The 144,179-nt window shown below is 47.8% G+C and overlaps 2 protein-coding genes across 2 annotated transcripts; both read left to right on the top strand.

Moving 5' to 3' along the window:
- Positions 1–19,360: 19,360 nt before the first annotated feature.
- LOC144168300 (phosphate-regulating neutral endopeptidase PHEX-like) lies at positions 19,361–33,112 on the top strand. The gene is made up of 6 exons (XM_077697311.1): positions 19,361–19,376; positions 21,737–21,775; positions 22,629–22,694; positions 27,500–27,679; positions 32,432–32,631; positions 33,107–33,112. Exons 1-6 carry the CDS (start codon positions 19,361–19,363, stop codon positions 33,110–33,112), a joined length of 507 nt encoding a protein of 168 aa, XP_077553437.1.
- On the top strand, positions 32,441–101,807 carry LOC144167397 (neprilysin-1-like). The gene is made up of 16 exons (XM_077696668.1): positions 32,441–32,631; positions 35,494–35,661; positions 38,317–38,400; positions 41,345–41,472; positions 48,678–48,915; positions 49,640–49,738; positions 51,271–51,351; positions 53,400–53,503; positions 54,072–54,130; positions 57,046–57,097; positions 70,769–70,836; positions 78,483–78,613; positions 83,187–83,252; positions 86,486–86,593; positions 97,574–97,650; positions 101,566–101,807. Exons 2-16 carry the CDS (start codon positions 35,515–35,517, stop codon positions 101,663–101,665), a joined length of 1,542 nt encoding a protein of 513 aa, XP_077552794.1. The 5' UTR covers positions 32,441–32,631; positions 35,494–35,514; the 3' UTR covers positions 101,666–101,807.
- The last annotated feature ends 42,372 nt before the right edge of the window (positions 101,808–144,179 follow it).

A 144,179-nucleotide genomic window follows, 5' to 3' on the forward strand; every position in this document is an offset into this window, starting at 1 on the left:
GTCCCTTTTTTCGGAATTCAGGCGTTTTCTGCCTTATTCGACATCTTCAAGTTGCCGTAATGGTGTAATTTAATTCTCGGCACTGTAATTCATCGAAACAGGCTAACTTGTTCCGACCCTTTAGTGCCCCTTTAGGCAGCACTGGGCGCGTGTGGCGGGGAAAGATGCTCCTGGTTCCAAAAACTGAAGAGTGATGAAAACGCTGCTAAACTACGTGATAAAACGGTAATTGAAAGTATTTCTACTGGGAATTAATAAAAACCAAACTGAATAAAGTAGCTGCGGAGATTAACGTGGAAATCAGGGCGTGTTAGTATATGATCAAGGAAAAATGTTGCAGGTGAAATCTACGTTTGGGTAATAAGATGTAAGACGCGATACCATTACTTCGACACTGAGAGAGCGTTATCGAAGACCGTTGCGCCGAACATCCTTATGATCTGTGCTTCACAGGCACTGAAGGTCAGCGGAGCGAGAAAGATTAATAGCGAGAGTTTTTGATTCCCGTGGGCCATAAGAGACAAAGGCCCTCTGCGCTTCTGCGGCTTTATATGTGAGCGTGAAAGGTTGTGGCTTCGGGGTACTGGTCAGTTTGAGCGAAGCGTCAGTGTCAGTGTCAGTGTTCCAAAGTGTTTATTCTCCGATGTCTAAGCAGGACTGAACATTGTTGGTTTTTTGAAAAGGCAGATAGAGAGAGAAGATTTATGCTATGGAAGAAGTAGTTGGGGTGTAGGAAAAGGGGGTAGAGAGATGGTAAAGAGCTCAAAGGTGGAAGCTGCAGTCTAGAAAGCCGGATGCAACAGCTCCTTCCCTTGCCCTTTCATCAGCTCGCGCAGACCTTGAGGTAGCGAGCTTGTCAAAGCTGCCTCCCATGTCTCGATAGAAGTGGAATATACAATCCTTGAGTTGTTCTCCCCTGAGCATACCCTTGGGCATGGCTAGGTTGCGTACAAGAGGGTGGGCGTTTAGCCAATTTTCGCAGATTTTTAATTTAATGTGGAATGCTCCCACCGAGCATTTTTATCCAATCCAACTGGCCACATAGATTTCTTGATACTTTTGTTGGTTGTGTTGGCCGCTTTCGTGATGGAACCATAAAACTGAAACGCCCGTGTGTCGACATTTTGGCGCACTTTGGAGGTTCCCAGGTGGTCAGAAAAATACGGAAGCCTTCCACACTACAGCGTGCCTCGTAGTCCAGGTGCAGCTTCGACACATCGAAAGTTTGTTTTTTTATCTTCCGGCAGAAAGACGCTTTGTTGTGATGGCGTCAGCTGCGGGCATGGCTGGCGACAGTGTCTTTCGTGTATGCTAGCCTACCACCGACTGGGCGCTGAACGAACTTCACTGCGCAGGCGGGGCACCTGCTGAAAAGACGTTTTCTTTCTTTCGACCCCGTTCATTCAACTACTATGTCCTTCAATGTACAGGGCCGTCCACGCTAGGTGCGAACACGGCGCAGCGTGGCCTCGCTCCGCGGAGCGCCAGCGTACAATCCGCGGCCTTGCATCGAAGCTAAGCGGAGCAGGCGCACAGGGGCTTGGAGGCGGGGCTTCGTGTTGTCTTCTAGCGCGGGAGAGTGCCGTGCCTGCTTTGCTGTGAAGCACGCCTAACTGTAGACATGCTTGTAGCGTCTAAGCACGCCGCGACGGCGTTGCGGGAAAGCGCACTTTCCTTACTGCGGCGTGTTGTGTAGTTTCTGCGTACGAGAAGTCACAGCTTCCGCTTTTCAGTTCCGCAGTGCCGGTTAAATGCAAGTATTGTTGAAGGTTGAAGGCATTTCAGAACTGGTTTGGCTCGCGTTATAGGGGTTAGCGCCACAAAACGACTCTTGCTACGAAAACGCTGTAGAGAAGTGCTCCGCATAACCACCCAAGGAACTTTACCGTGCACTGGTACCACGCAGCAAACGCGCGTTCTTGCATTTCGCCTCTTTTGAAAGCGGCACCTGCTACTTGAACCGGACATGGGTCTCCCTGCTCAGTATAGCCAACCACCCCAACCACTGAGCCACCGCGGCGCAGGTCAAGTCCTGGTGGGTTTTTCGGGGTTTAACCGCACCCTAGAATTAAAGAGGGAAAGAGAGCAAAGCTGTATTTTCTGTGCGCGCTCTCTAAAGAAGATGGCCTTATGCCCGAATACGCCGTCCGGCCGGCTTTTTTAACAACGGAGATGTTAGTGGCCGTAAGACCGGCTTTGCAGCTAAAAAAAAGGGAGAAAATTTTGCAGGCTCGTGGGCGCGTGCTTGCGGCGACCTCCGAGCGTCCCCGGCAAGCGCAGTGGATTTAGCGCGAATAAAAAAACTGGCAAAAACCTCGAGAAGCGAGAACATGCCGAGCACACGTGAGCGCATACCTTGCAGAAAACGCCGAGTCCCTGGCTCGCCAGCGCCAGAGAACCACCAGCGCTGTCGTCAATCCCTACCGCACATGTAAGAAAACTTCAGCGTTAAGGCTAAAGTCCAATGCTAAAATTTAAAAAAAAATATCCTGCTTGGTAGAGGTCAACGCGACCGACACATTCTCTGGAAGCCATTCTGGATAATTGGAGACATGGCTACGAGTGTGCCAATACTTCCAGATACGACTTGCAGATCTCGCAACCGCGTCTCTAGTCGATGACGAAGAGCTGGTTCAAGACTACAATGCAGAGGACGACTTTCAATCCACCACTCGCTTCGAGAAAGACGAAGGCCGGTTTGATGCATTTGGCGACGATTACTAGCACCGTACCATGAAAATAAACAATGATAATAAAGCTTAGCTGCGTCTAGCAAAGCTCACCTACAACAGCTTCAACATTGAAGCCTTGCGTGTGAGTGCTAGCTTCCCGAATTTTTTTTTTGATCAGAGTATCCACATGCTCGGTCTTGCTCGCGGTCGCTCCCGGATTGCTGTATGCGACTTCGAATATGATCAACGAGCTCATGGAAACCGACAAGAAATATCGTAAATGTGAAAACAATTCAGAATATGCCCAGTCCACAATGCCAGTGTTTGTTTAATGTAAGGCATTGCATGCATTGTTAAGCATATTGAAAATGTATTGAACACATCGGTGGTTTTTCTGTTCGTGGCGTTTGGTTAGGCCATGTGTGTGGGGATAGTAAAGAGAAGAATGCAGAAGTTGTGGACCTAAAGAACGGAGAAGCTGTTCCACAATTGTGTAGCATGGAACTGGTGACCACAGCTTCATTGCTCACGTAGGCCCATAGCGAAGAAGTACGGGTCTTACCAGAAAGGAGGATGCGTACAGGTGGCAACAAAGAATGGGCCGCTGTCTCTTAATAACTAGCCATGTAGGGAGTGCTACCAATGATGTGTGCATTACAATTTAGCACACTAGAGTGGGACCAGCCCAGGACTCGACCGTAGAGTAGACGATTGTGCTGGGGGCGTGACTTCCGGGCTGGGCCACTGCTTGAACTATCTCGACGATGCGCGACATTCATATGTGTGAACAAAGCCAATGCACATCGGGAAGAAATTCGGCAGATCGCAACCCAGCCGCTGTGACCAAAATTCCACGTAGGCGAAATGCACAGACAATTATGTTCTGCGTAATGCCAGTGAGCATTAAATAAATCCTAGTGGCCCAAATTATACAATTCCGTTCTATACAGCGTCTTTCATTGAACCAAACCAAGCCAGTACTGAAATTATTGCACCAATACTTGTATTATAACGGCACCGCGGAACTGAAAAGCTGAAGCTGTGAGTTCTCGAACGCAGAAACTACTCAACGCTCCGCAGTAAGGAAAGTGCGCTTTCCCGCAACTTTAAACGCTTCAGACGCTGCAAGCATGCCTGCAGTTAGGCGTGCTTCACAGCAAAGCAGGCACGGCGCTCTCGTGCGCTAGCAGACAACACGAAGCCCCGCCTCCAAGCCACTGTGCTCCTGCGCCGCTTAGCTTCGATGCGCGGCCGCGGATTGTGCGGTGGCGCTCCGGGGAGAGAGGCCACGCTGCGCCGTGTTCGCACCTTGCGTGGACGGCCCTGTACTTCAGGGGAGAAAGGGTGGCTCGTCCAGAGTAACCAGACGTAATTCAGACCAGACGTAATTCAGACACCTATGAAGGAAGAAAACTGAGGTTTTAATGTACTTGAGTCACAATCTGAGGTTTTATTTAGGATTTTGATCAACTGAACCGGTTTAAGACGGTGAAGAGACTGTTATTACAGTGTGCGTTTCACCTTTTATAACAAACTTCTGATTGATAATTAAAAATGTCGGCCACCTTCCCAATTGAGTTGCGAAGACTGAGGAAACAGTGGAGCTGGTGCTCTTCTTAGTGCAGACTGACTGAAATCCAAGTCTATAATCCGCCCTCCTAAATCCCAAAATCCAAACTGCAAAAATCCGAAGCCAAAGGCCACTTCAACTCAAAGTCCAAACCAACGCCCGCGGCACGAGCACAACAGAAATGCTGTGAAGGAAAGTTTGACATCCACCTGAATGCAGCCAAACGGCTACAAAGGAAAGCTGCACAACTTCCTCAGAAACTTCGCAGTTGAAGAAAAGTTCGTACTGGTCCACGATTCGAACCCGGGACCACCGCTTAACCGGAGCAGTCGCTCCGGTGAAGGAAATGCTGAGCGCCCCAAACGTGATGATACCGCATGCGATAGATAATGGTTTCATAACGCGAGGGGCCCAGGTTCGATACCGACTCCGAGAAAGGTTTTTTTTTTCTTGAGGTGCGAATGCACACACCTGGTCACCGGTTCCTTGCCTGTTGTGAATCCCGTGCGTTGGAAACAGTTACGGAAATTGTCAGGCGAAACGTCGCTCAATGTGATGCTCAGCATCTCAAGCGTGGGTAATCAGCATGTCAATCGCCACTCCGGGACCATGCATTTCGGTGGCACTTGTCCCGCGCCAAGTTCGATATATCCGATGTGAACTTCGTTATAAGGAATAGGCGTCGCATGCATTTTCGTAACGGATGTGCTTTTGTTCGATATATAGCATAATTCGCTCTATCCGGGTTCGTTATAATCGGGTTTCACTGTATAGCAAAAAAAAAATGGGCCCATCTCCCCGCGACGGGGACTCGAGTAAATGCGTCGCATAGGGGGTGGGTGTATTGCGTTAACGTTTAGTGTTTGGGGGGTTGGTGCTATCACGTGTACACCACGCAGCTATCACGCCGCTAGCACGCCGCTGAGTCGCCAACACACGCCGCTGACGACGTAGTTTGAATGAGTCAAGGATATAAGACGCGTTCGTAGCCTTTCATTCTGTGTCGGCTTTGTGGCGCAGTGGGAAGAGCACCATGGACCTCGCGTTCCGCCCACAGGTAGTGAATGCGTTGTATCAGCGGCTTCTTGACGTAGTTTGAATGAGTCAAGGATATAAGGCGCGTTCGTAGCCTTTGAATCTGTTTCGGTTTTGTGGCGCAGTGGGTAGAGCACCATGTACTTTGCGTTCCGCCCGCAGGGTCGCGGGATCGAATCCAGGCGCCGGTAACTGTTATTTCTTTTTATAGTGTAGGGGGAGGCTGGCTGCTGCGGGCGCCGACGCACGGGTGACATCGTGAGTTATACAAATGCTCTGCATTTAAAAAACGGGTACTATAATAGACTGTTTTCTATTTCCGCACGCACTCGTTATAACCGGGCTGAACTGTACTGGTTTCGACCATTATTTTTTTCCCTTACCTGTTATTTCAGGGAGAGACTTACGCTTCCTTGAAGGTGTACAGCATTTTTGCCATTGCTCTATATTTTAGCGCATCTGGCAACAGCTCACTTCACCTTGGCGGTAAATAAGTTTGTTTGGTTGCGAACAGAAATGTTGATATCAGAAGGAAATTAGGAAAGCGTAGGTGATTGTCCGGCATTCCGGTGGAAGTGCGCTAGTCGAAACATGCTCCGGATGCCTGTTTCATCCCATTTCGAAAAAAGCATATATTGCAAGACTACCTCGAAAAGGAAGGCCTATCTCTAGACTACATGATAGGCTTCCGACACAAAACTGGGAACGCAAGACGCCATGCTCATGCTGGACCTCCAGAGCGCTTTCGACATGGTAAAGCATTCGGCGATCTTAGCACGAGTCTCCAAGTTGAACATTGGCGAAACCAGCTACAACCACGTCAAGGATTTTTTTACGGATCGGACGGTGGGACTACACACGGGGGACCTACAGTTCAAAGAGAAGATGTCGGCACCACTGGCACACTGCAAGGATCGGTTGTCTCCACACTCCCCTTCAACCTAGTCATGATCAGGGTTGCGGAGGCGCTAGCGGGAACGGGCGTCCGGCACACCATATACGCCGACGACATCACGCTGTGGGTCACCGGTGGCAGCGACGCATACATCGAGAATCAATTGCAAGCGGCTGCCACCGCCCAAAGGCAGCGCCTCCTCGGCACCGGCCTGGTCGGCTTGCCCAGCAAGTCTGGACTGCTCGTGCTCGCACCAAAACGCAGGGGCAAGACTCTGCAGCGCGAATTCGACCGTATCAAGATAGTCACCGCATCGGGCAGCGCATCCCCCAAGTAACAAGGCTCAAGGTTTTGGACATGATCATCGGCAAGAACAACAGCAACAGCGAAACCCTCTCCAAGCTAAACAGCACGACGGCGGAGGCAATTCGCTTCATTCACCGCATTTCCTTGACAAAAACGGGCATGAAGGAGGACAACCTCGTGAGACTCGTCCTGTCCTTCGTCATCAGCCACATAGCTTACGTGGCAGCCTACCATAACTGGACTGTCACGGAACGGGCCAAGATCGGTACGCTCATGTGCAAGGCGCACAAATAGGTACTGTTCTTAACGAAAACCACGAGAACGGCGCACTTACTCGCACTTACAATACCCTGGAAGAAATCATGAAGGCGCAGTTGGCGGCACATCTGGAACGCCTCTCTACGACAAAGACGGGACGCCAAATCCTCAAGAACCTTGGGTACAACCCCTCACATCGTACAGGCAACAGCGCGACATAAACGAGGAAGCGACAGCGCACATATGCGCTGACCCAATGCCTAGGAACGTGAACCCGGAGCACAACAAGGAGAGACGTGCATCACGGGCCAAAGCCCTCACCAAGATGCACGACCAAGACGGGCACACGTGTTAGGTCGAAGCAGCAGAGTACCAGCATGAAGGCTACGTCGCTGTCGCCGTTAAGGCTTCCACGGCCACCAAGACCAAGACTGCGAGTGTACGGTGCGGCGAACCACGGACGCTGAGGAGGTCGCCATCGCCCTGGACATCTCCGAGATAGAGCGCCCAACCGTGAACTGTGACTTAAAAACGACCGTATGCAACTACGCTAAAAGTCGCGCTTGCGCTAAGGCGGCCGCCATCATTGGCAAGGCCAGACTCTGGGACAGAGGAGATCGTATCAAGTGGTTTCCTCTGCACATGGGTGAATGCGCAACTGCATCCAACCAAAGCGAGACGGCACACTAGGAGGCTCGGGCACTTAGCCTCCGCTCCTCCGAGACCGACCGTCCGTGGAGGTTCGACAACAAAACAAAAATCGCCTCGTGAGCTACAACGAGATCACCAAGGCCTACCGCCTCGCTCTATGGGTCATGCCACCCCCCCCCCCCACCTCACCCAGGGCCTGAGACGGGAGGAGGCAGTGAAACTGAGGCAGCTCCAGACCGGGTCCATCCTCGCTCCGGTAACGCAGCCAACCATCCAGAACTTTATTGAACGCGTTTGTGTCAAGTGTGCGGTGTGGGTCTGGCAGACCAGGCGAACATCTTCTGGGACTGCCCGGTTTCCAAATGAAGCTCAATCGAAGCCTTATCCGCCGCAGCTCCAGGACGCTGCGCTCAGTAATGACAAGGACACTCAACTGTGGGCCGTCCTGCCAATTTGGGGTGCGCTCGAAAAGCACAGACCAGGTGACCCGGCAACGGGAGGCATTGTTGCTGCGTCTAGTAGCGGCAACCCAGGACGACGCTGGGCCCGCCCGCGTCGCGGCGCTTAAAAACCGTTGTTTTGCAGGCCCAAATGCTGTTTTCATAATCCTATACGTTTAAATTATCAATAAATGTTCGGTTGTGCTGATAATCATATTAACATAGAAAGAACTTTACGCACGTCAAAACAAAAGTGACAGAGTAACCTCTAGCAGATCAACGTTTCTTTAGACTTCAATGGCAATTTCGAAGCAACTTACAAGCTGGAAAACTGATCTTCGCTTCTTTGAAGCACACAAGCGGTCAGTTAGGAAAAAAGGTGAACGATGTAATCGTGAAAAGTTTGAAGGTACTAACTGGCATGGAAACCAAACCGCGATTCAATTAACGAGTTAAAGTTTCAGGAGCGCCATGCCGCAAGTCCCTTCCCTAGCCGACAACTCCGGCATGGTACGGGAAGGCACCCGTTAGCTGTCTTAACACAAACCGAAGCGGCGCACCCGGCAAGAAAGCAACATCATCATCATCAGCAGCAGCCCTCTTCGGAAAACTAAGAGAAGAGCCAGTACATAGCTTCGTTTTGAATTGCGATTCGCTTTACATGAACTCCCAGCTGATAAACGCTCAGTGTTTGCAACAGTGCGAAGAAACTTCCTCCGACGGTTGCGCAATAGTGCGATACAGAAGATGCAATAACCAAAGCGCATGATGTCCTCAATGAAACACATCCTGCCTCATCCCGCCGGATTAGCCGAGTGTCCCTGTTGCTTCCTACGACACGTGTAACTGTGGGATTAGTCATCAAAGCGGTGACTAATATACAGTCTCAGATAGAGATTGTTAGACGTGTCTCTTTTCTGCTGCACGTGTCCTGGGTGTTCGAATTGGTTTTTGGTCTCACAATACTGCGTCAAATCGCTGGCTGTGTCCTTTTGATATTGCCTGCGTGGCCCTACCGGTGTAAATCTGATGCGCTTAATCCAAATGCCTATTAATGGACGCTAACAAAAAACTCATGGTGATGAGCGATAAAATATCCTGACGCAACAGGCATGGCTAAAATAGGCCTCCTTTCAAACGTAACAGCTCACGTGGCGTCATACCGTGAAATTTCGAAGCATAGCGGGAACTAAATAGGCAAATCATATCCCGAAGTACGCTAAGTATTTAACTTAGGCTGGGCCAAGTCGTAAACAAGAAATGATCTTGTTTTCTGTACGGAATCTTAGTTCTACAGAATAATGGCAATTTTTATAGCAATATTTTTCTGCGTTCAGGGTGTTTCTTTAGTGGTCGCGAAATAAAGAGTAGCTTTACAACAACATGGCTTCATTCGAAGGGTGGCAGAGATTCTAACTATTAACTAACTTTGAAAAAGACAGAGAAACACTTAAGAAAACTTTGTTGGTATATAGATAAATTAACAAAAAAAATACCTCAGTAATACTGGAACCACCGGTGCGCTATAGGTGGCGGCCACTGCGCAAGCGATTACTACGTGCATGAAATTAGGCGAAACAACGGCGTGCAGCGTTCAATCTTTTCCTCGGTGGTGCTTCTTTATTCTTGTCAACCACCTGTCCCTTTACTCCATTATAGCGAAGTCTTGAAGTGCCCCATTTTCCAAAACACCGTCGTAGTATTTGTTGCCTGGTCAAGAAAATGGCTGCCTCTGTGAAGAGTAAATAAGTGCCACGTGCTTGATACGAAGAGATTAAAACCACCGTCACCGCAGTAGGAGCGTGATGCGCTACCGCAGGGCGATCGTCCTCTTTTTTTTCACTGCAATAGGAGGTTACGCGCAAATTTACAGACAGCACGATACGCTGCATAGTCAAGCAGATAAGAGAATAGAATAAAATTAAGGAAAGCACAAATATATCAAAATGCACACAAACACAGAAAAGCGTTAAAAAATTGAAAGAGTCGGGTGGCTGGTCCATAGAATTACACACACTATGCACAAATGCCTTAGTTGCTCGGATACATAACTTTGTTGATCTAGGTGGCTCGGCATGCCTATCACATAACTGAACCGCTGCAGACTGCATGTTTATTTTTTTTTTATTTAGACAATACTGCAGGCCAGGATTAGGCCCAAGCAGAAGTGGTAAATTGATTACATAATATATCAGCCAAAAGTAATTATACAATCTCTAAGAAAAAAAATGACAGGCAGAATATTACTACACATGAAAAAGCTGCTCAATTGATGCATGCAGATTCGGCGAAGTAAAGACAGTAGCAGGGAGATTATTCCATTCAGATATTGTTCGCCGGAAAAATGAATATTTATAGGCGTTTGTGCAGACCAATAAAAGCAACGTCTCATAGCGTGGCTCATCACGGCAGCCGCATGGCAAAAATAGAATTCAAAAAGGCGCGATATTTTAATCTTTTCTGAGTGTTAGCTGCAAAATGTCTCAGAGAGAACAGCATCCCCGCAGTCTGTCAAACATTTATCAATTGTATCTGGTCCTGAACACAGGCGGCAATCTGTCGACCAAGCTATAAAAAAGACCATGGTAGTGCATCAAAACTTTTACAGGGAGCGTACAACTTTGTAAGTTAAAAAAATTGTTTTGACACCGGACGGAACCCCCATTTTACACACTGTAGTGAGAACGTCCACACCATATAAAGGCATAGGAATTAGGCCCGAAACCAGGACATCGAAAATAGATTCACGCAAAGAATTAAATATACTCTCAAGGCTAAAATGAGCCTGTAATAAACGGAGCGTTTGAACCACTTCTTTGAGAAAACACCGTGAACTTTGGGCTGTTTCCTCAGTTGACAAAAACCCAAAAATAAAAGGGAGAAAATGGTAGGACGTGTTAGCAGTACAGCTTTGAAAGACGGATGTGGAACATTCCGTACGTGGAATCAACAAGAAAGAAGCTGCCCAATTAAAATGTGAACAAACCCAAGTCCCCCTCTCACAACCGAAAGAGTGATCACGAAGCGAAGGCTCATTACACGAACATTAAATGCAGGTAGCTAAAATACGGCGACAAGCATGTATCCTAAGACGAGAGCAATGTAACATCTGTATACTACATAAAGAAGACAGGTTAGAAGGAACGTGTTGCACGCAAGAGCGCCGGAAAACATGGCCGCGTGTCTCCTCCTTTCGTTGTAAATGTCGACGAAAGACGATAGTCGACTGGCACACCTGCCATGTAAACGCCTCCCTTCACTTTCCCGCTCACCTCTCATGCTGTTCCTCTCCCGGCTCGTTCCTCCCAAGACGATACGCTATAGATTTGCTCAAGTCAACTAAAAATTGCCGCGTTCCACTGCGTTTTACCGGGTGCCTTGACGACAGCGCTGCCGGCGGAGACGCGCATGATTCGAGGAACCCCACTACAATGTTTATAAAACCACGTTGCCCTGCTCCACGTGCATTCCAAGCGGAACGTTGAACCTATCTAGTGGAACCTTTCGTTACTGTCGACGTTTCATTTCTTAAAATTCTGCCACGAGATATAGTCGCGCGGGCAACAGCAGGCAAGGATTTTCTGCAGTTGATGTAGTATTTCATTTTATATGGCAAAAAATCAAGCATCCGTAAATTTTAATAAAGGGGCACTGCATGTATCACTCATGTATTGATTTTCTGCCTTACATTTGCGTGATGTTTTGTTCTTCTTCAACAATGCTAACAAGTATTAAGACTGCCACCGGTCTTAGATGTTTATATTTGGCTGTTGGTATATAAGATTATTGCGCAGAAACAGTTTTTCATTGGCATGGTGGCTGAATCGAGACACAGACCGAAAGACAAACAGACATACAGACAGACCAATATTTCTGGGTTTAAGTAGCCCAAGCAGGACTATCGCCTTTTATAATGGACGGCTGCTCGGCACGCCAATCATTCGTTTGGCGCTGTACCTTTACAGCCTGGTCCGACCAATGCCATTCAGTTTTGCGAAGCGGTGAAAGGGAAACCCAAACATGTGGGTCACAATTCTAACTGATTTCTGCGATAAGGTCATGTATAGTACTCCCTTCTCTAGATCAAAAGCGCAGCTGTTCTCGAACTTCAGGGCTACACCTTAAACCTGGCAAAATTCTTGTGTAATTAGAAGCACATTGTCCATGCTTGTCTCGTCAGTAAGGAAGTAAGCTACGTCATCGGCATATGCTAAGACTCTCATCTAGAACGACGAAAGCGTAAAGCAAAACGCGGATATTATTTTCATGTATTACGCGAATGCATAAGTGCTCCAGGCAGTTGCGTAGCCACAAAGGGTGCTTCCGTGTCAGAACACTCCCAGAAATTTTCTTAATGCCACATCCCCCCTTTCCCTACCTTTTAGCCTTTTTTCGACCATGCTACTTATAATACGAAATGGTATAATCAAACGGAAAACCTTAAATAAGGACAGTGTCAATTTGGTGATAAACATTGTGCCTGGGAGTCGTGGGCACACTCCCATACTTTTATGTAAGTATTTCAGAGAAAGAGGCCTTTAATGCATTAGCTTTATTACGGCAGAAAAATGACTATTACGTTGTTTGGGCACAGGCGTTTCTTCTTCTTCTTTCTTTTTTATTTCCACCTGGCGTACAAAACCTCCCAGAAATCTTTCTGGCTACGCCACTCTTAGAATTTCTTTTTCAAAGGGTCCGCGCCATAACACCAGCTTGTATAAAAGCCCGAAACAACTTAGAGCTGCAATCACAGATAAAATATAGGTGTGACTTCAGACGTCTGTAAACGTAACAAAAAATTTCGGCTTGCCCAAGGGCAATCCCCATTCCCTCTCTGGAGCATGAGAAACGATGATGATAATATCTTTGTTTCATCCTTCACTATGACAAAGAAAACAGGGAGGAGAGTGTCTTCTTGGGCTCCGCCACGTCAGATGGCGGCCTGCGGGCGTCTTACGCGAGCTGCGTCTTCATGCAGTTGAAGGACCTGGTGTTGTGTGCTTGGGTTCGGCCCGTTCGGGCTAATCAAAAAGGTCTCCCACAGCTCCGCACTAGTGATGGGATATGTTTGAAAAGTTGGTGGCCGAGCCTCGTGAGCCCATACCATGCGAGTGAGTGTACCTGCTGCGATATGTGTACCGAAAGAGAGTTTGGGAATAACATACCCAGGCCAAATAGGAAAAGGTCAGAAATAACATACGTCCTTAACAGGAAGCGACAATTACCATGATGTGGACAATCAACATGAATTAACTGATGGCAAGCTTCAGTGAAACATCTTTTATTAGCTATTGTTATTCGAACGGTAGTTCTTTAATACTGGTTTCGAATTACTGCCATCGCTGCTAAATATAAGCTGGGGAGAGCCATATAGCACTCAGTGGAAAACAGAGGGAGAAAATTTTCAGCGTCTTATTCTTGCATAAGAGATCGTACAAATTTGACGGACGAACAATGCAAATATAATAACTACCATGTCAGTTTTCACCATCACGTATATTACCTCCAAATGGTTACGCGCTTTTCGATGAAGGTAGAGGAGGAAGAAGAACAAGGGCGCAGTCACGGATCCTCACCGGTACGTCTGCCAATCTCCTGGACTTCTCTGAGGTATAACTTATGAGAATGTCTTAAACAGTGTTTCTGCACAAGTCTAACCATTGTAGAATTTTGTAGAACATTTGTCTGGTTGGATAGAAAAGCACTGCAAAAAAGAAATTGAAGGTCTATATGTAGATCTTTAGAAATGCCTGAGCCTATCGTCCCTCCCTCTCATAAACTTGAGCAACGCCTCGAGGCGTTGACTTGAGGCTCGGCCCGATTCGTGCGTTTTAATACGGTTGCAGAAGTGCGCAACGCGGCGTTTCGGGACCGTGACAGCCGTTCAAGTTGTACCCCATGAGCGGCCCTTTTCCTCACCTTAGAGAGCAAAGTGGGCTGTTTTTACCTGCGTTCGTTGTTCGCCCGCATTGGCATTTCGTCACCGCCAGCACCATTCCTTTCTTTTTTTGGCTGCCCAACACTGGATGCACGCTGCGTTCTACAACACGTACAATTACAGAAGCTCCGGGACAGGTCGAAACAGCGTGCGACCAGTGGGCCTCCAGAGACAGATAGCGCGCGGCGCTTCAACTTGACGTCCTCCTGGCATCGTAGGCAGCGCCGTGACGCCAGCTCTCGGCACTATTGAAGACTGCTCTCCACACGCGCTTTCTCCACCATCTAGTTCTCTGCTCTTGTGTCCCTTACTTTGTCGATGAAGAGACCTGAATATTTGGCGGGCATTCCCAATATGTAGCTCAAGCAACATTGTCCATGTGAAACTGCTAAGCATGTGTAGAGACATATGATATGCCCAATACATGTTTCAACTCTGAAGGTATCATCAAAAAGCTGGGATTCTCGCATCGAAGAGCACCTTTACTTTGTTCTATGCAAGGTAAAATTAAAATGTTATTTTCTTGTCTTTCTACAGATTCTTCAAGATGTCGAGGAACGCGTCCATGATCAGCTACGCGATATCCGGTAAGCATACCTTTTCCTTCTGTTCTTTCCTTCTGTGTCTGGCAGCAATATTGTCTAGCGTCTCCACGAATACTGGCTACGCTTGGGCAGCCAGTGTATGGACTTAAGCTTCGCAATTCTTTCTCCTACTCTATCGAGCCTTCACTCAGTGTGGGCAGTGTAAGAAAAAAAGGCGGTATTATTTATGCCAGTGTTTTCTATCATTATAGGCGAAGAATTTGAGCCTCGCGCAATATTCATGAGCTCCTTGAAATCTGATCCGTCAGCGTGATAACCCCACCCAGGATAGCCGCTGTTTGGCGCGCAGGCTGGAGATATTAAAGTACGTCATCTCATCAAGACATAACCACAAGGCGTTCACGCCGCTCGAGCCATACTACTCTGTCGCCTTTTCGAGACGACTTGAACGTATACGCCGTATCAATGAAATATTACTTCGTCGGCCATAAAGCTCGGCGATAAATGTCGGCAAAGTGCGAAGGATTCCGTTTGAGGTTGACCTATCACTGCTCAGTAATATACGTAATTGTGCTGTTTGTCATAGAGGCGATAAAAATAAAAAAAATCAAGACAAGGAAAGCGTAATTTTACCATAGCAGCCAAACTAAGCAAAAGTACCCTTCAGGGAAATCGCAGTTACTGCGTAAAAAGAACAGCAGACTTTTAAAACATTGTCGATTTACGAAAAGCGAAATTAATGTTTACAATGTCGTTTCCCGAACCTTGCGACATCAGGCCTGGGAGCCGCATTGTAGTGGCGGGCTACCGAGTTATTTAGGCGCGTGAAACCCAACACGCTACGAAATCGCTGCAGGGGACTCCTTAGCGCATTAGCTTAACCGCGGCGCCTCAAAACCATCAATCAGCGTGTATCAATGTGCAAATTAGTATGAATGGTGAGGCCCAGCTCGCGATTAGAGTAAAAAAATGTGATCTTCGCAGAGACAGCAGCCCACGGCGAACACAAGTGCCTTGTTGCCCCACCGCAGACTGTCTTTGTTCGTTTCTTCACACGCTTGACCTTGGCATTGTTTTCCTTGCTCCTTTAGTGAATTCATTGCTTATTTTTTTCTGCACGCGAACTTTTCATGACAGAAATAAAGGCACAGCCTCGCCCTAATAAGCGCGGTGCTGATATCCAGCCTGACACTGAACGTCATGCTGTAATGGCGGGGGCTGCTGGCTCTGGCCTTCGTTGGCGGGTTGCGCTAAAGATATTGTCTCCATTTGTGCGCCCAGCGCTTTCAACGGGAAGTGCAAGAAGGCGCAGGCGGAGGAACCAGCAGGAGGAGCCAGAGCTGAGCTTCGGTGACCTCATCCCCGATCTTCCCACATCGAACGACGAGACCAAGTAAGAAGACTCACCCGGGCGAAACCCAGACAAATTTGGCACGATCGTGCAAGTTTTACGCTCACCTTGCTGTAGGCAACGTTATGGCACTGTTACCAGATTGTAGTGGTCACTACCTGTTAGACGATTATTGAAACGAAAACCTTGAGTGTGTCACTGTGCGAAAACCGGCGTCGTTCTAAGCCACACGAATAGACCGCCGTTGTACCCTGTAAAAAACACATTTCAGTTCGCAAGGAAAATGAATCCAGGGGTTTTGAGAAGGAGCCGTAGGCGTCACCAGCACTTCAACACTCCACCAGTGGTGAACGAGAAATAGGCCAATGCGCGCCGCACTGACTTCATATCCGGCAAGTGTACGTGACGGCATACGAGTAAAACAGGAGCGCTCCGGCCACAAGATACCTCACTGTGGCGGAGGCTTGCGTCACCAGTCTGCCTATCGAATTTTCGCTACAATACAAAGAAATGAAAGCAAAGGAGAGGACGCAAACACGACGAGGCACTAAGTACGCCTACCAAAGTATAGTATTTCGCCCTAAAGGACTAAAAGGCGTTAGCAAAGAAGCACACAAACACCAGTACTTAATAAGTATCGCCAGTATTTCGCATTCAAAGCATCTCAGCAGACCAAAGTTCTCCGAGGAATTGTTTTTATTATGCTGTCAACCATCATTGCTATTTTGTAAATGGTCCCCTGGTCCCCTTGAGTGGCCTCATACATCCTGCTTGATATTGCGAATATTTGCTTCAGCCTTGCGCCAAAAGGGCCTCCGCAGAAGTACAATTGGCGGGGAGATACTTTCGAGGCAATGGTTTAGTGTTTCCCCCCTCACAGGCCCTCATATTTACCTCGCACGAATATTCGCGTGGTCTTTTATTCCACAATTTAGTGGCTGTTCCCCAGCACCTCAATGGTACCCACTTTATGCTGTGACGCCAGACGATTTTGCCCGTTCCACGCAGATGGCCCTTCAAGCGATACGCGATCTTCGCTGCATCGCTGGCCGCCCTGCTGAGCCTGTTCGCGGTGTCAGTGAGCCTCACCACAGTCGCTGTCAAGAAGTCAACGGGTGAGCACCTTTCCCAAACAGGGCATTTTCAGCGCTATGTATTTTTTGGGTGATGAGCTCCTGGCCCCAGGGAAACATTTGCTCACACGCAAGACCGTACGTACGCCACATAACACTCGAACACTATTCCCTACCGCTCTGTCATGATGCCCTCCGGTAAAGTGCAACAGAGAAGCCCTAAAGCACTGAAAACTGCGGCACAGTCATTAGCGCACCCAGGATTCTTGCCTAGGGGGGTTCTAATTTTTTAAGCAAATGTAATATATAATAATATCGTTTCGGAACAAGTGGAAAATTCCCGATGTACCACCATTGACGCCGACGAGGGAGTGGCTGACGTGCATCCTGTGCGAGATGTGCGATAGCCGCCATGTAAATAGTGTAAAATACATCGTCCGCATCTCATGGTTCATGTCCTGCGCAACGTCACATGTTTGGAGAAGTGTGCGGGTTTCTCCCCGTCCTGGCCCCAGCATCGCTCCGTCTCGGCACCGGCGCAAACACCGAGGGTACGCGGACCGTGTCGGGAAGTTCCAGCCCCGCCGCGATCGGCACATGACGATGCCCCCACCTCGTGTCCCCAGCCCGTGAGAAGCCGATCCAGAGCCCAGACCCGACGAGATGTGACCAGCCAAGACGTGTCGCCCATGCCGTGTCCCCAGACTTTTCATCCGGTGCGGTTCCCAGCACCCTCATCGGTTCGTCGTGGCCTTGTGGGCGTCGGTGTTCGGGGACCAGTCGCAATCGGAGACCGCCATCATCATTCGCCGCGGAAAGGACTTCACTGTTTATACGCATCGCATCTCATCCTCACCGCACCCATCCACTCACGCTGACCGAGCGCGACCGGGACGGTCGTCTTGACCGGGACGAAACATGTTACGTACCGCAGGACATGAATCATAAGATGAGGGTGATGTATTTTACACTATTTAGATGCCCGCTATCGCAGAGTTCGCAGAGGCTGCACGTCAGCCACTCCCTCGTCGTCGTCGATGATGGGACAACGGGAAATGTCCACTTGTTCCTTAACAATATATAAATATACATATAAAAGAATGAATATATGAAAAAGAAAACCAATTAAAAAATAATAAAAGTCTATGAAAAATAATTACGAGTTGTGGCATTTTTTGTTTTTTAACACGAAAAAAATTAAGCGTCACAGCAGCTTCCAAAACATAAAATTCACCTGCAGGAGGAATATATAATGGAGACACTTTTACATAACAAAAAAATAAAGGACACGGGAAGCATTTTTGCCATCGTCCGAGGCTTCGGACCGGAGTTTGGAAGTAGAATGGGAAGGAAGCGATGATTTCAGATCAGGCTGGGTAGGAAATACAGCTAAAGCATTCCTGAATGCCTTCTTTTCTGACGAAGTCAAGCAAAGCCTCAAGCACGTGCAGTCTCCTCGGGAGCCTTATTTTTGCAAAATACCGGAAGAAAAAGAAAAATTTGGCAGTACAGTTTACTATTGTTCGCTGCTGTGCCAGATACAACAGAAAAAGGCTGTTCACCTGTCTACCAACTGTAGAATATGATTTGCACGGCGAAGCCAGTTTCTAGAAACAAAGACAGAGCAGAAACTTCAAAATACGCCCGAATGCGAAAGTTTACTCGAATTCGATCACCTGCAAATGGAAAAAATCTGTTTGTATACGTTCGCACAATTTTCGCTGAGTAGACGAATTAACCCATATTTCTGCGAGCCTGTTGAGCACGACATCATTGTTATTCGTGTTCACTGCTTTTCTTGACTGTGCACGAAACGCTACCCGCACGCTAGCATGTTAAAAAGTCAGGCGATGTACAGAAAGGAAAACCGAACCTTATTTATTTAACGGGAGAGGGAGGGTTATTTCAGCTCGTGCAGTGCTTGGTATTGAAGAAAAAAAGTTGTTTTAACTTTCGAATAAAATAAAGTAAATTCTATCTGATCTTGTTAGATTTGCTTTGAGGTCAGAAGGCACGCTTGACAATACCTATGGGAAATTTTAGCGTCCTTTTTTTTGTGGATGAAGGATTCAAATCTCCTGACTGCAGTTGCGCACGAAAGTTCAGAAAGTGATATAATGTGGCCATAAAAATGTGTACTTGAGGTTTAACGTGGGCTGTGAGGCGCGTAGTAGGGTAGGGGGTTACGGATTAATTTAAACCCCCCAGGGATCCTGGCGCATTCAGAAATTTCCTAGCCCCGGACACTTTTTCTCCCCCTAAGAAATTTTCCCATTCTTTTTCTTAAACTACTTCAACTTATACGCAAGTTGATCCGCACACTCGTAAAAGCACAGATTCGATTAAATGTTCGTGCTCCTGTTTTCTTCTTCTTTTATTTTTTTAAAACCAGTAAAACAATATTCTTTTTCGAGATTTAACTAACAATGTCCAACAATAAAAGCTTACGAAACTACAAACTTCGCACGGTCAACTTCGTTTTTAGGTTCGGTGGGAGAGAGGGGTTGGGTCTATTGGGTTGAGTGTTAGAACGCCCAAAGTCCCTCCCGTAGGTTCGTCACTGTGCGCAGTTATGCTAGTAGACAAGTTACTTCCGATTCTGATAATGATTATGGTGCTTCCGATAATGATTATGGTGCTGGGTGAGGGTTTCTACTCTAGAATATGATTTGTGCGCGACCAAGAACACGAATGTACACGTACATACGGGGGTTATGATGCATTATCACAAGGAACGTTATCAGGACAAGGCCTGTGATCATCATTATGTTTACATGGCCATAACGATTACCAGCTTTTCACTATTGTGGTGATATGTGAACTTGTGACAATGGTGCTGGTGTGTATGTTGACTTTCCCTCGTAAGTATGGAAAGATTGCGTCATTCGCCACATGCTAACCAGGGGCTGGGCTCGTGCCGAAACGCTGGTTAGAAATAATTGAAATTGGCCGATTAACGCACTACGATGCACAGAAAGCTGTTAGGCATCAGAATAAACAATGTAGCCGTCAAGGTTATCAAGGAAGCATCGAGAGGCACACCGCTAGATATAACAGTCAAATTAGACACTTCGCTGAAGAAACTTACGGCCGGGCAGAAAGTTTTCAGATGGGGATAGTGTGGGAGACATAAGTGTCAATAATATAATATAATCCTTTTAGCAGCCCCAATGGCTCGCTATTGTGATGAGTCCTCGTGTAGGGGAGTGGGCGTACTTATTGCTGAGAAGGAATCTGTTACGCGTGTTGGGTGATTCCACGAGAGGACGACCATGCGTGTAAACGCGCAATTTTTTGTTTTTTTCCATATTTTGATAATTTATGCGAAAGCCAGAGAATAGCTTACAGCTGTAATCCGTTTTCCTCTGGCGTGCGTACTTCACGACAAAAAAATGTCAAAGGTGGCGTGGGTGACGCCCGATTTTCGGTGGCTGCAGTTTTTTCCAAATTTGGCGCTTTGCGCGCGGAAAGGTTTGCTTTTTCTGAATAAAATTTGTTTCGAAACAAAAACTACACCAAAATGACAAATAGGTCAAGACAAAGTTCGCGTTCTGCCGTGAACAAAACAATTAGAAAAAAATATGGAAATTCTGCCACACGCAAGATTGTCGCTTACTTTGACGCTACCTATCTCAGTCTCTGCAATTAAAACCAACTTGCAAGTGATAGGTAATGTCGACCGGGTATGTGTAAACATATCTGTAAAATATCGCTTGTCTAGAAGAATGTAAATATATGCAAAAAAGATCGGTTGATGTGGCTTTTCCGAAAATGCGTACATTTAAAAATCAAAATAAAAAATACCGCTCTCGATTTTCTTCAAAATATGGGAAACGGGTCTTCTCAAGAGGGCCAACATGCTGCATCATTTTGTTTGTACCGATGTTATGAGCGGCTGAAATAACGCTGCTTTTTGTTTTTTGCTAAAAGAAAAATTACGCCCGCAAAGGGGGGCTTTTTGGCACGTCTTCACCACAGGCGTAGCTTTGCTAGCGCTTATTCAGGGAAACATCCCAAATAAAAATTGATTGAAAATGCGGACGTTTTCTTAGAAGGATGTCAGAGCCTGAAAAGACCCTGGTGTGTCCGCAGAATCTGAACAGACGCTTTTGTTTCAAAGTGAAGCCAGAAAAGCAGCGGCAGTAGCCGAGCACAAGGCACGGAGACGCGTCTCGAACTCGGGATTTCAGCCGCTTGTGAATTCGGTACGAACAAAACGATGCAACATGTTTTTCGGCAGTATTATGGGCCCTCTTGAGGTGTCTCGTTTCCCCAATTTTGAAGAAAATCGAGGGCGGGTTTCATTTATATTTTGATTTTAAATTTGCGCACTTTTATAAAAATCCCAGCAGACAAACTTTTTTGCCGTACCTTTGTGTGTTTTCCTGGACAAGCGATATTTTATAGATATGTTTAACAATATCTGGCCGACAGCTATCTATCTGAAAAGTTGGTCACAATTACAGATGCGGACATACGGGGGCGTCAAAGTAGGCGACAACGTCTTGCCCGATTTCACAAATTTTGTCTAATTTTTTGTTCATGGCTAAACCCAAAATTTGTCTCGACCTTTGTTTAATTTTGGTGTAGTTTTTGTTTTCAAACGAATTTTAGACAGAACAGTTAAACATTTTTTGTGGGCAAAGCCCCAAACTTGGAAAAAACTGCAGCCGCCAGAAATGGTGCGGTACCAACACCATTTTTGCAATTTTTTTCTCGGAAATTGCGCACCCTAGCGGAAAAGGCATTGCAGTTTTAAGCTATTCTCTAGATTGGGCATGCTCGTAAAAATACGAAAAAAAAAAACAAATGCGGATGTACACCCATGTTTGTCCTATCGCGGAATCACCCTCTCCCTAAACACGACAGGATGCAGATAAGAGTATTAGGCTTTGCCGAAGACGACCCTACTCAGGGTACATTGCTACGTCATTTAAAAACGCTTCCCACATTTCGCCACCGTTAAGCTACAGTTGCCGATAACCCCTTTTTTACTTTCCAGCCGTCAAAACCCAGCACGTGAATTCAGAGACACTGCAGAGTAAGTATAAATAATTTGAGTTATGCGCAAGCAATAGTTTAAACCTGCAATTCGCTTTCCTATAGTAAGCATACTCTACGCAGTCCTTAAAGGGACCCTGCAACCCCTTCGATAAACGCTTTTACTTTTTCCTTCGCGTCTGGAAGCACTGCGAAAGCCACAGTTATCGCCAGCACGGAGCGGCACTGCGTGATTTGCTCGTCGCACCAGATACGCCCTCCGTTTCTGCTTTGCTTTTGTGGCTTTATTTTTATAGTTGCTATAGAAAAGTGTTCATTTCTGCAACTGAAATGAACACTGACCAACAGCCGCTGCATGGCCTCAGTGACGTAATTCGGGACGTCGAAGAACGTCAAGAAGGGAAAGACAGAAAAATTTTTTGAGCCAGTTTCCAAGTAATCTGATGAGCATAGAGCATTATTTTTTGTAGAAGTACTTTACGACCCCCTAATTTAAGTACTGCGTGTGTTGGGTGACTACTTCTGCAAGCATTTAAGATTTCAAAAAAAGTGAAAAAAAATGTTGCGGGGTCCCTTTAACGCGCAGCAATAAGCTTCCGTTTCTTTTTTCATTTTTTTTGTGTATTGAGGATTCGGACCTTTTCCATAGACGAATAGGTGTACAGACACCAAGATTACTTCGCGTGTGTTTTTTGCAACTGTATACTGACGCATGATGAACATGGATTTCCTGTCACATCTCTAATTTTCGCCGAGTTGCCTCCCGTCCTTACTTAGTGTTTGAATTGCGTTCCTGCAACTCAAAACCACTCTGTTCTACACTATACGGCACTTTTGCACCCCGCAGCGAGTGAAAACGTTCTTGAATTCACAAGTCTTCTCTTACTTTACAGGTCAAGAGCACCTACCGACACAGGCAAAGGCATTGTCATGCACGTCCAACGCTTGCGTTAGAGAAGGTCAGAACGTTCACTGCGACCTTCACTGCAAGCGCACATTATATAACACCAATTTCCTTTTTTCTGGCTAACGTCTACTGTGTACCACGAAAAGTATGGTGCTGGCAAGCGCAGATTTTGTGCCTCATGCACTCCCCTCGTTACGCGTTAGGAAGCGCTCCGTGACAAACAGCTGCTGGTTAATATTTACTACCCGGGTTACCCCCCTGCTCTCCAGGGTATTGCACACCGGCCGCTTTAGTATTTTCTTTCCATAGGGAACACTCCTTCAGCCATGAGTAACTCAACGAGCCATCTCGTCCATCAAATCGTAATACGTTTGTGGCAACTCATTCATGGCGCTTTAAAATTTGTAAAATGGCAAAAACAACTGATGAGAGGCCTGCATACTATATATTTCTGTAGACACAGCTGCGGCAGTTACATTTCACTCAAAGAGGAGGAATACCTTTTCTAAACAACCGTATCCCCTATTTTTAGATCTTTCTCCCCGAATGGCTGTTCAGAAATCCCTTCTTGGAAACCTTCCTTTGCATCTCATTGATTTGTACGTCAATTCTTGTTTCGTTTGGTGCGTTAGGCAGCGGCACGGAAATCTTTAGGGGTGTGCAGACGCTGAAGGCGTGGTAGGGTGGATCGGCGTCACGTGCTAGCTGCCGCAGAACGATTATACCTGTCCCGCGACCTCATAATATATAAATATCATTTTTCGCCAAGTGCACATGCTTGTAGAAAGAGCCCTTAGAAACAAGAACTACATTGCCAGGTAACAAAACTATTTGTCTAATTTGAATTTCTTTTGAACGAGACTACACACGAAAAAAAGCGACGTAGTCAGTATAACAGGCAACACAGTAACCACAAAAATATGCCGATTATCGAGCATAATGGCGACTGGTTCGTTAACAGACGTTTTGCAAATATTTTCGAATACAGTACATATTTTTTATATCAGGAATATTAGCTTCCTATCTTACTGCGAGCTACAAACTTGAAGTTCGTACTTGGAAAATGAACTGACTATTACGTGAACGAAACATGATACGACTACAGAAATAATTTTGTTATGGGTGCTTTATACTTGCTTACATTTCTTGCGTTTCGCCAAGATTTCCTGCTTCTTCTTTCGGGGTCTAAAATTTTCCGCAAAATGGGCAAGTCCTTTTCAGAACGCCGCCGTGGAAAATTATTACAATCAACATGCCATCGCTCTGCATGTGTCGTGCGGTGCGCAGTATTGCCTGCGCCAGCCGCTCAACCACGACGTCGTGGCTTGCGTACAGCTAAAAGCAGCGCTGACAGATGGTGCATCAAGCAACGAATATTCGGCTCCTCTCGCGCTCTCTAGCGTCTTCACCACCGACAGGAGACGGTGGGATAATTTACGCTTCAAACAAGCGTCTATCGATGGCGCCGTCTTTGGGCGCTGGGTGCTTCTTCATTAGGGAAATATTGAACAGAGTTATCGGCGCGTTAACATTGATGCTTGAATTAAAGTGGCGCTATTAAACAGAAGTAGACGTAGCCCTGAAAGAACAAACTACACGTCTAGGAGGTGGCATTGGTCGGTGGTCACCAATTACAGAACGAGTCCCTGTGACGTCATGAGTAGTGAGCTAGAAAGGATTCTGTGAGCGCCATGGCTTCATTTGTTTTCCGTATTATCTAGGCTCAGTGTTTGACGAACTTGCTGCTAGGTGACTTGGTGCGAACTTTGCGGCATTGTTAAAGCGCTAAAAAATGGACGGGCACAACAAACATTACCGGTAGCCATTGTCCTGTCATCTTTCTTGTGTGCGTCCATTTTTAGGGGTGAAGCCCTTTGGGGACTCGGGCTGTCCGCGTCTCCTGTCGTCTTCGTGTCATGTAGTGTCAATACTAAAACACCGGGACACTTGTTTTTCAACACCTCGCGGTAGAACGCTCCGTGTTTCAAAGACACGAGACGTTTACACCAAAGCTGTATACCTCTACCCGCCTGCTGTTTTATATCCGTGGACAAAAACACCGAGGTGCCGAGAATACACTTATACACTGTATGCTTCGCTCCTCCTCAGGTTTCACGTTAGTGGAGATGGCCTAGTTTATTTTGTGTGTGCTTCAGTCTTGTCAGTGTTTCACGTGTTTGTTACAATTAGCCTTGTTGCAGTTGGATCGGCGCAGTGTTTTAAATAAATCAAATGTTGATTTATGTTTTAATGTCTTAAAATTACCCTTTGAAATGACGAAGAGTAGAGTAGAAGCTGTGCCTAGTAAAGCGGCAAACGGCTTCATAGAAATTAGGACAGGGGAAGCGGACCCCTTCTCACCTCTCCGTCCCTTACTTCGGGTCTATCACCTTTGCCTGGGAAAATCTGTGAACTGGTTCCACTGGTTACTGAGAGGGCGAGCGTAGAGCGCCATTATGCTGGAACTGGCCCCCACTTATCGGTTCCCTGCACGCCCTAGCGCTAAGCTGCAAGAAATATTACGCCAAGAAAATATTTGTAGCCGGTTTTTTGAAGCGGTTCTCTTCCAGGCCTCTTAAAAGTACCCATCGGTCACAACGCAACCATTCTCAATCTTCAATTTTCCTTTAATTTTTTGTTGTGTAGCGGATTCAAAGGCGGTACCCTTTCGTAAATATTTTTGCACTTTTCTGAGCTATATTTAACGCAACACCTTGAAGGAGCCATGCAGACAAAGTGCAAGTTTGTTTTATTCGAAAGATTTCGCGTTTGTACTGTCCCCGGCGCTTGTCCGGAAGCAAACCATGCTGTATTCACTAAGAAATTAATCAATTTAGGTGAAAGTTTTGATTCTCCCGCCAAATCGTCTTTTCGCGACATCTGCAGTGACATCCCAATAACCGCTCTGCAGCCGATTTCGGAGCTTTGTTTATCGTTAGTCAACCTAGATGGCGCCATCTCATACCGCAAAGGGCCGTTTTCTGCCCTTGCTTTGTTTTCGACCGTTTTTGTACCAGGGTTCTTTTTGTTAAGTTAGAAAATAATCGTTTCCTGAAACATGGCGTTCGCTGGACAAATATGCTTGTGTAAGACACCATCGCTTACGACAATCGGCCAGCGTCGTCTGAGACAATCCCAAAGCGTCGCAGTGCTGCGCAGCTAAAACAAGCATATCGCCCGATTTACTAACAGCACTACGTATCGGAACATCTATGTTCACGTGTACATTCGTATCTTCTACTGCTTACCCCACCATTATTACTGCTATAAAAAGAATGTTCCCTTAATTTACGCACAAATAGCTGATTCGGCAAGCATATAAGCCCTGCCTAGTTTGCGTTTTCTTTTGCCGGCATCAGCCAATCGCACAGCTGGGCATATGATATCATAGCTTCTGTTGCGGGAAATGAGCCAGTTGGTCGCATGTTCATTAGCACTTCAGGCGCCCGCCTTGTCGTCGTAGCTCGCTGGCTGGACCCAAGTAGAGCAACAGGGCGTTTCGTTGTAGCGCAGTCGTCGTGGCATACCCCAGAGGCTTCTAACGCCAAACGGTTTACATAGTCATAAGCGTTCGAAAGTCATGAACCTCTGGCGTTTGTTTAGCACAAAGAAAACCACAGGTACATTTGAGGCAAAATACACGTAATAAACCGGCAGTGCCCGCGATCATTTAGTTAGGAACGCTCGTTGGGTTGGTTTTTACGATAGTAAGCGAAAAAAGCGGCAGCGCAAGCAAAAAATGGTGCGTTAGAAATGACGCAGAAAGGCTCCCTGCGCAACAAGAAAATGGCGCGCTCGAAATGCCGCAGAAAGGCTCCAGCCACGCAAGAAAAAAAAAAAAACGCTTTCAAAACGACGCAAAACCGCTCCAGCATACGAAATTAAAGCAAGCACAAAAGGAACCGAACTCTCGCTGGCGCAGTGTCAGGCAAGGGGCGCGCGAGCACTGCGAAGGCGGGAAATTTAAATGGCATGGTATGGTAGCAGTGAGTGGATAACGGCTGTGCGGCCCATTATGACGAATCGCTGCTCTGCACTTCCGACAGCTTTCACATTGAGTGGCACTGGTTTAATTGTTCCTTAATTATATAGCTTATTTGAGCAAAGTTTACGTTAAAAGTGGTGTCTGTATGATTCTAACGAGGCAATATTTCGACTGAACCAAACTTGTTGTTTGTCTGCACGGCCCGTTTAAGCGAATACGCATATTCATTTATAGCTTGCTTTCTAGAGTATGATGCAGTCCGAAGTACACCCACATTTTTGTTGGCTATGACCATTCGAACAGCGTACGCTGTTTGTGCCGTCAAGAGAATATGCGCCTACCCCTAATCCAAGATCGTAGGGATTGCTGAAAGGTTCAGCGACATTAGGCAACAAAAACACTTTTTTCAATTTGGGCGCGGAGAGATACTCAAAATTCTATATCTGAACTGTAAGTTGGGAAACCTTTGACTTTTGGAAGTCACGCTTCTCAGTCTAATGTCGTTTCGTTGCGTTGTATCTTTTTGTGAAAACGTACAAAAGAAAAGCGAACACTCACCATGTATAAAAATATACTAGACGTTTCGCAACCGCTTACAGGTTCCTCGTTCGCAGAGTAAGACAAAATTACTATGATGTGCAGCTTGTCTTACTCAGTGAAAAAAGCAACCCGTATGCGGTTTCGAAACGTCTAGTATGCTTTAATGCATGGTTAGTGTTCGCTTTTCTTTAGTACGTTCTTATGCCAGACCAGACGACATTTCGTGGAACCCTTGCGTATCTTTTCGGGAACATTGTGCTCCATCTGCTTTTAGTGAGCACTACCGTTTACCTGCCTTAACAGCTCTTTTCTCCCTCCGGATGTCCCCACAGCACAGCGCATCGGGCAGTATGTAAACAGGAGTGGCCAGTTGGGCCCCTGCGACGACTTCTACTCGTTCGTGTGCCAGGGATGGCTGCGGGACAACCCCATCATGGCTGGCTTCGCCCGAACGTCGTACAGCCTAGAACTCCGGGAGCGCATAGAGGCCGGCATGATGGGATTCATCGAAGGTATCTATTGCATCCGCTTGAGTACGGCTATCTCGTTTGCTTAGAATAGGGGAGACCTGAGAGACCCCTTAAAGGGGCAATGAGGACAAAATACATGAGAATTTTAACTTAAAGAACTCACCTTCGGTAACGCACTTCACTCCAGCGCTGCCCAGGGAAGAGTTTTCGCACAAGATATTTAAAAACTAAAAATTAGCGCTGAATAACGACGGTGGTGACGCAATACAGAAAGTAATAAATACTGATTGATTGGTTTGTTTCCTCCATGTGAGAACTCAAGTGGTATATATTGAAACGGACCTAGAGGTACAACCACAACCACGCAGTAGTGTATTTTGGTAGGCAGCTAATGGCATGAAAAATTCCCCTGGACGTATTTATAGCTGCGCGTAAAAATGGGTGGTGAATCGACACTGCAACCGTCCGTTTACACTATTATGAAGCTCAGCTGTGGAATGTTTGGGTTGAAATCGGCGCTATTGTCATTTGAACAAGGAATATTTCCAGAAACAAACTTTTATGTTGTCTTTATATGCCTGCGACGTGCAACACTAAACTGAACGAATCTGAATACCGCACCTTGAATTGTTTTGTGGGGCATTTGAGTGACAAGACATCCATGGAAGCTTGCACTCACACGCAAGGCTTGTATGGCGAAGATGTTGTAAGTGAGTATTGGCGGACACATAGTTCAGTTTCAATATCATTGTTTATTTGCATAGTTGAGTCGCTAGTGTTCGCCGTCGTTAGCATCGAAGAGCTTGTTGTCTTCTTCGCGGTGAGTGGTGGATGCAAAGCCTTCTTCAGCATTGTAGTCTTCTACCTGTTCAACTGGCGAAGCTTGCACTAAGGCACGCAAGGCTTGAACCATAGCGAATCTGTAGGATTTTTTTATACGTGAGCACTGAAATTTTTTTCTTTACATGTTCCGTCGTTGGTTTGCACTGTGCTAGTAGTAGTTACCGCCGTATGCATCGATATCATCGTGTTTCCCATGCCAAACATTACATGAGCGGTAGCGCTTGCCGACACCGCTGGACTCTTTGTTTTTCTTTTTTTTTTTTTTGCTAAAACCACTGCGCGAGCCGTGGACTCGGCGGTCGCTGCGAGGCAGGCGCTCGCGAGCACTCGGCATTTTCTCGCTCCTCGTCGTTTTTGACAGTTCTTTTTTTTGTTTGCTTAAGTCACTGCGCGTGCCGGGAACGCTTTGCGGTAACAGCGAAGCACGCGCTCACGTGCGCTTCACATTTTCTTGATATTGTTTTCTGCAACACCGAACTTACGGCTTGTACATCAGCTTCGCTGTTAAAAGTTCCGGCAGCCTGGTACAAAATTAGGATGATGTCCAGCAAATAGGACATTGCGGCTCATTAAGCAAGTGAGGCCGTTGAAACACCCGGCCAAGGTTGCGTTGTGACGCAGTTGGTATAATATGGTTATAGCCGGTGTAGATGTCGTGTAAAGGAATGGTATGCAGTATGGCGGGAAAAGGAGCGATCAGACGGTCCCGGGCAAATTTTCCTGGAAAATACAAATTAAAATACAATACAAATACAATACCATTCCCTGAAAAATACAATACAAATTATGTTACCTTCGGGAGTGGGTCGCAAGCTTGCTATGAACGAGATGTTGTGCAGAGTAATCAAGTAACTGGAGATACTTCAAGATACGGAATTTTTATTTTACCGACTGACATCACATGTAAGCGGCTGAGAAACAAGCGAAACTGCGAAGCTGACAGTGAAACTATCGTGCCCAAGTGGACACTGCAAACAAACAGAAGACTAAAAACTGAAACTGCCTGTTACGTCTATTCGTAGGACCATCTCTGCGAGCCGACGTTCAAGTTAGCACAGGTATTTGTTTGTACTTCGTTTAATCTGCCTCTTCAAAATTAGAAAAAAAACGTTAAAACGTTTGTGCATTGTTTTTGGAATAAACAGAAAAACTCTTAATCACCAGCACAATGGCTGAAATTTGCTTTATGCCCACTTTTCGAGCAAGCCTGCACGGATTGGATCCTGTAAGTCTTGTGACAATTGAAAAGATGCGTTCCGGAAGCGCCTCTTTGCCACAGCGTTGTGTACTGAGCATGGTGGTGCCAAATGTAATGTGGTTTAGGATGATTGGCCACCTACTGGATCTTCCGAGTGTACCGAGTGAATTCTCAGTCGAGCTGAGTGAAGGAAAGTGAAGTGAAGCTGATGAGAGCGTTCTGTATTTAATTGCAGTCTATATTTCACAACAAACATAACAATCTTATTCTGATGTATTAGACAGCATATACAATAATCAGCGTTTTGTAAGCTCCATTAACGAGCGCACGAATTCTCAGGCAAGGCGTTTAGATCCACTTCCTATGTGAACTTCTTTTAGGGCGTGTCAGTAGCTGGATGGTATCAAAGCAATTTGTGTTTCTTCTCCGCGGCAGCTTAAAGAGGCCATGAAGACAAAAACGAAGTTTGGTTCATTCGAATGATTTGGTGTTTTATAGTGCCCCTAGCACTTGTCCGTCAGCAAACGTTGCTTTATTCACTGAGGAAATGAACAATTTTTCCCAAAAGTTTGATTTCCCCGCTGAATAACGTATTTAGTGGAATGCGATGCCGTATCCAGGGCAGGTGCTTACGCGAACGTGAGTACGCTGACCATGGCTGTAGCGAAGACGAAACGCCTTGTTTACCTTCAGTCTTTATAGATAGCGCCACAGTAGCGCTCAGGACACATGTCCGCACTCGCTTTGTTTTTTGAGGGGACTTGTACCAGGGTAATTTTTGTTGCGGTTGATAGTAATCGTTTCGTGAAACATTCGGTAAGCTCGACAAAGAGAGTCACAGAAGACACTATCGCTTATGCCAGTTAGCCAGCGTGACCTCAACGCGCGGGACGGCTCTGCAGCTATATCCAGCATAGTGCGCGCAGTGCACACTGGTGCTTCTACGTTTACCCCTGTGTTCGCAACTCCCATTGTTTACACAGCAATTGTTCCTCGGATAGAAGGATTAAATCTGAGCGCACATTGCTCGTTCTGCAAATTTCTCGTTCTACCATGCCTCACTTTTTTTTACTTGTTCTTGGCTCATCCAATCTAACAGCTGCCGATAATACGTCATAGCTTTTATTGCGGGAAATTGGCTAATGGGTCGAATGTCCATTTTCTTTTTTTTCGAATTATGTGGGTGATATGAGTGAAATTTGTTTTAAAATGTGTTGCAGTCTAACAAGGCAATCTTTCGAATAAACCTGGAGTGCATCTTGTTTTCATTGCCCCTTTAAGCTCAAGTGAAAATGTGTGGCAGCTTGCTTCGTTACATGTGTTGTTGGCAACACTCTGATCACACGTCTTCCTCCGTAGCGTAGTGTCCACCTTCTGAAAAATGGAAGATATTGCCTGCTTCTTTTTTACATTTTACTTATCCCTTTGTACTAAGTCGACCAACATATTTTTCGTATTTGCATCGTACGCAATTTTACGCAGCAGAAGCATCGGGACCAACAGGCCACGACGCTTCCTACAACTCGACAGTCGTGTGGAAGCTGGTCAACTTCGTCCGTGGCTGTGAGCAGACGGGTAACCACATCTTTTTTTGTATGACTAAATTTTCTAAGGAATGGTAGCGAGCTAAAGCGATGGCATACTGCCTGACAGAGACAGGCTGGTGAATGTCACGTGTGCTGGGCAGTAAGGATTTGCCAGATTACCTCGGCGGCCGAACACTAGCCTAGAATTCAAGCGATGACCATATGCCCTCAGCATCTCTTTAATGAACTAGATCCTCAATCAAGCAGCTCTTTTAAGGAGGGCACTCGCCTGACCAAAGGGTGCCTCCTTTGGCGCTTGTCTACTACGTAATTAGGAAGACCTGTCGCATCTCCTGCCACGCCTCCCCTCAATAATGTGCACGTTGTGACAACGTGTCGTCTTGCTGAACCTTTCGCAAGACCAAATTTTCGTCAGTTTTGTAGTTTGTCAGAGAGCCATGCAACTTTGTTTTACAAATATTTTTTTCTCGGCGGCAGACTATTTTGCCTTGATACCAACTTGTTCAGCCTAAGGCCTTTAACCTGAGAGCTTAATTCCAGTTCCTAGATGAACACCTTATGGAAGCCTGGCTAGTGAGCTATGGACAGCACAAACGAGACGTGGGTATCTAGCGAATGTCTCGGCTGGATCGTCCCTGCACCCTTCCAAAGTTCGTGGGTTGTTCGCAGAACACAGAGAAACCTACTGGAGCGTAGAAACTTTCATGCTGGCCATGTAAGAGCAAAAAAACCCGGTTGGTACGTCTTCTGCGAGTTGTCCGCAACACAGACAAGCACTTTCCTCAAATTACCACTAACTGTTTGCAGCTGGGCACATGAAGGTGCTGAATAGGGAGCCCGAAGGCACACCACCTAAACCCACACTCATTTTCAACATTAGTTATAATGGTTTTCTCATTTTTGTTTTAGTTGTATCATGTACCCAACGCTTAATTTTGCTTTTACTGCAGCGAAGCATGCCTTCCTTCAAACCAGCTGGCCACTCCCTTAAAGGCTGTCGGTTTGTTTGAGATTATTACAGCTGGTCTTCATTATTCAATTTTCAGAACCTGAATTATGCACCTCCTTTGATGGATTGCTGCTTTGCCGTTTCCTCGCTTGTTCACCTTGAACTATAAGTTCCTTGTATGAACTTTTGTTGAGTTCTATACTGCTGAAAGATTCACAATCTTTGTTTTTCTGAAACTAATTCTGTTTGGCTGGCAGAAACTATTTCTGACGCGGGAATCCGACCCCTGAAGCGTGTGCTGGCGGACCTGGGCCTTCGCACGTGGCCCAGTGTGCGAGCGTCGGAGCCGGGTGTCGAGGAGGTGGCCGGCCGCGTGACGAGACACCTTGGCGAGTCCACTGTTTTTGCAGTTTCGCACGGACCTGACCTGTCTAACCATTCACGAAACATCATCACGGTAAGTCACCTGTGAAGAACAGGGAACCAGCCTGTCCACAGCAACTCTAATGAGTAGTCCATGCACCAATACTGACCTTTCTAACTAAGCACACTTTGTGTTGTAAGAATCTGAACGCCACTCCTTTGAAAAAAATGCAGCAGTTAAATACTCAATAAATTATTTTGCCCCGCTGCTGGCTATCAACGCTTCGCGTCTTTCTCGTTTGTGCAAAACAATTATGGCCGGACTTTTGCGATTCACAGATGTGTGCCTGAATGTAGCTACTAGCGGAAATTCTTGTGCGCCAAGCATTTACTGTAAGAAACTCCTGAGCAACCACGGCTAAAGCCTAATGTGATACCCAGGGCAGCTGCTTCACTACCACGGCTACGGGCGATGGAAGCACCGTTCAAGTCGTACGAGTACGTTACAGTAGGGCGCAACAATTCGAAATTTGACTGCAAAGGTGCTGGCGCGCTTTGGCCCCTGACAGGTATAGGGGGTTGCTGTGATATAAAAGTGGTTGGTTTATAGAGCCAGAGCTGCCCCCCCTTGCGCTCGCCTGGTCGCCGTTGAATTGTGTATGCAAGAATGCTTTTGACTTGGCAGTACGCTAGTTAAATACAGTGTCGGCGGGAGCATGAGGTGATACGAATGTATATGACAATGCGTGCGCGTGTATACAATTCGTAGCACCACGAATTCCACCGAATAGGCACATTTTTGTAACCTGGTATCTTACGAGTACCGTACGCGTTATCTGTGTGAGAAATGGCAGATTCTATGAACTACGGTGTGAAGAAAACATTGGAAGGTAAATCTATTCAAAGAACACGTCACCCTTTCTCAAAACAGCTCAGGGGGCATCCTCGTACAACGTAGCCTCGAACGTGCCTTCCTGACCGCCGAGTTTCCCACTTTTCCAGCCCTATATTTTGTCCAATACAATTTTCAGAACGACTGAATGCTTCCATTTCAAATTGTTAACTTGTTCGCAACTGATGTATTTTTCATCCACCGCTTATGTAATACTTTCTGCCAGGAGCCATTTAAGGAAATAAAATTGAACTGAACTGAAGTCTCCCCGCCCTATACGTGGATGAGGGCCCATGAGCAGATGCCATTTGTCGTAGGCCAGAGTCTTCGTTGGGGGGATCTCTAGTCGACTAATTTCCGTTCGGAACCACTAGAATCAGTCGGATCTCAGCTGAGGCCAAACACTGCGCCATGCGTGTGATCACAGCCAAGGACTGTTACTGGCGGACCCGCATCCTTCACCTGGATTCGTCACCAATGCACAAAATGCACCATATCGATAGTTGGGGCTACACTTCCCACTCCTACTAACCGGCGTAGTGCGAATGTCTGGAAACGTTGGGCTAAGACAAAGAAAAAACTACACTTGTATTATACATGACATGGCAAAGCGGTAAAATCTAAATGTCAATAGTGTCTGTAGCACACTGAACTTTATTCACGAATGTTAATGGCCTCCGTGGTACCTTTGGATGGGTTGGTCATACACAAGTCATACAGAAGAATGGTTATGACTTGTGGATTCGGAAAGTTATATAGTGCTGCAGCACACCCATTCTTTCTCTCCTGAAAGTGGAAAAGCGTACTGCTTATAGGAAACAAGGGTACGCAGCATTTTGTTCACATCTCGTAATGTCTGAAAGAAACTTCTCGGAGCAGCTAACACGCTGGAAGTCAACTGAACGTTGATTCAGCAAAGCGTACATCAGAGCCGATGCACCTGTTCAGTGTTGTGATAAAATTTGTTAGTCACAAGTGCTAGATAAGACTCATCTGGGTTTCTAGAAATTATTTTCCACGCGAAGTTTTGTACAAATATACTGAAAAAGCTAATTCACAATGTTTATGATAATCGCAGTTTTGCTGTCGGACAAAAATTGTTAGCCCTCATTTTACCCAATGTTTCATTCACATTTTGTGTTCGACATTTTAATGTCACTCCGCATCCACATCAGGCATTTTGTTCCCCAGCATGACTCACCATTGGTAATATTACCGGTAGCTCATCCCAAAGAGCAAGAAGATCTCCCAATACCGGCCCAAATAATTCGCAATTTATATCCAGGCGTCCTGGCTGGCTTCATTGCGAAATGACTTAGTCGACGCTCGCCCTGTCACCGCTATGCACCAGCATGAGATGATTACTAAGGTATTGTAGATGCCGCAATTTAGACCATTATTCTTTCCATGGTGCTTAATAAAATTCAATGAAGTTGCAGGTAACAGCGCACCGTGGGCTCTTTGGGGCAAAGCACGTTACAAATACAGGCACCATATATGGCGCCTGTATATATTTTACCTCGTTTCCTTCATCCACGTCTAGTTTGCGCCAGGTTTTCTTCTTCCTTAAAATATGTACCAGCAAGCTGAGCAACAAGTTTTGTTAAGTGCGGAATTAGTTAATCATATGGCTGTAGTGAACGAAGCGTGAAGAGGACCCCAAGTGACGTCAACGTTTCCTGACTAACTCAGGCTGAAATTATTGTCTATGCTTATAACGCATTTGGGAGCATTTAGCGTTCTATTTTCACACTTATATCACATAGTCCCCTTCTGAATGGACTGGGAGGGATGCCCTCCAATAGCTAACATGGAATTGCAGAACAGGACAAAAATGCTATTACTGGTTCAGACTCCTTTAGTTTTTCAGGCCTTGACGAGAGTTACCCGTGTACTTCAGGTTATTTAAGAGAGGCACTCAAAGCGACCAAATGGTGATGTAAACACGTGCGAGAAAGCACGCGTTTATGTTTGATTTTTATAGTAATACTTGTCATATGATAGGTCTTGACATGGTTCGGGCGGGTACTATAATCCGATAACATTTTCTGTCACGCAACACAGATCGACCAGCCGGTGCTCTCGATGCGCCGTGGTCACCTGTTGGGAAACCCTCGAAACCTAGAGTCGTACCGGACTGTCGTCAGAGCGGCCATGGCTGTTACTAAGCCTCGTGAACAACTGGACGGTATAGCTGGTGACGTCATGAACCTGGTGCATCGAATCGCCCGGGTGAGTAGGACCATTTTTAATCCTTTTTGCGATTGGGAGGTGCCAGGAACCAAGGGTTGTGGCTGCGCCTGCAGAATAGTTATGGTACTTTTAGCGATTATAAAAATTATGACTTGTTAGAAATGCAGGTAATAGTGTTATTGATATTATTTCCGCGGTGGCCGAATTTTGAAGGTGGGGCGTGTGTTTGTGAGCAGACGTTCACGACCAGGGACCGGAGGAGGGGGTGTCTGTTGCAGATCGACGTGAGGCACGCCTTACAAATCCGCCAATTTACAGCATTCCTGTTACAGCTACTGAAATGGGAGGCAGGAATACTTTATTTTCGAGACTTCAAAGTTCTCGTGATAGCTCTGGTGTTTCAGAAAAGTCTGTCTTCCTAACACATTGCTCTTTAAAAACTGAGCACGTCGTTATAACTGTGCTTTTTATAGGTTTGAGCGGCAATGGGCGATGAAGATGTGTACTGCCGAATATAAACAGTCTGTTGAAAGGCTGGAACAAATCGAAGCGCAGCGACTGATTTGTGCAAAAAGCGCTTTCGGCTGCAAGATTCTGTATGCAATGAGCGGGTCTTGCTGTTATTGTTCGGACACAATCATGCCCAGTGGTCCATGCTGGCATGCTCGCGCTCTTCATCGTGGCATTGAAAACAGCGCGTAAGAATAATTGTGGTGTCTCGTGCCAAAAACCCGCAGGGCCTCCTTCCCTTGTCGGAATTCAGGAATAGAGGGAGATTAAAAATTCCTTTTTTTGAGCAGGCACTTGTAGGAGCGGGGCCTTTTCACGGGCAGTCTAGATGTTAGGGCTCTATCATTCATCAGGAGAGGGTCTAGTTGGCGGAAGCTGGACAGCAGTGTCTCCCACTGCGCAGGGAAATAGGGCGCGGGCGATAGTGATAAATCTGTGTTCTAGGCCCACCTTTTGGTTGCACAGGTAACGTTATATTTGCTCGTCGACCACGTTGTGCGGCCAAACACGTGATGACCTATGTGTTGAAACGCTCATTGAAAGAACCACAGCTTGTTTCGCTAATTTCCTGACGATCATGTTGAGCTTATCGGTTTCCGTCTTAGTCAGAACATCGGGATGACCTGAGTAAGAAATCTTGAAAGAACGAAATCCTGGATAAAGCGGGCTGTGTCTTTCTCTTTCATGCCTTCGCGTCTGTTGTAGCTGGAAATGGTGTGTAGCACCATTTATGGTGTTTTTGCAAGCCGCTGTATCAATTATCCATTCTCCGCGACCAATTGCATTTGAAGGCCCGGAATCCGGAGGGTTGTGCAAAGTTTTATGATATCTTTCTTGAGCTTGACTTGGATATGACACTTCTCTAGTTTGCTACTGGGGAGCTTAACTAGACGAAGTTCTGATTTTGTAGAGACCAGATCAACCCGCTGTCTTTCGTATATTAAGCGACGGAATCGGAGACGAGTTGCAGTGTCCTGCAGACACACCAATGCGTCGGTTCTATTCACAGGGGGACATATTCGGCAACAAAAAGTGCTTGAGGTTTCGTGTACTCTCAGGTCACCCAGGGAGATCCAAGAGCGCGATGTACGTGCACCCACTGCCTGTACTTCTACGTTACCACTTTCTTGCCCTGTACCCACGCCCTCTGTAACGCCCTAAGGGCCCTTAGGGTACTCTAATTAATTAATTATTTATTAAATAATTAAATAAATAAACAAACGCGCAGGGTTATTAACGAATTAGGAGCATGTTCAGCTGTAAGCAGATTTGGAGACTTCATATTAGCGTTGTTATATTTTTATGCGCATCCTTTATGGCCAGCGTTCGGTGTATTCTTCATGTCAGCAAACAACAAAAAGTCACCGTTTCGGTGGCGCGACGTGTTCTATAGCGCGATCGATCTGAAAGCGGACGTCCTAGTGTGTGTTGTATGAGCACATTGCCACCACTAATGTCGCACATCGTTCAAAACATTGCTTTGACCCTCAAACATTGTCTTATCACTTGGATATGCATTTTGAATAGACTAGTTATCAATACCCACCATTTCTAAGATCAGTTGAGTCTCAGGTGCGTAGTGAAGGTTTCTCAAATGTTTTTTTCTGTGTGCCACCAACGTCGGCCATGTCATTGTTCTTTCTTGACGCCCACTCTTTGTCGACCTTGCAAGTGCTTAGGGCCCGAGGTACCGCTAGGTCCAAGGTGCAGCGATCCCTTCGTGAAGATAATTTTTTGTTCTCCCTTTTGAATATACTTGCCGTCTCTCGTCATAATTGGGACCCCACGTACAGCCCTAACCCAAACTTCTCTGGACATCAACATTGACACAGTGCAATAGATAAAAAAGTGTTATATCTTAGCTGTGAACGAAAGCCTCTGGTGTCTGCTGATGTACGCTCTTTCCAACAATGGCCGGAGAGGCAGGAACCAACTTTCGGGAGTTTGTTATTACAGCATCAATTACTCCTGTGACGATGGGGTAGCTCGGAGGGGGAAAGCGACAAACCCGGGGTCATCACGGTGCAGCTTTTATTCTGTGTTGAAAACGAAACAAAATACCGGGTAACTAACAATTAACCATGCCGTGCGTGATTTACTCTCATTATTCTCGAATGTTCATCCTGGAACCTCTGCGTCGTAGCTCTTACGTGAGTCGACACATGCGTTTTGGTATCTTTGCAGTCCACGAAGACGATAAAGGAACGAACCAAGATCGGTTCCCACTTCCTGCGGGAAAGACTGGACAGCCTTCAAGCAAAAACGAGGGTAGGTGTACGCACAACCCTATTCCGCATCTGTCTGCGTTGCTTCTCAGTCCCCATGGGTGAACCTGAGCAGCACAATCGTCCCATTCTTCCATCTATTCATTGCGGTAATATGGAGAAAATGTAATGTAGTTCTGACTCATGAGTATACTGTAATCATTTTTTTTCTTTGGTTCAGTCGTGAGTTCAGGTACGTGCCAGATGTACACATTTTCCCTCACTTTCAGTTTCTTTTTGTGCAGCGAGCTGAAATAAACGCAGTGATGACTCCCATCTCATCAATGAGGTCTGGTTTTGCTGCTCACCTTTGCTAACGTATTATTAGCGAGGAGCGATCATAAAAAGTTAGAGCCTGCAATATATAAAACGGTACTTTATTTCTTCTTCACGAAGCACCCCCCCCCCCCGGGGGGGCGGGGGGGTGGGGGGTCTTGTGCAGTGGCTAAGACGTTGTTCGGCTGAAGCAGCATGCGGGCGGGTTCGTTGCCGGCGCGGCCGTCTTCCTGATGGAAGTGACAAATAAAAACGTCAGCCACGTGAATCAAAGTTTTGGCGCGCCTTAAAGATCTCCAGGTAGTCAAAATTATGCCCGCGCGCGCGGTTCACCAATTAGAAAAACGTACTCCACAAAACGTTCACACGGAACGTCCAGCACTACGTACTCGTACTGTCAAAGAAGGAACCAATAACTACCAATTTTCTTAGCGGAGACACGTGATGCGTACGCGCCCACAACTACAGTATGCGGACGTACATGCATCACGCAATCCAATCACCACAGTTTCACCTTGTTCCTTTCACCGTACGTGGTGGCGTAGCGGCTGGTATCAGAAGTAATGTCCAATATCTTGCTTTAAAACTGTGGTGCACTCGTCAATCACGTGACGGAACACCATTTAGGTTGCGGTTTGGTATTCCTTAGTTTGCGGCTGTCTCCTGAAGAACAGTACGTAGAGAACTGATTTGGAATCATTTCGATAATGCGAAATCGCTCGCGGACGTTTGCATTGGTCGAACAATATCACCAATACCAGAAATGTTGAACCAATGCAATTTTATACAATTCAATTTGTTCTCTGCCTTGTTGACACTTTTTAATGATACCCTGCAACGCTTTCTTTACTTTTTCCTTAATACCAAATGATTTCGGAGTTTACTCAATAAATCATTCCAGTACTAAGAATAGGAGGTCACAAATTACCTCAGCCAAAACTACTTGCTCAAGAAAAATGTGCTCTCTTTTGCGGTCTTGGCGTTCTTGCAGCGCTTGTATTACGTCATTACAGCGGTGTAGTGACTATTGGCCGGCTTTATTTCAGTTGCAGCGATAAACACATTGGATGTCCACTTTGAAAAAAACGCCACAAAAGCAAAGCAGAAATGGGAGGCGGATCTGCAGCGGCGAGCAAATCACGCACTGCCGCTCCATGCAAGTGATAACTAGAACTTCCACAGTGCCTTCAGGCGCAGAGGAAAGAGTGAAACCGTTCATCGGAAGTATTGCAGAGTGACTCAGTTTGACGTGCTCCCGTCTTCTTTCTTCTCAAAAGGGTGACAAGTGGTGAACCATGAAGGGCCCGACAACACCTTTCTTAAAAGATTTCACGTTCTATACAATGAAACTTGTCGAGCGGTCCTCTCGCGGCAGAATTTTTATAACAGTCTCTTATGCAACTAGTGCGCCAGTATATTGTCTGTGGAAAGTTTGTGCAATGTGTTGTGTACACTTGGTTCTAAGAAAATTATCCGCCTGTCTTAGGTGCGTCTGAGAGAAAATGTAACCGACAGAAGCACCGTTCGTATTTTTGTAAAAAGCACGTTGTTTGTTTTTACGCTAGCTAACATAAAAGAACAGGATAATAACGATACAAGTTGTGCGCCCTGCCACAACGTTCTGCGCACGCAGCGCAAGCGCGGGAAAATTTATTTCAATTGACAAAATCGCCATTGCAGCCAACACTGTAGGAGCTAAAGGAAAGGGAAAGAGTAGAGAGGTGCGGTGGAAAAAGATAAAATGGTGTTCTGCTTCAGAGGCAGCAGAAAACTGCTAACTTTTGACGATATTCTGCACGGGTAAGCAGATACGCGGCCAATTGTTTCTTTTCGCCTCATATGGCAAATAAGCCAAAGGTCACAGTACGTGCCCGCCTCGTAGACAGACGCTGACTGCTCGTTTATACAGACACTGACAAGGTGACGAATGACCCTTTCGAAAAGGGACAGTGCGGCGTTATACAGCAGAGTGTGGACCAAAACTCTTGAAGAGAGAAACACCCTGCCACTTCCTCCGTTGTGCGGAGATTGAGAAAAATCGAAGCTCCTTTCTTAAGAAAAACACGGTTAGAACGCGAAGCTTTCTTCCATGCAATGATAGATAAGGTCAATGTCCAAAATACAAATTACTTCGACCGAGTCGGAATGTCGCAATAGGATAGACGTCGGCTTCATAATGGGAGGGACCCAGGTTTGATTCCGATCAATGGAAGCGTTTTTTTGAGGCCCTTAATGTGCTTTCTCTTGACATCTCATTATGTAAAACCTGTTGTGTAAGGTTGGCTTTCGTGCAGTGCGTTTTACTCGGGCGTCGATGCCATCAGTGGGGCGTATAAAGCTCCGCTTTAAAAAATGCCTGCACATGTGTGAGTGTTCACAATCAGAGGTTTGTGATTACACCTGCTGCCCAATATTTTCTTTAACAAATTCTTCGAATAAGGAAATTCCGCTCAATCTTGTGCTAATAACGCAAGCTCGTGCGAGCCCTGCTGCGATGGTAGTGGTCCCCTTTAATATCACGCTGAAGCATGAGGATACAAAAACAACATTAGCGCCTCAGCAGCTCAAATCAAAGGGTTTATGAATGAGCTATAAAAGGCGCAACTGAACCAAAATACCCACATCAAAACGTCCACCTTCCAATGACGGCATTGCTCCATGTCTGTCTCCAGTGGCACTGGGCACTCTTCCTCAACACCGTGTTCGACGGCGTGGCCATGGTTCACGACAAAGTGTACATCCGTGTCAAGACGCCTTTCTACATTGGGCACATGTCCAGGATTCTGAACACAATCTCAAGGTGAGCTTTTTTAAGGACGCGAGTCTCTTTTGGGCTACTTGAGCGCGAAAAGTTTGGTCTGTCTGTCGGTGTTCTGTATGTATGTATGTATGTATGTATGTATGTATGTATGTATGTATGTATGTATGTACGTATGTATGTATGTATGTATGTATGTATGTATGTATGTATGTATGTATGTATGTATGTATGTACCCGCCGCGGTGGCTCAGTGGCTAAGGCGTTGCGCTGCTGAGCACGAGGTCGCGGGTTCGATTCCCGGCCGTGGCGGCCGCTTTTCTGATGGAGGCGAAAAGCAAAAACGCCCGTGTGTACGAGATTTTGGCGCACGATAAAGATCCCCAGGTGGTCAAAATTAATCCGGAGCCCTCCATTACGGCGCGCCTCATCGCCTGCGTTGCGTCGGCGCGTTAAACCCCACAATCAATCAATGTAGATATGTATCTATCGAAAGGCGGTTTATTTGCTGGTAGACACAGATGTCACACAGGGCCAGAACCGCAGAGGGAGCCGACAAGCGATCGCATCCAAAGCCACGCAGACCGAGCTTCTCCTTCCACATGTGTTCCTGGTTGTCTGCCAGCAACATGGCGATGTCTGATGTCACATAGCCATTATAAGGGATTGTCCTCTGTTCCTAATTAATACATCCCACTTTACCTCATTACAACTGCCCCGCGGGAAATAAAGCGCCATCCTGGCGCCTCACGGGGCAGACAAACCTAGGTGATCATAGTACGGCTTCAAACGCTGTACATGAGAGAGAGAGAGAGAGAGAGAGAGAGAGAAAGACTTTATTCAATGCCAGCAGAGGGGAGGTCCGGGCTACACAGAGCCGCTCCCTCCCCCCGACGCGTTTACGTCACCCTCGGGACTAGGCCCCGCCGGCGTCGGCGAGAGCGGCGCGCGAAAGGTACTCGGGAACTCGTCCCTTTCCCCCCCGTCGGTGCCTCTCTCCGCCTCTGCCTGGCGAGAGCAGCCTCGAGCTGCTGGACGGCGAAGGTTTGTGATGTCAGGTCCGGTGAGTTCGCGGCACTGACGATGGTGTCCGGCAACCGGCCGTAGAGGTCGGCTGCTTCTACAGGATGCACTGCACAGTCCCACAGGATGTGGGCCAAAGTTGCGCGTTCACGCTCACATACACTGCACACATCACTGACATAGACGTCCGGGCACACGTGGCGTGCGAGTGCCGGCGTGATTACCGATAGTGTCTGTAACTGGCGTAACAGCACTCCCTGCGAACGCGTGAGTCCCGGGTGGGGCGGTGGCGCGGTGCGGCGGGCGAGCCGGTACCACTCCAGCACCTCCCCGTACGTGAGGAGGGGCTCCGGGTCCCACCCGTCGTCGTCGTCTTCTCGGTGGTCTTTCGCCGCGGAGCTCGGAGGAGGAGGGGGGGCCCCGCCGGTAGCTCGGTGGCCGCCGGCCGGACTCGCCGTCGCCGCCGCCGCGCGGTTGGTCAGTCCTCGCGCGGCGGCGTCCGCCGTCTCGTTGCGGTTGGGGAGACCGCCGCCCACGTCTCTGATCTCCGTGTGCGCCGGAAACCACCGAAGGTGGGTGGCCGGCACCGCTTCACTGATCACTGCACGACACCTCACAACGCGCACAGCACTTTCACACACGTTGTTCTTGGCGTAGTTCGCGATGGCCGAGCGCGAGTCTCTGATCACCGTGGTGCATCGCGGGTCCGTCAGCGCCACTGCGATCGCCGTCTCCTCCGCCCGGCGGGCGGACGGGGTGCGGACGCTGCAGGCGCTGTACACTTCACCCGTGGTGGCGCGGACCGCCACCGCGACGTAGGCGTCGGGTCTGTCGGGGTACCGGGCGGCGTCCACGTACAGGGCGCCCGTGTCGTTTGCGTGCGTCGCGGCGAGGGCGCGCGCCCTCGCTTCTCGGCGGCCTCGGTTGCGGTCGGGGTGGACGTTGCGGGGTAGCGGGAGGATCCGGAGCCACTGCATCACCTCCGGCTGGAGCTGCGTCGTCTCGTGCCGATGCGAGTCCGTGGTCTTCGGTCCCATCTCGAGGCGCTCCAGAATGCGCCTGCCCGTTCTTGTGGAGGCGAGGCGCTCGAGCTGCGCTGTCGTTTGGGCCTCGCTGATTTCCTCGAGGGTGTTGTGCACCCCCAGCTCGAGTAGCCTGGCCGTGCTGGTGCTGCATATCAAGCCCAGGGCCGTCTTGTAAGCCTTGCGGATGGCTGCGTTGATGCGGTCCCGCTCCTGCCGTAGCCAGTAGTGGAACGCGCCGACGTAGGCGACGTGGCTCATCGCAAAAGATTGGAGCAGTCGGAGGAGGCTGGCCTCCTTCATTCCGCTGTGCCGTGTCGCCACACGTCGGACGAGTCTGGCCGCCGCGCCGATCTTGGTGACGAGGCGGTCGACCGTGGTCTTGTTACTTCTGCTGGCCTCGAGGTACATGCCGAGGACCCGGAGCGTGTCTACCCTGGGGATGACGGCGCCGTCCCTCGTTCTGATTCTGATGTTCGCCGAGTCCTCGGCCTCCCTCTTGCGGTACTTGCCCGGCGGCGGGACGATCAGCAGCTCCGACTTTTGCGGCGAGCACCGCAGGCCCTTACCGTCGAGGTGGTCTTCGATGGCGTCCACCGCCGTCTGCAGCGCGTCTTCGATGTGGCCGTTGCTACCCCCGGGGACCCACAGCGTGATGTCGTCCGCGTAGATGGTGTGGCGGACCTGTGGGATCCCCGAGAGTCTGCGCGCCACCCCGATCATCACGAGGTTGAAGAGCAGCGGCGATATCACCGAGCCCTGAGGGGTTCCCGTGCTCCCGAGCTTCTTCGGCGGCAGCTGGAGGTCTCCCGCGTGTATTTCGACGGTCCGCTCCGAGAGAAAGTCTCGGATGTAGTTGTAGGATCTTCTGCCCAGGCCGAGCCTGCCGACCTGTTCCAGGATGGCGGAATGCTTGACTTCGTCGAACGCGCTCTGCAAGTCCAGCCCGAGCACGGCCCTGTTGTCTTGGGTGCCGACGGACGTGTCCAGGATGTCGTGTTGTAGCTGGATCATGGCGTCTTGAGTGCTGAGCCTCTCCCGGAAACCCAACATGGTGTCGGGGTATAGCCCTTCCGTCTCGAGGTAGCGTTGCCATCTGTTGTTGAGCACGTGTTCGAGAATCTTCCCCACGCACGACGTTAGGGATATCGGGCGCAGATTCTCGATGTTGGGCGGCTTGCCCGGCTTGGGTATCAGCACCGTTCTCGCCGTCTTCCACTGGCGCGGCAGCGCTCCCGCTCGCCAGCAGCGGTTGAAGTACCTCGTCAGGGACGCGATGGCCCCGTCGCCGAGGTTCCGCAGGGCCTTGTTCGTCACCCGGTCCGGCCCGGCCGCCGACTTGCAGTTGATGGTCTGCAGCCCGGCCCTGACCTCCCACTCCTCGATGTCGCGGTCGAGAACGGGATTGTCTGCGCCCGCGTACTCTCCGTGGCGTTCGCTGGGGGTGCTCGGGAGGTACTTCGCGTCGATGCGCCTGCATGTCTCTTCCCTTCCCAGCGCTTTGGTGGCCGTGTGCACGACTTGCGCGAGGCGATGCTGCTGGTAGCCCTTGGTGCCGGTCTCGTCCAGGAGGTGACGCAGCAACCGCCACGTTCTCCCCTTGTGGAGCTGGCCGTCCGCTTCGTTACACACCGCGTGCCAGCGCTGGGTGCAGAGTTCTCTGCTGTACTTCTCGATCTCGCGTCCCAGCGTGGCTATCCGCTTGCGGAGACGGTGATTGTTTCTCCTTCCCCTCCATCTCTTCTGCAGCAACTGCCGGGCCTCCAACATGTTTGCCAGGCGGCTGTCTATGCCGGGGTGTTCCTCGTCCGTTTCGAGCTCCGTCGTTGCGTCCGTTATGAGGCGAACGATGTCTTCGGTCCAGCTCTCGATGTCCGCGATGTCTTGCGTGGACTCCTCCTCGGCGCGCGCGCGGAAGAGGTTCCAGTCTGTGATCTTTTGCTGGCGGCGACGCTCGTCCCGGGGTCGCGCGGTCGTCGGCAGCTCGATCTCTATTACGAAGTGGTCGCTACCCATGTTCTGGCCCGTGTTTCGCCACTTTGCTCCGCCTCTGACCGAGTTGGCGACGCGGACGAACGCGAGGTCCGGGTTCGTGTCTCTGGTGACCGACGTGCCGATGCGAGTGGGGGACGAGGGGTCTGTGTGCAAGGTGAACATCAACGAGAAGCTGCAACGTCTCCTGGCCGCACAGCAGCAACAGCCGCAAGCACCGGCCCACCCAAAGGGGGAGCAGGGACGGGTCCCACTTCCCCCGTCGCTTACGCCGCGACACCGACCCCAACCGACGCCGCCAACACCGGCAAGCCCACAACCAACGGAGACGACCGTAAGCCTACCGCCATCCTCCGAGACCGCCATGGAGGCCCAAGAAGACGAGGAATCTCCGCGAACAAGAGACGACGAGCAAGAGGCACGAACCCAAGGTGGAATAAGTGTTGCCGTCCGGTTACGACGCTGCACCGAAAGAATAGACCGCTTAGAGAATAGAGTCGACGCTCTCGAGCATCGCATGAACGCCCGGTTCGCGGCAGTAGAGCGCCGCCTCGATGCGCTACAAGAGTTCCTATACAGGAAGCTAGGCCGCGATGACGACGTGGCAGTAGAAGACCGCAGCCCAACCGTCAACCCAAGGACATCGCCATGACCAGACAACCCCGGACCAACTCGACGCTCACAATTTGGCAATGGAACTCCAACGGCTTCGAGTGCCGGAAAGCAACGCTACTACAAATCATCCAGGGCGCCGAGAGGCCCCCGGACATCATAATGGTGCAAGAGACGCACACGGAGGACGCCCCGTCCCTCACGGGTTACAGAGCACACGCAAGCACCCCGAGTGCACGAGACTGCGGGAAGGGGGTGGCGCAGGGCGTCTGCACCTTCGTGAAGAAAGGGATCCCGTTTGTGAAGCACGAGGGCCTCCTCGGCCGCAGCGCACTGGAATACTGCGCAACCGAAGTGGTTCTAGGGAAGAAGAAGAAAGAGTCCATCCTCTTGGTGAATGTGTACAGCAATCCCGCGCATCGCCAACAGAGATTCTGCACCATTCTGCACACGGCGCTGGCGACGGCGCCGAGGGACACGATCGCGATTTGCGGAGACTTTAACGCCCCCCACAAAGAGCTCGGGTACACCCGCACGACGCTGAAGGGCAAGGAGATGCTAGACGAGGCGGCCGACGCTGTACATGAACAGTCTCCCTCCCGCTGCGACAGAGATCTGAGGAAGGTGTCATGGGCTGTATGACGTAGTTCACCGGCGACATCCGATCGAGGACACGGTAAGGACCGTGAAACCGAGAAAGAAGCTTGCTACACAATCCTGGTGTAGTGAAGGGAATCCACAGCCCCACCATAGATCCTGGTAACTACGTCGGGTGGTTGGCTGTGCCGTCGTGCCGAGATTTTTGCCGCCACTCATGTTGCGTCGTAAAGGATTTTGCAAGCTGGCGGCATTATTCCGCGTAGTTCGCAGCTTCAGAAGCTGTGCAGCACTCAGAGCGATCCGGTCGGTAGGGGAGAACAGTAACAAGGGTATCAGTATCAACAGAACAGTATCAACAGTATCAAGCTCAACGTTCTTGAGGTTATGCGAGATTTTATGCGAGAAAGTTGGGCAGCGTTCAGGGGTCAAGGTCCTGTTCACGGCGCCTAACAAGCGTTTGGCTTTGTGCAGGTTGAGCTGTCCCACGCGTGCACGGTAACCGATCTGCGCCATCAAGCACAGACACGCCTTTGTGAAATGCCGACATAGCGTTGTGTGCAAGATTAATCTGTCGTGTGGCAGACACTATATCGGCCAGACCGGCAGATGCTTAAACGTTCGCCTACAACAGCACAAGAACAAGGTCAGGAGCGTTGCTACCGACGGCCAGCTGGCTGCCCACTGTAAAAAAAAACATGTCTCGTGAAACCCGTGTCATCCTCTGTACGACCAAACAACCGTCTCGTATTTTCACCGCTCAGGCCTGACAAGAGAAATTGTGGAAGCGGCAGAGATAGCAAGGTCGGGAGATCGATGCGTCAGCAGGCCGTCTGTAGCTGTATCGAAACTTGAATTGGATTTCTTGTCGTAGGCGACACGTCACTGTTTTTTTTTTGTTTGTTTTGCCCACCGTTTTTTATGTTTCCCTTTCTTTTCCCCTCTTTTCATGCTGGCCAGACGTGTTTATAAGCGCTGGGTCTGAAATAAACTTTTTGTTGAAAGTTAGCGCTTGTCCTGTCCACAACTCGTCTGTGTTTTTATTTAGAGCTTGTTTTCCGTCTGAGACTAGGGACGCAGGCTAGATCCCGGCTATGGTGGTTGCTTTTCTGATGGGGTAGAAAAGCGAAAACGCGCGTGCCGCAAGTTCTCCGCGGAAGTAAAATATCTCCATGTGGTCAAAATTAATCCGGAGCTGTCCACTATAGCGCACCCCGTCGCGCACGTGTAGCTTCAGAGGGTGACCCCGCAATCGATTTATTTGGCCCACAGCATTTGTTAACATTATCAAACAGGCCGAAATTTATTCTGAACGCAATGAAAGGTTTATGTGTCCAGTACTATACGTTTATGAATGTTTTTAGTAGCAAAAGCATGTGAGTTTCAGTTACATACGCGATTTTCTGCCTTGAAGGGAAAGCCTAAATGGCACAGGTGCGGTACGTCGTTTTAAAAATCTAGTCTATTTCATGACAATACAGGTAGGCCCGCAGGGAAACAACCTCTTTAGGTTGATTTTCAGGAAAACCAACAGCGGCGCATAGTGTCAATGCATATCAAAAGTTAAAAACATGGATTTCCTTGTCTACACACGGGTACGATGCAGAATACATTTTTTCGGTATCCACCGCGATGGCTCAGTGGCTAAGGTATTGTGCTGCTCAGCCCAAGGACGCAAGTTCGATTCCCGGCTGCGGTGGCCGCCTTTTAGATGGATGGAGGCGAAAAGCGAAAATGCCCGTGTGTTCGAGATTTCGCCGCACGTTAAAGATCCCCGCATTGGTCAAAATTAGTCCGGAGCCTTCCACAACGACGCGCCTCATCGCCCGTGTAGCGTAGGGGCCTTAAAGTTTGCCCTTACGTACAGGGCGACGCAATGTAGTCATGACACTATTGGTACGAGGTACAACTTCCAAGCAGAAAGAGGAACTTGGCATCGAAACCCCTTTGAGGGGCACTGATTAAGGCGCAGGCGCGCGACGACCCTTTCCAATGCCGCAGCGCCACGGTGTTCAACTACGTTGGTTTCCGCGTGGTTCTGGCCCTGTCGCCGCTGCTGGCGGACGCGTCGCTGGCGGAAGTGTCGCGGCTGCGTCTTCGGCGTCGCTTCGAGTCGCACGGCGAGTCGGCGTCGAGGCAGCGGGTGTGTCTGCACCTCGCCGAGGATGCCATGCCCCTGGTCGCCCTCCACGCGTACGCCATGGTCTTCAACAAGATGTACGCGCCCAACGTAGACAAGGTGCGTTCCTTTTTCCTAGGCTTCATTACAGCCGGCCCGCTCAATCACATGCATTGTTTGGCGTTGCGAAATAATAATTAGGTCCGTTTCGGCAAAATGTCCCTCAAGATGAATATTTCTAGAAGAAATACAAATAATAGTTCCGTTTTTTATAGCCAACTTGTTTCAACATAATTTTGCGTAGGAGAGGCATGACGCTTTTATGCTCTACTAAGGGGAAGATAGCAAGAAAATGCAAGGGCGGAGACAAGACGCCAAGGTTTACCCTGAACTCCCAACTCATCTTATTGTGGACGAAACAGAAGTTACATGTGCTATCTTTATATAGGCTATATACGCTGCTATCTGTACATTTTATACCAGCACGACGAACTCCCCAGCTTACAAATGTGATTACGGCTGTGATCCGTGACCGCGAAGGGCCACTCGTAAGTTGTCTAAGCGGCACATGGTACCTTACGCAGGCCTTAAAACATGATCATCGCTAGCATCAAAGGGATTGTTGCAAGCGAGATATAAATTATGTGTCCCGCGCTATGGGGGCGCCTTTCTCCGTATTTACAGCACTCTTTTGGGACATTTATCAATGCGATAATCTCGATATGCTGCTCAACAATGCGCGCTGAGCTGTGGCACGCAGAGTCCACACAATACGATGAGCTTTACTTAATGCGCGCTATTACTTTTTCTGAAATAATATTTGTTTACTACTTACCCTTTGAAGGTTATATACACCGTGGAAACCATTCGTTACTTCATGAGGTCATTCGTCGAACAAGCGCACTGGATGGAGTACACTTCCAAGATGGCTGCAAAGTACAAGGTAGGGTTCATTTTGTTTCAAACCCTTGGCTTATATTGTGCGTACCCAATCCGTTTCATTTTGCGCAATATTACGCCATAGAGATGTTCAAGACATCTAGATTTGAACATGGTGTCGTTGCGTTTTTTTATTGAATCGCGTAGTTCTTTGGCTTCCTGAAACTGACGGGTTTAAAGGAGCCATGAAGAGAAAATGCAAGTTGGTTTTATTCGAAAGATTTCGTGTTTTATAGTGCCCCCAGCGCTTGTCCGGATACAAACGGTGCTTTCTTAAACAATTAAACAATTTAGGCTAAAATGTTGATTTTTAAACAAGAAATTAAACAATTTAGGCTAAAATGTTGATTTTCCCGCTCAATCGTGCGTTTTCGTGGTCCCAAGTGACATCACGGGAACCGACCGCTCTGCAGCCTAGAATACCTTCATTCACGCATCCGCCGTACAGGGTAGAGACACGTAACGCAACGCTGGCGCCGCCATTTTCGGTTGCTCGCTCGCCGCCGAAGCAAGTCATTGTGTCAAAACCGCGCTAAAATTATCGCCGCAACGCGGTTTACTGAAGAAGTTTGAATCATATTGTCTGTTTCGCGTTGCTAGGTCTCGTGGGAAACGAAAAGAATAACGCGTTGAGCCCGTTGGCCCAATTGCGGCGGCACGGGACCGTTCAAAGGTTGTCTCCACCCTGTAGCGGTGTTGGTTTGTTCCCGCGTTTCTTTACGTTCCGTAACCTAGACGGCGCCACCATACCGTGGCAAGCGTTTGGTTTGTTTTTGCCCGCATTTAAACCTGGCTTGTTTTTGTTCTGGGAGAAAATATTCGTTCCCTGAAACAGTGCTCGCTCGACAAATGGGGTCACGTAAGACACCGTTGCTTGCGTCAATCGGCCAGTGTCGTCTGAGACAACCCCAAGCCCCATAGTGCTGTGCAGCTAAACCAAAGCATGCTGTGCGCAGTACGAACAGCAGAACGCATCAGTACTTCTATGTTTACATGTGCTTTCGTAACTTCCACTGTTTGTCCCATCATTCCTATTGCTTCGTAAAGAATGTGCCCTAAATTTAAGCGCAAATCGCTCGTTCGTCTAGTTTGTAAGCTCTACCTAATTTGCGTCTGCTTCTGCCAGCCTCCGCCAATCGCAGAGCTTAGCCCATGTGACATCACAGGTTCTGTTGCGGGAAATTAGCTGGTGGGTCGCATGACCATTCCCGTTTTTCCTAATTATGTAGCTTATTTGAGCGAAGTTTACGTTAAAAGTGGTGTCAGTATGATTTTAACGAGACAATCTTTTGAATGAACCAAACTTGTTTTTTCTCTTCATGGCTCCTTTAAGGACCAAAGAAACAGATAGTCTTTAATTGCGTCCAATTCTAAGCGGCTGGGAATTCGTTCACACCGCTGAACATGAATACGATTGGCGCGAATTACGTACACATAAGCGCGTTATTAGCTTCGCTGGACAAAATTAATGCTGTTCACGGCTTAACAGCTCCAAGTGACCAGTGTATTTAATGATTCCTTTGTTTTTCTCTGCAGCTAAAGACTATGAAGGTGAACATCTTTTATCCGCTCTGGATTACGACCGACGCTGAAAAACTGGGGAAAATCTACTCGATGGTAAGCATGCCTGCTCATTGCATAAGCTTGTGTCGCCTCGGTTTCTGAAAGAAGTAAGACCAACTTGCAGAACAGAGTAGCTTTCATTAAATGAAAGCTGTCTTATTGGCACCGATGGCGTTTTGTCAAAGAACTGCTGCATTTCCCAATAGACCGGCCGGTCGAGTGAAAGCACTGAGAAGATCTCTAGATACACGATGCGGGCATGAAACTGAACCTCCATTGTGTCAAAACTGTTACTTGAAAATCGCATAAAAAACGATTTACGATAAGACAATAAACTGATAGACCTTGAAAAAGTAGTAAAATAGCAAAACGTGATCTCATAAACCACTTATCGGTATACATTTAAATCGTTCATAGATGCGTTTACTTATTGCCCGAAAAATCGTCGCATGGGTTCGTTTTTTGCTTGTGATTTGAGTTTTTGGAGGTTTGACGGTCGAATGCACGCACTTTTAGCGAAGGTATTAACCCACTTTTGACGCAGTTTTTTAAGTCAGGAAGCTTCTTTCTTCAAGAGCAACTTTCTTTGGGAAGGGATGGTAAAGTTTTTTTTTGCTTTGTCTTACGTATTCTCAGATTGCGTACACAAGCGCCTGCATTTAACAAGGTATTCGACAAATACGCTGTATGAATAGAGGGCATTTGGTTTTGAAAATAGTATAGCAGTGCTTCTCCCTTCGCTGTCATCAGGACGACGCCAGTATTTAGCGCTAGGCGTATGCATTATAGCAGTAACATGATTGGTTTAAGAGTGGTAATACTTATCATGTTGCCATAAAATGATAGTAATTTATCAGTAAAATATGCCATTGTACTCTGCGGAACTCGATGACCAGCGAAACTGAGGTGACCAGAACTTCAAAGAACGGTGCGAACTCTTGATAGAAGCCATGCGGCGACTAACCGTTTCTTGACGCTATACAACGCCAGTAAATGGTCTGGACACGAAATCAGACGTACCAGTTCAAGATCAAGAATTTGTTCGCGTGACATTTATGGAGAGAGCGTTTATACGCTTCGCACACAGAAATCTTTGACGTACACGGCTGCATGGTATCCGGACTATTCGTGGCCTCGCGATTGCGGCGGCAGAGAAGACGTGAAATTCAAACTGGAGAGCGACAACTCTTCCAGAAAACTCCAGTGCTGTATCAAATGAAACAAAGCCAGCACGCAAACCAACACCAATACAAAACAAACAAAAAGGCAAGCACCTTAACCCGAATGCTTCAGGCTATGCAATGCTGATGACGATGAGGTTTAACGCGCCGGCGCTACACAGGCGATGAAGCGCGCCGCAGTCGAGGGCTCCGCATTAATTTTGACTACGGGGGGAGGATCTTCAACGTGCGCCGATATCTCGAAAATAAGGGCGTTTTTTCTTTTCGCCTTCACCAGAAGAGCGGCCGCCGCGGCCGGGAATCGAAGTTACGTCCTTGGGCTCAGCAGCACAACAAGTTGGACACTGAGTAACCCCGGCGGCTGCGCTAACGTTAGCGCAGAGGAGGGGCGCAGTACACTTCAGTTTAGCACATATGTTTCAAACAGCCTGAGTAGTATTGTTTCCACAGACCTTACCATATCAGCAGGATCCCTAGTTATTCATTTCTAGTGATGCGCTTCAAAAAGCTCCGCCATAAAAATAAAATAATTCTAGCAGTATCTAAATACATTTTTGGCGATTTCTACAAATTGAGGGCGTCCTCTTACCGCATATTGTCGTCCAATGAACCGACCTTTCAAAAGAACGCTCGTTGATCACTGGAACATATCAAATGATTGTAAAATTTAAAAAAATGCCAAAACTTGTATTTTTGAATGTGGAAGAAAAGTAACTTGAGTAGGATTGTTACGTGGTAATGCGAAATACGGCGAGTGATGAAAAACGCACATTGAAAGTAGTCAGCTTCGATATCGATACATTCTTAAAACCCATTATTGCGCATTCTCAGTTATGCATTTTGCTGTTCTGATAAGTATGGCTTTTCTGGATCCGTACTTGCCCCGAGTAATGGTGATTTTCAATGGCAATTTCTTCGCAGGCTGCGGTCAACCGCAAGGAAGTCGCTGAGAGCTACTACCTTCTCCGCAAGGCAACAATGCAGCGGTACTGGTCGAGGTTCCCCATGGAGGAGGTGGAACCAGAGTGCGTCCTTGGCTTCTCCTCACTTGTGATGCCCGTATGATTGCTTAGGGACTGAGCATAATAACTAGGTGACCACTATTATTAATGCTCTCGACTGATTTCCTCGATTATAAGAAATGAATTTTTTTTATTTTTTGCACACAAGTGGGCCATGTGTGCTCTATGTGGGTATTCTTGCCGTTTTTAAGGAGCGGTTTGTGTGTTTTTCTACGGTAATGACCGCACGGAACTCATGAAGAACGGAACAGTTGGACTTGTTCATATACCGCTACTACACTCGTCTAGACAACTCCCAAATGCGTTAACAAGCTTGAAAACGGCCGAAGAACTAGCTGTGTCTACATTCTTGGTGAATTGAAACTATGTCTGTTAGGAAAACCTTCTTCAACAAAGTTGGAGGTTGACAACTTCTACGCTTTTTGCATGCGCGGCTAGCACTTTTGTTTACAGGTGTTATTGTTGATTGTTACTCTAGTACTGCTACTGTGGGTGTTGCTGTAGGTGATTGTTACTGTAGGTGTTACTTTATTATTGTTATACTGAAATATCAATTGTTCCTTGTGTAAAGGTGGCAAGGTTCCGTCTTCGACATGGAATGCACCTATGACTGTGAGACCAACACGCTGTGTAAGTGGCCGAACATATTTCTTATGCTCGATAAAAGATTATTTAATCCTTATTAAATACAGTATAACCGGAAAACAAACCGAAAACATCCCAGAAAAATAAATCGAGTCTTGGGTATCAATGAGTGAGGTTCTTCGAAATACACGTTATAATTAGCAAAATTCATTACCCTTCCACTCTGCAAACAAGGATAATCAGCGGAGCTGGGGGAATACAAAGAAGTGCATGAAACAAGCACGTAGTAAAAAAACAGTGTGTTGAAAGAGCCGTCTCAGCGGGCAATTTCAGTGGTTGTTTTTTTTAAGATACCTATATTAGATTTACTTGTACAGAGAACTTACCAGAACCCTGGCCTTGCCGCGAAATCTAGTTTTGTCAGTGCGACTCAATTTTCGCGTCTGTCTTCAACTTCCCGCTCTCCGATCTCAGGATTTCCGCGTCGTCGACGCTGCCGCTCTCTGGCAAGCTGCACAGGTATTGATTCTGGACAGCACAGCTTTTAAATGCAGAGCATTTCTTTTACTCACGATGTTATGCGTACGTAAGTCGGCGTCCGCAGCCAGCCAGCACGTGCGCCCCTCCCCCGCTCCTCCTCGCTTTCAACAACCGGTGCGGGCGCGCATGCGCGTGCTCCGGCGCTGAAAGAAGCTTTGCAGCAGCAGGTGCTATCTCCTCTTCCTCTACTGCGCGCGCTACGAATATACTCGTTGCCCGAGCGAAGGATCCGCGGCCCGACGTTGACGTTTGGCCGCGGCTTCTCGTGCACGAAGTTCGGCGTCGGCAGCGCGCCGTCTCGCCGCCTTGTCTTCTGCCACCGTCGATGAAGAGGATGGCACGATGTCTTGAACTGGTACTGCAACGCTGACGTTGGCTCGCGTCGCGGTACTGGTTGAAGGTGTTGCTTCCATCGCTTATGAACTTCTTCGTTGGCGCACTGCCCTCCCGAGAGGGATAATAAGAAAGAAAAGAAAAGAAACAAAAGAATAATAACAAAGATGCAACCGATTGCCCCGCAGAGAGGGTGGGATGCAAACGATGGCAATAAATAACACGTTACGTACTTACGTCTCTCGTATCTCTCTCTCTCTCTCTCTCTCTCTCTCTCTCTCTCTCTCTCTCTCTCTCTCTCTCTCTCTCTCTCGTCTCGCAACCCAACTACCCAACCCCTACGGCAACAACTACAACTACCACCGTCAACTACCACAAACTACGTCACGTGACCACCCCCAATGCTCTGCATTTACTTGTGTCCCTCGCGCGGGGGCCTGCGACGGAGGATTTTTTTCTCACTCAAGCAAGCCCCAGAAAAACAAGCTATTGGCAAGACTTAAAAATACTTTGTCAGGCTCCGAACAATAATCTATATAGAAGAAAAAACACCCCTGCGTAGGCATTGTGCATGAATTTCCGTAAACCCAGCCAGATATGCGAAGGAATAAGTTTGCGAATAAGTTTGGACGAGGACGAAGGGAAGAAAGGACAAGACGAACGCTAGTCTTGTCCTCCCTTCCCTTCATCCTCGTCCTTTGCGCAAACTTATTCCTTCGTACGTCATGACCCAACTAGCCAGCAATCAAGTCCTACTAGCCAGATACACACAACAGGCGGGGATAACAAACGACAAGAGGAACTACAACCAAACATCACGGAAAGTAAAAGTGAGTTCAACTAAGCCTAAATGACACAGTCAGGTATTTGAACTTGCACCGTTCCGACGCACCTCAAGCCTCTGGGGGCGCACCAGGGATGCGGGGTTGCGTAGCGAGAAACGTACAGTGAGTACGGATCTCGCGCTGACGTCGCTAACGCAGCTCTCTATAGGACGAGCTGCTGTACCCTTCCGATAGCCGGCGAGACAATTTGCTTGCATCGAAGGGGGCAAAGCGTTTCTTATGAAGGATTTCTGGGACGCCGCACGGGTGCGTGCATCCGACCGCGTGCGCCCGTCAGGCTCCACACACCGTTTCCTCCTGCTCCCTGGCAGCAACTTTGGCTTCGGTTCGGCGCTGTCCTCTTTCAATTGGCCACAGCCTTGCACGAGCTCGGCTTCATCCTCAACGCTCAGCACGTGGTGAACGAGCACACTGAGCGCGACTTCGTTTTTTTAAAGCGAAGCTTTCAGCCCCTCACTGATGTCGTCTGCTATCCCACAAAACGCGCACTGATGATGTTAGTGGGTGAAGTGCAGAAAAATTAAAACGTTTTCCGTGACTGGAATCGAACCTGGGGCTCTCGCGCGATGAAGCCGACGTCTATCCGACTGCGCTATTCCAGCACGCTCGAAGTAATTTGTAGTTGAGGAGGGGTGCATGGATGCGCAAAAGTACACAGAAATCGCAGCCCTCCGTCTAACGACGGCATTGGTTATAAGCCATAGAATGCGCGCATAAGTAGCACTAGAGCACAATCGCAGTGCAATCAGCCGTCCCAGTAAGCAATATTTTATGTATATTGTAAGGTGGTGTGACGTTTGCCCGCTCGCTTTTGGGTTGGTTTGCTTGTTGTTGGCTTTATTTTAGAAAGCTTCGTGTTCCCCCATTGTTGTCGGTTCGACAGAGGGTAGCCTACGTGAATTTTTTATTGATTGCGCTGTCTTTTTCCGCATTGTATTGCGTAGTGTTTCATCAAATACTGTTAAATGTACAACCATAAAACCTAATAAATGTTGATAGATTGTTTCTTTAAACGCGGAAATAAATTACGAAGGAAATCTTTGGGTGGATAACCTGTTAATCCTGGGTATCCTTAAGTCAGCGCATAAGACCAATTTCACTCGTTCTTGGGGCAGCTGTCCTTACTTTGTCCGCTTTGCATTTTTGCAATTTCAAACCCCGAATATATAATAATGTGGCTGCGCTAATGAAGCTTATCCAGCAATTGTAGCTTTTTGTTCTTTTTGTTTTTCCACCGTGCAGACGTTCCTATGGGCTTGTTCAGCGAGCCGATCCTCCACTCCGACGTTGGCTCGTAAGTTTCAAATCCATTGAATACTACCCTAAAAGAGCCCTTCATTCAATTCCTCAGCGCAAATTACTAAAATATTGTACGGCGTAGCAACACCTAATTAGTATAGAAAGGTGTCAGTACAGATGAAAGCTAAACGTGTTTGCTCTGCTTAGTTGGACAATGGCTGAACCAGGAGACAATTTCACAGAAATTTCTGGCTTACTGTAGTATTTTCCATACTTCTGTCATTGCAAAACCTTGCTTCCTGGTGCCTTCCCACAATGAGCGCAAGCACCTAAAACCGATAGTGATGGCTCCTACCGACGTCAGCGCCTACATTGAACTTCTATAGTTTCCTCTGTTTCGTTGTCTGTGAGTGTCACGCTTTCTTCTTATCCTGATATGGTGCCAGTGGGCATACAAATGTGTTCCACAATCTAATGCTTCGACTAGATATTGCTGTTAAGTGTTCCTAGAAAATGTATAATACCGTAACTTCCACCGCTATGAACGACTGCAAAGGTTTTAATGGCACCATTGTTCTTCAAATTCCTTAGGGGCTGTTTATCACCTAGGAATTATATCTCGCACGTACTTCAATTACAGATGTTAAAAGCGGCAGGCGACTAACTCAATACAATTGTGTGATGGACAGTTACGGCGCGAAAAGTTGGAGGTTAACTATGCGCCTTGACGGGTAACTTGTGTAAGAGCCCGACGATAAATGGAAAGGCGGATGATGGAAGCAGCGCTAGGAATAGCAATCGAGCATCCCATATCTGAGAACAAACTCCGGTGGAAGACGTCTTAGCTCAGGTTAGGAGAGCGAAGTGGACTTTGGCTGGGCGTGTACTGCGGGAAACAGACAACCGACAGCTCGTCTGTGTAAGACAGGAGCTTCGAAGAAACTGGAATGGAAGTAGAGTATCAATTATTCAATGCAGGCATAAAATAGAGAATGTTGGAGACAAGGAGTGAACTTGGGCATCGAGAAACAGAAATGGCTGTAGGAAAACGGGAGACGCCTTCATCCTGCAGTGAACTGCTAGAACCAACTGAGGGCGATAATGATTTTGATGACACGACATGAAGCGATTAGACCATGCATCTAAGCAGAATGGGCACCCCGGAGCACGCCGAACTAACACATTTTCGTCAGCACGTGGAAGAAGAGCTTAACGACACGTTCACCAGAACTTCCCGGCGTCCAGTGGCTTTACAATCGCGTATCACTGGCCCTGTATGGTAGAAGTGCAGCGTGCTGGGCCACTTGGTACATATCGAAGTTGCTGGTTCAGCGTTGTGTTGTCTCGTCTCTCCTCGTGTTTTGCGTCCTTTTTCGCTGGTTTCCGTTCCTTCCCCTGTATGGTACCGTTGATTTTCTATATAGGAAAGGGCATACCATTTTCGAGAACAAGCTTTCTCTCTTTTCCCAACCCGCTCACTTTCGTTCATAGTGGCGAATATCAAGCTTACCTATTCGGCAGCATGCTCCAGGCGGCGGGCTGAACTTTGGAAAATGGACTAGCATGCAGCGCATGGCATCCTCAGGTCAGCTCACAAGCGCTGCCTTTAATGTAGGTCGCGCGGCTCGTTATCAGAGGTTACTTCTAGCTAGTTAGAGAGTAGGGTGGCCTCTCCAGCTCATTTCTTTCTGCTTCTACGCCGGTAGTTTCTCGGCCGGACGTCTTTCCTAGAACTGAGACGACACCTTCACAGCTGGTGTATAATGAAAGGGAGGGGGATAGAGAATGAAACAAAATCCTGAGGGAGAAGTGTGAATCCGGTTGGCCTACGTAAATTGAAAGCGACGTGTAAGGAGAAAACTACAGATTGCACTGAACAATTAGAAGCAGATTGAGTAGGAAATGTCGTATGAAATATGTATAACGAGGAGATTCGTCGCGCAGACCCATGACCACACGCGCGACGCATATGCACTATGGATGTGGACCGGAAGGCCAGGGGCGGCTCCGGGGTAGCATCGAGATTGGAAGGAGTACCAATTATACTGGTGTGTTGAGTACCAATTAAAACTGGTACTCAACGGATAACGTGAATTCAGGATTAGTCGGTGGCATGCCAGTAATTTAGCCATACTTCATTGATTGCAAAGCTGCTGCTATAGCCCCGGAAGCGCAGTCAACGTGCCTTACAGTAGAACGCAACAAAAAAAATTGGCCGCGTATCTGCTCCTTTCGTCGCAAGTGTCGACAAAAGAAGATAGTCTTTGTCGATATTTGCAAAGTAAATGTCTCCCTTCGCTTTCCCGGTAACCTCTGATGTCCCTCTTGCGTCGCGCTCCTTCCAAGGTAAATACGCTAAAGTTTTGCTCAAGCCAATTTAAAGGAGCCATGAGGACAAAATACAAGTTTGGTTTATTAGAAAGAGTGCTTAGTCCCGATAACAATGATACCAATATTATCGCAATCTTCGAACAAATAACGGAGATATTGAAGAAAACGTCTGAAGTGGTCGCGACGCCCTAGCCAATTTCCCGCAACTTTTCTATGACGTAACAAACCTTTTTTGTGTGATTGGCGGCCGCCTAACTGACCTGTCGCCACGACGCATGACTGGACGTTTGTAATGGGGCCTCTAGTTCCATTTGACCACCTCACTTGAATGCTGAAGCGCAGTTAACACACTGAAAATTATGTTTTATTGTTGGCCCCTATGACGTCATTCTTGCTCATAACACGTCACTGTGGCGCGAAATTTGAAAGTTTTTAAACACTTCTGGCCTTTTTTTCGTTAAAAAAACATTTTTTGGGGCTGTAATGGAGCTGAGTGAGATACTGAATCCTAGTTCTTTCACATTACACGAAGTTGTATTTTCTCTTCACGGCTCCTTTAAAGGCCAACTGCACTCAAAATTTCGGCCTCTTGAAAACCCTATTTTCGTATAGTCTGCTCAAAAATAAAGCAACATGCAAAATACAACAGTTGAAATACGCACGTGGACGTCGCAAGCCGCCAGCAAAAATTGGCGATTTTAAAACCGAAACCGTAGAGGTCGCGGCCATTGCAGTGACGTTGCAGCTGTCCAGCGAGCGGCCGGACGGTCACCAGCTCGGGAGAAAGTCTTGCGCGAAAGCTCTACACGCGCACGGGGCAGCAGAGCTCAACCGGCTCTCCAGCTGCGTGGCTGGCCAGAGGAAGAAGCTTCCGTCGGCTGGAACGTCACAGGCGCGTCATGGCTGTTTACGCGATCCGCCGGCAGGTGCAGCGTGCTCTGCGGCGGAGCTTTTTTAAACGCTTCTGACTGATTAACGAGACGTTCCACGGGGATACGACTTGTGTCCCAGCTGGTTTGGGGGTACTTACTACGCATTAAAGATAAATTTGGTCGAGGTAAATTTGGTCGAGGTAAAATTTGAGTGCAGTTGGCCTTTAAGCTTACCGCGTTCTACTGCTCCAGGCCGGGTGTCTCGGTGCCAGCGCTGCCGTACGGCGGAGACGCGCGTGAATCGAGACGCCCTACTTCAGCGTCTATAGAACCGCGTTGCCCTAGTCCACGCGAGTTCCAAGCAGAACGAGGAACCTATCTAGTGGAACCTTTGGTAACTGTTGCCGCTTGAATTTTTAAAATGCCGCCAGAAGCTATAGCGGCGCGGGCGAGAGCAGGGGACAGTGTGATTTTTTTTTCTCCAGTGGATGTACTATTTCATTTCTCAAAAATCAAGCATCTGTGAATTTTTTTATAAAGGAATATTGTAAATGCCCCTTGTGTATTAATTTTCTGTCTTATATTTGCGTAATGTCTTGTTCTTGTTCAACAATGGTGACAAGTATGAACATATACACCGGACTTGAACGCTTAGAATTCGCTGTGAGTACATAAGACTATTGCGCAGACTTCGTTTCTCCGTGGCCAGGTGGCCGAATCGAGTCGCAGACAGACAGACAGGCAGACAGACAGACAGACAAGCGGACGGATGGACGGACGGACGGACGGACGGACGGACAGACAGACAGACAGACCAAAATTTCTTGGTTTAAGTAACCCAAGAAAGACTATCGTCTTTAAAAAAGGCCCAGAATATATCCAGCGTCTCAGACGGAAATGTTTTTAATGATGTACACGATCGCATTGTCCAACAGAGGTACTGTCGGGAGCAAAAGTCTGGATTCCACGCGAGCGGCGGCCGAAATGCATTGCAGCGCCACCCTGCGAAAGCTCGCCTGCTGTCGAGACACCGGCTGTAGGGCCTATCTTAACTGCACGCATGTTCGTTTGCTCGCACGAGACTGATACGCTTTTTGTTCACGGAAAGACCGAACGGTGTCGCTTCGGCCGTGTCTAGCATTTACGACTGGGCAATTCCGTCGGCGTGTAGCATTTGCGATACGGTCTCAGTGAGTGGCAGTAAGCGGCCACTGATGCGTTGAACGGGTAGTTTTTCGTCACTCTTTATCAGCGTTGCACATCGAAAGTAGTTGCTATCTGCGACTGCACCGCAAAACAATAGTCTCAAACTGGTTTAAGGAAGCGTGTCGCTTCGCGACTGCTTTTATCGAATGAATCGAACGAACATGCGTGCAGTTAAGATAGGCCCTACAGCCGGTGTCTCGACAGCAGGCGAGCTTTCGCAGGGTGGCGCTGCAATGCATTTCGGCCGCCGCTCGCGTGGAATCCAGACTTTTGCTCCCGACAGTACGTAGACACTTTGTCTAGCAACGTCACTCGTCGGCAGATGTTGGGAGCGTGCTTTACTTTCTGCTGAGCGCTGCAGGTAAATATCTCTCCCATTTCCACAGCGAGTGCAGTGGCCTCATTAAAAATGGGAGAAAATTCACTTTCGCTCAAACGTCGTGTTTCCTGCAGTACTGTCAGCGAGTCCTCTACAGCGTCATGAGCCGCCTCGATGTCATTTCAAAAACAATTTGCTGAACGGATACGCGTGTGCGAAAAGATCATATAGTACCACCAAACCAATAAAGAAGTTCCTGTGAGATATCCCTTACAAAAATGGTTATTGAGATTGAATTGAAAGTCAATTGACTTTACTCAGTACATTGTGTTGACAGTCAATTGACTTTGAATAGAAATTTTGTATTGAGTTCTCGTTGAAAATTGGCCGCCGCGTTTCAATTGAAACTCAACGCTGAGTTTCAATTGAAAGTCTATTGACTATAGTCAACATGTCTGTTGATTTCCAATTGACTTTCTGTTGAGTCTCAATACACTTTTCCTGTTGAGTTCCTGTTGTGACGTGTCAATTGAAAGTCTATTGAGAAAAGTCAGTGGAGTTCTAGTTGAGACTGTGTTGACTATCTATTGATTCTCCTGTTGAGTTCCTGTTGAGAAATGTCAAATGAAAACCTATTGAGCATATTCAAGACAGCCCGTCTGATTTCATTTTAGTCTTTTATCAAGTTATTTCAACAATTACCTCGTAAAGTTCAGTTGACTGTACTAAATATATAGTGAGTCTGCTTCAATAATGCAAAAAATCAAGGTGTGCATTGAGCAGGTGAAATAGTGAGGTGTTTCATGGCAACGCTTGCTTTATTGCTCACGAAAGCAGCACGGGAGGACTGGAGCCTTGCAGGGTCCACTTGGCTACTTGACTGTGTAGCCTGCAAAATACAACAAGAAACAGCCTTGTTTGTTTCCACCAGTATAGTACGAAATTATTGCGTCCCTTCTTATTAAGCATGCTGGTCTAAGTAGCTTGCTATTTTATATGTTAGATGGTTTGTATTTATGGAAAGCAAGGCAAGGAGACAGCAGTTCAACAAATGTATAAGCTTCTTTCAGGTTTTAGTGCATCAAGGCAAGCTAACCACATCAATTAATTCTACAATGGGTAGGGAGTGGAATGCCTTTAGTTGAATGCCTTCCGCATTAAGGCACCTGAAATCTACAGGAACAACGATGTTTCAACGTGGCAGGGAGCCAAAAAATCACCCGCATGGGTCCGTAATTGTGTCTTCCACATCTTTCAGGCCCAAAAGAAATCCAAATAGGCCTATCAAGACTGGTTGAGCCACTACCTGACAGGAGAAACCCCAAACCTGTGCAAAAGCATACCTGTCAACCTGTGGATTTTGTTTTTTGAAATTTTAATGCTTGAAATCTCGTAAAACAAAATTAGAAAATTGTCAACTTGCATGAACTTGTTTACAAAACTAGCCTTGATTAAAAAAAACTAGGGTCAGATGGTACTGTAATCTAAAGTTACTACATCAGGCAATCATCGCAAATGGCTTTATGAATGGATGAGCGCATAATACTTTGTGCTTACCGACTAGTGGAAAAAAATACATGAACCGTGATGGAAAAAAACGTGCCAAAAAGAACGTGACAGGAAAAATACATAACTTCAATTTCGCAGTCTTTTACACTCTTGTAACGCTGAAGTATGGTGTGTGCCTTGCAGTATGTTTACCAAACAAGTAGCACTAAGCAGCAGCTTAAAGGGATCATATGAGACATGGGTATATCCACATTTTTGCCTTCATCATAACAATGCCAGAGGGGTATACCAGTATAACAAGGCCGTCTAATGCCAGTTTACACACAAAGAGAACACGAAACAGTTTTGTTTGGTGAGGGGAAAAACATCAGTGTCTGTAAATGAGAAAAAATTTAAAAGCTTGTATCCCTTTGCTTGGCGAGATTTTCTATACACTAGCAGCACTAAAACAGTATAGTGATACCATGCCGACCAATCATTTGGGTAATTCCTAGAGGCAGAACATCTGTCAAAACAGATTGACTAAGCCCTCGCGCAATGCCGGTGTAGCATCAGTCAGTGGCACGTCTGATGCCACATTCACCCAAAATGTTATTCAGTGATTTTGCTATTACTCACACCACATTCAGCCCAACTTATTCAAAACTGCTCCGAGAAAGGCAGTCAGCAGGTTGTGATCAGAAGCAATGGCAAATTTCAATTTATGCTAGCAAGTCGAGCAAGTGCTTAAGCCAAAACTGGTATTCATCAGTTTGAAAGTTTGGCGCCTGTGCATGTTCTAGCGCAAACTGCCTAGCACCTGTGACAAAAATTGGCAAATGAGAAATTCACGGAAAGATACATGGAGAGAATTGGCACTTAGTGGTAAAAGACTAATATATGACAACAGTGTGCAGTCTGTTTCCAACTACTACTAACGCAGCAGGTTTTTTTCTGCATTGGTTTTAAAGCCAAAGTGTCTGCTTGCCTTTAGGGTGCCGAGGTAACACATCAGACTTGTGTAAAGATGTTTTGGGTTCAAACCCTACCTTCTGCGGATACACAGTCTCTATTTTCCAAAAGCAATAAATGAATTTGTTATATTCTTGGGCATTATTTTTTTAGCTGGAATGAAGTACGGTTTAGGCCACATTTGTCACTGCTCTGCACTCAGGGAACGCTCTTTCTCCAAGCAATCGTTCAAATTAATACGCAAATATATTGCTGGCTGCCAGCACTTTAGCTTGCAAGTATATTTTACCGCCATGTCTCCTAACTGGTTGAACACACTATCCTATTTGTGACTGGTAGATCTGCCTCTCAGCCTAGCGCTGTCAGGTGTGCTTGCATGGCACAGTATTCGTGCGTCTGTTATTGATCCGACAGGCACTTGTTCGATTCAACCTCCTTCATTTTTTTTTTCAATTTCGTTAACTTCGTTCGTCAAACATTTTATTTATCTTCATCATGGTGTTCTTTCTTTTTTTATGACACTTCGTACTAGGTAATTCATGGCTGCTGCTCCGTTCTGTAGCGGCACTGCATCTGGGATTTTATTCATTCGTCAATTGCCTTCAAAGGTTTTGTTAGATCTTTAGCTTAAGATACATACAAATATAGAACACGCGAAAGCAATACAGCAGCGCGGAAGACAGTAAAACACTGATTGATGTCAAAATGTTGTGTGCCGGTACAATAGCCTCCCCCTTCAATTTGTTACACTTACGTACAGTATTTTTGAAAGGCTGAAGTGAAATCATACCCTTTAGGTCGAACTGTTCATATACCGACAAATAACCAAGTCGTGAGTATTGCCATACAGGTAGGTCTGCACAACATTTGTCATGATGAAATGTACAGTGTGCGTCAGGCTTGTCTAGGGCAAGCGAGCGCACGGCTCCGGAGCGTGCTGGCGATATCTGCTGATAACTGCTGGGTTAGAGATAGCTTGCCATTGCGCGTGCGCGGATCTCGGACAGGGTCGGGCCGGTCGTCATTTCGCATGGGCCACTCTTATTTGCAGACGCCACCACCCACGAGGGGCACTGGTCTTCCCCAGTGCCAGCCATGAGCGGTGACAAGCCAGATAGACGCGCCGTTTGACGCGTTTATCGCAGGCAGTTACGTAATCGCATAAAGCAACGAGCGCCAATCTTCTGAATCTCAAGCGCACCAAACGGAAAGCACGCAACAAGAATTCACTGCAGGGCTTTCGGTCGAACCTGTTGTGCGATTACGTAAGTCCCTGGGGTGATAATGCACCGCGTCAAATTACGCACTGATCTCCGGCGTCACCGCTCACGGCTAGGGCCTGTCCGAGATCCACGCACGCGCAATGGCAAGCTATCTCTAACCCAGCAGCTATCAGCAGATGTCGCCAGCATGCTCCGAAGCCGCGCGCTCGCTTGCCCTTGACAAGCCTGACGCGCACTGCACAGGAGCGCTCGGAAAGAATAAACTTACCTTATAACAACGTCGCTCCCAGCGGCGTTCCCAGCGTGGTGAATTTGACGGATTCCAAAGCGTTGCTAACAGGGAAGGTAACACCTCACTTCGCAAGCTTCTTCACCGTACGATCACAGCTCACAGACACAACACGGACACAAAGGATGTTCACCGGCGGTAGAAAAGCGCATACGATGGCTTTTCCTTCAATAAATTCGATGTATCGCCAGCTGCACTGCAATGTCTGAACTTCGATGCTCGTTGAAAAGATTCGCACACGGCACATAAATCGTCAACAACACGAGCAAAGCTGTAAATTTGCACAGAACAGTGAGAACGACCGCACAGCGTTGGCGCCCGCACATCCGGGATTGCGAACAAGCGACTTTGGCTTGGCTTGGAGTCGGTTTGCGATGGCTATGCCACGGCTACGCATTCTTGTGAAAAATTGAGCGTGAAAACATTGACACGAGATATTAAAAAAACCGACGGCGGCTTGTGAGTCCTATGTTAATATTTACGATCATTGTTTATAGAATCATTAATAACCCGTCGAGCAGCAGTAATATTATTTTGCAGATAACCGAACTCCGCCGAGGTCGCGATGTTGGCTGTTAGCGCCACTGGCGGCAGTGGCAACTCAGCGTACTATACATTCGCGGGGAATCTCGGAGGCCATGTCGCGACAGCGCGGTCACTTCAGCTTAGCGTGGGAGGGTGCCAGAGGAACCAAAAGAACTGGTTATCGCCGGGTGTGGATGTGGATGGCAAGTCATTTGTGTCCGGGCGCCCTCTTCGGCGAACTGCAGCAGGAGAGAGGACGGAAGAATTATGGAAAGTCCAGTCCTTGAAAACAGCTTCAAAGTTCTTGATCTGCTTGCGGGCGCAGGATATTTGCGAGGCGCTTGTGTTTGAGAAACATTCCGCGGACGCGTTGACATCTTTAAAATACTTTTGTTAGCGAGAGAGCGGTTCGGAGTGTAACAAGCGGCACGCCAGCTCACTAATTTGTTCGGTTTCTCTATTTTGTTTTCTTTTTTTGTAGTGACGTGCAGCAGTGTCAGGCTCGTTCTTTCTTTTTGCGTCCCTGTGCAGTAGAGATAAGTTCTTTCTTCTCTTTTTTCTTCGTTTGTTCGTTTACTCCGTGTGAGCGGGGGCGCCTTGTGAGTCTCTTCCGCTTACGAGTATAGATTTCTTTTGCCGTGAAAGAACTGTTTTCAGCTGTTTTAATAGAACATAGATGCGCGTTTGCTCCTTGCGGGATTCTCTGTATTCCACACTGCAGTTCTACAGTTGTTATCGTAGACAGTTCACGGTATCCTCAAGGAAAGTTATGTATGCGAGGGATATTGATTTGTTGGACTACGAAATTTAAGGCGCCGACGCTGCACTGGCGATAAGGCCCGCAGCAGTGGAGGGCCCCGGATTCACAGCCTGAGCCCGGGGTCTTAACGTGCGTCTAAATGTCGAACACATTGGAGTTTTCGCTTTTTGCCTCCAAGAGAAAAGCGGTCTCCGCGATGGGGAACTGAACTCGCGTCCTTGGGCTCAGACCACGGCGGGGTGTAGTACTGGCTACCCTAATGAAGTTCACGAGTGAACGACGATGAGGCCAAGCTTGCGTTCGCTTGATTTGAAGGCTTGTTTGAAAAGTTCGCTGTATACAAAAATTTAATTGTTCTTTTTCGACGTGTAGTGATTTACACCAACGTTTTGCTTTTTTTTTTTTTGAGTATGTATAGGCACATTTTCGTTACTGGAATATTCTTTCGCGTTTGGGTTTGTGAGATAAGTATTCATTTCTGCAAAACAGCGCTGTTATTATCGTGCCTCCACAGAAAAACACTGAATCATCGCACTAGGATGCGATGTCACATATGACTTTTGTAGATGTAGCAGATGAAATGACTTTTTAAATCTACCTCGTCCCCCCCCCCCCCCCGTAACACAACGTATCACAGCATTGTATGTGTGAAAAGAGGTAGGAGGAGTTATGACTTTTTTTTTTGTCCCCAGATCTGGGACCCGAGATGTGTAGCCCCCCCCCCCCCCGCCTTTCTGTTTTTTCCCGGCCGAGATATGCATGCTTCAAGATTCCGCACCAACCTTCCCGGAAGACCGACTTCGAATATCTCCACTGCCGCTAAAGCGCCCCAAAGCGGAACCTTAGTAGTACTGAAGATTGCTCACCAATTATGTCAATGTATTGGGCATAAGGTATAAAGAAGAAAATCAGCTGCTATAGCAAGGAAACGTTTCCGCGGGAGTCACGTGCCAGAAGAGATGAGTCACTGGAGTTTTGTCAATGTTTATTTCCTCCATTGTTTTGTGCAAACCATGTTGCGGCAGTATTTGAGGAAATGCATTCAAAAATTGTCCAATACAATTGATTTCCCCACTTAGCAGGTATAATTATTATTTGTGCAAAGATATGCTGCTGGTAAAGGCTACTGGATTACCCTACGGAGTTTCATCAGTGTTGAAAATTAAGCGCGAACCATAAAACATGGAAAAGAAAGAAGGACACCGGTATAATTTTCAACAATGTATGTTCACCAACTAGTTCGACTCTCAATCCTACTTAGTTTTGTCAGTAGAAACTCTATTGAGTTTCAATTAAAGGAAGTCATTTGACATTCTGTTGAGGTTTGTCTATTGAAACCTTGTTGACTTTTTATTGACTGCACTCAATAGAAATGTCAATGTAAAATAAAAAAAGCATAAAAGTAACCTAGTAGTCTTAATTCCGTAGACACAGTGGGCAGCGCTGAAAAAAATGACCCTTCAAAGTGTATGTTTGAGCCTGATGAGTTTTGTCCATTGGTTCTCCAAAGAGTTTCAATTGACTCGTGTCAATTGGTTTTGTGTTGCGTTTTCTCAATAAAAATCCTTTTGAGTTTGTACTGACACATCTCAATAGCCAATTGAGTTTGAATTAAGTTTCTGTTGATTCAATAAAAACTCAACAGGAAAAGAATTGAAACTCAGAATCCATTTTTGTAAGGGATCAGAGCTACAGCTGTCGCAGCTCTAGTCATTTGGGCGTTCCCTCCACTGGGCAATATAATATACATAGCGTTTCGACAATTTGTTTGATAACTTCCGTGAACAATGGTGCGCGTTGGGAATGGTGCTGTGAAGAACAATGCAATTAGATCTTCAATCACACCATCACTCCGCATTATTTTAGATCCCTTTCTTTCGCTCAGACTTTGTCGTCTGTATCGGTGCTGCTCAGCCGTACTCTCGTGCCCAGAGCCGAGGCGGATGCTTCTGGGGCAGCGAAAACAGCGCTAGCGCAGTGGTACCAAGGAACGAGCCCCCGCGGGGCGAAATTGGAGACGGTGCGATATCGACTTACTCCAGTTCTGACTTCGAATGTGTGCTCATAACATTACTTTGTTGACAGATGAAACTGGTTGTTGGAGAGGAGTGGGTAGAGATGGGCATTGAAGGGGATAGAGGAGGGGGGGGGGGGTAGGGGAAAGAGCAGCTGTCGTAACGGGAGATCCCCACTCCAGGGCCCTCGTCTGGATCGGCCGCGGGGGAAAGAGCCTACTCGATACCTTTAAGGACGTATGACACACGCCTGAGCTAAAACGACATGACTCTGAAGCCTTGAATTAGCGATCTGTCAAACAACGGGCTACCAAGGCTTTTTCCTGATTCAAAAAGAGCTCCTTTGGTGCAACATCTGCAGCTTTCGCATGATATTATTTTGTTAGCTGTAAACTTGGGCTAGTTAATGCATACGAAGGGTAAAGGAAACAGCACAGGACTGTTCCCCTGTTTCTGACTTCTGTGGTTAGCGCTGCCAAACCATCTGTAGTTATCTCGACTAAGGCTTGGGATTGGGCTAGTTGGTTTGACATCTCAGGGGGAAAACAGCGCAGAGACGGGGACTAACGGACGAAAAGACAGTACAAGCGCTGACTAACCACTGGGGGTGCTTTATTGCGTTCTGCAATTTATACATGAGGAAAAAGTGACGTCACAACCCTAGGAAAGGAAAAAGAACACGCTGAAATGATTTGCACTGTGAGCGAACAATGAGTCTTTCAGAACTTGACAAGCGCTATCTGTCGATATGCGCTATTTCTTTTTGAAGAAGTGCGACTGAAGCCTGACTGACACATTTCTTCCTTCCTTTTTTCGCTATTGAGTAGGCTTCGAAAATCTCGCGTGTGCGTGATTCCGTGTAGCGCTTTAGAACCTTGGTTCTATCTAAAAATGGGATGCACCCACATGCCTTGCAATGCGAGACAAGGTGGCTCCCGCTGCCGACACGTAGAGCATACGCATGCTCGCGCAGGCGTTCATTGATGCATCTTCCCATCTGTCCAAAGTACACAGCTTCGCACTTCAGAGGAATCTCGTAGACCACGTTGGTGCGGCAGGGGACGAAGCACGTAGCATGATTAGTGCTGCAGTCCGCCTTAGGTGGTGTCGTGTTCGTGCTCTGGAAGAGCTTCGGTCCTCGCGGCGCGGCCGCGGCCGTAAATTGCGGTCGTCCTCCGCGTCTTCGGGCGGCAGCTTCGGAGAGGTGTTGAGAGCCTAAGAGCCCTGTGGCCGACCGTTCCCGCTTCTCGACGGAGAGATTTCTGCGAATCTTCGGAGCGAGCTGACATGCACAAGTGATGGAATTTGGGCAACATAGTATCTTATTAGAGCTCACCACTTCCCGTGAAAAACCGCTTGTTATCCTGACTTGACATCTGGGTGGCCGCAGTGGGGCTACTCGAAGCACAAACAGAACGCAGTACTCGAAGAACTAACACACAGAATGCAATAAAGCACCCCCAGTTGTTAGTCAGCGCTTGTACTGTCTTTTTTTCCGTTAGTCCCCGTCTCTGCGCTGTTTTTCCCCCTGAGAGTAGTTATCTCATTTTATCTACTTTGGTCTTTATATTACTCTATTCGTTTTCCTTGTGCAGTATACGTACAAATAGTTATCGCCCTGTGCGCACTGTTATATAATGGCCAACTAACAAACAGGAATCCGCTAACATGGTGATATTTCTGGGTTACTAAAGCAGATTTCCCTGCTGGACTCTTTTTCCCGCAGTATCTTCAGCGCTGCGAGACCGGGTGCAAGGATTGCCCACGCCATGCTAGCGGCGATCGACAAGCGGGGTGAGTGCGGTGCCTTTGCCTCCCCTGAGTACGCGTTATCGATGCCAAACATAGTTGAAATACATACAGATCAAAACAGGGTACACAGGGAGCTGTCCGAAAGTTTTGGCTTGAGCACTGAGATATAATTACGGTGTCACATCTCAAGTAAAATGAAGCACACACATATGCGCCCGTGCTATAGCACGTGCATGTGAGCTAGGTCGTGGCTGCAATGAAGATCGAATGGGAGAAACTAGGGTTTGAGAATTTAACAGGTTTAATAATAGAGAAAAAAACTCCCACCTCCCCTCGCGGGAATCCTGTGTAGATGCGACGCATAGGCGGAGCGGCGAAGGGAACGCGCTTTATAGCGCGCATAACGTTGAGGGGACTGAGTAAGCTGGTCCCAGTCGATGACGACGTTGGCGTACTTGTAAAGCGGCGTGGAGCCAAGCGTGGATGTTGCTTCGCCGGAGAACGGCACACCGGTTATATGCGCAGCGCGCCCGAAGGAGAGGAAACCGCGGAAGAGAGAGTACTGCACATGCGCCGGCCCCAGCGCGTCTGCCGCGGCTATGACGCAACGTGCCGCGGCTATGACGCAACGCAATCCAACACAATCCAGTTTAATCCAATCCAATCCAAATCCAATCCAACCGAATCCAAGCCAAGCCAAGCCAAGCCAAGCCAAGCCAAGCCAATCCAATCAAATCAAACCAAATCCAATCCAATGCCCCTCGCGAGAGAGTGTTCGTTATCGGAGAGGAGAGGGGGTGAGCGGCGAAGAGCGCCGGAGAGCGCAGCTCGCGCGGCGAGGAGAATGGCAGAGGGGTGGACAACGCCGACAACAACGACGACGACGCCGGAGGGACAAGGCGAGTGAATCAGATGCTCTGCATCTAAAAACTGAGGTTACAGTAGATCAGAACAGAGGAGCACGGGGAGAAAACGTCTGACGCGGGGCACAGGCGTGGGGCGACTCTCTCTAGGCGAACAGCAAGCAGACCTGAGAGAGTGAGAACGAAACATAAACAGTCGCGTTGAGTCAGGGGCGCGTTCGTACTCTGGAGGATCTTCGGTCTTCGCGGCGCGGCCGCGGCCGTAAATTGCGGTCGCCCTCCGCGTCCTGGGGCGGCAGCTTCGGAGAGGTGTTGAGAGGCTAAGAGCCCTGTGGCCGACCGTTCACGCTTCTCGACGGAGAGATTTCTGCGAATGTTCGGAGCGAGCTGACACGCCTCTCCTTAATTTTGTGCCTGTCCTCAGGCACAAGTGTCCGCGTTGTTTGACGTCCGTTCGTATCCAGACACGCAACTGTGCACGAATGTTTGCGCAGTTGCTCGATGCTGGCGGTTTGTTTGTTTTTTTCGTTGCTCAGGATAAACTTCGTTTAGTGGGAGTTCGTTTGGAAGAGGTCGGCGAATGTCAAACTGACTTGATTTTTGCGTACCGTGGGATTCGTTTCGTCAGGACGTGAACTTGGGAGCATTTACGGCGTTGCGTTGGTCACGTCGCTTCCGTCGGCGATTGAGTCTGTGTAGCTTCTTGCGGGTTTGATGCGCGTGGGAACGTTGGCGTGCGTTTCGCCTGTTGGCGAGATGCGTTCCGTGAAAGTCGCGGAGTTCGGTGCGTTGAGACCGTTGTTTTGCTCGAGGTGTGCGTTTCGTACGGTTCGTGAGCCGGTTGTCCTTTCGTTCAGCCTGCGGTGGCGTGGCGTTGCCGTGAAGTGGCGCGGCTGGTGGGACAAATTCCTTGCGACTCCTTGCTCGCCTTCGCCGTGGTTGCGCTCGGAAGTGAAGTGGTGGGAAAGTGGGCGTAGTTCGTCTCGCTCGTTCGGTCCCACAATCTTTGGCGCCGTAAGCGTTGCTTCCTCGGTAGGGCATTCGATGCCTTCGTGTGGATCGGCCTCGTTCGTTGTCGTTCTCGCCGTGTCCGTGTTGCCGTTCAAGCTCTCGTCGCTTGCGGGTTGCTTCGAAAGTGGTGCGGTCGGCATTCCTCTCGTGCAAGCGGGCTCGATGGCGTCTCGTTCACCTGGTGCCCATATGCTCGCGGCTGCATCCTCCTGTACCATGGTGGCGTTTGTGGGATGAGTCTCGATCGGAGCAGCGGGCGCCGGGTAACGTGTACGTTCCGGCTCGAACGTGCCGCGTGCGCTGTGTGAGTAGTTGCTCGTAGACGGATTCACCTGCGCGAGTGCGATGTCGTTCGTTGGCTCAACCAGGGCTGGAGCAGCGGGTGCCGGAGAGCTCGTACGTTCCGGCTGGATTGAACCGCGTGCGCTTGGCGTTGCGTTTTTCGTGGCAAGGTTTGTTCTTGCGGTTGTTACGTTCGCTTTCCAAGCCGGGAAGGCAGCATCGGGAGCGGAGGATGTCATTAATAGCGTTTCCTCCGAGCGTGCTGGCTTGGTCGCGTTCCGTGCGTCGGGCGTTTCTTTGGTCGTGGTCAGCGCTTCTGGTCTGGGTACGATGTCGTTCGTGGGCGGTACCTGGACTGGAACAGCGGGTGCGATGGTTGTAGTGCGTACCAGCTCGGGTGCGTTCCGTGCGCTGTTCGTTTCGGTTGTGGTGGTGAGCTCCACCAATCCAGGGACGATGTCGTTCGTCACCTCGGATGCGTTTTGTGTAGTTTGCGTCTCGTTCGTCGGGGCCATGTCCACCAATCCGGGTGCATTGTCGTTGGTTGCGTGGGCTGGGGCCGGGACAGCATGTGCGGAAAATGTAGGTTCTGGCTCGGTTGCGTTCCGCTCTCTGAGCGTTTCGTTCGTAAGCTCCACCAATTCGGGTACGGTACCGTTCGTGGGCGAGGTCTGGACTGGAGGAGCTAGCGCCAGGTACGTGCTGCGTTCTGGCTCGTGCGCTCTGCTTACGTTGCGCGTCTCGTTGCTCGTGGCCGGAAGGACCTGCGCGTGGGTGATGTAGCTCGTCGGTTGGCTCGGTGTCAGAGCAGTAGGTGTTCGGGATCTCTCCAGGAATTCACTTATCTTCGCTTGAGTTTCCGTGACCGTGGCGATCACCTGGGAGAGGTACGATGAGCGGGCGGTGCACCGTTTTGCATGCGTTGTTTCGTCCGTGTGCGTGCCGTTGTGCTTGCCGCGCGTCTCCGGACCAAGGTGTGCGTCGTATCGCTGAAGGGCTGCCGCTGGCTCTGGCACCGTGGGAAACGCGTGGCCGACTCTCGCCAGTTGTCTCAGAAGACGCTCTCGTTCTTCGCGCAGCCTCCCGTTCTCGAATAGCGCCGCTTGCAGGTTCGTCTGCCGTTTTTCGTCGTAGGCAGCCTGAAGTATCGTTGGCACATTCGTTATTTTGGACAGCTGGCGACGTTTTTCGTTGTCCTCTAGGAGACGCGAGACGATGTCGTCCTTACGGCCAGAGCAAGGGAGCCCTCGTGATCGTAGTTCGTTCACCAACTGCTGCTTCTTCGTTGAACACAGGACGTCGCGTTCTGTTGAAATCAGCAGCCAGTCGATCACAGTTGACGTGGAGTCCGTCGTTGCCCCTCGTCTGCGTGCACTCTCGTAGTCGTGGTGCAGTTCGTCCGCGTCGTTCATCTCCTCGTCCGTTCGTTCCGGGGCCTCAAATCCTGATCCTGTCGGCTGCGCCATGTGAGCTAGGTCGTGGCTCGAATGAAGATCGAATGGGAGAAACTAGGGTTTCAGATAATTTAAAAGGTTTAGTAATTGATTGATTGATTGTAGGGTTTAACGCGCCGACGCAACGCAGGCGATGAGGCGCGCCGTAGTGGAGGGCTCCGGGTTAATTTTGACCACCTGGGGATCTTTATCGTGCGCCGAAATCTCGTACACACGGGCGTTTTTGCTTTTCGCCTCCATCAGAAAAGCGACCGCCGCGGCCGGGAATCGAACCCGCGACCTCGTGCTCAGCAGCGCAACGCCTTAGCCACTGAGCCACCGCGGCGGGTAAAAGGTTTAGTAATAGAGAAAAACTGAGGTTACAGTAGATCAGAACAGAGGAGCACGGGGAGAAAACGTCTGACGCGGGGCACAGGCGTGGGGCGACTCTCTCTAGGCGAACAGCAAGCAGACCTGAGAGAGTCAGAACGAAACATAAACAGTCGCGTTGAGTCAGGGGCGCGTTCGTACTCTGGAGGATCTTCGGTCCTCGCGGCGCGGCCGCGGCCGTAAATTGCGGTCGTCCTCCGCGTCCTGGGGCGGCAGCTTCGGAGAGGTGTTGAGAGGCTAAGAGCCCTGTGGCCGACCGTTACCGCTTCTCGACGGAGAGATTTCTGCGAATCTTCGGAGCGAGCTGACATGCACAAGTGATGAAATTTGGGCAACATCGTATCTTACTAGAGCTCACCACTTCTCGTGAAAAACCGCTTGTTCTCCTGACTTGACATCATGCTGGCCGCAGTGGGGCTACTCGAAGCACACGACTGAACTAAATGCAGGTTTTTTTGCGCACCGGCAGAGAAAATTAGATGCTGTTGTGCCTGGTGCATCGTAGTTGACGTAGCGTATTTGGTGACTGGGTGTTTTATCTGGAATTTCATTTCGGTTAATTAGTCCATTCCTTCGATGTCAGATAGTGGAAGTACTTAGCTAGGAATAAATGCAGCCAGTTGCTATGTTGCGAGAATACAACGACAAGATGATAGCGCCAAACTCCGTCTATGCTTCGGACAGTGCTCGGTACATTTTCGACTTTGTCCTATTGATGTATTGGTGCATTGTGCCAATTGCGTAAATAGCATTTTCTCGAGGAAACATTGATGCACCTTGTATAAAGCAAGCAGTCAGTCTTTTTGGTATAAATATGACTTCTCTATCACTTGTATATGACCACAATTAGTGCGTGCTCCACCCTCTATATGAACGTCTGCGCACAAAAAGGAGTTCTCCATAAGAAGATGTGAAGGGGGCAGCGTGTCACTGAAGTCGTTTAAATTTTTAGTAAATATCTTGACATTTTGCATACAACGCATCACATCTATTCGTTAGTGTTGATGTTGCATATTTAAAGTAGCTGCATCAGACGTATGTGGCCACGTCCCTTACCAATAACACCAGAAATATTCATTTATAGCGAGTTGTTATACCTAGTACATACAGATCTTGGCGGGTAGAACTCTGTCACTGGAACACGTACGCTGCACATAATAAAGAAGACAGCAAGATATCGTCCCGCGTACTTCTTTTTTACGATTTGACCCGAGTCGTCCTGTTTGTGCTACTTAATCCCATGACGACTAAGAAACCGACCATGGCGGTTCCAGTACATCAGTAGGTGGCAATCTGAAGCCAGCCTACGGAAGCTTTGGGATATGCAGGCTGCATGGAATGACTTTTGCGCGCAATTTGTTTAACGAGAACAGTGAGTGGGAGGGCTCGTCTTTTGCGTGTATAACCTGCAAAACATCCGTACGTTGTTTCTCTTACAAAATACGGTCCTACATATTAAGACTTTATTCAAAGCCTCAGGCGAGCCTAAGTTGTCTTGTCGAATGAATACATAGTTTTAATAAATAATATCTTCGCTTGCATATCTTTATATCCAATCCAGCAGACACTGAGTAGGTGCACGTGCTTAGAAACCCGCGCCCCTAAGGCGAACGCCTCCAGTTTATTTGGGCACGTTAAAGGCACATAGAAATATGCTTTATGAAAAAGCACAGATTTCCTAGAGTATTCTCATATTGCGAAATAAAACATGACGTTCCTAACGTAAAACCTTTGATTATTTTTGCGACGCCCCAAAATGACTCCTTTTGCAATTTTAAATCAGTTAGTGAATCTGTATAGCGCATTTGGGATAGCCTGGATTTGAGGATAAAAGCACGGTGAAAGAGTAAAGGAAGTTCGTGCATTCGGGGCTTAATAAAGAACACAAAGGGATGTTTTAGTTATGTGTTGCGGCTGATAAGGTTCTGACGCACGAGTTCATTTAGTTACGGGTGAAAAAATTAGGCATCTCATCTTTCAAAGCTATTTTAAGAATGCGAGCGGGACGAGCTGCTGCGAATTGTTTAGTATATTTGAGGCTGTCGCGGTTAAGCAGCTGCTCAGCCATGGCCTTGAGCATCGCCACCTACGGAGAGTTTCGCCGCCAAATCAGTAGCTGATTTTCTGAGAATTCTTGTACCGTGACTATTTTTATTTGCCCTAATAATATAAATGTTGAAAGTATGGTTACTTTTTAAATTATTTCGAACTGCACTACCTCGGTACTTCTTATTTTCAGCTGTTTTCTGCCTCAGTAAATAGGTTGCGGCCGCACCAGTGACATTATTGCACGCATAAGGGGATGCTTAAGTTAGTTACAACTCTGCTCATGCTAGTTGTGCAACAAAACGTTATATATGCGAAGCTCCAGCCAAGCACTTGTCCGCACTTGCGCTGTGAAGTGAACGAAGTTCATAGTTACCCCGCACATGTGAAAGCTTAGATTGTGAGCAATAATGGAGCTAGCTGCATTAGCTAGCGGCTACTCAGTAATGAATTTTTATTCATGGCATAAACCCTCATAATCGAAAATACGCGAAGCATAAAAGCTTTTACGTGGAATTTGTAGGCATTCGTAGATAACGAAAAAACATTGGTTTAGTTAGTGACACCTCAGCGATGGTAGCAGCGCAAGACCAACGAATAATGAAGGCTTGACTAGCAGTCTTGGAGGACTTCTACCAAGAACGTTCCGTAGAGGTAACACTTCAAAAAACAGCTAACATTTTGTGCCACTCCATAAAGGGTGGCACAAAATGAGGGGCTCCACCTCTACGAACGTGCTTACCGCATGGCTGTGGGGAGTATTTTGTAAGCTTGATTTAGATCCGAGTACTAGTAAGCGATGGATATTTTCGCCACCGGAGACTTATGGAAGACATCGCGTTTTTCAGCAAATGGGGAGAGGGTCTGCAAAAAATGCTTCAGGTGCTGTGCTTAGAAAACTGCGCTGTGAGGTGAAAGGCAAATAGTATGGTCTGGGCGTGCATCCGGCAAAATCTATGAAGTATTTGTAAGTTTCGCACGTCTAGTGCATGTAAAAAAAGTACAAAATCAATGCACACTCCCTGCCGTAGCTAACGGGGTGGGAACTTGCCCAGTTTCTTAAAAAAATTGCAGTTGCGGCCAACGAGTCACTGACAGAGAAATGATAGGAGCGAAGTTCGGAAGTGGACAACGGGCGTCTCGTAATAGAGAGCGAACTCTTGTAGGAGACATGTCGTGTTTGTCCTCACAGCACCTTTTAAATCCAAGGCACTATGTTGATCAGTAATATTACCGGTATTTTCCGGCAAAACCTTTCACGAAGAATGTAGTACCCTTGGATGTCCAGCTTGCAGTAACAAAAGACACTGCAACTTCATTAAGCGTTAGGAAGTGCAAACAATGCCAGAAAAATTCCCACATAGGAGAATATAGTGTTAGGCAGTAGAACTATATAAATCACTTTCACAGTATTTTAAAATAAGATAACTGGTGAAAATTTGTCTGCGTAATAAACAATAAAGTAATTCTGCTACACTAATAAATGTAGTCCAACATGAGTAGTGTTTCTGTAGTTTCAATTATTAATTTATTTAGTTGCTGTTGTGGCGGCACGGTGCAGACTACAGGAACACGGGTAACCGGATGCTCTGATGTTTAAGTTAGCAGCGCTGCATGAACTGTATAAAAACGGCTACACCGCGCTGGATGGCGCTGTGCGCAGGCTCGCTGTACACCGTGTCAAGCACGTACCGCAAGTGGTGGACGGAGGAGTCGCACTACCGGTACGCGCAAGTGCTCTCGTGCTTCATGGAGCAGTACAAGGGTATCGTGGACCGCAAGCTTCACCTCCGGGTGAGCAAATCCGTCTATTTTGGCCAAAGTAAACAGCATGAGTGCCAGTTGTTGTCTGAAAACCTGATACACCTGTATTGAACAAAGTTTCGGCACTCACATATGAACTGCCTGACATCACAGACATGAGGTGGCGCTTTCATCGGCACAACTTGCGGCAGGAAAAAGAATTGTGGCAAGGAATCGCTGCAGATTTCAATTTCCAACTGTTTCAGAAATGGTCTAGGTGTACCGCAGAAACATTAAAAAAAGAGAAAAATTACTATGGAAGCTTATAGCGTCGTAAAAATATCAATTCGAAAGCCCAGTTGGACCTTTCCTCGGTCTGGTCTTAAGCGTTCTGTTTAACTTTGAGGTCTCGCACGTCACCGCTTGCCCAGACCCCGGGACCCACCCTACGATGCTTGTTCCTCTTCATGGTAGCTTTTTCAGCAGCTTACGCACATTATACTGTGTAATAGTAATTATAGTGGTGGCAAGAAATGTATCATAAAAGGAGGCTGTAAAATAAAATGGAGGAAATAAGATCACAGCTGACCTGCCTCTCATGTCTCTTACACATCCAGGTGGGACTCTAGTCTGACCACACCTGCGTACGGTGTACCTGTTATGCGCTGTATCGAAGCGCAGTAGCGACAAAAACTGAGGCTGCCCGAATTTATAATTCGAATTTTAACGCGGGCCTACAATATATGGGGTGCCCCGATTGGGTAGCCAGTACTTAGTCTGAAAATTCGTCCCCCTATTCAGGTGAAAATTTCTCGCCCTATTCTCCCTCTATTCATAATGTTGATGTAGGCAGAATGCTAGCTCGTAACCGCCGCAATTATGGCTGGTATTGTCACCACCACAGGAGCGCAGGTGGCGTGGAGCGTACGAGCAAACGGATGTAAACGTGTCTCCTTAAAATGCTTCGCAATTGCTTAACTAAATTTTCTGCAGAAATTTTGAGAACGGCAGAAACCTAAACGAAGTGTAATATTGAGTAATCCTCCCCGTGAGTTTTTGTTTGTTTGTTTGTTTGTTTGTTTGTTTGTTTGAAGCCGAAATCTGAGAGCGGAAAGGTTTTGTGCGTTTCGAATCGTTACACTTGGAGACAGGGCTTATGCGATTTATATATAAAGCCTTGATCTTTTAAGTACACACTATTTTACCAGAGTGTACACGAACATGACAAATGGTGCAGATTTGCGTTGAAAAACAAATTTTTTGGTCATACCCGTTGAATCAGCCCGTGGTCTAGTAGGCGGGCCCTGGTGGGCGGATAGAGAATTGTTTCGCCACCTGAAGTTCTATTATTCGTGCTGAAATCAGGTTGCGCGGGTATTACCAGATAACTCGCCGCTACGGCCAGGACCGAACCAGTCCCCAGACGTAGCGCAACCGTGTATTTCATAGAATCTAGTATTGATAATTATTCGGCGGGTGGAGCAATTACTGCTAAGATTGTCAGCCATATGTTCACACGTCTTGCAGCCCCTCTGAGCACGCTTTTTCCTGTGATTTCTCTTGTTAACGTATTATTGTGTACAGAGCCGCATACGTGTTTTCTTGCCCCTCTGCGCATGTGAGCCTTTGCGTGTATATATCTCTTTGCTTTTGCTAATAAACACTAGTTGTCAGTCGGCGCTTATGTTCTGCCTCTTTTTGATGTCCCGTTCACTTGCGCTGTGCTTTTTCCCGCAATGATTTGCCAATTCGACCAACTTTCAGTGTTACTGCAATTTATGCGTGGCCATTGCACACGTATTACTTGGCTAAGTTGACAAAACAAGTGGCGTCTACAGACCCTAGTGGCTAGACTCGTTGGCAAAACTCCTCTTGGCTTCTTGTAGCCAGAAACCCTTGTTCAAACTTCGTCATTGTCACGATCACCTGTACGGACCGGGCTAACATCCCCATTGGCTGCATACCGAGGTATTCGCAGGGCTCACGACCACATTGGCAGCGATGCGTCTTGTGGCTGTCGACGTGGAATAGGGCGCTCTTTTGCTGCACTTGGCTGTGCAACGGCCCTACGTTAGCCTTTCCGTTGCCGTTTGAGGTCATTCAGAATCCACGGGTACCCGCAGCCTGACGTGCAATGACTTCGGTGTTGCTTAGAACGTTGTTAGTCTTAACGACAGGGTTACTTAACCTTAAGCCTTGAAAGGTCCAACAATTAACATGCCCACCCAGCTGGATGCCCACCCAGTGAGGCCGACTGCAGCCATGACTTCATCCCTGCCTGTTCACTGATTTGGCTGCAACGAATATGTAACCACCGACATTTGACAGAGGCGTACCGAAAAGCATGGGCCAGTGACTAGGACAGCTTCTGAAGAGGGCTGACGACAGCTAATTCACCGCTTGAAATTTGGTTGCGAGGTCAACGTACCTAGCGACATACCGTAAAACCTCGTTATAAGGAAGTTGAAGGAGAAGGGGACCTGAATACTGCGTTATAACCATTCGTTATAGCCAATTTCCATTTCTAACGACTGTTTACATGCAAGTGAGGATGTGCTCAACATCGAAACTCACAGCAGCCCGCGAAAACAAGAAAAAAAGCGAAAAAGAACAGCAAAGATACATACTTTATACACGCCAAACTACTCATCCATGATCATTCGAAAGCACACGCGCTGTCGGGTCACTTAGAAAAAAAAAAGTCTTGGGTAGATTTCTCTCTCGTCTTCTTCAGGCAAATGATGGATTTTAATGCTTAGCATTCTTTCACGAGTGCCCCTAGAACCAGGACCGTGTAACGCAAGGCTTTTCCACAAAAATGCAGATTTTGTGGAAGTTGTATTTGTAATCGTTATAATAGCGTAAATGGAGGTGATTGGTTGTACAGAATTTTGAAATACCAAAAAATAAAAAAACGAAAAAATAGCAAAAAGTACCGAAAGGCCTCGATTTCCACAAAAATGCAGATTTGGCAGAAGCTCCACCTTTATTCGTTATAATAGCGTAAATGGAGATGATTCGTCGAAGAGAATTTTGAAATACCAAAAATAAAAAAATTAAGAAATAGCGAAAAGTGCCGAAAGTACTGGATTTCCACAAGCAAATTTGGCGGAATTTCCTCCTGTAATCGTTATAATAGCGTAAATGGAGATGATTGTTCGAACATAAATTTGCAATACCAAGGAAGTTACCTGTAAACATCTCACACTCTAGACAAGCGGCATAAGAATGCTACGCTTAAGTGGACAATTATCTCAATTTCCGCTGATGTTTTCAGCTGCAGCCGCAATTTCGAGTCCGTCCTTGCCGTCATCTTGAGCCCCAAGACAGCAGGTTTGCCACATCCCTGTAGAGTGGCTGGATGGATATCTAGGCACCGTACCGGGAGCCCGGGAGACACACACCTTCGGGCGTGTTGCAATGCGCTTCCAGCCATTTTATCGCGCCGGAGTTCGCGGCCCGTAGCTAGCACGAGTTTCGAATTACCGCATCCGAGATGCCGCAGAACTCGTCGCGCTCTTTAAGACACCGGCCTGACAGGTACAAAAATGTTTCGTAAATGCTCGTTCTGAAAAAAAAAAGGTTCCTTATAACCACTGCAAGGAAATTTCAGCTTCGTTAAAACGAGGTTCTAAATACATGCGTGTCCAAGGAAATTTCAAGGGGAATTACGACTGGTTCGTTGAATTCATTATTTTGGTATATCCTGCTTTGTTTAACGAGGTTATACTGTGTATGCTTTTAAGCTCGACTAGAGGTTACGCATGCGTATTTTAGCTCACATCATCACAGAACACGTGGGAGCCCTCGCAACGTGTTTTTTAGAATGAATTGATTGATTCATTGATTGATTCTTTGATTGTTTGTAGGGTATAACGCGCCGACGCAACGCAGGCGATGAGGCGCGCCGTAGTGGAAGGCTCTGGATTAATTGTGACCACCTGGGGATCATCAACGTGTGCCGTAATCTCGTACACATGGACGTTTTTGCTTTTCGCTTCCATCACTAAAAGCGGCCGCCATGGCCGGGAATCGAACCCGCGACCTCGTGCTCAGCAGTACAACGCCTTAGCCACTAGGCCACCGCTGCGGGTCTGTTAGAATAAATGCATGCCTGGCTCGAGTATAAAAACATCCTCTTGTATGGGCGTTCTTATAAGACGACGTTATCATACGAAGCGATGCGTGCGTGCCTGCTGTCATAAGAAAAGCGGAGATAATACAATTCCTCCATACCGTTTTTTCGTGTGGGCAACTACTGTGCTTACAATGAAACGAAGGAAATAAGCATTGTTTTGACTGAGCATACTTATTTGCGGGTTTTATTTTAGCTCACAAATGGTTGTTTACTGCCAATTTCCACTAAGGGACGAAAACAAAGATTTTCCACGTCGTTTGGGTATACTTGAGGCAGAGCACATACACTCATTCACTTGAACTGTGTTGCCAATGTTGGTGTTACGTCCACCGTATAATAGCTACCTAAAATTTAGCAGCCTGGGGTATCGCTACGGTATGTACAAGCATAAGATGTGTATGTGGGCTTTTGTACTTTTGGTGTACTTAATGTTCTTTCGGGAAGTCGTTGGGAATCACAATGCCTGTTGCTCTCTTTTCCTTGTAGCTAACCTCTTCAGGAACTGCTGACATGAATGTTGCCGACAACGCCGCACCCGAAGTGCTCTTCGAGGTGAGTTCTGAAATTACCACGGAGCTTGCATGCATTCTTTTCAATGTTCATTTGGCATGGGAGGAGGTTCACGGGCACCGGTGAAAATAACGCAACAAGCCCGTTGAACATACGGCTCCCTGCAAAGCCTAACCCTTAGGTGAGCCCATAAGTTACTGCAGCTGCACCTCAGCTCCAAAAGTAAGCGTTTATAGCCTCAACCTTCCCGCCAACAACACGTGATTCAGCCTAAGCTCTTTGCCAGTGAGGAAAAGTTGGATTTCGGGAGTGAGGCTGTTGAGAGATCCCAAAAAGTTGCACATACCAAGTGACGTCACTTATTAGGCAAAGAATACGTGCTCAGGTAGCAACGGACCGTCCAGTTCACGCAGCTGTTGCAATGAAGAGATGATCGCTATGCAAGCTTCGGGGCAGCTTAGTAACAGTGACGTATTTTGACAACTGCAATCGAAGAACAGCCTCGACTGCTGCTTTTATTATATTCTTCAATCACTCACGCAAATAGCGACGGGAAATCGGGCTTAGGCGGACACAATGGCTCGTGACCATGCTGCAAGTCTTGTATTTACTGTGCTAGGGTCCGTAAGTCTACACTCTTCTCGATGTCCTCTGTTTCCCCCTTGCTAAATGCGCTGCTCCCATTTAAGGCGAAGCTTTCTACCTCTACCGGCCAAGGGTTTTGCCGCGACCGTTGGCGTCAACACAAAGCTCTGAAAACAAATAAAAGGAACTATGGCACCGGTAATCGAACCTGCACCCAATATAGAAACAGAGTGAGAGCCCTTTGTCTTACGAATTGAGCTACGAGCTCACGCGGATACGGGGGAGACAGACGGTGTACTCACCGATCACACCTGCAGGTTTACCACCTGCGTCCACGCTTAATGCCACGTCATAGCGTCACGCGACCTCTCGTGGCGCTCTTTGTAGAGCAACACGTGTGAATTGAAGTGACGTCGCATAAGTAATCATTGTGGGTATCTACAACTTCGCTTTCCTACCACCCTCACAGGCTAGATTGGCGCGGATTTTTTACCCTCTGATATTTCTACAGGCCAGCTGGCATTTTGAGGCGCCTTTTTTTAAAAGGGCTGTATTTGTAGCAACGTGAAACACTTGCTTCTATGTTATTTTCTCTGAGTGACTTTCTTTCTTTTGTAGTTGCAGCCGAAAGAGATGACCATGACATACTGAAGTGTACTGGAAAACGCGGCGTTGACTACAAAGCTTTTTCTATTGAAACTAACAGATTGTGATCATGAACTCCCTTGCTGGAAACGAAAGGATCATAGCAATTGGACAACAGAAGCGATAACACCCGCTGTCGGTCACGAGGGCAGACTACATGATCAGAATAACGTTAAACAAAGTATGAACGCTCGATAGCGGTTATGTGCTTTTATTTAGTGCCTGGTATTATGTGTGAAAGCAAATGAGGCAGAAGAATTCTTTCACAGAAATTGTGAATCACTGGCAAATACTGCATAGTATTCGCGAGTGCGTCCTGCTGGCGTGATGACTTTTGCGTACCGAATAACCGATTCTATTATTGCCGGCATGCAAGGGTGCAAGAAACGGAAAATTGAGCCGTAAGCAAGCGAAGAACGTTAAAAGAGCAGCTGAGAGTCAGAAAAAAGGGTATTTAATGACTGATTCAGAAAAGGAAGAGGCGGGAGAGCGATCAGCATTTGCCGAGTGCTCGCAGAAGCAACGCATTGTCCACTTTTCGTGTGTTTTTATTGCTCTAAGCAACTAGTGTCTAATGCCTACCTTCCCCCCTCCCACCAGATAGGCCACACTCAATGCTTCGCTGCAGGAGATAGCGTAGCAAAGACAGAATAATCAAACATGTGCAGATCTTGCAGCCTAATCACCAGAAGGAAAATTCACTAATAAGAAATGACGCGCGTCTGTGGTAACGTGTCCCATGTAAGTGTGTCCCGAGAAAATGTCCCCCCGCGGAGTGACCACGACAAAATGCCCCCAAAGCAGCCGCACACTGATGTGAGTTGAACAAGTACAGTTGAAAGAACGCAGGTAGGGAAAGCGTTCGAATTTTATTTTTAATTTTTTGGCCGCTTCAATATGACATATCTCACCCTTTATGAGGCAGTTACTGTTCTTCAGCTGGCATTTTGTTCATGCACTCGCGAAGAGCGTAACATTTCCCACAAGTGCTTCACGGCGCTCGTAGCGTGCTATTCTCCTGATAGCCGCTATAACGGCCCTCTGCAGTGCAACACAACCAAACCGAAACTATTCTGTCACCCGCAGCGGTGGTTCAGTGACTATGGCGTTGTGCTGCGGACCCCAAGAGCGCAGGTCCGATTCCCCGCCGTGGTGGCTTGCTTTTCTGATAGAGGCGAAAAATGAAAACGCCTTTGTTTCGAGATTTCGGCGTATATTAGAGATCCCAGGTGATTTAAAATATTCCGCAGCACTCCACTACGGCGCACCTTACACCCCGGGTGTAGCTTGGAGGCGTTAAAGCTCATAATGAATCAACCAATCTGCCAACAGAAAATAGCTGGTGTTTATTGGCTCCGAGCCAGTTAACCGGCCATCTAAAACGGAAATTAGTAATTAAGCGTGTCATAACGCCTTTATTTTAATACATTTGAAGAGGGGACACAAAAAAAAAGCCAGAAAACCAGCCTGGCATGCTCCCTCCCCCCCAACAAGCACTGACGTACAGAAAGTCAAGGCAGATTATAGCCCCCAAAAAAACTGTTTTTGGCGCAAAACAAATTGAAATGCAAAGGTCGCTGCGTAATTAGGAATACTGTTCGTCATGGCCATTTGGTAGACATTCTTCCCAGGACCTTCTTCCGCAAATACTTTCTGCCTCAAACACCATTTCTGAGTTAGCAATCACGCAAATTTCTTCTTTTAGAGTCCGTTACTACGGCGTAGAAAATACTCACCAACATGTGGTCATGTATGAACATGGATGGCATTATCAATGATCCGTGCAACTCGGAGCTTCTTTACAGCGGAGATATATTTACCCTATAACGGCCCCACTCTAAAGATGGACTGGCGTATGTGAAAAAAATCTCGCGCTTCCCAAGGCGAAGGAGACTTATCAATCCATGATTTCAGCAAGTACAAAATATGCAACAAAGGTTTTCTCGTGGGCTCCATTGGTTTGAAAAGAGGAACTGACGTGAACCGTCGCCTTCCGCAACTACAATTTGTTCACACTCTCATTGCGTGAATGTGCTCTTTTGCAGGCTTTTCAACAGGCCATTTATGACATGGGTGTAAGCAGCCAGCGTTTTTCATTTGGGGGCCTCGAGAAGTTCACCGCCGATCAGCTATTCTTCATTTCCTACGCCATGGTACGTTTTAAGTGTCCCAATGCTGCGCCTTCTAAAGCAAAAAACCAGCACTCTAGGAGAGTTTAAAACATTTAAGCAGTGCGTTCTTTACATTTTCTACGCAAGTCGCGCAAGTACTGCGTCGTCAGAAGTACCGTCTCTCTGTACAGAGCTTCCCGCTCACTTTCTGCGGTGCATCGTTCCCCCGCGCGAGGAACTTGCCGCATACCGCGTGGTATGTTTATTGTAACGCAACTTCCGTGCGATGTTTGCGGAACAAAAATATCGCATTTGAAATATATTAAGCGTGCAGCGCTTGGAAACTGTCCAATAATTTTTTATCTTTTTCTTATCAAAGGCTTGGATGTTCTCCCGGCCCAGTTTGATTAGGCATGTTTCGCAAATTGCTGACAGATAAAATTACAGGTACATTTGCCTGCGAAACAATAATGCGTGTATAAAAATGTGCTAAAGTTCCTGCTTTCGGAGTAGCCTGATACGTATCACGACATGTTACGCTAAGCCAATGAAAGATTGCGTACATTTGTGCAATATCCCACCGTGTGCTGTAAAGCCACGCAAATTCTTTCGTCTCATTGAGGATTGGCCGTCGAATTCTCTATGATAATATCTAATTGTCTGCCACGTTAGTTCCCTTCGCAGTAAAATCGACAAGTTGCGAGAAGGTGCTCGATGAAGCGAGCTGCTTCTTGATTCCTCGTAGCTTTGAATAGGCAAAGCTCTCATGTCTCTGCATAATGCGGAAATAATAAGTAGTTTTCGAACCCGGAAACTCTATATTATCTGTCATTGTTAACTGTATTGAAGCGATGTCATGGTGCCCAGCTTGCACATCGTTGCGACCATTGTGACAAGGGACGTGAATTACTGCTTGAATAGATTGTTTATGTGCACTCTTCAGTAATCCTGCAACAATATCGAACCTCATGAATTTACGAACGAGTGTGGCTGAAAGGTAAAAAAGAGTACCCGCCCTCAATTTTTTGAAGTTGTTAAGATCTGATGGTCTTTTTTTTGAGATTTTGTTTCATGAAGCCCATCATCGAGTCAATAACCTCCGTTTCGTTCATAGACTTTCTGCGCTAAAATACTACATAAGAAATACAGTTAAACCTGGGTATAACTAAGTTGACAAAAATTGGCATTTTATTGTTACATCCAGGTTTTCGTTACATGCTGGTTTCGAGTTAAAGCTCGCAGGAATGCCCTGTCGGAAAACCCCGCGTTTTCCAGCATTAGGAGAGCGATGGAATACGCCGGAAAGAACGGAATACACTGGAAAACGCCGAGCTGGAAGACATCAACGCGGGGAGGTTGCTGGAAAACATCGAATAACACGGGGACGTTGCATTTGGAGACTGGGATTCAGATAGGGCGAACGGGTCAGTACGTTCTCACGGCACCGCTGCTTGGCTGTACACAGAAATGCCTCGCGCCGGTTACGTGGTCGACTGGCTGTAATCCAGCGCCGCGATCGACGCAGGTGCTCCGAAACTTGGCGTTTGCGGCCCGTGCGGTGCCACAAAATCCCACTTTTTTAGCCTGCGCTTCGCGGAAAAAATGCTCCGTACGAGCGAAGATCATGTCGTTCAATTGCATTGCAGGCGTCTGTCATAATGAAAGTTTGTTGTATTGCTGCCATTAGCATACCGGTCGTGTTTGAAAAAAACCTTTGCTACAAATTTCCAGTTAATAATTCAACTTATCGCAGATCACGGTAATGTTGGAACTTCTAAGCGTAGCCCACTAACCAAACTAATTGATAAATAAAGCCCTTCAGAAATTCCTGGGGTTGTTTGAGTGAGTTGTAACTGCATACATTGTACCTTGGACAACCTTTGATGAAAGTATCAGGAAATAAGGGCAGCTCGTTGGCAAAACGGACGCATAAAGCGCAAGCAAGACTTGCTTTTTGAGGACGGGGTGTAATTATTGCAGTTCACATTGTGACATGTATTTTTGGGCCTTTTAGAGCCCCATTGTCTCCATCTGCGTGCTGTTGTATTATTTTTTTTAGCGAGCAACCTGTTTATTTTAACGCGAATCATGTGTCCAATCAAGCTTAAATAGTGAAAACAAGATTTTAAAACGAGCTAACCAGTCGCCGCTACCGGTGTTTAAAAAAAAAAAGAAATGGAGCCAGTGAACCCATTACAATATCAAGATGTGTTAAAAAAGAAGAAATGTAGAAAGAAAGAAAACGCCCGCCTTCGCTCCAGCAGGGCCGCTCGGAAGAAAGTCGCGCGACAGCACTCGCGGGGCGGGGGAGCCCACAATACGGAGAATCGAGAGGGGTGCGGAGGGGTCACGGCGCGTAAGCAGCTCTCGTGATCGACCGGGGAGCACTTCGTTCCTCCCTGCTTTTTGTCTTTCGGTCAAAATTCGTAGGTGGCTGCGTGGCTGAGTGGCCCGTCCACATTTGACATCGGCGCTGTGCCTAGTTGAAGTTACGCGTAACTTTTTTGTAAAAACGTGCATCTTATGTCTCCTGGGAGTGTCAGCAGCAACATGTGAAGCTACGAAAGCTGTGGTAGAAGCAAGAACAGTGGTCCGGATTCAAAGCATCTCGACGACACACCGTGGTGCTTGGGATTATTGGCACTTTGATGCGAGTGGATACGAGTACTCTCGGAGGCAGCGTGATTTGGAATACGTGCGATGTGCTTCGACGATCGACTGAAATTGCAAAGACCCCTGAATGACTTGGGCAGGTATCGTGCGCGCGTACTCTTCGTGATAGTGCTGCACCACGGAGACGTGCGCTTTTCGTCACAGGATACCCTGCCAGGCCTTGCTGTACAAATGCATTGTCAACGGATCAAGGTTCACCAAGGCAAGGAATCCAGCTAAGGATTGACTTTCTATTTTAATTCTCACGTTTTGCTGTTAAAGGAGCCATGAAGAGAAAACACAAGTTTGGTTCATTCAAAAGATTGTCTCGTTAGAATCATACTGACACCACTTTTAACGTAAACTTCGCTCAAATAAGCTACATAATTAGGAAAAACGGGAATGGTCATGCGACCCACCAGCTCATTTCCCGCAACAGAACCTATGATGTCACATGAGCTAAGCTCTGCGATTGGCGGAGGCTGTCAGAAGCAGACGAAAATTAGGTAGAGCTTACAAACTAGACGAACGAGCGATTTGCGCTTAAATTTAGGGCACATTTTTTACAAACCGATAAGAATGATGGAACAAACAGTGGAAACGTAACTAAGTATCACTTTTGTGTTTTGATACTTTTGTGTGCATTAACGCGTTTCAAGAACCAAACAATTATGCTGAAAAGTGCGCCTTTCGCGAACTTCGTGCTCTTTTCTGCAGTCAAAATTGTTGAAGGGATGTGCAAGCTGGGACACTGTACCGGGCGGGGACATGCTTTTTCTCTCCGGCGAACACGGCATTTAAAATTGCGAACTTCTCTTGAAAAGACAAATGTTTTCGTATTCAGGAAGCAGAAATCATCCACGAACCCAAACCACAGATATCACGGGGCACTCGCGACTACACGCCGACAGGCAGGCCTAGCACCTAACCGACACCGCAGTCACACGTGGAAACGCACGCGAGAGTGCGGTGCGGGCGAAATTCTCTAAATTAGTGTATTTCGGCAGCCGATTTTTCAGAAAAAGGGCAAGAAACCTTCATTCATCAGCGTAGCGAATTCGTTACATCGGGTCGCGACGTCTTCCTTCTTCACTTTCTCCTGTAGTTGACCGGGCTCGGGTGGGAGGCCTTGCTGTCGGCGGCTGGTACGAGTGGGGCTTGCTTGGCGACTTGCACAGGGTTTAGGGTGCATGCACCCCGCCCCTCTACCAGGTGTCATAAAGCCAAAGATGACACAGTCGTCTTTGAAGGAAAAACAAGTTTATTAGAGCGAACTTGTGCTCCCCTAACAACTCAAAAGTACACAGGCGGCGAAGCATGCCGTCAACAAAGTGACGTGCGTAGGCGAGTGTCGGAAAATCGAATGACGAGGCGTCTGCTCTGCAGGCTTTTGTCTTTCGGCGCGAGTGTTTCTCGGACCGTCGACTTACATCCAGGACACTGTAAATCAAAGAAGATTATTCTGGGCTAGTGACGTTATGGCGAAACGCTCTCCTTATCCGAATGAGATAACCCGTGCGGCAAAAATAAAAAATGGAACATGCGCTTCGCTTGGGACACAGCTAACACAACCGGGCGCAGCCGGGCAGTAAAAACAAACCATAAATAAACAAAGTCACTGCATGATTCGCGGCAATATAATAAAGGTCGATCAAAGGTTTGCCACTGCACGACCGCGTCGGCAATGTCTGCGTTCGCGCCACCCCTTCTTTGTCTCCCTCATACGAACTTCCGTGTTTAGCTTCCTCGTTAAAGCCAGGGATGCAATTCCTTCCTCAAGAAAAATATGCCGTTTTTAAATTCCACTTGCTTGTGGTGTTGTTCCAATCACAACGCCACATTGTCCGTATCTGGAGAGGGCATTTCTTCCGCAACTCGTAACTGGCAGCCAGTCCCGCTCTTGTCGCTGCACTTTGTCGTCATAGTATAGAGGCTGGCTACACTTCAGACTCGATAGCTTCGCTGGTCATCCACTTTTACAAAGGGAAATGGCTCACATTTTTACTGCGACGCAGCATACTTCTGACTAACCACGGAAATTTGTGTGTCCGCGTCAGCAGAAAACTCCCAGGCTACTACTGAGTATACACAAACATACATTCAAGGCTACTATTGGCTACTGGCTACCTCCTGACTACACAAATAAACTACTGCCACCGCCAGGGTATAGTGGCTAGAAGGGGAGGTGTCAGCATCGGCTCGGCCAGGCGGGTAAAGCTGGCTCAAAAATGTGTCTAAACACGAAAGCCGCCATGATGCCACGCTGTAGTTGCCAGATCAGTAGTTGAAGATATGGCTAACAATTTTTCTTAAAAATGAGGCACAAATTTAGGGCCCTAAGCTAAAATTAGGCAACTTTTATGGCAATAACTAAGTTTCTTTACGAGTTTGTATGTTTTTTATTAGTCTTCTTGAAGTATTTATGCTTGACGAACAAAAATAAATGAAATTATAAGCAAAAGGAAGACGTCGGGCTGAGGCGCCAAATTCAGTTTCGGTATATTGTGAGGAGCGTCAGTCGTGTGGGGCTAATTTACAAAGGTTCACTCTAACACGCCTTAGTGTCTGCTGTGTCACTTCGTTGCTTGCGAAGACACGCTTGCGAAGACTGCCGACGATACGGAATAAAGCCGCCGCCGCCTATCTTCAAGGACACCTTCTCTACATGTCCATAGTGGCTGCTGCCGATTTGAACTCGCCGTCAGCCGGTCATATGTTACGCGAAACATGTCTGGGCAGATCGGCTCCTTTTAATCGCATATGATTCGTAAATTAAAAACAAAGAAATGTACGAACCATTTTACTATGCCTAGCGTATAACTAGGCTCTTGTTTACGGGTGCTGTTATACTTTAACTGAACGGTGTTTTACTTGAGTCAGAGATAAAACAACTGCCAACTAATAATAATAATGGTAACTTTATTTGCACGATAAGGTGGTTTTCTAGAGGAGGACAAGGCGAAGCCGAAAGGTAATCCCGAATGTAGGTGCAGAAATCTCCTGTATGGGTGTGTGCGATTGGTGCATGCTCCTTCGATCGCTGAAACACGCAATCTGAAATTTTCGAGAATATATTTGATGCTTTGCATAACACATTTCTTAAATTCGGCGGATGAGCGACGTTGTTTAATTACGTATGCTTGCACCTCTGCTCTCATATGGCCCATGTATATACCTGCACAGAGGAGGTGGGGAGGAGTAAACTTCGTTCATGTGAGATGGGCACCCGTGTGGTGGGGCGTTAAGAAAAATTATTCTGTCCTTCCCTGGGTGCCTTCACCAATGAACGGAAACGGCCACTTCTGTTCACGCCCAATGATCAGGACCACCCCGCCTGCAGGCGGTTTTGCCTGAAATGCCTGCGGGTTCGGCCGGAAATCTGTCTGTAAACAGAGACCGCTTAGGAAGCATGTTGAGGTAACACACATATGCGCTTTCTTAGGTCGCGATGAGACCGTCATGTATTTTGTGCAAGGCGAAGTCGACGAAGGATATACGTCTCCCTTGAAAAGTAAATTAATTTCAGTGCCCCTATAAATTGTTATTGCCGCTCATTAGTTCAATCATAGTGGTTAATTTTGAAACAGCTGCCAAACATAACTATAGCAGGTGAATCAGACTGCCTAGCATGAGACTATCAATCGCTAATATAGAGTATTCAGACACTTAATGTGCATTGCATATGGCAGTCATTAAGAAAGCCGACAATAAATTGAACTCTCAATTTTATTATTTGCGACTGTTACATCTGCACGTATCGGTTCAGCCAGGGCCATCTGGAGACGTTCTTCAGCTGTATACACTAGATAAAAGGAAGGAATGCGATATGCGAATGCGATACGCGATAGAACGAAGGAATTCGATATGTGTAGCACAGCCTTCTCATTTATGCCAACATCAAACCGGTGGCCACAAAGGTGCCACACCAGACCTTGTAGAATCCAGCGTGCTCACAACAACAAGGATGATGACGAAGTTGCATTACCGAAGCTGGGTTCCAGTAATGCTGTAGCTGATTATGAAAGTTCTGGCTAATGCTCATTCAGATTGTGGTCATCAGCATTCTTAGTTTCATCAAAAATAATGGGCAATCGCAATGCCATCAGTCCGTGTATCAGAAGCAAAAATAAACACAGCAAAAGCAAGAGGGTCATATGTACAAGCAAGTCCTATCCAAAAAATTTTATTTCACCACCAGTAATACCACCAGACCTCTAGGGAAGTTTGTGATGGTAAGAGCAAGGCTAAGATGACCTAATGTGCGACTTTAAAGAAAGGAAGAAACTGTAGAAGAAAGCTAGGGAGGTTAACCAAGGAAAGAAGAAGAAGAACTGTCCAGCTGGCTGTGCTACATGTGGAAATGGGAACAGTAAACTTGAAAGGAAAGGACTGGCATAAAATAAAGGATAAAAAATTCGTGAGAAAAAAAAAACATGGCGAGGAAATGGCCAGTACAAAGACAGCACCATGGGCGAAAAAAAGATAGGCATAAAAGAAGCAGGCAAAATGACGAAATGGGCAAACGAAGAATGCTGCATGCTGGTAACACCCCTACAGCACGTGTGACTGTTTTTCTCTCTTAATCACTGCAATCTGCTTCTTCAAGGCAAGAACTGATTTGGCTGCCTCAGCTCCATCTTGTCTAAAACCACTGAAATATGTCTGATTTTCTGTGTACATAATGTAAATAGGGTACATAATTTCTAATTTTTTAAAATTTCTCCTGAAGTGTCTGCTCCTTCGTGGAAGCTTTCGTGACTAACTGCCTCGTAGAATTGCATTTGCTTTGTTCATTTTTTGCTCTTTTATGCTGCCTGTGCTTGTATTTGTTTATTTCGTTCTTCTCCTCTTCTCCAGTGCTTAGGTTTTTTATCATGAAATTGTTTTTTCTTCAAAAAGGTTTTTGGTTTTTAACCCTGTCTGTTTATTGGCTTTAAACCTGCCATAGCTTTGCTGGAAATAGTTAGTTCCTCCCACAATTTTCCTCTTTCTTAATTCTGGGAGAGGAGGCATGAAATTTTAAAAGGTAACGAGCCCTGCAGCGACTAATGAACACTTGCACTACTTAATTTGTAGTTGGAATTACTGAAAGCTATAGTTCCACAAACCCAGAATGGAAATGCGCGTTCTACATGATATCTTCTAGTCTCTGGTTTGCTTTTGTCGAGATTTTGTTTAAGCTGCTATTAAATAGAATTATGCGACCTAATGTAACCTGACAACATTAATCATGTACCTTGTGTGACGTCCCCAAGCATACAATTAATGACAAATCCTCTAAGCGTACCTAGAAAAACGGAAAATCTCTTGAGAGAGTTTCTTGATGCACATAACTTAGTAATATTAGGCTTGGGTATTTCACGGTTATTGAATCTAAGCTAATGCAAGGGCCACTACCTAAAAGCATTTCAACTGGAGAAAAGAGTTGACACACGTGCTGCAGGGGCCTCGTAGACAGGCACAGGAACAGGCACAGAAAGCATGTTTGTTTAGCATAAAGTGCAGTGACAAATACGATTTCCATTTACATGCATTTCTTGGAAGCGTTGTCCAGTTCGAACTTCCATTCGCTAGAAAAGCAAGTAGTTGTAAAGGGCACCTCCATAGATTGCGAAAACAATCAGCTGACGCAAACAGGGGGGGGGGGGGGGGAGGCGTGTGAAACATGTTAAAATAGCGCTGTACAGACGGGACAACAAAGAAAAGACTACACAGGACTAGCGCTGCATATCAACTGAACTCTTTTAGCACACACAAAATGATATATACAGAAACAGCGCATGCGCGAATACAGGGGAAGCCACCAGGAAAAAAATCAGGGAAAAAAAGCAATCAGGGGGAAGTGATTTCTTTTTAAAGGAAGCAGGAAAATAAATGAAATGGGGATATTATTAAGCTCTCATGGGAGCTCACCTGCATTTAACACAGTCCGGAAGCGGGAATAGTTAGGGAAATAGGATAGGAGAAAGAAAAGTAAAGATTAGAAAGGTGAGGAAAGAGTAGAGAAGAGTAGTTCCACTGTGGTCGATTCCGTCGCACACAACACACCACGAACACTGTTGGCTGGCGTAATGCTGCGTCCGGGAGACGAGAAACCTCGAAGGGAACACTGAAGCGCGGAGGCGAGCATGGTGCGACGAAGAGCGAAGTCTGCGGCGGTCCCGACCGCTTTGGAGACGGGTACTGGGTGGGGGGCGGGAGCTGGCACTCGACCGCCCACACCAGCAGAGCGAAAGCCAGGCGACGTCCAACGGCCCGCGCTTGCAACGGGCCGCCGAAATGAAGCCCCTCCGAAGCACAGGAGAACGAAAAAACACGTCCGCTCAACTCCGAATCGACGACCGAACACTCCCCTGACGCACCCGCAAAAGCTACCTCTCCGAGCGTACGAAGTACCCGCTAATCTAGGCCCTACCCTTTTCAGTTGCGGAGAATGCAAAACTGCATCTAATGCGGCAGCATGGCACAAAAGTTCGCTACCTACCACAGGAAAAGCTTCACACAACGTTTCTGCACAGCAAAGTTTTCACGGCGCACTCACAGCGCGGTGGCTGCCATGATGGAATGCGTTGGTTACTAGGTGAATACCGACTACTGCCGCCAACTCTAGTAGGCAAAAAGGCAGCGGGCAACGCTGTGAGGGTGGCATCATGTCAGCGCCCGGGTGTAGCACGGTTTCAATGCACGGGCTGGCCGGGCAGCTTTTGCTCTAGAGTCAGTAGTATTAACTCTATGGGCTCGGCCGCGCCGTGTTCGGCGGCGTGCTGGTATTTCAAGCCGTCGCGCGGCGTCGCGCGCGTAGTTACCGAGATGCCTCGAGCAGCAGACCACCGTTGCCGCGCCTGGCCTCGCCTTCCTCGCCGGCGTAGAGGGCTCGTGTTTTTCGCCGCGTCTGCAGCGTGCTGGTGTAAATTTTTTACATCGAAGCGGTTTATGGATATGGTCCATGATATTTCAAAAAGTGGTTTAGAGGTTGGGTATTGGGCACCGTGGAGTCAAAAAACGCGTTGCGGCAAAGCCAACTTTATCGCCTACGGTCAACCTTTGAACGGCTGTAGCTCTTGTTTTATGGGAACTTTACCGAAAGCAAAAAAAAAAATCACGATTGGCCGCAAGGACAACTTCACCATTACTTCGAGTTTTATTTACTTGTGGCAAATTAGTTCACAGTGAAGTTCTAAACGTTAGAGAATTCTCGATACATGGCCATATAGGAAGGCTGTATGGTTATAAAAACCGCCTCCACTCTTGTTTTATAAAAAGTCGCATGAAAAGTTGTATAAGAATTGGCCGCTAAGATGACTGTTACAGTATGCCGAATTTCAGTTCGAATTGTGATAATCACTTAGCCGAAGCTGTAAACGCACGAGTGGGACAGAAAGCGGCTGTAACCGTTGCTTCTAGCCACCATAGCCAGGGATCGAACCCGGGCCCTCGTAGAGAAGAGGAGCTAGGGCTCGTCGTCTTGCCGACTAAGCTACGGCCAGACGTGTACAGGGAGGCGACACGTGGTTGTTTGGTTTGTGTCTGGGGAAGAGGAGGGCGCTTTTTGGCGGTGACGCATGAAACAATGGTGAGAGGTAAGCAGTGAGAGAGGTGACGCCAAAGACGCGGTGACGCCCTCCTCGTCATCCTTCGGAAGACGCTGAAAGTGGCCGCCAGAAACACCACGTTCCAAACTGCGCCGTTAGGTTCCGACACGGGCGACATGAAAGCAAGCAAAAAAAAAAAAAAGAACTCCCGCTGGCGCTGTTTAGGCAGGGGGCGCGCGAGCACTGAGAAGACGGGAAATATTAATTGCATTGCCAAACCTCCGTTCAATTCACCAAGAGAGGAGTCAGAAAGGAACGCGAAAAGCGTCATGGGTGGTAGCAATGAGCGGGTTCCACGTGTGTGAATTCAATCGACGCCGCATGGGTAATTGCTGTGGGTGTCGTTTACAGCTGCGCAGTGCAACCACCTCTACAGGGTGGATTGGAGCCAATTTTTCTTTAAATCTCGCATCTATCGCTACGCCCACTTCTCCACGGAGCAGGTCGGCACAGGCAATGAAGTAGATGCATCCCCAAGTTAACAAGATCACTGCCAAAACGAACTGAAGTGGAACAAAAAATATGGCGAACCCCTCATCCACTGTCGGCGAGTGCAATAGAGACGGAGAAGGGCTTCGTTTGAACCGAAAAACCCGCAAAGAGCAATAAGCTAAAGTTCCTGCCCTCGCACTAATGGAACCTGCCTGATGCCTGGAATCCAACAGCTTCTGTCATGGTGCAGCAGGTACAGAAAGAATCACGGAGGTACTCCGTACAATTGTTCAAGAATTAAGGAGAGAAAGAATCAGCTTTCATTGTCTCCTTTCTCTTCACTCAGGGCTTCTGTGAGGACCAAAGGCAAGATTTCTTGAAGAAGGAAATCCTTCATGGCACCACAAGTCCTCCGAAATACAGGTACATGATTGTTACGACTAAGTTTTTTTCCGAACGGGCGTTTGTGTTTTCAGTTTTGTGGCCGGGATTGGATGTCAGCACTATTCAGGCAGAATTATGGGCTGACCGCAGTCTCTTGGAAATATATCCCACTTGGAGCCTGCATAAAGCCTGGATTATGCGCGGTTGCTGTTACGTTTAAAAATCAGGTAGCGGGACTCTTGCATGGGGCAAATTCCTGCCGTCAATAGCCTTCTGTAAAGGTCCTTTATGCTGACATCACGTGTCATACAGGTGGTTGTAAAAGTAACAACGTTAATTCATAATTCATACTTTTATACTTTGCCCAAATGGCTGTGCAGAACGGTATACTTTGTCTGCGCCCAAGAGCCACGTCGTGATCCTTGAAGAGCTGGGTGAAGGAGGTCACCGTGTAAGAGTCATGGCAAAAAAAATCACGTGACGCGTTAGTGTTTTCCGTCTCCCTAGCCATTGTAATTAAAACTAGAAGGAATGACTGCGCGCTGTTTCGCATTTGTAAGGCATCAAATTTAAATTGGGGCTTTTATACGCTAATGCAACTTCTCAGCTGCATGGTACGCCTTAGTGGACGGTTACCGAATATCATAGGGAACCTGGTTCTCTTTAAACATCTGGAAGAATGGTGCTTTATTTGTATAAAAAATTGTGCAGTGCGTGGCAAAACATGTCATAAAGTGTAAAACAGTGGGCTTGTTGATACATACTTAGTTTGATGACAGCGCTAGGACAGGACACAGAGGAGGCGACACGAGACTGGGCGCCGAGTAGAAACAAAGAGTTTTATTTCGCCGCAGCTGAATATATACCCTGAGAAACAAATACAAAAACACACAAAATCATAAAACTGCGAAGGTTAAGGGCTTTTTTTATAAAAAGAGGCACTTGCGCAAAGATTAGAATTCGTAACTTAGGTAATCGTGCTCCGTTTTATGCAAGTCAATCGACGCCATGCTGACGGAATTGTCATTTAGTCTATGGACGATGTGGCCCTCGAAGATTTCCCTGGTGTGTTGCTCCATATATCTTTTTAGCACACGTGTCTGTTCGAATCCGCGCTTGCATCCACACTTCGCAAAGTGAAGGGCTACATTACTGCCTTTTCCTGTTTTTCTGGTTGCAGCCTTGTTCCCGCAGCCGGTCGTGATGCGCATTTACGCCGTCACTTATTTATGAAAAAATGGCATCACGGCCGCCGTACTGGCCATTTAGGCAGAGAATCAAAAATGTATATGCGGATATTGGGTTCTTTTTTGTTCGTACGCGTAACTATCACGTGTTAAACTTTTTCTTTAACTTACGGCCAGCTGAGCCTAAAAGGTCAACAAGCACTGCAAAATCCTTTTGTTTATCTTTAGAAAAGCCTGAGCGTCGTGTCTTTTTCTAGAGACTTGAGCTCGATCGGTTGCAGAGGCTTATCTCTGGCTTCGGTAGCAAGCATCTCAACGTTTCTCGCACGCCCCTCGCACTGCACGCCAACCGTGCTTTGCTTTATGACCGAGACATCCGAGGAGCCACGTTTGCTAGCTGCACCGGTGGCATTCGATGTCTGTGGCTTCCTTTGTTGCCCACCACTTTCCGCATTTCGGCACTGTATATGCGGTCATGCACTCACTGCACACTGAATTTTACAATGCGTTCAAGCAGTGGCGGGGCACCTCGATTTGCCGTGCGAGGAGCGCGTCAGGTAAGCGGTCACTATGTGGGATGAGTAGCGAACGCAGCGCAACCGCATTCCATGGCAACGTCTGTTCAGCTGACGTAACCTTTGTCCGTGCACACTTTAGTGTTTGCTTTTATTTGCCGGCCAAGAGCAGCTCCGAACAGTTCCTGGGCCCATAGAAATTCTGTGGGCAAACAAAATACGAAGCTCCTCTGGAGCCGTTCTGAGCAGTATGAAATTACGAATAAATGAGACCTGATATTTCTTTTGTTTGGTCGCTCTGCCAACGGATTGACGCGAAATAATTTTGCCTATACACCCACATTATTACCAACGCAATGATAAAGAAAACAACCAGATATCCCTGGATGGATTGTTCAAGAAGTGGGAGTTAATCATTGGATTAGATGGGCACAACGAAAATATTTCAATTGCGTCGTCCGAAATAGCTATAGCGGGTGGTATGTATGCCGTTTTTTATTTCGCGCGTGAGTTCTCCTTACAAATAAGCCCATAGATTGTACACTTTCCCTACGAAAGGGAAAAAATTGCAACATTGTGGACAGACAATTGTGACGAAATACTGCTGGTGAAATTCTGCTGGTATGCTGCGCATTTGTGTCCCTCACGTGACATTCTTCAGAGTAGATGGATTAGAAGTCTTCTTATTCTGACTTCCGCAACCATACTGACCACTCAATGTCCACACAGGTAATTATTTACCTTTGGAAGCATACTTTCACGCATATCAGAAGGTTTCTTGGTGTCGGTTTCTTGAAGCCTGTTTAAGCTCACCGCGTTTGTTATTTCTAAATTAGCGACATTAGAATGGGTACTCAGGATTTCACTCATCCATTTACATATCGAAATCCGGTACATTCATTGACAAACTTTGTTCGCATAAATATAGTGCTAAAAAGAGACTTCAGATATTTGAAAACTGTCATGCTAAACACGTGAATAATTAAATATTCATAAGCGAGTTTTCATATGTCTCTGAACATATCCTACGCATCAAAATATTGCACTTGTTTCTGCACGCAAACGGCAAACAAACCAATGCATTAAGGTAAATACATTGGAAACCAATATATGAAAAGCAGTTCCAGGCTGATTTTCGTATATTCTCATTTCCTCTAAAAATTGCAACATTTTCACATTTTTTCGACATTCTCAGACACTTCGCAAATAACGAAGGCAAAAGTTTAGTAAGCTATGCAGGCCGAAAATCTCGTCCCGTCGTGAAAAGATGGCCATAAAAACATCGGACTGCTTAAATATTAGAAACAAAACAGGAATAACACGGATAAAGAAAAAATTATGTATTTTTATGTCAGAGTCGTCCCAACTTACGAAACTACTCGCATAGGGGGTATACATCGATATGTACCAGCGAAATAAAAGGCTTACAAATATTGTAACCAATACATAAGTGGATAACTAGGTCATGCAAACTGATTTTATTTTGAATGCAAGTTAGTTTGGCGCTAACATTAAACAACGGTTCATAGCGGCGGCGCAAGCAGGTGTCATAAAAACAAACGCGAAAACAAAAAATAAGGCAAGAAAGCAAAACGCGAAAATATACGTCCCCTGTCCCAACAGATATTGGGAGATCGTTGTGAAAGTACGTATGTTTATTTGAATTGAATACACTTCTTTATAAAACGATGTTCGACTGTCGATGTGGGAAAGAGGAATTGATATCAGTCAGTGTCAACTTGGGGAAGATGAAAATAGGCAAAAGGCAAATGATGATTCACTACATTCACTACATACTAGTGAACGCTTAGGTGAGTTAGTATTTCTGCAATGAATTCAGTTCTCCCCTAAAACGGCTGCACTAGATAGGGAGAAGGAAAAGACTAGTTATTTTCTGCGGCGCACAATCTAATGACAAGGCTCTTGTTTCTTGTGATTATGCTTTTTTAGATCACGTGAAAGAAAATCGTAAATACTGTTTCACAAGTACCTCAACATCATTCGAGCTTGCGAGGTTTGGAAGTTATTGGAGGCAATAGAATATCAGTCATGCGAAAACAACTAGGGCGAAGCCACGAGGACGCACTGGCCTCACACTGTCTGATCCTGTCAATGCGTTCGACAGTAGAAGTAATAAATGCTGCTCATGGTATAGGGGGTGGTAGGCATGTATGAGTGGCCGGCTTGTGTCATTGAGGCATGTCAAAAACATCAAGGTTACTTCATTTTGGGTATCGCAAACTCTCTCGCAGGGTGAACCTCCCATTCAGCAACATGGCATCGTTTGCGACGGCCTTCAATTGCTCTGAAGGCAGCCCGATGAACCGGACGGTGAGATGCACGTTCTGGTGACGCCGCTTCGAGGGATTCCCGCCTGCTAGATCCTGTAGAGTCCAGTTTCTTCGTTGCATCACAAAGAAAATGAGGCTGTTTGTGCGTGGCCTAAACCATTGACTGAATAGGTTTAATACTCCAGTTAAAATGACACATGATAATAAGCGCACGGGCTTCAATACCACGTTTTTGTGAAATAAAAATACCTCATGTGTGGCAACGCGGACTCCACGTTTGACCTTAAGAGGTATCGTTCTATAGATGTCATCCTGCATACGCACCTGCATAGTTCGGGCAAAACAAGGAAGCCAACGTACACTGCATTAGTTCCGAGCCAGTTACTCAGTACTAATCGGCCTAAATATTCTATCTTCTGTTTCTATTTACCCTGTGACCAGTTACTGTTTCACACAGTAGACAGAAGCGGGGGTGAGTTTCAGTTGGTGTAAATAGACGGAAGACAAGAAAAGACAAGAAAGAGAGAAGATATAACTGTAAATTTGTGCTCAGCCACTCCTGTTACCGTGAGCCTGCACGGCACTGAAGTTTACGAAGCGTCCAGGCTCTTTTATTCTTCGTGTCGAAACCATTCTAGAGAAGCATGTTCATTTATTCTTTGCGCTGAGTCCAACGACGCGGGTTCGATTCCAGGTCGCGGCGGCCGCTTTTCTGACGGAGTAGAAAAGCAAAAACGCCAGTGTGTTCAATATTCCGGCCCACGTTAAAGATCCCCAGGAGGTCAAAATTAATCCGGAACCCTCCACTACGGTGCGCCTCATCACCTTCGAAGCGTCGCCGCGTTAAACCCCATAATAAATCCATCCATCCATCCATCCATCCATCCATCCATCCATCCATCAATCAATCAATCAATCAATCAATCAATCAATCAATCAATCAATCAATCAATCAATCAATCAATCAATCAATCAATCAATCAATCAATCAATCAATTATGTGTAATTGGGTATTCAAAACAATTTTAGTCTTGATACAGACGTGTTAGGTTGAACCCGCAGTTTCTTAACTGCTAAGCGAAGGGCTGCTAAGCAATAGTTTATATTTATGAAAAGCTTGCAGCTATAGAGTGCAGACCTGGTGCACAGTTGCAAAGTGAGGACGCCCCGCTCAGCAATCCTTCCGCTCGTGTAGGTGTAAGAGGCTTCTACGCTGAAATCCCAGGACTTCACAGCCGTGTTAGTGAAACCCCAACCGTGTTAGTATTTACAGGCGCCGGTACGAATTAGCTGTCATTCATGATCGAAATAGTGTAACTAAAAATTTCTCAACCTGATTCCTGCAGTTTCACTTTGGAACCCCTATTCACGTATTTGTTTTCGTCCGAATTAGGCACGCACGACTGGCCACGCACAAAAGCTGGTTTTGTTAAGACTCAACCGAAAACTCCTAAAAGCCACAAAAAAAGCCTGGAGTGCCCTACAAAATTGTTAGACCATCCACCTAATACCGAGAAGGCCACGACGCGAACTCTACATTTGTGGTTTACGACAAGATTTGGCGTTGTCGGGGTCACTTTGCATTTCAAAATAGGAAACCTGCTTTCAATAAGATGGCTCACTTGTGCTTCATGATCTTAGAACCAGTTTTGAATGGTCACAGACCACTTTTATTCTTCGCATGAAACTCCTATCATGATTCTCTTTGCTCCCATTTATAATGTCGGTGGACGCGCTTTTCTAAAACTAGTGGTAAAACATCCCCTCTCAAAAATACTGAAACAGGTGTCACGAAGAGGCGATCAGAGCTCTATTGTGTCACAGCACAGCACCGGCACCGCCATATTTTGTGTTTGTTGTAAAAACTACACCATAAATAGCTGCAGTATTTAAGCCGCAACTATTTCAGCCTTCGCGGTCTCTAGCGCTGCAATCGGGAAGGATGCAGATTAATTGCTGGGCGCACCTTTCTCTTCCGGCCGACGCCACTGTTTTGCGACCTGTGTTTTTCCAGACAGCAGTCGGTAAGTGTCGGCCCAAATCTTGCTACCGTGTCTTGCCTCTCCTTTTCCGTGCTACAATGCCTGGAGCCAATTACTCGCTGTTCTTTACTGCAAAGCAGTATATGTCGACCCCCCCCCCCCCTGTTTTCAGTCTGGTGCACGGTGTAAGAATATTCTTACACCGTGGTCTGGTGCCATCTATTTACTCGGCGCCGCTCCGGGGCTCCTCCCCACCACCGCTGACACCTCTTTCACAACTATTTTCCCCCTCGCCTCCACCGATGCTCTTTGGCAAGTTGTGCAGTCGACCGCCAACGGCGCTATTGCGGTTGTCAGATGATTGCGAAAAATAAACAGAAGCACGGATGGGCGTCAAAAAATGTTCTGGCGATTATTACACTCCCTAATAAGAAACCCGTGAGCAGCACGAGCTGCAGTCTTCTCGGTCACGGCGCATTTCTGCTGCGTCTCAGGAAGTATTCACATTATCAGCGAACGTTGGGCGACGTGCACTACCCTGCTGCTACCTCGTAGAGTGCCGCCGCTGCCGGCCAGCATGTTGCAAATGGTTTTCGAACATTCCGCGCAAATGTCACGTGGTTCGGATTAGCCCCGCACAAGGGAGCAGCGAGCATTAGTTATGTCGAGAACCGCGGGGTCGCAGCGCAGCGCAAGAGAGAAAGTACCAGCGTGGCAGGCTTTCGGAATCGCTCTGCCCGTGCCGTGCTGGCGCACCAAGCACGCGCCGCTCGTCTCTTTATTCTCGTCTTTTCTAGCCGGCGCCAAGGCGCCGGCTAAGAGCGCCAACCAGAGGGCGCTACAGGGCCCCCCGCCCAGACGGAATGTCGAACGTGACGCGACGGCGAGGCTGGCGGGCGTTGGTTTTGGGGGCGAGCAGTGGAGTGTTTAGGCCTGCGATGTCTGCGCGGAGTTCGTTGGGTGGCGTCTCGAGGTAGGCCGGTTTGAGGCGGTCCAACGAGACGACTTCTTCGCGGCCATTCAAGAGGATGGTGGCGGACTTGTGGGTCCTGTTAAGGACACGGTACGGCCCATCGTAGGAGGGGGTAAGAGGCGCCTTTACGGCGTCCCGCGTGAGGAAAACGTGTGTCGAAGACGCCAGGTCGGGATGCACAAAGATGCGGTGGTCTGAAGACCGAGGTGGGACCGGTCGCAGGTGCTGCATGCAGTCCTGCAGGCATTGGAGGTACTCAAGCGGCTGGGGCGAGGAGGCCGTAGGGACGAACAAATCGCCAGGAAGCCGCAGGGGTGCGCCGTAGACAAGTTCAGCAGTTGAACAGCCGAGGTCGCGACGAAGGACGGCACGCAGGCCAAGAAGCACTACAGGCAGGTGATCAACCCAGTGCTCTCTATCCAAGCGCGCAGTGAGAGCACTTTTTAGCTGGCGATGGAGCCGCTCAACGATGCCGTTGGCACAGGGATGGTATGCTGTGGTGCGGCAGTGTTTAGTGCCAAGCAAGCGGCTGAGGGAAGTGAACAGGGTGCATTCAAACTGCCTGCCTCGATCCGTGGTAACAATGCCGGGGCAGCCGAAACGGCAAACCCATGTCGAAACGAAGGCTTTTGCGACCGTTTCTGCCGTGATGTCCGGAATTGGTACGGCTTCGGACCAACGGGTGAAGCGGTCAATCATTGTGAGAATGTACCGGCAGTCACGGGAGGGAGGAAATGGTCCGACCAAATCAAGATGGACGTGGTCAAAGCGACAGCTAGGTGGCAAAAAAGGCTGCGTTGGGGTCTTCGTGTGGCGGGTCACCTTGGCTGTCTGACAAGCGAGGCACGAACGGGCCCACTGGCGGACATCAGCGTTGATGCTCGGCCAGACGTACCGCTGTGTGATGAGGCGCTGCGTGGCTCGGATGCTGGGGTGGCAGATGTCGTGGAGCGAGTGAAACACAGCACGACGAAAGGCAGCCGGAACGAAGGGTCGAGGCGCCGCCGCTGACATGTCACACCACAGTGAGCCAGGCACGAACGGATGAGGCACAAGTTGTAGACGAAGGGAACCCGGGTGGTCCCGCAGTGCTTGCAGCTTAGGGTCTTGAATCTGCGCCTGAGATAGGCGTTCCCAGTCCACAGCAGACGCAGCACTGCCGATGGAGGTAATGCGTGAAAGCGCGTCAGCCGCCTCGTTGTCGGTCCCTTTGATGTGCCGAATGTCCGTCGTGAATTCCGATATATAAGCGAGCTGACGGAGTTCCCGTGCAACGTACTTGGAGGAGTTCGTACGGAAAACGTACGCCAGAGGCTTATGGTCCGTAAGAACGTGAAAGGACTGGCCCTCCAAAAAGTGCCGAAGTGCTACATGGTGGCGTAAATGGCGAGCAGCTCACGACCAAAAACGCTGTAGCGCGTCTCGGCAGGTTGGAGCTTCCGAGAGAAGAAACCCAGCGGGTGCCACTCGGAGTCGATTCTCTGTTGGAGAACAGCGCCTATTGCAACGCTGGATACATCTACCATGATGCGAGTGGGCGCGTCGGTTCTCGGGTGGATGAGAAGCACCGAGTCGGCGACGGCTTGTTTAGCAGCGTTGAAAGCGGCTTGAGCTTCGGGAGACCAGGAAATCGCGGATGAGGAGCTCTTGGTTGTGCGAAGAAGCTCAGTCAGTGGATGCAGAAGCTCGGCGCAGTAGGGTATAAAGCGTCGCGAGAAATTCACCAGGCCCAGGAATTCACGAAGCTGGCGGAGGCTGGTAGGTTCAGGGAAGTCCTTCACGGCTTGAACGTGAGAGGGTAAAGGACGTATTCCCTGCGCCGAGATGTGATGGCCCAGGAACTCGAGCTCGGACGTCCCGAAGACGCATTTCTGGGCGTTGACAACCAGGCCAAATTGTTGAAGGCGTTCAAAGAGTTCTCGGAGGTGACGCTCGTGATCTTGTGGAGTAGGACTCGCGACTAGGATGTCGTCGATGTACGCAAATACAGCCGGAAGGCCGCGCGTCACCTCGGCAATGAACCTTTGAAATGTTTGAGCTGCGTTGCGTAGCCCAAAGGGCATGCGCACATACTCAAACAAGCCGAAGGGTGTAGTGATGGCCGTCTTCGGGATATCGGCAGGCTCGACGGGGATTTGGTGATACGCTTTGACAAGGTCCACTTTGCTAAAGATTGTGCACCCTTCCAAGTGGCTTGTGAAATCCTGGATGTGGGGTAGGGGATAGCTGTCGTGAACAGTCTGAGCGTTGAGCGCTCGGTAATCACCGCACGGACGCCAGTCTCCACTTTTCTTAGGAACCATATGCAGTGGAGACGCGTGGTTGCTGGACGATGGGCGGATAATACCGAGTTCCAGCATGTGCTCGAATTCACGTTTAGCAGTCGCCAGACGCTCACCGAAGAGGCGGCGCGGCCGAGCTGCGACTGGTGGACCACGCGTGACGATGTGGTGGGTAACGCTATGGTTGGGCGGCTGCTTTAAGTTGCAGGGTCTCGTGACCTCAGGGAAGTCTTCGAGGATTCTTGCGTACGGGCATGAGGGAAGCAGCGTGCGGATGCCAGTTGGAGCGACAGTAGATAATATGCCCAGGATGGAAAGGCGCGTCTTGCTGTCAATCAGGCGATGGTGACGCATGCTGACATCTAGGTCAAAGTGGGTGAGGAAATCGGAGCCGAGGATGGGCTGATTGACGTCGGCTACTACGAAGACCCACCGGAAGGCGCGTCGCAAACCAAGGTCGAGGGTGAGGGACCGCAGACCATACGTGGCGATAGAGGTAGAGTTCGCTGCACGAAGTGTAGGTCCAGGTGACTTAGAAGTACGCTCATCCTTGGTGGCCGGTAGTACACTGACTTCAGCACCCGTGTCTACCAGGAAGCGCAAACCAGAAATGCGATCCATGACCAGGAAAAGGCGGCCAGGTTGTAAGGCGAGGTCACTTGCCGCCATTAGTGATCTCGCGGCGCGTTTCCCGACCAGCTGCATGGGGAAGTGCAGTGACGGGCGCGGTGCTGGAAAGTGCGATGGTACCAGCAGATAGCCGAGCTTCGAGGGCTGCGCGAACAAGAACCACCCGGGGAAGACGAACCGCGGCTAGGACGTGGGGAGGAGCCGCATCGGCGATCAGAGGACGTCCGAAGCGCTTCAATGGAAGCGGCGAGTTGATCGATCCGAGTCTCTAAGCGGGAAACGGCCGATGACTCTGCTGTCGAAGCGAGGGGGGTGACTGGGGGAGAAGTCGCGTCGTGAACTTTATCAGCAAGCTCGGTGGCGCGGTCGAGGGTCAAGTCCCATGCAGCAGCCAAAACGATGTGAGTGGACTGTGGCAAGCGCTGCAGAAAGAGTTCTTTTAAAAGTGCACCGTTGGAGTCCACGTTGCTCGCGCCCACAAGCTGTCGCATGGTGTTGAGCAGCTGGGAAGGGCGGCGATCTCCAAGCTCTTCGTGGGTGAGCAGGTGCCGGAGGCGCGCGCTCTCAGACGCCGTGGTTCGGTCCAGAATACTCTGCTTGAGCCGCTGGTACGGAGTATCGTTCAAAGGTGCACCGATGACGTCTGCCACTTCATCAGCCACCTCCGGAGGCAGGTTGCAAAGCAAGTGGCGAAACCGAGTAGTCTCCGAGGTGACGCGGTGCAGATCGAAGACGGCTTCGACCTGGGCGAACCAGACGTGTGGGTTCTTGCGCACGAAGGTGGCAGACGGAGCTGTATGACTGCGACGTCCGGCGGCCGCGAGGAAACGTCAGGCAAAAGAGGGCCCGAGGGCGCGAGGTTGCTGGGGTCGGTCATGTTTTAGTCCGGAGTCACCACTGTCGAGAACCGCGGGGTCGCAGCGCAGCGCAAGAGAGAAAGTACCAGCGTGGCAGGCTTTCGGAATCGCTCTGACCGTGCCGTGCTGGCGCACCAAGCACGCGCCGCTCGTCTCTTTATTCTCGTCTTTTCTAGCCGGCGCCAAGGCGCCGGCTAAGAGCGCCAACCAGAGGGCGCTACAGTTACATATCGTGTTTGAACCACCCGCGCAAACGTCACGTGGTTTGGAAAGCGAAGAATGGAACAGCGTCTCGGGAAAGTGTCAGGGGGAGGGAGCTCCTTGGTGGCGAAGGTTTCAATGCCGGGGGGCTTGTTCAGTGACGTAGAGCTAGTGGGCTTGCTCCGGCCGCACGCGAGCTCGGTGGACAAGCAATTGCACGACTTTTTGCCGCGGCCGCCTGCTTTCCGCTTTATGATATACTAAACAAAAAAAGGAAAAATCGCACAATTGAGTTTTTTTTTTCGAGAGCAATGAAACATTGCCTCATGTATTTGTCAGTGTCTGCAGTTTCCTTTTCCTGGACTTGTTGTTTTCGTCCTGCACTTTGTCATTGAGCACTCGGCAAAAATTCTTGAGTAGGATGTTGGTACTGCATCACAGCACATGCTTTAAATCAACTACACTTTTGTGTCCCTCTTCGCAGTCGTCAAAGTCGAAAGAGTCGTCGTCGGTCAGCAGCTCTGACGTTAGCTCAGTGACGAGCTGTCGCGGGTTAGGAACATTTAAGAACTCTGCTCGTTCAGAGAGCTCCTCAACGACAACATAGTTGTGGGTCACAGCGTTCACCGCTGCCATTGCAGGGTAAACAAGTCCTCCCCTGTCAATATCCTTGACATGGCTGTACATTGGATCGGTCGCTGAGCAGACCGATCCGTCTGCCCAAACGATGAGCAGACGGAACGAATTGTCCGTGGGTGGGGTAGGATGAGGCTTCCATGGCTACACAGGAATCTGTATGCATGGGCCGAAACAGTAAACAAGAGGCAGCAAAACACCATGAAGTCTACTGGATAGCGCCTTCGTTCCTTTTTCACGAAGTGTAGGTTTACTTGTTCAATCAGTAGCGTCGTCCCTGGCGCTTTTTCTTCTTGTGATAATTTTTTCAGAAGAGAAATTATCGTTTCCCGGGCATCATTGTCTGAATCTTAAGAGGAGGCGTTCAGGCCACTGTCATACTGCTCGACGCCATCAAGAAACTCTAACACCACCCGTTTGCTGTTTGCCACCGCTGGGACAAGCAGGTTGCAGCCCAGTTGCCCGGCCGGTGTCTTTGTGACGTGTATTGTAATCGTGAGGTCTGTCTTTACGACGACGTAGTACTTGATGCTGGGACGAACTGAGCGAGCGCTTTTTGCAAGGACGCAGCATTTAACCGTGTTCGTTTTGCCTGTGGGTCCTTTCGTCTCGTTTCTTCTTTGCTCGTGTAGCTCGGGCATGACGGGAAAATCGTCGGCACTGCGTCTGGGCGCAGTCGTACTCGGGAAAGTGGCGCTGTAACTGTGCGTCCACTCACTTCGTCCACATGACTGCCTTCCCGGAGAATATCGTCCGGATTGAAATGGCGCTCGCGTACCTAAAACAGTAAGCACGCTACGTAAATACGAGTTACCTCTACTAAAAATTAATTAACGCAACATTATAACGCTCACTACAAGTGAAATAAGCCGCAAAGGCAAAACGTGCTTACCTTCGAGTGTTTCGATACGGATAAGTTATTCCTCGGTATGGCTCGTATCCACCGCTGTCGCGCTCGCTCATCTTTGGGGAACGCAACCACGTGCACTCTTGAACCAGAGTCGTAGTCCCCATTGCAGCGGGGCACACAACATTTGACGGGCATTTTCTCGGTGCACTTCACATCACGAAACACACTAAAGCACAGTACACACAGCACACTGAATTTTCGCTGGAAAATTTGGCTCGAACGCGTGCCGAAATGAGAAAAGACGATCGGCGTACTCTGTCAGCCACCGACGTTAAGAGGGCCTGTCCGGACATGCCGCGGTCAAACTTGTTCGCCATTCAGTCACACTTCCCTCCGCGTCCGCTCAAGGTCAAACGGCGGGAAGCGTCAGCCCACTACCCCAGACAAGTGGTGACGTAGGCCCACCAGCAACCCGGCCTTGCTCTAGGTGGCGTTGGGTGGCGACACATGAAACATGTGTGAGGGAAAGGCAGTGAGAGAGATGACGCCGTAGCCGCACGTGTCGTACCCCACTTCACCCTTCGCTAGACGCTCCTCTCCATTTTCTTTATTTCGTCGCTGCGACGTTCGCTCACTCGGTTACGCGGTCACAAACAGACGCCGCTCCACGCAAAGCCCAGGTAACGGCTGCCAAAGGGCTAGCCTCTAAAACTACCGGAGCCCGCCGTCATCATTTCCACTCAAATTCCACTTCGCCAAGTAGCTCCGAATCGCTCCCAGTAAAAGAGAAACTTCCCCAGTTGAAACGCCGGCTTGAGGCTATATTTCCTTTTCAGCTTGGAAGTCCTTCCGAGCGGCATTTTCGCTGGTGTCTTTCACGCCTAAGTATGCCACATAACCGACTGCCGGTTTATGCGTACACAGTTTGCGGGTCGAAAAAGGGGAGCATGCACCCACAGCTACGCTTCATGCCACTACCGATGGAATGGCGGTTGTGCTGGAGGGAGATTTAAATGTCGAAATTACATGGCTCAATGCGGCTAGTCGGCTGGCCTCCTTAAACGAGGGTTCGGGTGTGGGTTGATGTGTTACGCAGACATCTTATGAAAACAGTAAGATGTATACGAGGGGAAGGAAGACGGACAGCCACATGTTTGTACGCGAGAATAGAGCTCAAGGCTTCCAGGTTTTAAATCGTTATTATGGGACGAACGCATGCCGCTCGTTTGGAGGCAGAAGAGCAAGAATCGAAGCGTTGCCCAGAAGACAAGAGCGAATGGGCGCAAAAACAACGGAAAGCTCCTTGCGCCGCCTTTAGCCCCTCAAATTCAGCTCGTCGAGTAGCGCCGAATCCCTCCAGGATGAACACCAACTCGCCCGCTTGGAACGCCGGCCTGAGCCAATGTGACTTCGTCAGAGGGTTTCCAGGAGATATTTTGCACGGCGTCTGCCACTTCTATGCACGCGCACATAACCTGTTTCCTGTTTATGCGTGCGCATATTTGTAGTGGAGAATAGCGGGAGGAAGGAGGGGGGTGTGCACACACAGCTATGGGTTTCACGCCCGTACTGATGGACGGCATGTCCGTTGTGCTGGTGCGAGGTTTAAACGCGGACGTTAAACGACCCAATGGGACCTGTCCGTAGTCCTTAGTGGTAGTGCGGATTGGGTTTGTGTTACGCTATGTTATTACTACTGACGCAAAAGCCGTATCGTGGTCTATGGACGTAAAAAGTGGCATGTCACGCAGTTCGTTTGACTCAGACGTGAAATGACGTCATTCTTTAAAGTTATTACGACAGTTGCGGCAACAGTCTGAACCCGCCCTTACAGGTGCTTACGACGCGGGAGGGACAAAGGGAGTTCCATGTTTATCTGCCAGAACAAAGTTTGGATCCTTCTGAGGTTCATTCAGCAATTGGCTATGAAGTATGCTCCATCGCAAATTCCCTTAAACGTGTTTTGTTTCGTGCACTCCGTGGGCTGCGTCCAGCTTTGCAGGTCATCCTCCTTCACAGAGTGGAAGGGCACTATTTTTTTCTGGTTGCCAATGAACAAAATGAAAATCAACATCTCTTGTCACTGCTTTAGGTTCCGTCAAACGGTTGAGAACACATTGGAGATCCAAAAATAAATTAGTTGTCAGGAGACTTTGCGTAACATCAACTTGGTATCAGTCATTCGATCAAGGTAACAGAACGAGACATTGACAGTCACGAACTTTTGTGACGGGGTTGGAGCTAGCAGTGACTAGTCGGGCTGGTTTTTTTTTTCTTATCAGCACTCTAGCTAGAAATTCCCGGCACCTGGTGCCTCGATTCCCGTTGCAGTGCAACGCACGTCTGTTGAAGTTTCGGTGACACACGATAAACACACATGACTAGGGCGAAGAGAAACGAAAACGGTGTGTTTATTTAAAAAAACGTAATATATAGAAAACAAACATTGTACCCACATACACGTCTTGCCTGGCATGAGGTGTAAGCTCCAAAGAGAGAGAGAGAGAGAGAGAGAGAGAGAGAAAGAAATTTCATTTGTCGACCAGAGGCTGATGTACGGGCCTCGCCCCGTGAAAGGTATCCCTAGTCCGGGATTCCTTGCCTCGGCTTGGGCTGGCTGTCCTTGCTGGGGTCACCAAGTTGAGCTGGGTATCGGGGCTGGGCTGGGCAGGGAAGCCCTCCGCTACTCGACGTAGATGCAGTGGGCACAGAGGGAAGGTTTTAGGGTAGGAAGCTGAGATGAAGGCGGGTGTTATGGGAGTAATATTCGTTTGGAGCCGCCGCCAAGTCGTAGTCTCGTCTTGGGAGAGGCGCCAGTGTGGTGGTGGGAGGCTGCAGCGAGTTTCCCTTAACTGGCGATTATTTCTGCGCAGCCAATCAGTTGGTGGGGTTGATCTTGAAGGGGGGTTGAAATTGGCCACCCTGAGCAAGGCCTCGGTGTGCGAAATCACGAGCCGCGGCGTGAGTCACTTCATTGCCGCGGATGACAGCGTGCCCTGGAACCTAGGCGATGCGGATGTCAGGGGGAATTTTTGATCATCTCCAAAATCTCCTAACAGATCCGCTCACTGAATTTGTCTCTGTTCTGCAGGGGACGTGAATTTGGGACTAAGCGCTCGTGGGCCTTGCTCTCTCATCAGATGCGTATCTCTCTTCCGTTTGAGTAATGGCAGTGCGTAGAGCCCGCATAGTTTTCGCTTTTGAGGTTCCATTCGAAGCGGCTGGAATTATTTCTTGGAGTGCGTGCAATTTTTGTTGCGTGGACATTTCATGGCACGTGCAACAGCTGGGTACTTAAGTTTGGCATGCTCTGCGTGGTGATGTTCGGGTTTACCATCTCAACGGATTGCACTTATTTTTCCTAGCACCTGTTCCTCTTCGGCACTCTTCCCGTCAGGCGTAAATCATACGGGCTGTTTGACAATACGCCAAGTTGCATTTTTTCGGAATGAATATAGGTTTTGGGACTGGGCAGGAGCGTAAAATTTATTTCATGAAATGTTACTTCGTTGTTTTCATTTTGTTACGTTAGAATATGATGGCAGGTGCATCAATACATAGCAGCTAAAGACAGCGGCTATGTGGTGCCTTCGCAGTTTACTTCACAAAGCTTTCGAAGCTGTGATATCACAAAGCAATGTCGACAGCTACCGTAGAATTTATATAGAATAATTTTTACAGTGAAGCAGCTATGTACAAGCTGTCTTCTATCTGTGCGGATCGTCATCAGAAAATTCCGTTTACCGAAATGGACAGGGAAAAATTCTACGCCAATAAGTATAAGGGAAAGTGGCGAGGGGGCAATAATCCCACGAGCAAGTTTTAAGAGTGCGCTCCTAAAGAATAAATGTGGCACAGTTTGCGCTAGTGAGGCAACGCTGGAGAAACAGCAGAGCTGGCGGCCCCTCTTCCTTCATCGGAGACCCGACTGTTGCTCTTCACATGGATATCCAAACTGGCCGCTGAAAGTTCTTCATGACTGGCAGGTCCCGATCGAGTGTCCGCAGCCCTTTACATCTCTGCCAAAGTGTACCGCGTTAGCCCGCGCTAAAACCCGAGGAAATTGGCTTCGCAAACTCGGTGTCTGTAGCGCGAACTCGGCGTCTGTGCTCTCAACTTCAGCCGCAAACGCATGCGAACTGGGGAGGAAAACAGTGCGCCAGAAATCACGCCACGTACGCTGGGCAGGATCTTTTCAAAGGTAGAGCTAGCGGTCGCCGTGCGCTCCTCACAAGGGCACGCTTACGTGAGCTCAGAATTTTTTCTCAGTATTTTCGGGAGCTCTTTAAGTGGCGCACGTTCACGTGCGCTCGGCTAGGCTGAGTTTTCTGGTAACGCTCCATTGCGGAACTAATACGTGCTTAACCAGCTCTGCTGTTAAAATATATTTTTTGAGTGAGTGCGAGCTAGTGGGGTCCAGTTTTGCCGAGGTACACTCTTCGTTGTCTTCATCGTTCCCTCGTTTACATCAAAAGACGAGGGACGACGAGAAATCGCAGGAGTGGGCGTATAAGAAGTGAGCTCAAAAACAATTATCGTAGTCACTATTTCTTGAAAGAAAAAGTTTTCGAATTAAACATTTAGAGCGAGATTGTGGAACCGGACATGTATGTACCACAATAGGGAGTGGTGCCCACTGCGAAAGTGCTCATTCCACTCAACCTGCCGCAAGCTGCGCTAACATTAAGATGACGTCGTACGACCTGAAAGGGAAAACTTAGTGCTCAACTTCTCTGGATTGACAAGCGACAAAAGAGTTGAGGCCTGACGTTTCGTTTTCTGGTCGTACGACGTCAGCTGAGCCCCGCAGCTTGGATCATCAACCACGATTTCCACAGCCTTCGCCACTACCACTGGCTACGAATACGTTACAATTATTAGAGATTCTAAGCAAGACTTCTGCTTGGACACATCTCACTTCCCGCTTTAAGGTTATTCCCATAAACCAACCCCCACCACGACCTCTGCACCATCTGGACCCCCGAAAACTCGTCCTTCGAAGGAAATGAGGCGGCCCACGTCGCTACCCGCGCCCTTCCGCACCGGGCTTTTCCCTCAGGGTCGGAACCCACGAAGCAGACTTTTCCAGCCCCCGCTGTTCCGTCACGGTACCACGAAACCGCCCACCACTATCGCAGCCTTCGTCTTACCATTCCTCGGCGCCACCAACAACTTAACCAAGAAGTCTGCATTCACCAGCCGTCGTTCACAAACACCTCTTACAATGCACCCATCGCCCGCCGCTTTTCTCCAACTCCATGTCCTTTCACCTGTCACTTGTCCCCTACTACCTACCAGATAGTGTGGGTTTGGCCAAACAACCCACCACTCTACCCCTATTCCAAAGCTCCACTCGAATATTCGGAGGAACTTCTGACCAGGTCCCACCATGCACACCAGATCTTTTATAGTCACCCGTGCTAGGACTGCAGCCAAGGCCAAAGAGTACCTGGACCAAAGCGAATTCACCCTACCGAGTGACGCCTCATCGACCACCGTTTGCTCGATTAAACGTTCATTCTTATTCTCACTCACTCACTCAATCACTGACTCTCTCTTTCTCTTTTTCTCGGCCTCAACTCTGGCACTCCGGCGCATACCCAACAGCGGCTCCGGTTTAACTATAGCAAAATGGCACACGCCTAGTAAGTTGCTTATACACAAAGTCGGTTTTCTACGACGTTTAATAAAAAATCATGCACCCCTCCATCTAACGACGGCGGTGGTTCAAAACGAACCTTTTTAGTGATGTATTCTTTAGTTGGCCAATCCCACACTGCGAATATGTGGTACTCTGGAGGTACGCACCACTTTTGTAAAATACCCACTGCATCTTTTCGGTGTGCACACCATAGGCCTAGCGTTCGTGTTTGGGGTGTACGGCACGAATCGGTACCAGCTGCTGGCACGAATCGGTACCAGCTGCTTGGTGTTTGCTACAGCCGCGTCGAAATGGAGCAGTCGAATAGACCCCGGCCTCATAACGCGAGAGACGAGGGTTCGATTCCGGTCAATGGACGCCTTTTATTCTTTCACTTCACCCACGATTATTCATCATCACCGCCGCAGAAAGTTTGCGTTCTTGCAGGGCGTATTGGCGTACAGCGATATCAGCATGGACACTATAGCTTCGCTTTAAAATGAATTCAGCCTACTGCAACGTGTCTCATTGTAGATGCTGCTAGGGCATGACCAAGCAATCGATGAACGTTTCTATCAATGAATTTCTGTGGCCAAGCAAGGGGAAATCCGAGCAAGAAAAATTTTGGCCCGCACCCTGAATCCGGTAAGCGTATTCTGAAGCCCATACCAAGGTGCACGAAATGCATATAGCAGAACAGGCCCGCGACCTACCGGCAGGAATGGATGCTGCTTTCGCCCGATAAACCGTGGCTTGCGCAACGAAATTGTCTAACTTGAGTATAAGCCTTTCGACGCGCTTTCCTGTAACCCGAAATCATGAAGCCAAGCCTGCTCGGTTTGATGCGCTGCGGATGGGAGTTAATCCGGGTGTAAGCTAGCGAAATCGACCCAATCACAACCAAACAATTCTGTCAATAAAGCAGCAGCACCCTCAAAACGTTTAAACACATAGTGCCTCAGTATTCCAGTGCTGAAATTGCGTTAGTACAAAGTAGCGAGGCCACAAAACATACCTGCGGATCTATACAGACGCAATTGAGTTCATCCTAAGCACGCCTTCTGTTATGAGCAGGCAGCCTGTAGTATGAAATGAATTGCCTAAAGCTAAGCAGGTGACAGAAGACAGTTCTCATTCTGCCTAATATAACCAATTTTCTTCTTCGGCATATTACACGCCTGCAGGAAATGCGTGTATGCAAGACGATCGTTTTATTGAACTACAAAGAGTCCGCATTTTCTAATACACTGCAAGCCAAAAATAATAACAATAACACAACAATAACAACACAAGCCATCGGGAGGCCAAACACTATCCAGCAGTAACCGGCAAATCATTCCCACAGCTCAGCGATAACTATGTTTCGGCGTCCTCTGTAGTTCGTCACCAAGCATAGCAGCGCAACACTTGGAGTAACAACCAATATAGAACAAGACGAAGGGAATGTCCTCACGTGCCACAAAGAATACCAAAAGCACAGCGGAGTAGATGTCGACAGGATTTGCCCGAGAGGTATGACCAGAATCAGTACCGCGTACATCCAGGCCATGGCCAGGACAGCGATGGTTCCAGGGCACAGCTCCGGGTTGACTACGAACAGCTTAGCCCCGGCTCGCAGCTCTCCATGTCCCATGGTCAAAAGCACGGCCTGCAGCGGAAAAGGTGCAGGTACACGTCGCCTGGCATGATATACACCAGGCCTGCTCAGGACGTCCTGAAAGACGCGGAGGTCGAGCGGGTATGCGTGGAGGCAGGGACGAGGGGACGCGAGCCCTGTCGTTTCGCCGCCGTGGTCGGAGCACGTGCCTGGTAGAAGCACTCCCACTGTACGCGGCTGCAGGGCACGAAGCCTGGTTAGCTCCACCGATATTCCTGTTGCAGGTAAGTGCGACCGTTGGGGCCGATGGTGGGATCGCGTACAGCAGGGGTAACCAGGTCATCGCTGAACTTGTCGCCGCGACCGTCGACGTCGCCCTCCGACTGCTCGTCACCGTCGCCGATGGTCCCCAGCCGGAGATGATGCGCAGCTGGGCACGCTGCCGGGTTGGCCGGCGTTAAACCGCTTGGAATAGGAAGCCAGCGATGGAACGAAGTGGGCAGCCCAAGGGCCGCTAGCGCCGAGCGTTCGGAGCGGAATGGTGGTGGTGGTGGTGGTGCCAAAAGAGATGGCTCATACCCACTCAGGGGGATTGGCCAGGAAAGGGGCGCTCACAGAGAGAAATTACAAAGTAATTAAAGAAAGACATTTAAGGAGGTAAATAAAATATTAGGGAAATATATACAGAAAAAAAACTGCTCAAACATGAGACGTAGCATCAGGAAGTGTTGAAAACAACATAAAATAAAATAAAAAAAAATAAAGGAAAGAAAACATGAAAAGTACGTAGAGAAATAAAACAAGAAGGGAAGCTGGCGAAGGAGAGGCAGTGGGCGGGAAGGCACTGATAGTAGCGATCATACACGCAGGGATCTTTTTGAGGGAAGCCCGGCATGGCCTGGGGAGGAAGCGTGGCAGCACGAGATAAGCCTTTTTTTCTTTGTCTACTTCGCTCTCGGTGCAAGGGTGTGGAAAGGGATTAGCCAGTGCTTCTTGGTGGGTAAAAATCACAGGCTTGCGCCACATCGTTTCAGGCTATCCCGAAACGTTCTGTTGGTCAATACAAATAAGGACACGGGTTTTTATGTTTTATCCACGCGAAATAAGTCTGTTAGGCTAACGCCTCAAGCATACCCCCCGACAATTCAGAAACAACAACAAAGCGTTGAAAACGCTTCACCGAAACATTTCACGTGTGCAAATAATACAAAAGCAATAAGTGGGGCGTTAGAACACTCGCAGTAATAGCGTGCGGGAAGCAGTGATACTACGCATTGCTGAATTTCGCTTTCACGCACTTCGATTGGTTTGACGCAATGCTGCGAACGTTGGTGGTGGTGGCCCGAAAAACGGCGCATACCCACTTAGGGGGATTGGCCAAGAAGAGTTGTTTTCATTACAATCAATCATGCGACGCAAAATAATGAAGCAGAAGAAAGAATTTGGCCTAGGTTAATGAGAGAGAGAAAGAAAACACGAAAAAAACAACACAGAGAAGAATAGGAAAACTATAGTAAAAATCAGCCTAATCGGAATGTTTTTAACACTGCAGACGAGCTGTCTCCGAAATGAAGGAGTGGATGGCGTTGCACACGTCCCTATGGCATCGGCCCAGCCTAGTCCCCCCAAACGACAAAAGCACCGGTACCGTCAAAGGCAGTCCAAGACGTAGTAGGGGAATCCCCAGCAGCCTTCTCCGATGGTTAGAAAATCGGCGGCAAAAAAGAAAGAAGAGCTCTTCGGATTCAATTTCTTTGCAAAAGTGGCTCAAAGGGGAGGTTATCAGATTTGCCCTATATAAATACCGGTTAAGTGGCGGCACACCACCACGAAAAGAAGTTAGCAATACTTCGCACAAGCGTGTTTGGCATAAACTTCTCTCCCAGCGGTACCTGAGGTGTTCAAGTTCAGGGGAAGTGTTCAGACCATGATCGGAGGCATCTTGATTGAACAGGTATTGGTGATAACGTGCCAACAACACGCAAGAAAACGGGGCAAGAACCTCAACGATCGGTAAAGCCAAAGCTGTTTTAGCTAATATGTCAGCGGTTTCATTGAGGGTTAACCCACTGTGGCCGGGCAGGCAAACGAGCCGAATCTCCCGCACGTGAGTGGGGACGCAGGAATAAAACGTTTTGAGAATAGGATGTAAAGTTTCTGAGGAGAGAGCCATGCACACGGACAAGAAGTCGGTGAGTAACATCACGAAAAATTCGCTGGGTCAAGTTTCAGGATTGCGAAGAGTGCGTGGCAGCACGAGATAATTCTTTTTTTTTTCTTCTTCTACTTCGCTCTTGGTCAGTGTGGAAAGGGATTGTCCAGTGCTTCTTGGTGGGTAAAAATCCTACGCCTGCACCGCATCGTTTCAAGCTATCCCGAAACGTTCTGTTGGTCAATACAAACAAGCACACGGGTTTTTATATCTAATCGAGGCGAAATAAGTCTGTTAGGCTAACGCCTCATGCGCACCCCTCCACAATTCAGAAACAACCACAAAGCGTTGAAAACGATTCACCGAAACATTTCTAGTGCGCAAATGATGCGAAAGCAGTAAGTGGGGCATTTAATGCTTTCGCAGTAGTAGCGCGCGGAAAGCAGTTATCCTGCGCGTCACTGAATTTCTCCTGCACACAGTTAGATTGGTGTCCTGAAATGGTGCGAATATTAAGTGTAAATGCACTTTATAAGCGACCCTGAATTCCGGCGACCGCCGTCCGTCCACATAGCAACAGCTGCGGGTGCGCGCGCTCCTCGTCTTCCTTGGCAACGGGGGGAGATGGGCGCGCGCTGCCTGGCCGCTGACATGGCACATACCCACGTGGGGGATTGGCCAGGAATCCGGCGTGAGAAGGGCTAATGCACCCGCTTAAAGGAGTACTGACACGAAATTTCAAAGCTGAGATCCGCTCTAGCAATCAAGTACAACGACAACACAAATAGATGTCTGTGCATGGCACATACCCACGTGGGGGATTGGCCAGGAATCGGGCGTGAGAAGGGCTAATGCACCCGCTTAAAGGAGTACTGACACGAAATTTCAAAGCTGAGATCCGCTCTAGCAATCAAGTACAATGACAACACAAATAGGTGTCTGTGAATAAATGCATCTTTCTTTCTTTGTAGTTGTGTGTGTGTGTGTGATCTCTCTTTCGCGAACATTACCGAACCGCGCAAATTCAACTCGTGCATTCGCACTTTCACATTGTTCCCCTCGGGGAAATGCGGGTAATTTTTTTTGTTTGCGCTGGGATGCAACTGCAGAACGGCAAAGTAACCGCTGCGCCTTGTCACCGCACCGACTGCTCCTCCGCGCGGTGCAGTGTGCCTTGTTCCAGGCATTTTGACCGTGACATCAGTCATTTCCATACTTTTAACACGAAAGTGTTTCCGTCCTCTAATCTCCATCTCTGAGTAGCGCATGTTGGAGTCCCCCGCCACAATCACCATGCGTCTTTCTTCCATTTCCTGGCTGCCCACCGGCGCGGCCACCTGCTTCCGCACCGGCTGAGTCAGTGCCAGTCCGGGATCGTTTTCTGGCGTGTCGTCTTTGTCCTCCTCCTTTCCCTTCTCGGGGTCAAGCCCTGTCGACACACCTGCCTCGTGACCTACGTCCTTCTTTCTCGAGATGTCACCCTTCGTCGCCAGTTTGACCTCCATTTGCGCCAACCTCGCTTCGACTGCCTTTCTCTGCCTTTGTTCCTCTTTGAGCTCCTCCTGTAGCTCGCCTACCTTAATCCTGAGTTGCTCCTTTTCTCCCTCGAGCCGGTCGAGGCGCGACGCTAGCACACACTCTGCACCTGAAGTCCTGCCCTTCCGCGTCCTCGACCGACTCGAACCTCGTCTCCTCGAGCGGGTATTCGTGCTCACACCCCGTGCACACCACACTTCTTCTGAGGCATGGTACTGCCCGTCCAAGTCTTGCACAACTCTGACTTAATTCACTGCCGCGTTCTCGCGCGCTCCCCTCCAATCTAAAAATAAGCCGCAACGTGCAATTCTTTCCTACAGCATCAATTATTCTTTCACTAATTATCCACTAGAATCACCAACTAACACACTTTCCAACCGCCACGTGCAACAACCGCGTGACACATCTGATTCGGTCACTTCCCTGCGCTAACAACTACCGCTCCTTCTACTAACCCTATTGTCTAAAACTACATGTCTCTATAAAACCTGGTCAATCGAAAAAAGGAATATTGATAAGTGTTTGAAATTTCATATTCCTTTTTTCGATTGACGAGGTTTTATAGAGAGATGTAGTTTTAGACGGAACGCACGGCAATCCTCCAAATAGGACACATCACATCAGACACCTCGAATTTGCCATCGATAGGTACGCCGCAAGGGGCTGTGTTATCACCCATGCTCTTTAATCTGGCCTTGCTAAAGATCCCCAAAGAATTACAGAAAGTTCCCCGTCTACGCTTCAGTATGTACGCCGATGACATCACTATCTGGGTGACAGGTGGCAGTGATGCGCACATTGAAGAGACCTTACAAATAGGTGCAAATATTGTAGTTAAACAAGCAGAGTTAGCAGGCCTTACATGTTCTCCTAACAAGTCCGAGCTGCTCGTTCTGCCACCCAAAAGAGCAGCCCGCACAACGTCAGATATCTCTATCTCTATTAGTGGTTATTCGGTCCCGGAAGTTCAAACACTAAACGTTCTCGGGCTCCTTATACAACGGAATCGATCCAATACACAATTCGTTACCCAGTTAACTAAGCATGTTGTCCAAACAATTGGTCTCATAAAAAGGATTGCAAACCGCCGGCATGGGCTCTGTGAGAGTGAGAGATCGCGACTCATTCAGGCCTTCGTGATCAGCAGAATAACATACTCCCTCCCCTACCTTCATGCCAGTGCTGCTGAGTTTCAAAAAATCAATTGCCTTATCAAAAAAGCCTACAAAGCGGCACTTCAAATACCCCTGTACTCTTCTACTGCCAGATTAGACCGTCTGGGTATCCATAATAATGCCGAGGAGCTTGTGGAGGCGCAGCTGACAGGACAAATAGCCCGCCTATCCACTACCTCAACCGGTCTGCACATCCTAGATCGACTCGGGATTCGTGCCCCTACTTTGCCCGCTCATAAATACCCCATTCCTCGCGCTATTCACGCTCGACTTGTAGTCCGTCCTGTACCACGCAACATGCACCCTGTGTATCATGCGGGACGCAGAATGCAACGAGCGCAGGCTCTTCAGTGACGCCTACCTGTAAGACCAGATACTTTATACGTTGACGTAGCAGAATACCGTCACCGCGATGCTTATGCTCTCGCCATTGTGAATCCGCCGGACGACCCCCCGTTATGCTCCCTTACAGTTCTCACCCTTGCCCTTCCACGGCGGAGGAGGCGGCAATTGCGCTCGCCCTGTCACAAAGGCCGACCCCCACTATCGTAATCTCTGATTCAAAGACGGCCGTTCAAAATTTCGCCCGTGGTCTCATTTCGCCACTGGCACTCAAAATTATCTCTCAAAATCCTCCAACTTCCCCGGTAGAACTGCTATGGACCCCGGCGCACTCGGGACTCGGGGGGAACGAGGCGGCCCATGACGCGGCTCGAGGATTCACAATCCGAGCGGGAGCCAGCCTAGTTCCTTACCACGGGGCCCGATCCGCCAGAGACCGCCTGATTGCGTATCATGACAAACTCACACATTACCGCCTCGCCCGCCGAAAATACCCCCCGGCGCATCCCCAGCTCAGTAATGAGCAAGCGCGTACCTTGCGACTTCTGCAGGTTCAATCCTTTCCCTGCAGGGTGGTGCTCCATCACATCCACCCTTCCCTCTACCCCTAACCTCATTGTCCCGCATGTGGCCAGCGCGCCACACTTCCCCACTCTATGTGGGCCTGTCCATCCAATCCCTTCCCTTTAATCACCCGTGACGAGCAATGGGAGGGTGCGCTGGGTAGCTCCGACCCGGGCGTTCAGATCGCCTTGGTCGAACGAGCTGCCATCGTCGCCGCCGACCTCCAACCCGTTCCGGCATCTGGACTCCAGCTCACGCAGGACTAGGTGGTAACGAGGCTGCCGATGCCTCAGCCCGCGCGCTTGATTCCCGTGACCCTCCTCCCCCTCCATCTCTTGACGATCCAGAACCTAACCCGGTCAGCTCATTTCGCGACATCACAGCGGTGTACAAATCAAACAGGCTCCGATTTCCGCCTCCGGCGCCGGGCCTGACTAAGGCTGACGAGCGCTGGCTCTTACGGCTATACACAAACACGGTATCGTGCCCGGCGATACTTAGGCACTTTAATCCGGCCTTCTCCGGGGAATACCTACACTGTGATCATCCGTTTGCGGATACTTTCCACATGGTGTGGGCATGCCCATCCAACCCGGCGGTCCCCCCAATCACGTCCCCTTCCCCCCCTACCCGTGAGAGCTGGGAGGCTGCCCTGCTCGGTTGCTCGACTTTGGAGGGCCAAAGAGCCCTCGTGTCCAGGGAGCGCCGCCGCGGAAGCCACAGGGGTCCCGGACTAGGGACTCCTCCTAGAGTTTGTACAGGGTCGGCCCTTAAGGCCGCCCCTATCTCTCACTTGTACATAGTCTTAAATGTTTTTCACCACCACCACCACCACCACCTCCAACCGGCGGCCACTATGCTTCCCTAACCCCCAGTCGCTCAATAAAGGTTTTTCTCTCTCTCTCTCTCTCTGTACGTCCGCACACCTCGACAGCTCACTGCGTCGCCCCATACGATGATGATGATGATGATTAAAGGCCTCCCTTTTTAATCGGGGTGATGGCGTGCGCCATCTAGCCTATCTTACTAGTTTGAATTTAAATTTAGTCCCTTTTAAATTCATCCCTTTTAGCCTACCTTAAAGTTTGAATTTAAATTTAGTCCCTTTTAAACGCACTACCCATATAGCGCCATCTATGGGTGCTGTCAGAAACACATTTTTTTATGTTTTTTAACGTACGTGGCCTCAAGCGTTAGGACGGTCGACATGGCTGCTTTTCGTCGCTTTTGACCGATCCATGGATGGATCGATCCCACCAATCTTTTTGCGACAAATCACGGTAATAAAGCGCAAGTCTTGATTCGTGGGCCGGGCTGATGCACACGATTCGCGCCAGGGCCGTCAAGCTGGCGTGGAAACTTCCCGATCGCGCCATCAACACACTGCAATGGTTCGAAGACGGCTTGCCCAATCTGAAGGTAGGTATTTCTGGCCTTGTTGGTTTGTCCCGTAACGCTTGCTTTACTGATGTTGAAGTAGGAGACCCGCATCGACCACCGAGCTTATGTTTCCGTCACCAGCCTTTCCAGCCGATGCGCGAGCATGCATGCGTGTCGCGTCGTTCCTAAACAGCCGGCCCGTGCAACTGAACGGTGCGAACGCGTATTGTATGCCTTCAGCGCGTTTCCCCTCGCCTTGGTAAATGTCGTTGCATGCATTGTTACAAGTGCGATGACGCATATATGGACAAGCACTTTTTTAGTCAACAAGTGTGAAGCTATTAGCAATGATAGGAAATGAGGGGAGTCAGTGCTGATGCTTGGATCCGCTTCCTAATGCCGTATAATTAGTGTACTGAATCTTTCTCAGGGCCAAAACATCGTTCCAGGTTGTAGTGAAAGTTGTGCAACAGACCAGGAAGGCACCCATGCCCTTTTTCTTGTCGTTTCTCTTTGAAGCAGCCTTGTATTTTTGCATAGAGAACCAATTCGGCCCGCGGCAAACTTTATTGGTTCCTTATGTAATAAGCATGGGCGTCAGCAGGATTTTATCTTGATGGGGCCGGCATATCCAGTTTCACGAAGAGGGAGAGGGCATGGGGGAGAGTACAAGTGCTGGGGTAGCTTGGGGGGGGGGGGCTACATAGGTTCCCATTCTGTAGTATGATTCTAATCGTGTACATGGCTATTTTTAATCAGACGAGGTTTTCTTTGGGGGGCAATTCCTTTTTCCTAAAAAAATGTAGTTCTTATTGTAAACAGCACCAAGCAGCAAAAAAAAGGATATCAGTTCTAACTGAGGAGGAAAAAGGTTCACGTCAATTTATAAGGCTATGTCAAAGACTACGTCAGCTTTTTTATGCGGTGTGGTTCCAGTTGGGCTAACAAGTGATTTGCAAAAAAATTGGACACCACTTCACACTGTGGTCGCATGCAGTTCTGCACCAACGGCATCTGCCCCACTTTTCTGTGACTGGCAATAAAAACTGGCTGCTTCAAAATAATAATAAAGAAATTTGTTAGCCACATTTACAGTCAGGCAAAAAGTATTTTGCAGCCTTTTCATGTAATAAGAGTTGGTATGGAAAATCATGCTCAATAGCTTTTTCACGAAAGTGGGTTTCAAGAATTGAAATTGGGCCAGTAGGACAAAAAATAACACAAAATGAAGAAACAACACAACAAAGGTGCTGGGTTCTGCCATGTATATATTTTTACTCTTTTTCTATCATGTATAGAAGCACCACAGCCGTATTGCTAATTATATTGCACCTTTGGTTTTACAGGTCAAACGACAACACCAACTGAAGGTGAGGATATGGTGTATTGAAAATTTACTTTATATTGTAAAACAATGGCAGTGTTGATGTCTTCTTGAAAGTGTAAGAAACAACAGCCTTTCTTGGACCTTCTGCATGGAAACTTATTTTTGAATAACCTGAAAACAATGTGAAATAGTTAACTCGTTTCTTCTTGTCTTCTTTTTCTTTTAGGGAGGAAGGTGCTTGCTTTTTTTTCAGGTTGTCTTGAGTTGACTGTTTTTCACGATTGATTCAGTTATTTAAGCATTCTGGAGTAGACATATTCTCATTATAACTGAGCAGTCGTCGCCTGACGTTTATCATGCTAAGCGTCACACGTGCACCCTGCATGCTCACCATGAGCACGGACGAGTTGCAGTGTATGAATGAAGATAGCACAGAATTCTTTTATCAGCATGTAACCACCTAAGAGTCATATACTGGAGCAAAAGCATGGGCATTTTATGTGCATAGAAATAATAGCAGTTGCCCTGCCAGTTGGAAAACATACAATTCAGACAACGCAGATGCTAATCAATATAATTCCTTCTGCTTAGAAATGGCCTCTTTCCAGCATTTTCTAGTATCTAAATGTAACATGATGCTTGGCTGCAGCAGCTCTGATAAACTAGAAAATGTCAACAATGAAGAGATGGGCATTCCTTCCACATAATCTAGAGATAATTTTTTTTTTCATTCGTGATGTGAAATTTCCTAGGCGAGTCTTTGGACCTTGGTAAGAAACTGTTACAATGCGCAAAGTAAAACGTGGTGGACCAATGGCACTGCTAGCATGTGACATTATATGTACGTGAAAGAATGCGAGATAAAAGTTCTATACATCTTTCTGTTTCCTTTTCCTGTGTCTGCATGTTGAAAGCGCCTTTATTTAACAAAACAAGGCCGAGTGGGAGGAGGGGTGTGAAACGTTTCAAGGTCCCACTGCAAAAGAATGTGTCCTAAGCGTTTCTTAAGCACTATGAATGAGCTGCTTTACATCAGAAGTGTTTCTTTACACCGGTGACTTTCACACATCACATTTACCCCGGTGACTTTCTTGCACAGCTTAACCGCCATGCGGAAAAGCGAAATTTAACAGCTCGAGGCAAGGTGTACAAACTCATTAGCACAGGTGCACGTTCTCCCGTTTGTGCTCAGGAGTTCGTGTAGAACATGCTTTCATGACTTCATGTAGTTCATGTAGAACATGTAGTCAATTAAAACTGGTGTTTTGTGCGCCGCCGAAACCACAACGCGCTAAGAGGCACGGGGCAGCGTTGTAGACATCTCCTTCAGGGATCTTTAGTGTTGATCGAAACATCGGGTACGCACAGTAATTTTTCGCCTTCATCGTAAATTCAACACAGCCTTGGCTGCCGGGAGTCGAACCCGAGACATTGCACCTCCTGCAGCCATGAGAAACCATTCTGGCGCCTGATAAATCTAATTAAGGCAAATAAAGCCGCCGTGGGATATTATTTAGAGAGTTGGCAATACCCAGGAATGAACAGCTTCGGGCTACACATACTTGATTACACAAAACTCAAAAACAAAATAAACAAAAAATGACGCGGCCGGCCCGACCCAACGTACGATATGTTGATCAACACCGTATTAACGGTATGTTGTATACCGCATGCCCGCGTAATTTCTGTTCCTGCCTCGATTAAAAGCTCAAGCGCGTCGTAAACGGCCCTGTGGGCCGCCATAATCTATTTCACGCCAATGACTACAGCGCAAACTTTGCCGTGACCGAAACCAGGTACGTTGCCGCTCGTACGGAGGTCGCGTCAGCCCGCCACCAACTCAATTTCAATTCAATTCCCGTGTTTTGCCAGTCCTCTCAACAACTGATGGACGCAAAATCCCATAACAGCAATAGGCGACCGGCTTTCACATTGAGTGGAACGGCTTTAATATTTTGTTAATTATCCCCTTTTTTGGGCTTCAGATGGCCACCAAAAGTTTGCCTTTGCCCAGAAATGCCGCCTCATAGACATGCAGAAAAAAAGGAAGGGCGCCAAACAAGCTACATGGATTATATTCACCAACACAGACTTTACCATCCGCACCGCTTGGGGGCTGTGTATGGCACAATTATAAACGCAAATCGCAGATGATGTGCTCCCGTGATACGGCTGTAGTCATCGGATATGGACAGTGCTGTTGACAGTCGCGGCACCAGACACCGCTCTTCCCGTCTCGTTTGGTACACTTGACGACGTGCTTCCAATATCTGGAAACGAACGGGGAATAGAAATAAAATGAAAGGGCAGTTGATAAAACAACCATGCACTTGAATAGTCGCTCACTTGACTCGCTCGCACGGGCACTTGGAGCGGTCGAATGCCCTGGTATGCCTGCACAGGACCAGAATTGTGCTTCAAAATCAAAGCCAAAACAATCAACGCACGTCACATGTAAGTGAAAGACAAAATGAGTTCTTTTTTACTTACGCGCAAGTTTGCGGCCTTGAAACAAAAAAGGAAACGTACGTTTCGAGGTAACGCCACATGTGTGCGAAAATGGACATGCGAAACACACAATACTTCGATCTTGCATAGAGAAGAAGAAACATATTTGAAGTGTTGAGGAATATTATTTGGTATTCCTCTTGGAAGCTTTCGTTCCCACCTCTTAAGCGACCTCCAGCTTCCGGTTGGTCATTTCCCTCTACTTATTCACTATCATCATAAGTGGTTTTTTTTAGAAACGTACCTTTTCGCCTGCATCGTTTATTTTAATCCTTACCTTAATTTTTAGTTAGCCAGTCACTGCATTTACCTCAATACACTGTCACACTCCCATGAATACGCCAATTAACCCATGGCCCTCAATCCACAGCGGCTGCGAAGCAACTGACCACGGCGGCGGTCAGACCTGTGACACAGCAGAGGGTGCTAAGGATCTCTGGATCCGGACAGGCCGCCAATAAAATTTGAACCTGGCAACCTTTAACGCGCGAACCTTATCTAGCGAAGCAATTCTCGAGGTGTTGTTCGAGGAATTAGAGGGCATTAAATGGGATGTAAAAGGGCTTAGCGAGGTTAGGAGGGCAGGCGAAGCCTTCATGGTGATGAAAAATGGACACCTCATATGTTACCGTGGTCTAGAGGACAGAAGAGAGCTGGGAGTGGGATTTCTAGTCTATAAAAGCATAGCTGGCAACATAGAAGAATACTATAGCATTAACGAAAGGGCAGAAGGTCTTGTAATTAGGCTCAATAAGAGGTACAAGCTCAAGGTGGTGCAGGGCTACGCGCCCACATCCAGCCACGACGACCAAGTAGTGGAACGCTTCTATGAAGATGTGGAATCGGCAATGGCTAAAGTAAAAACACAGTATACCGTAGTTATGGGGGACTTCAATGCTAAAGTAGGCAAGAATCAGGCTGGAGACAAGGCAGTTGGAAACTATGGTCTGGGCTGTAGAAATAGCAGTTGACTTTGCAGAACGGAATAACCTACGCATAATGAACACCTTCTTCTGTAAACGGGAGAGTCGGAAGTGGACCTGGAGGAGCCCGAATGGGGAGCAGAAAAATGAAATAGACTTCATATTATGCGATAACCCTGGCGTCGTGCAGGATGTGGAAGTGCTCGTAAGGGTAAGGTGTAGTGACCACCGTATGGTAATATCTCGAATTAGGCTAGATTTGAGGAATGACCGCAACAAGCTAGTACGAAAGAAGCCGATAAATGAGTTAACAGTAAGACGTAAAGTAGCAGAATTCAGGATCGCGCGGCAGAACCGATATTCCGCTCTTAACGAGGAAGCCCAGCTTACGACACAGGAAGCCAGCGACAACCTTACACGCATTATCACTGAGTGTGCAGTAGAAGTCGGGGCACTATGGCTAGACAGGATACTGGTAAACTTTAACAGGAGACGAAAAATCTAATCAGGAAACGGCAAACCATGACAATCTCTGATTACAGAATCAGAGCTGACAGAATATGAATCTCAGCTGACAGAATAGAACTAGCGGAGCTCTCGAAGTTAATCAATAAGCGTAAGACAGCTGACATACGGAAGTATAATATGGAGAGGATCGAATACGCTGTAAAGAACGGAGGTAGTCTGAAAGCAGTGAAGAGACGTCTTGGCGTGGGTAAAAATCAGATGTATGCACTTAAGGATAAGCAAGGCAATGTCATCACAAATAGGGATAAAATATTCACAGTGGCCGAGGAGTTCTATAGGGATCTGTACAGCAGCCGGGACGTCCAGGATAATGCCGAACGAGACAGTAGTTCAGAGGAGATAGACATCCCACAAGTAACGACCGAAGAAGTAAGGAAGGCTTTGAAAGAAATAAAAGGAGGCAAAGCACCTGGTGAAGATCAGATAACAGCAGACCTCTTGAAGGATGGCGGAGAAATTGTACTTGAAAAACTGGCAAACCTGTATACGCAATGCCTAATGACCGCAATGGTACCGGAATCTTGGAAGAATGCGAACATCATCCTAATCCTTAAAAAAGGCGACATGAAGCACTTGAAAAATCACAGGCCCATCAGCTTACTGTCAGTCGTCTACAAGGTACTTACCAAGGTAATCGCTAACCGAATTTCTGCAACCTTAGATTTCATTCAACCTAAAGAACAAGCAGGGTTCCGTAGAGGTTATTCAACAATGGAACATATTCACACGATCAATCAGGCGATAGAGAAGTGCGCTGAGTATACTGAACCCCTATATATAGCCTTCATAGATCATGAGAAAGCTTTTGAAACGGTCGAAACTTTAGCAGTTATTCAGGCATTACGGAACTAGGGGGTAGATGAGCATTATGTAAGAATACTAGAGGATATCTACAATGGGTCTACAGCTACCATCATCCGTAGCTGCCATCATCCAAATACCTATAAGGAAGGGTGTCACACAAGGAGACACAATCTCTCCAATGTTATTCACAGCATGTTTACAAGAAATATTCGGAACGTTGTATTGGGAACAGGTGGGAGTAAGGGTTAATGGAGAATACCTCAGTAACATCAGATTTGCTGATGACGTTGCCTTGCTAAGTAACTCGGGGGACGAATTGCAAAGCATGCTTTCCGCACTGGGCGAACAGAGTAGAACCGTGGGCCTGAAAATTAATATGCAGAAAACAAAAGTAATGATCAATAACCTCGGGACAGCACAGCCGTTTGAGATAGGTGGTGAGACAGTGGAAGTGGTAAGCGAATATATCTACTTAGGCCAAGTTGTGACCCCAGATCCCAACCATGAGGCAGAGATAATTAGAAGGATCTGAATGGGGTGGGGTGCATATGGCCGAGATTCTCAGATAATGAATAGCAGCCTACCATTGTCGCTCAAGAAGAAAGTGTATGACAGCTGCATCTTACCCGTACTTACCGACGGGGCAGAAACTTGGAGGCTCACTAAGAGGGTTCAACTTAAATTGAGAACGACTCAGCGGGCAATGCAGCGGAAAATGATAGATGCAACATTAAGGGACCAGAAGAGAGCGGAGTGGGTCAGAGAGCAAACTGATGTTAAAGACATATTAGCAGAAATTAAGAAGAAGAAATGGACGTGGGCAGGGCATGTAATGCGAAGGAAAGACAAACGCTGGTCATTAAGGGTAAGAGTGGATCCCTAGAGAAGGCAAGCGTTGCAGGGGGCGGCAGAAAGTTAGATGGGCAGATGAGATCAAGAAGTCTGCGGGGATAAATTGATCACAGTTGGCACAGGACCGAGGTAATTGGAGAATAGTGGGAGAGGCCTTTGCCCTGCAGTGGGCGTAGATAGGCTGGTGATGATGATGATGATGATGATGATGATGATGATGATGACTGTCACACTTCTACCTGTTGTTAGACAATTATGTCCTTATAATGAAAGTGGCAGTGTCTCTTATAAATATATCTCTTATATTGAAAGTGGCATTGCACTAAACGTGTAACTTAAGTTGAGGCAGACTGGAACCCACCTGTGCAGTACCCCATTTAATGGCCATTAGGCTTTGTTATCAATACAAAGTTCCATAACTATCGCTTGCCAGCTGAACCCGAATTAGCTTCCCATTATAAAGGTGTAGGGCTAGTACGCGTAGCTGCACGCCACAGTGATAATGCGAGCAATAGGACGTAGTCTATATGCACGAGCTCGCAAGCCCTGATGTAGGGTTGATCACAACTGGGCTCAGGTTACTTTGACTCTGGGCGCTCTGGACCAGTCGGCCGTGTCCAGGCTTCTCAGTGGAGTGCGCTGTACAGCAGTATACAATGTGTCCGAAGCACCTTGCCCGCAGTAGGTCACATAACGAAGTCCTAGGTACAGGAAGCTTGTTTCGTTAAAACCGATACTTCGCTATAGCAGAGTGTGATTTGATTTCAATGCACTGCACTAGCATCCACGAAACTGTTCGAGTGAACCGAAATTTCGAATAAAGTGACTTCACTATAGCAAGCGTTGATCGTATCTATACTCTTCACGAAGTCTCAAAGTTGTGTAGATGGCGGCCACAATACTAGGGAGATGCGCGTACCTTGCACGTAGGCAACGCCCAGCGCGAAGGCCAGGCTCGAGACCACCACGAAGAGGATGCAGAAGGCGCAGAAGCAGGCGTCTGAGAACGACACAAAGGTCGGCACAGGGCTGGTAACGACAATCCTCTCGCGGTGGGCGTCGCCGCTCGCCGCCTCAGCTGATGCCGGAACGTGGTGAGCGCGCGAGGTCAGCGACCCCAGCGACTGCTGCGACCGCTGTGACGGGGCTGGTGCGTCGACCGCTGCTTGGTGGCTGCTGGCCATGGTCTCAGTCCCGGCGCTGGTATTATTCTGTTTACCCCCACCCACGGCAAAGAAAAGCTGAGATTAGAGCTGGGGTGTGGGTTTCGCGAATGTACAGCGGACGGCAAAACAAAGTTTGTAGCTTGTTTCAGTTACAAAACTTGTTTTAATGCGTAGCATACTTCGCCGAGTAGCCCCACAGCCAGAACCGTGTAACGCCCATTTCCACAAAAATGCAGATTTGGCGGAAGTAACCCCCTTTCATAATTATAAAAGCGTAATTGGAGATATTTGGTTGAAGGGAATGACGAAAAACCAAAAAATAAGAAAAGTGAAAAAATACAGTTTTCACAAAAGTGATCTGACCAAATAAAAAAATATCCATCTTATTCACTTCCCCCCAAAACCAGACTAAGTGGAAAGACGCCGAAGAAAAGCGTTAGACATACGAATAAAGACAGCGTAAACGGACCAACTCTACAGTACGCTTTGCATCTTCGAATAAAAAGCAATTACCGAAGTAGAGGCACGTAATTGCTATAATGATATATACTCATATCATTGACGAAAAGAAACAAAAGAAAACTTAAAAAACAAAATAATCCAACATCTTTTGCTACCTATCATCATCATCATCATCGTTATCATGATGATGATGATGATCAGCAGCAGCAGCAGTCTATCTACGCCCACTGCAGGGCAAAGGCCTCTCCCATAGGTCTTCATTTATCCCGGTCCTGGACTAACCACGGCCAATTTATCCCCGCAAACCTCTTGATTTCATCTGGCCATCTATCTTTCTGCCGCCCCTGCCCCGCTTGCCTTCTCTAGGGATCCACTCTGTTACCCTCAATGACCAACGGTTATCTTGCCTTTGCATTACATGTCCTGCCAACGTCCATCTCTTCTTCTTAATTTGTACTAATATGCCCTTAACACGGGTTTGTTCCCTCACCCACTCCGCTCTCTTCTTGTCCCTAATGTTAGACCTATAATCTTCCGTTCCATTGCTCGCTGAGCCGTCCTCAGTTTAAGTTGAACCCTTTTCGTTAGCCTCTAAGTTTCGGCCCCATTGTCGAACGATATGTGGACTCAAAAAAAGTGTCGGTAAATATAGTCAGTAATTTACCATGTATGGAAAAAAAGGGGGAAAGTGGTTGAGGCTGCTCGGTACAAGCTTTTACTGCAAATATCTGAGTTAGCGGATGCCATTGATTTAAGGCTTCTGTCTGAATCGAATGCAACTAGCTGCGTTTCTGCATATACCTTTAACTAACCTTAATTAAATTAAGTGTTAAACGTCTAAAGTTTTCGATGTATTAGACTAGTTTCATCTGTTATTTTTCTAGGAGGAAGCTGCACAAAATTCAAGTGTGCAATCGAAGTATCGGAAATATTTCGAGGGTGCCAAAAACGAAGTGACGTTCTGGTGGTAATTAAAGTTTACTGGAGCGAACTTTTATTCGCAATGTACAAAAAGCAGAACAAAAGTCAAAAGAGCAGTCACAAAATGAATCAGCCTTTTTACTCTGCGCAACAAAGAAAACCAGCGAAGCGGTTGTGTGTTCTTTAAAGAGACAAAATTTTATATATGCGTGCTAATATATATGGAGTTCAAGCATCAAGACAAAGACACATTTGCTTTTGACTCATATCTCATTGATACGCGTCCGCCCTATGGAACCACTCAAGAACTGCCGATAAGGTGGCTAGGCGACGCTGACGTCTTTCTATTGATGAACACAGATTAGACGATGCATACGTGCAAGTTTATACGACCTTTAGACGCACACAGCTGATAGACCAGCGAACGAGCGCCGCGCCGACAGCAATGGCACTAGTATGAACAATGGACCATCTATCATAGGATTTCACGAATCTACATAGGTTTTCATGAATCATAGTTTTCATGAATATACAAGAATGCCCAGGCATTTTTTTACAAAAGCTCCGGAGACGAACATTTCTCGTCGACGCGACGGTGCACACGCATGGACGCAGAAAATTTGTCGGGGTAGCCATGTACAGACTCTCTGTAAAACGGGACGCAGAGAGTCGGTAATTGGCGAGTCGAATGCCGTGACATTTGGTCTGCGCGCATGTAGCTTGGAGAGGAGTGCTTTCCATAAACATTCAGTCCAATAGAGAACACTGTCGTTCATACCGGAACGGCCTGCGCAAGCGACGAATGGGTTACGTTGGTTTTTTAGTAAGCAAAATTGCAGGGTTAAATCTAACGCTAGAAGTAACAATCGAACTCTCAGCTTTCAGCGCAGAATAAGAAAACAATGCCAGGTAAGGCACTGGAGAATAAACAATTCACAAAGCACGATGGTGGCTATGGTGGGCAGTATGGTGCGGCGACAGTGAGTCACACTATGGCAGATCGGTACTGCATTTCAAGCTGATCGGAACTGCATTGCACAGTGCTTGTTTGGCTCGTACGCAGGGCGCATGGGTCGCGGCAGTACTTACGAGTCAGGAAGGCACCGGAAAGAGCCTTCTTTTTCGGTCCACAAGGTAGAAATGGTGTGCGGGCAGTGCAAGGCGTAGGACGAGGGAGGGAACGCCGTATGCTTTTCGGTGTGTACTGGGCAATCCGCGGTAAGGTCCAGCAGTTTTTGTGGAGCTGGCTCTGCAAACTAAAAAATATATAATTTGGTGCATATCGGCTACACCAGAGAGATAATTTCGACAAAAGAAAAACGTGTGCGCAAAGACATAGCTAAAAAAACAAAACCAAAGTAAAACTCGGCCACCATCGAAGTTGAGAGAGACAGGAAACAGCGGAGCTAGTGGTCTTCAGTAGCTTTAACCTGGCTTTTCTGAGGTCTATCCCCTTTTTTAGGGGAAATATGCTAAAAAGCGAACCTTTCTCCATTCAAACTGAGTTAAATCAAAGTACGCTATCAAAGGTCCTAAATTACAAAATACAAACGGCCGAAGTCCGGAGCCCAAGTACACTTCAACTCAGCCAAAGTCGAAAGCTAACACCCACGTTGCGAACCAACAGAAAATGCTGAGCGCCCCAAATACGGTGACCCAGGCTCGGCCGACCTGCGATGAACACGAGGGACCCAGATTCGATTCCGACCATGGAGGTGGGGGTGGTGCAAAAAGGTTTTTATTATCGCATTGAGTGTTACCGCAGGCGGTGGGTGGACGTCCTAGTACGGCACACATTAAACATTTTTACACCCTTTTAGCCAAAAAGGGTGTAGCATAAGTGGAACAAGGGTGTTGGGAGGCCTTTACACCCCTTTGCTTGATTCTCAACACCCTTTTCCTCCGCTCCACCGATTCACATTGCCACCCTGCATGCCATCACCCCAAAAAAAGGGGTGTGAGGCTCAACACCCATTTTTTAGGGTGTTGAGCATCCTCAACACTTTTTCTAAGGTTGTTGCGCACAACACCTTTTTTTCACCCGTACACCCTTTTTTTGCCAAAACATCTCTTAAGGGTGTTAGCTAGGGACAAGATTTTCACACCCTTCTCGGCTAAAAAGGGTGTAAAAAGTTTAGTGTGTAGTCCCCGCTGTGCTGCGGCGGCCCGGGCGGGCGGAGCAAAAAACTACTGATCAGCGAGCTGGCCACTGCTCAGGAACTCTCCCAGTGCTCAAGGGTGTATGGTTATGGGTGTGGGGAATTGGCAGGGCACATTAAAACCAAATGAGTACAAAGGAGTAGTTGTATTTGGGGTTCCGGGGCAGTATGGGCAGTTGGGGGGGGATAAGGTATGCGGTTGGGGAGATCCAATGGAGGAACGTGTGGTTGTGGTAAGTCTGTCTGTAGTCGTTGCCAAATGTGTCTGCGGCCATACCTAGGGATAGATATGGGGACGGTAGGGCTCTGCAGGAAGCCCGGTAGTGATGATGAAGGATGTCTCAGTAGTTTTGAGAGAGGGGGTGCAGGACCGGAGGGCCGCTAATTGGTTCTTCTTCCCCTTCTGGGAATGCCCGGTAGGTAGGCTCGTGGGCAGTGGCACAAGCCACATCATTCTCAGTTAGGGACGTATGGGCTAAGACCCATACAATGCGCGTCTGGGGCACTTGTCGTCGTTGATGGAGGATAGTCGCTTCATGGCCGGTGATATCCCCCGTTGCAAACCGTGGGGCTGCTGCCTGTGAGTCGTTGAGCAAGGTAACTTCGGAGGTCGGGGTGGGCACCACAGCTAAGGCGATGGCCGCATCTTCAAATGTACGAGTAGAGCCGGTAAAACATGTTGCTGTTGCCAGCGTGCTGCCATTCACCCTGATATACCACAGCCGCATGTGCGTGTCCGGTAGCTCGCGGCGTCTGTGAAGCATGCTTCGGGGTCTCTAGAATATCTCGCTGTAAGAAGCCTTGCGCGGTGTCGCCTGAACATGGGAAGCGCTTTTTTTTTCTTTTTGAAGTCGCTCTCCGAACACATGCTCGCGGGCTCCTTGCCTCCTCGGCCCTTTCCCTCGCACTTCCTGGCGTAGCATTTTGTCTCTCTGAACTTGGCCGAGTGCAGTTTTCTGTTAACGTTCGCCACCCCCACATCTTAAGCTTAAACCGGTCATATCGAACAAGCAGCGTGAAAGAGACGGGACATAAGAAGTATAAGCGATGACACAGCGTTGAACGGATGAACGATGACATCCGTGCTGTGTCGCCGTTCATCCTTCTCATGTCCCGTCTCTTTCGCGCTGCTTGTTCGATATGATCCCTATGAACCAACTAGCCCAATGTGCCATCTTTTTGCTTGAACAGCTCCGCTGTTAGAAAATAAATTTAACACATGTATAAGTAGTTATCACGAGCGAAATGCTACGCTTGGTTTTGGAAAGGTTATGAGAATTAGGCTACTGCAAGACTATTCCGTTTGTCGCTTGCGGTAAAGCGTACACACAGATGGCCAAGCCGGCTCGCCATCCATTGCGAGCCCGAGCGGCCACGCGCCGGCGAAGCAGCTATACAAACGTCGCCTACTCAAGTGATACTGCAGCGACGAGTCTACGCTACGAGTAGCACAGCTGTGACACTTGGGCGCAGTTTATCACGTGGCATAGTGAGTCTCCTCAAGGTCACTTCAACGCTGTGAATGACCTTGAAAGATAGCGCAGTAGAGGTTTCGCTCTAAAAAAGGTAACGCTTTAGGATTGACGCCGCGGTTTCTTTCTGAAGAATGGATCTGCTGAGCATTTCTGTGGGGCAGAAGGGAAACACTGAGTGCGATCGAAGAACACGATTCTTCACTATCAGTAACCCAAACCAAATCGAAACTGGGGTTCCGTAAACCTCCACCTATTGAACCTTAATCGGAGCCAACTCTTCCTGACCACTCGCGGCGGGACCATACTTTTGCCGTAGTGTGCTCATTGATAGTGTTTTATGCCGACATGTGCTGTCTATGTCCAATATAGTCGTCCATAAAATAACTTTTGTAGGAGATGGGAGCAAATTTAGCTGCATGTCTGCGTACCTACATCTTCAAGGCGCCCACCAAGCTGGTCGACATTTCTTTATCATGAGCACAGCGATAAATAGGACAATCACTGTGACTCGAAGACGGCAAAGCGCTTCGAGCATTAGCGTCCAACACCTGCTGTCCCAATTGCTTCCATACCAATCCCTTTAGCCGAGGAATTAACCCGAATGTTTAATAGCAACAAATAGTAATTAGTGACCATGCTAGAATCCGATTAGCCATAATTCATCAAACAATAAGCCACTTACGGGATGAGGCTTCAGGGCTCGAACTTGGCCGATAGCATCTTCCTCTTCGTTCATGGGCGTACGCACACTCGCGCACCTGCAAGCCTAGTTCATATATGCGGGTGCGCCGTAGAACGGAGGAAGGTTAATAATACTACTACTACTACTAATAATAATAATAATAATAATAATAATAATAATAATAATAAAAACCAATCAATCAATCAATCAATCTTATTAAAGTGCCCAGGAACAGCCGAAGCCTTCGTGCTGGCGCACTGAGAAGTGAAAATAAAGAAAAGGGCCGCATTGAAATACATCAGCGGCTGACACATAAACAGCCAAAAAAAGGTGGGTGAGTGAAAAACAACAAACTGGAATACCACAGAGAATAAAATTAAAAATTGTATCCAAACTACATTATACGACTAACCGAGACAGTAAATTATGGTACATTGCCAAAACACACCGTACAATGACCATAGCAATCGGATGAAGCATCAATTACACAAAAAGGAATGAAAAAAAGTACAGGAAATATTTGTAACTATTCACATAAAGTGATAAGTTATAAAAAACATTTGTTACTGTGCCCTGCCCGGGCCGCTTAAACATATGTATGAAGAATTGACTACAGAAGTGTATCATAGTACATAGAACGATTATGCCCACAGCACCAACAACATATACGAAGAAATGAGAACAAACTAAGTGTAAATAACACACACATGAGGAAAATCACTGAAGAACACGAGTACTGTCGAAATGAAGTTAGCGCGCCACGGCTAACAGCCAGGCCAAAAAACTCCCAAGGGGACGGCAAAAAATATCAAGTTTCCCGGAGTGAAGGTTATATAGGCGTTGCAGTCTATCAAGAGGAGAGCATCTGCTAAGTTCTGCAGGTGTGTGGAAAGGGTGGTTAAGCCTTGTTGCTTTTTTCGGAACACGAAAACCGATTGCTGCAATCAGTTCCGGGCATGAAATTGTACCATGAAGCAGTTTGTATAAGAAAACAAGATCCGAGCGGGTTCGTCGGTACCTTAAAGAGACAGTAATCGGGAGAGGCTCAGAGGGAAACCGATGCATAAATATTCATAAAAATTTGGTCTGTACACGCTCTACACGTTGACAATTAGATATGCAGGTTGTTTTCCAGATGACAGAGGCATATTCAAGTTGCGGAATACAAAATGCAATAAAAAGATTTAGGAACGAATGAGGAGACTGGAAGTCTCTTGAAAACTTGCATACACCACCAAGAGTGCGGAGCGCCCGCCGAGTCAGTTGAGTGACATGAGGCGAGAAAGTTAAGGCGCTGTCAAAGAGCAGTCCGAGGTCTTTGATCTCGTCGACTCTAGACAGAAAACCGTTATCAATACTGTAGCGAAAGAAAATGGGGTTCGTCTTTCGGGTATATAGACATGACCTTTGTTTTCGCCGGAATAATATTTAGTCTGTTATTCGAGCACCAGTTAGCAAAGGAGAATATGTCTTGCTGCAGGGCATCACAGTCTTCGATGTATTTTATACGTCTGAATATTTTGATTTCGTCATCATAAAGAAGAAAAGAAGACTTTTTAATTGCGACTGACACATCATTCACAAAAATGGAGAACAAGAGAGGGCCCAATACGGAGCCTTGGGGCACGCCGCTTGTTGATCTATACATAGAGGAAGTCTGCCCATTAACTCTAACGAAACTGAACCGATTGCTTAGATAGCTACCCAGCAAAGCCATGAGTGGCGTATCAATGCCCGACTGCAAAAGCTTATCAAGTAACAACGCGTGGCAGACAACATCAAATGCTTTGCTCAGGTTACAGTAGACAACGTCCAACTGGCCTCGCTCAGAAAGTGCAGCGGAGGCCTGCTCCATGAAGCAGGCGAGATCAGTTGTTGTCGACCTCCCTGACATAAAACCAAGCTGTTTACTTGTCAGAAATTGCTGTACAGAACTTGACAATACCTTGTGCAGCGGTGCCTCAAAAAGCTTGGAGGCAGCACAAAGTAGACAAACTGCTCTATAGTTTTTTGCATCACAATTGGGCCTGATTTGAAAATGGGGCACACTCGAGAAATTTCCCACTTACGAGGAAATGTGTTTGTGTTTAGACAGTGATTGAATATTGCAGTTGAAACAGGAACAAAAATGCTGCTGTATGTTTTTAAAATAGCGGGAGGTATTCTGTCAGGGCCACACGACAGCGACGGTTTCATGCGCCTTAGACTCTGAAGCACCAACTGCTCGTCCAATTGTAATAAGCTAGAACCCTGTACATTATTCAACATGATGTTTATTTCACTCTCATCGCGCTGGCCATATGTAGTACTAAATTGCTGCGCAAAGTGGTTGGCAACATCACGAACGTCTTCCCCAGAGGAATCAACAAGACGGATTTGCTCATGTGAGTTATTGTGACGGGATAATATTAATAATAATAATCAATCAATCAATCAATCATGTTTATGTACGTGCCCAGGAACAGCCAAAGGCCTGAGTGCTGGCGCACGGATAGTTACATAAAAACAAAATACAAGAAACATATTGCAAGAAACAAACAAGCGACAAGGCACACACAAATTGAAGTAATGAAATTTACATAAATAAAGCACAGGCGGAGCCTGGGTACAGGTAAAAAAGAAAAAAAGAAGATGCCTTTGTGACTCCACTTGTTGTGAAGACCACACAACAAGCAGAGCAACAAAGTGTGACAGTAATACAACAAAAACAAAGACATGAGTGCACAAACAAATGATAAGACGAACAAATCACAGTAAGCAGTTTCAAATATAGGCCCCTATCAATTGGTTAAACAGAACCGCAGAGAAACCAAATTCTAGCAAGAAAAACAAAGAAGAACGACACAGATATCCTAGATGTTTAGCATACTGTATTCAACAGCGCAGTACGGTAAACTGTAAAGGAACTTTGAAAGATGTCAAGGCGTTCAGAGAAGCGGTTGTAACAATTCTGTATTCTGCGCACAGGAGAATGATTGGAGTTGCGCGCAGCGGTCAAGAAAGGGCGATGCGACCTGGTGGGCCTTTGTGGAACACTAATGGTCTGCGCAAGAAAGGTCACCATGAACAATTTTGTGAAGAAAGGTAAGATCTGCACGCATACGTCTGCAGTTCAAGGAAGGGATGGAAGGAACTATGGGTAAGTCAGAATCAGGATGAAAACTGCGATTGTGATGACAGTGCTTAAGTATGGATAAAAACTTGTTCTGCACACGTTCCATTAATTCAATACTAGATTTGGAGATGCCGTTCCAGGCAACAAAAACATATTCTAATTGAGGGATACATATTGCATTGTATAGCATTAGAAATGGATCTGGAGAAGAGAATTCCTTTGTAATGCGACAGACATTTCCAAGACTTAGGAGCGGTCGCCGGGTGATGAGCCTAATATGAGAAGAAAAAGAGAGGGTACTGTCGAAAAGACCCCCGAGGTCCCTAATCTCCTATACCCTTTGCAAAGGAGCTCCCTCTATACTCTAGGAAAACAGTAGACGATGGGTTTTCCGGCTGTACGTGACAACCTTTGTCTTAGCCGGGTTTAAAATTAGACAGTTTTTCCGACACATCCCCTTGCAAGGCAAAGCAGTCCTGAAAACCGCTAATGTGCCAAAATAGTTTGACATCATCAGCATAGAGAAGATTTTGTTAACACTGTTGACACATCATTGATAAGGATAGAAAACAATAGCGGACCCAGCACAGAACCCTGAGGTACACCACTTGTTGCAGTGTAAACACTAGACCTTTTGAAGTTTACGTCTACGTAAAAGGACCGGTCAAGGAGATAGTTGGACAACAAGGCAACAAGGCTTGCGTCTACACCGGACGTAGTAAGCTTGTTAATTAATAATTGATGGTTCACCACATCAAACGCCTTACTGAGGTCAAAATAAATGACGTCCAACTGGCCGTTTTCGCAAACTGCAGCCGAAGCCTGTGTCAAAGCTTGCAAGATTTGTAACTGTCGATCGACCCGAGAAAAAGCCGCGCTGATTTGGTATCAGAACGTTCTTCACGCAGGCAGCAACAACGTTGTGCAGAGCTGACTCAAAGAGTTTTGAGGCAACACAAAGGAGTGAGGAAGAAGACGAAGAAGAGGACAGCTGTCCCGTTCTCATGAGCAGTATCACTTAAAAGTGTTACCACCGTGCGCTAGAAGTCATCTGGATCGCGCCAATATCCTACTTTAGGCCGTAAGTCAAATTTTCGTCATTTTACCGTCATCTGAAGCTTCGAGGCGGTAGTGCACCGCTACGCCTAACACCGCCGGCGGGGCTCAGCGTCGCCTATAGATGTGACGTCACCGGTTGCGGTAGCTCCAGAGGCTGCGCCGTTCGTCGTGCCAAGCCAAATACCATCTGATACCATTGCCTTGCGACGTATATGACATGGACCAGCAGCCCTCGGAAGCATTTTCCTGCACTAAAGAAGACGACGAAAACAATACTGCACCATGGATAGAAGTCACCCGACGTGCTCAATGCAAGAAGCAGAATTCCACCACTCCAGATGCAGTACAGCCCCACTCAAGCCGACGATAAAACCGACCAGGAACCCCAGCCTACTTTCAAGGAAGCCAAGGCCACCTCCACTTCCAGAGAACGACTACAAGATTGTGATTCGCCCACGCAATGGCCTAGCACTGAGTAAAGTCAGCCCTTACACGCTTGGCAGCTGCATTCTGCACGAAGCAAAGCTCACGTGGCGAGAAGCGGATCTCAAGATCAGAACTAATGAGCCTCAAAACATACTGTTCGTTAGCACCCCGTACATCGCGGCGGTGTAAGCACTCAGCAAAATTCAACAGCTGAAGATTGAAGACACTATTTTTCCAGTAAACACCTACGGAATCTCACCCGAGAATTCCTGTAAGGGAGTCATTCACAACATCTCTCTTGACGCCACACCAGAGCATATAATGGCGGTTCTCTCTGCCCCTGGTTGTGAGCCTCTCACATGCAGAAGAATTGGCGCGACGGGCACAATGCTGATCACATTTGCTGCAAAGAAAGTCCCCTTTTTCGTGTACATTGGAGGAGTTGAGACCAGATGCTACCTATACAAGCGGACCCACGCTTTCTGCCACTTGTGTCACTCAACAGGTCACAGAGCCCATGTTTCCTCCAAGCCGAACGCTGTCACGGACGACCACTGCCTGCCTGCTGAGACAAAAGGACGTTCCGCACCACTGGCAGCCCAAGTGGGCACTCTGCGCCGGGGAACACGTCACGTCTAGCAAGGAGTGGCCGAAACGCTTTCTTCCACCAGTCAGTCGGAGGAAAAAGCAACGCGAGGTCACCAAGGGTCGCCGTACAAGCGGGGAGTCAAGATCCCGCTCCATATCCAGAGGGCCCTCCAGGGAGAAAAGCAAGACCCGATCCAGGTCCAGGTCTCGAGGGAGAACACCTTCCGCCAAGCGAAGATCTGCTGAAGACGCCACGGCAGTGCAGGTGAGCTGGGTTCAGATGCTCTCTTCACGTGCTCAGACCCCTCCTCCTCCCCCTAATCCCCCCAACCGTGACGAGCTGGCGGAGCTAAAGCGACTAAACGCTCAGCTTCTTGTCGAGATTAAACAACAACGGGAGGAAAATCGACAACTCCATTATGAGCTCCTTGCACTCAAGGCAGAAATCAGGCAAGGGATAAACCCTACACCAGAAAAACGCAGAAAACCTGACCCCACCACACGAGAGCCCACACAAATACTCCCAGTTCAACTTCCCAACCACCCCGTACGACAGAATTCCCGCTGGCGCAAGAGAAATCCCAAATCGCCGAAACCGTAAAGGAAATGATGGTCATGTTAAAACAAATCACGCAACGGTTAGATAAATTACAAGGAAAGGGACAGGCAGTCACTGCTCGTCACTCTCGCCGAGAGCTCAAGCCTTACAGCAGGCCATCAGCCCTGACAGACGACGCCGCCACCTCTCAAGATGGCCCTTTCCAAGAATAGGCGCACTTCTC

Source organism: Haemaphysalis longicornis, unplaced genomic scaffold (assembly GCF_048455015.1).
Source record: "Haemaphysalis longicornis isolate Haplotype H1 unplaced genomic scaffold, Haemaphysalis longicornis Haplotype H1 scaffold_2, whole genome shotgun sequence".
Taxonomy (NCBI): domain Eukaryota; kingdom Metazoa; phylum Arthropoda; class Arachnida; order Ixodida; family Ixodidae; genus Haemaphysalis; species Haemaphysalis longicornis.

What these genes read in the sequence shown, in the direction of transcription:
- LOC144167397 (XM_077696668.1), top strand. Translation starts at nt 35,515, where the DNA reads ATGCGCCGTGGTCACCTGTTGGGAAACCCTCGAAACCTAGAGTCGTAC. An exon ending in GCCTTCAAGCAAAAACGAGG is followed by an intron (nt 38,401 to 41,344) that starts GTAGGTGTACGC and finishes GTCTGTCTCCAG; the next exon opens with TGGCACTGGGCACTCTTCCT. An exon ending in CTCCACTCCGACGTTGGCTC is followed by an intron (nt 57,098 to 70,768) that starts GTAAGTTTCAAA and finishes TTTTTCCCGCAG; the next exon opens with TATCTTCAGCGCTGCGAGAC.
- LOC144168300 (XM_077697311.1), top strand. An exon ending in GAATTCAGAGACACTGCAGA is followed by an intron (nt 21,776 to 22,628) that starts GTAAGTATAAAT and finishes CTTACTTTACAG; the next exon opens with GTCAAGAGCACCTACCGACA. An exon ending in CAACGCTTGCGTTAGAGAAG is followed by an intron (nt 22,695 to 27,499) that starts GTCAGAACGTTC and finishes ATGTCCCCACAG; the next exon opens with CACAGCGCATCGGGCAGTAT.